The sequence below is a fragment of the Oxyura jamaicensis genome, chromosome 2, assembly GCF_011077185.1.
Source record: "Oxyura jamaicensis isolate SHBP4307 breed ruddy duck chromosome 2, BPBGC_Ojam_1.0, whole genome shotgun sequence".
Classification (NCBI taxonomy): Eukaryota; Metazoa; Chordata; class Aves; order Anseriformes; family Anatidae; genus Oxyura; species Oxyura jamaicensis.
Genome location: NC_048894.1, coordinates 31,545,186 through 31,689,364, shown reverse-complemented (window position 1 = coordinate 31,689,364; position 144,179 = coordinate 31,545,186). Strand labels below are relative to the sequence as shown.

The 144,179-nt window shown below is 37.8% G+C and overlaps 1 protein-coding gene and 1 long non-coding RNA gene across 5 annotated transcripts; both read left to right on the top strand.

The window, feature by feature from the left end:
- The first annotated feature begins 9,091 nt into the window (after positions 1–9,091).
- LOC118161306 lies at positions 9,092–11,261 on the top strand. Its single transcript, XR_004747934.1, has 3 exons — positions 9,092–9,140; positions 9,282–9,386; positions 10,775–11,261. It is a non-coding gene; the product is annotated as an uncharacterized LOC118161306 (long non-coding RNA).
- A 31,697-nt stretch (positions 11,262–42,958) lies between these two features.
- On the top strand, positions 42,959–108,132 carry SNX13 (sorting nexin 13). 4 transcript variants are annotated; one of them, XR_004748124.1, is made up of 26 exons: positions 42,959–42,979; positions 62,797–62,909; positions 67,744–67,846; positions 71,866–71,955; positions 72,352–72,473; positions 74,774–74,895; positions 75,038–75,139; positions 75,795–75,883; positions 76,249–76,332; positions 79,062–79,200; positions 80,028–80,116; positions 81,256–81,355; positions 82,226–82,419; positions 83,964–84,068; positions 84,903–85,035; positions 87,670–87,707; positions 91,251–91,320; positions 93,848–94,020; positions 95,795–95,902; positions 96,800–96,910; positions 97,615–97,776; positions 98,711–98,782; positions 100,945–101,090; positions 102,755–102,823; positions 103,930–104,059; positions 104,579–104,716. XR_004748124.1 is itself a non-coding variant. In XM_035317247.1 (26 exons), exons 1-26 carry the CDS (start codon positions 43,273–43,275, stop codon positions 104,824–104,826), a joined length of 2,907 nt encoding a protein of 968 aa, XP_035173138.1. In that variant the 5' UTR covers positions 43,078–43,272; the 3' UTR covers positions 104,827–108,132. The 4 variants fall into 4 exon arrangements, 3 of the variants coding, with proteins under 3 accessions (XP_035173140.1, XP_035173138.1, XP_035173139.1); XM_035317247.1 differs by lacking the exon at positions 42,959–42,979 and adding an exon at positions 43,078–43,284 and having other exon boundaries at positions 103,947–104,059; positions 104,579–108,132; XM_035317249.1 differs by lacking the exon at positions 97,615–97,776 and having other exon boundaries at positions 103,947–104,059; positions 104,579–108,132.
- The last annotated feature ends 36,047 nt before the right edge of the window (positions 108,133–144,179 follow it).

The window sequence follows — 144,179 nt, the reverse complement described above, 5'->3', positions numbered from 1 at the left end:
GTTAGAAGACAAAGAATGTTGTAAGTGAATATCTTTAGTTCCTAACTGAACTACTTTTTTAAAAAACAAGCTGCGTTTAATTTGAGAAGAGGAACTCTCTGAGGAACACATTAAAACTGACCTGACCATGCTGGTTGGGGTGGACAATTACGTCTGTTTTTGTCATGCACTTATTGCAATTAACTGCGTTAGCAGATATAATAGGTTGAAGGAATGAATGAGCCTGAGATTACACAGACCTTTCTTACAGTAATGATTCATCAGGTAGGATTTGTTTCAGCTTTCTGCTGTATCATTATTTTTTTATTATCCCACGCTCTATAGTGATGACAGCATTGTGATGGAGAATAGGTGGAAGTTACTACCAGGAGTCTGTGTCAACAAGCTTTGTGCATGATGGTGATTCACCGATGTTCAAGCACATCAAACAGCTGCACGTGAATATCTGAGCAAGTCTTCCACCATTCTGGGTGAGGGGAACACAATAATTCAGTGACATTATTACTTCTTGCTGTGGTTTCGTACCTCTTGTTCTGAAATGCCAATAATACCCAGTAGTTTTTTTCTTTCCTGAGATCCCTTAGCTCAGCCATGAGGCCTTAATGAACCAGGATGTCCATGGAATGAGAGCTTTTCCTGCACAGTTCTCAGCCATGAAGAAAGATTATCGTTGACATGGTCTTGGCTTTTCCAGCTGGGGTAGGTGAACTGTGCTGTAGATGTTTCTGTTGTCTTGGTTGACTTAAACATTGTTGTGACCACTCTGTAGGATTTAGCTCCATTGTTAAACAGTTCCTCATAGATAATTATACAAACATTGGATAGTTTTGCAATAACATTTGATATTAACATTAAAGTATGTGTTTCATATTATTGGTTGCCTTCCGTGGCTATGGAAGACTGTTAATGGAATAAAAATTGCCCTGTAACTCCTAGGCAGGTGGTGATGAAAGAGAGGGGCTTAGTTATCCGTTATGAACTTTTACAAATCCAGTATACGTTCCCCTCTCAGGTACTGCTGTCAGGCTGTGCAGCCCCCCTTTCAATTTAAGACAGGGATGCAGGCAGCCTGCTGCTATCAGTTTCTACCTGGTGATAACCTTGTCAGCTCCCTCTTGGTATTCACATATTATCAACGAAATAACACTGGTTTCTGAAAATGACCAGTTCCACTTACATTTCATGATGTGTTGAAAGGAAAAACGTTTGTGACTGAGTAAGAGAAGGAAGGAGCTGTCAACCCTGTTTTGTGATTACTGCCCACAAATGTTCTCACATTTTACTTCAAAAAAGTGTTCTGACAAAAATATTAGCACTAATAGTACAGTATGCATATGCTCTCAGCGTATAAATAGTGCAGCTTCATCTGATGAGATAGCTGAGGGCTCTATCCAATGACTTTAATGAGATGTGAGGTTGCTCAGCGCTGCACGGCAGGCACTCGGCACGCGTGAGGAAGGCAACACGCTACACTTGCAATCACATGAGGTACGGAGCACCATCAGTTCTTGTCAAAACCAACCAGTCACAGAGCCTCAGCGCCTGCAGCACCGAGTCTTTCCTTCTCCAACGGACGTCAAGACATGTTTCTTTATCACACTGTCTCAGCATCCTCCAACAGACACATCCTACAAACAGCAATCTGGATCAGCATCTTGCTTTCACACAAGAACTGGAACTCGTTTGCCCTCACTTAGATGACTGCATTACCCAAGGCTCCCTGTTCAGGCAGCAGAGAGAGATACCTCAGCAGAGCAACTCTTCATTCAGTTGTAGGTGCCCAAAATGAGGTGAGGTGGATCCCACCTGAGGCGTCTGCTGCTTTTTATTCATTCCTTACAAGATTTGGTTTTACTACATGAAGGCTTACAGGGGGATTTTTATCAGCCAGGTTGACAGGAAATAGCCCTTTTCATTCATAGGCTGTCAAGGAAAGACATCACTACTCCGATTCTGGATTTCTAAAGTTAATATCCAATTAAAAATGCATATGCCATCAAGACAATGCATTGTGTTCAAGACTATCAAATGGATATTCTTTCTATAATTGCAGCATTTTGCAATTTTAACACTACAATATGGAAGCTGACAATACTAATGCATTTGATTTTCTAACATTGACAGTCTCCTGATGAATCTAAATGGCCTAAGTTATTTTAGTGAAAAGACAAGGTGTGTCTTTTACATGCAAAACAACTCCCATTAGCGATTTTAAATATCCCAGTCTATTTTTTGTGCGTGTGTTCACTATTGTGAATTGTTCTTTTATTTCTGGTTGTTTGCCACAATTACTATTTCTCAGCTAAAGAAATCCAAGAAGTGGTGCTGACGAGAGACCCACATTTAACTTTTATCAGCCTACCATTTCTTTCGCACATAGCCAAATAACTTTGTAGAGGTCACACGTACTGGCTGTACTGCATGAATGCCCAGTTTCTGAAAGATTTCACACAATGTACTGTACCCTGAAGAGAAAAATGTACTTGCTCCCTGAATACTACCTATTCTGTAGAGGTAAAACATTCAGGGGCTTGGAGATTTAGTTACTCCTTTGTGGTAACGATTATTAAAGAGAATATTTATGGATTGGGCTGTGTAGCATCTTACAAGATTTATGTCACATATATACACAGATATATATCATATCCATATGATCTGCATCATAGAGGTGTATTGTGTATATGTTTGTATGTATCGTATTTATACATAAGTATATGCACATAAGTATATGCACATACATAAGTACATGCACATACATATTCCAGGTTACAGCTGAGAGCTGGAGTGCGTGAATGTCTCTGTACGAAATGAGAAATTTTATCTCAACCTACTGTGGCCTTTTTCCTGGAAAAAGGAATTTAGAAGTAAAATAAAACTCACATGTACATAACCTCTGTAACTCCTCCTATTCCATTGAGGTGCAGTACTAGAATTAGAAAAGCAGAAATAAAATAGAGAAAGCCTGTTCTTTCTCTATTTGTCTTTTGTATGTAAGGCAGAGGAACTGTGATCTCTGCACTAAACCTTTTCTGCATGCAGTGTAGCTACTAGAGAATATTCAGGTCTGTTTGGAAATAAGGCCAATAAAATAGCAATAGCATTATTTGTTACAGAACTCATTTTACACATACATCTATTTGCGTAAGCTTGTTCAAATGTAAGAAATGTTGTGTTTTGTTTGTGAGGAATACAGCTGTGCCATTTAAGTAGTCACTCCAACTAAAACTCCAGAAAATCTTAAGCTCACCTGTAAAGTTTCATATTAAGCAGTGATTTCTTGACTGGAAAGTTTCTATTCATTAGTGTTATTTGTAAACATAAATAAATAAAATTATTTGTCTATGTGAAAAAGAGAATGTGATCAGTAATAGTCCCTGTAAAAATATGCCGAATATGGCGGGTCTGCTTGTGACTCCTCAGACACTGAAAATAACAGGGATCACTTTGACAATCATGAGGTCCAACTAGTTTGTGGGATTTTGGTGTTGACTTTTTTCCCCTTCTGTTCTGTATAAAACCAAACTTCACAAATACATTTTTTCTGCATTTTCTCCATTGCACTGAGATCACCAAGCATCTGGATAAATTTAAGATGTCATCCTGTCCCAGCAAACTGCAAAGGTAAGCAATAGCTGTTATATTTTCATCCAGAGCCTGCAGACTAACACACAACTCTTCAGGATTTAATTGCATACCGGGCATGAATATCCTCCAACCATGCTGCGCATTTTGGGGCCCATGCTGTGGGTAGCAGTGCAGAGGAGGACTGTATTTACGAGCAATTGCAGGTAGTTTTCAATGGTAGGGTGAGAATCTGAAATACAAAGCAACCTTCAAATCCAGCTGTGGGCAGCTGGAAGGTGAAGAGTTTCACAGTCATTTCTTCAACATGGAGTGCTGCTTTTGTGGTTTACACCAAATCCTTTCAAATACAGGTACACAGAATTAAGTATCCAAGTTTACAGTAATGTGTTTTTCTTCTCGATCTCAGTGAAATACAGCAAGTTTAGATCAGATGTTTTTTTGCTCTTGGTTTTACAATGCAAACCATGTAGGTCTTCACGAGGAACAGATGCAAATGCTCATGCTGCTGATTCTGTTCAGATTCCTTCACCTAATAATGGATGGCAAAATCCAACCGAGAGGGCTGGAATGGGGTCCTGGGCAGGGTGGGGGAACCAGGGGAGGGAGGCAGGGGCAACAGAGACTGGTAGTGCCCCCAGGGTCATGACAATGCAAAAGGGCTTCCAGACATCTGTGCCTTCACCTGCTTTAGCACTGACATCAAGGAACAAACTAGAGGGGTTAAATTTCTCCTTCTCATTGAATGCCTTTTTCACCCAGGTGGCCTCTGTCACCACCCTGGCACTAGGAGCAGAAATAGTGACGGAATGGCATTGTAGCCTTTCCTTTCCCCAGCATCAAAGGCAGTGCCATCAGCTAGGACTTGTGAGTCTTTTTAATATGAGAATTTCGCAGTCAAGATTTTGAACAGGTTGGCTATAGAAATACTTATATCCCTGGGCCTCAAAAAGATCCATCTGCCCTGAAGGACAGACATTTATTGAAAGAAGGCTTAAAGTGCATCCATCTAAAGATGAATGTTTTGCTATTGCATTTTAGTTTTTGTCAAGTTCAGTTAATGGATCCATTACAAATATTATCCAAGAATGCGTTGCTTATCTTTATGAAGGATATCTTTCTTCTTTATTTTTTTCTGTAATTAGAAATGCATGAATACAAATAGCAGAACAAGTCTAACAAAGCCTCGAACAATTATAATCCTAAAAATTAGTTTCCTGACACTAAAAGGGGCTGAAATTGCTGGTATTTCTAATTTTCTGAGAGGCGCTATCACAGTCAGGATTATTGCATAAAACTGTAAAATTAGATGGTGTGGAACCAATTACTTAAAGATTACCTTTTGAAGTAACAAACTCTTTTTTATTCTGAATGCATACATGCAAATATGACATTTCCTTGAAGTTAAAAATACTCCAAAATACTTCTCAAATAGGCAAACTTTTTGTGCTATTATCAAAAAGGTTTCAACGGTCAAGTGAGTGAGGAGAGAGACTGTCAGGTAGAATTTATTCACACACAGTAACTTAACCTCTGAAATCAAGAGGAGACCTAAGAAGTCATCTCAGTTGGGAATTGAACAAATCAAAAAAAGCTGTGACCACCTTACATTTTAGCAGATTGTGGATAAACTAATCATGTATACCTGAGGCATCCCATAATCTTTTGCCCCTTTGTATTTTTTTGTCAAGTGAACAGAAGGGAGGATGCCTGGGAGCGTATGGCCCTATTCATGAAGAGCTCTGAGATGCAAGACACAGGTCCCTGTCTCAAAACAGTTTTCGTGTAGAGTATAAATGAGCCAAATAAGTCTGTTGATTTCACAAATGAGGCAATAAATGCTGATGTCTTGAAGCATAGAAACAGTACATTTGTTTTCACATTTGTGCAATAGCAAGCTTTTATTTGGATGCATGTCATTAGGGCTAAGTGAATGGTCTGTAACCGGAAAGAAGCAGGAGAGCTACCCATTCTGAATTCAAGGGCTTAAGCTGTGTTACTCTAGGCAGACTTTCACAAATATTTCTGAGTATTTTATGATCTTTCGGAATGAGCACAAGTTCATCTATCTCTTAGTTACATAACACTGCCAATCTTATGAAAATAGAAAGTAGAAAAACTTCAGTTCTGCAAAAGGTATAGCTGCCCACAGTGTTCCAGTTTATGGGCTCAGTCCTCCAACGCAACAAGCACTTTGGTCCCAGTCCAGCAATCTCAAGTAGCTGCCTTGCAGTATGCACGTGAATAATTCTGCTATGCTGCACTGCTATAGCTAAATGGAAGAGTTACAAGGTCCTGACTCCGTAGATGACATCTCTTCTTTACTATCTCTCAGAAATGTTAGAATCACACTTACCGAATGCACTGGGATTTTGTACGCCATCATTCATAAAAATTAGTCTACAGCCTGCCATATTCAAGTGTGGGAGGACTACAAAATGGGCAAACAGATTTTTTCCTCTTACCAGTTTCTTGCAGGAGGAGATGCTGCCAGAAGCTTCAAAGGATTATTAGAATTTGGAGTGGGGGCTAACGGAGGTATGGTTCTTCTCTCTACAAGCTACACATAGCGTAGCATACGCCGTACGTCACCTAGCTGGGAAATGCTGCCTAGCCCTTTCCCACCTCTTTATTGAGCTTTATAGAAAGGGTGAATGCAAAGCTTGTCAATGTCAGTGCTGGTTAGCAGAGGGAGGCTGGTGCCATCAAAAAGGCTTATGCTGCACTTGGAAAATGTGACATTTAGGCTGCTCCAGCATGCTCTCCCTTGGAGCTTCTGAAAAAGTTCTCTCTGACCCTTCTAGGACTCTCCCATGGCTGTGGGATTTCTCTTCTCTTTCTTCTCCCCATGCCATTGGAGCTGTTAACATCAGAAACACTTCAAAATCCATCTCAGGCTTGGCTTTAATGACACCCGTGTAGTCTATCATCATATGAATTGTGCTTTGTGATGCACATTATTATTACTAATACTTCATCAACATTTTATGCATCTCACGATGAATGTGGGCTTCTGCGTTATCCCATTTTCTGCGTGCATCACGAAGCGGCTCCCTTCAATCAGTATTGTTACCGTCTATGTTATTTGCTTTCTTACTATCTATCCATCCATGTATAATATGACACATTTCCAATCGTAATCTCAGTATGAAAACACCGAGAGCTTTAAAAATTTCATACATCTCCAGAGCACTGAAGGTTACATTTTACCTAAAACAATGTTCAGATGGCTGTCAAAAAGGAAAGTTAAAGTGAAATGTCAAAAGCTGTAAGGATGAAAAGCTGCACATGGTAGATACAAGATTCAGTGCACGGTAACTCCCTCTTAATAAACAAGCAAAGATCTATTGGAAGGAAAATTTCCTTGCATTTGAAATTTAACTGCCAACCATCCACATCCTACACATAACTGTCATAAAGGATGTCTAAATCTGTCCTCATTTATAACATGTGTTGTGACAAGATTTGACAGTCTCTGAAAGAGCTATAATTGCCACCTAAACATCCAGCATTTTGTCAACTGCGATCGTGTTTAGGGAAAGCATTTATTTCACTTAAAAAAAAAAAAAAAAAAAAAAAAAAACTAGCATTTTTTCTTTCTGAATGAGATGACAGATTTTTTTTTTTCTCTTTTCTCATTAGGGGTTGCAAGTCAGATTTAAGGATTTTTGTTGTTGTTGTTCCTTTTTTCTTTTCAGTATTTTTCCAGTGACAGAAGTTGGAACTTTTCACACTGAAAGAATGATGATTAGCTTGAGGAAAGCAACAGCAATTGAACAGAAATATTGTAAGCACATCTACAAAGATACTGACACCATTGAAAATATCAGAACGTCAAGCTGATGTTGATAGGCACTCGGCTGAATATCACAGCAGGAACCAAGGTGAAAAAGAGGAAAGAGGATCCAAAAGGATCCCAGTATTTGCCATTTTGTTACCCAGAAGAAATGCTATGTAATTTTTGTCCACTGCATATAGACTTTGTGAGGCACACACAAACATCACTGCAGGATGGAGACAAGAGCTGTTGCTCTAAGAGCAGAAAGCAAGCTTTGGATGAGGGAAAAGTGATGCTTTTGGGGCATTAACAGCCTGTACAGGAGGGGCTGCAGCTAAAGCTCAACCTAAACTCTTACCAGGCCAGAGTTTGTGTCTTAATTGCTTTCCTGAAGTACTGAGCACTCAAAGTCACCACGACCACAGCAAACACTCCCCAGCAGTGTTGTTTCTCTGGCAGCATTCATGGTTCTCTTGTGTTTATTTTCCTAAAACAATCCAGAAATCCATTTTGATTCACAGGAACACTCACAAAAAGTAAACTGCGAGCTGTGCTTTTGTGAGCACTGGTACCAGAACTGGTAGTTTTTCGTATGTGATTGATGTTGTGGTGACACAGAAGCAGGACTGCATGCAAAGAGGTGTCCCCAAACCCTCCACCTAGCCTTGCTTGCCTGGCCTGCCCTTGCCAAGTGCACTGGCACTGAGAAATGTGTGCTATGTGGCCTGTTCGTACCGTGCTGCGATGGGGTTTTGAGGACGTGCAGGGCAAGCTCTTCCTCTGCTGGCTGCAGGGGTCAACAAATGTACTAAATCTTTCCTCCTGACCGGAGTTTGACTTAGAAATGCACTGGGAAGCCAAAAGAAAAAGACGTGCTGTTTTGCTGTTGGCTTTGCATCTGTCTCAGATTATATACACTGTATCTATGAAGAACTTTCCAATGTTCTTGTTTCATTGGTGTTCTGCGCTTAGCACAGCCCATCTCTTCCCTATGTGCTATTGCTCCTCTGTTGTAGATAACGCAGTGGAACTTTTGACTTCTGTCCTTAAGTTGCTACTGGGCTCAGTGGAAACTAGAAGAGAAAACATTAGCAATATAGGACAGAAGCAGGTGCTGACACTGTGGTCAGATATCCAGCAGCTTCGGGTGTCTGTAACTGAAGATAGACGAATGCCTCAGTTATTTGCCAATTAGTAACACCTTCTAGAGAAACAAGGGTTTCATCTGGCTATTGATTTGCACTACACAGTTTTTAAGCATTAGCATCCCCAGTGACCTGGAGCCACATTACTGGTAGAGGGAATATGGAAAAGAGAAACAGTAGTGCAAGAGGAGGGACTGGAAGGACTTTCTGGGGGAGCGAGGATAAGGAAGAAAAACCCAGAACACATGGAAGAACTGTGTCGGGGGAAAAAAAAAAAAAAAAAAAAAAAAAAAGGATATTGGACTGGGATTGTGGGAAAAAGGGTGGGGAGTTATTGACAGGGCAGTGGACAGAAGGGAGCAGAAGATTTCAGGAGACCTTTAAAATGGATGGGAACAAAAAAATGGCATGCAAGGATACGAGGAGTCTCTGATAAATGCTCAGCACCTACCGCAACTGGAAAGTGAATGACAGAACCCTTTTGATCTTAGAATTCAACCATTCAGATTTTATCATTATACTTATTGCCAACAAGTACCCATAAGGAGAACTGATTAAAAAATTGAAAGATATTTTATGTATTCTAAACAGGTTGCCTTTCTCTGGAAGAGAAATAATATTTCTGCCCTTTACTGGTAAACAACAAGCAATTTTAAAATATTATTTGAGTTTACATTTTTAAACAAGTGTAACAGCTGTGCAGTTATTAAACAAAGCGTTGTTTCTTTCTCCGTCTCTTTGTTTTTATGATTCCTTGCATTATCTATTTTTTTCAGGTAGAATCTCACCCTGCAACGGGAACAAATCCAGGAGGTAACAGCCAGCAGAAGGAATTTTTGTGAGGTGTCTTCTGAGAGCATTTCCCACATGACTCTGACAAGGTATGCAATTAATATAACACCATAGGTCATATTTCCAGCCTTTCCAGATAATCTGGCGTTCTCCCTGGGGTACGTGTGTCTGGTTAGCTGAGTAGGGAGGAAGCAAAGTCTTTGATGTGCGAACCTGAGCAGCCAGGTCAAGGAACACAGTTAAAAGAAATCCTGCTTGTCCTAAAACAATATCCTAATGACAGCTAAATAAAGGCTTTTGAACTTGTAATGGGAGCTTCCATTAAAAGAAAAGTTAAAAAAAAAATAGATGGAAAATTCCATTCCCTACTCCGGTTGAGTTTTAATGGCTGAAGCCTTCACAGTGACAGAGGGTAAACTGTGTTCCAGTGCTAATGTTTGTGTGCTTATTATTCCACTGTAAGAGACTGGTAATCACTATTTGCATTTAGCTTTCTGGATCGGAAGCATATTATGCCATTTCATCTGAGTGCACCTTTTTCCTAATACTGAACAGCAAGCATTTGGTTGTAAGAATAAGACTAAAATAGCTGTTTTGATGCTTAAATGGATGAAGTTGTGCAGCTCTGAATGCTAATCAGCTGCAGGTAAAAAATGTTTCCTCTTGTGAGAGTTTGCTAAATGTGCTAGCTTGAGCTAAAAATAACCAGCTGACCTGCCTTCATCACAATAACCTTGCAGAACTTGTTTCTCCTTGCATGACTGAAGAGCAGGTGATATAGTCATATATTTTAAGGCAGAAGGAGGTTGTTTTGCTCATCTAGAAATGGGATTAATACTAGAATACGTTTCTGTACCTGACGTGGAAAACATGCTTTGTGAAGCAGCATTTGCACATAAAAATCATTCAAATGCACAAGTCGATTGAGGAATTCTCCGATTGTTCTTTGTAACAAACCACCACTGTATTATTATACATGCTTAGCATTCTCGTATGTTGCTATGATACAGAGACGCTAACTTGAGGCAAAATGGTGCCAGCAGGCTACTGACCATCCGAGCAGCCGAGGGCCTGACATTCACTATCTGCTAGGAAGCGATGGAAATGAGGTTTGGTTCTTGTCGGAGGCATCAGCTAAGTGTCCCTGCAACAAGGCTTCTCCATGCGAGATAAAAGCTGGTCTTGATGGAAATGGAAAGAGAGAGGCTTGCTTTCTGATCCCCACGAAGGTGCTGCAGAAAAGGAATTGGGAAATACATAAAATACAATCAGTAAGCCTGTCAGATTCAGACATATACACACTAGAATTGGCCAAAAATGGATTAACAAAGAAGAAATTGCATTTAAACTAGAAAAAGGTTATCTGTAATCCCTCTCTTTCTCAAGTACATTTGCTCCCCTTTCATTCCCTCATTACAGGATGACTTAGCTGCTATTTGAAAAAAGTTTCACCCTCTGTTGGCCCATTCTATTGCAGGGAAGGCAGCTGCAGTTGTTTATTGCTCTTAAATACAGTGGAGATGGTACTTTGTGACTAGAAAGATGACTACACAGGAACACTGGCAACAGATTTGTTTTGAATCTTGCTCTGCAAATGATCTCTGCAGGGTGAAATTGCATTTCATTGAAAAATAGTGTCATGGATACAGGAGTACAGTTTGTCTTTATCATGTTCTTTTTTATGTGAAACTTGATAAACTTGGAAGTGAATATTTTCATACACATGTCAACAATATTAAGTGGAATGCAATTTCTTTTTAGTAAAATGCTGTGGGTGCTGGATTTTAGGAAGTAAAAGATATGATCACAAAAACAGGCCTTCAAGAACCCGTAGATGTTATCTAGCCCATGCTCCTATGTTAGATCTGCTGTGCCTTAGCATTGTTGAGAGAGGGTTTGCCTTGCTTTGCTCTCAGAAATATCTAATCACGATGGTTACACAACCTCTTATGACATGTGTTTGATTACTTAACAATCCCTACACCTAGAGTGGACTGGTCTAATTGAAGCTTTCCTCTGATGCCTTGCAGAAAGGCCTATGCAGTTAGGAGACGTGTTGCAGCCTACAAGACAGACACTGCCCTACACCAAGCAGAAATATGAAAGGCTGAAAATGAAAAAAAAAAAAAAAAGTTTGCATGTAAAATAAACAAAAAAATAGAGCCGACCATAAACTTAAGATGAAATACTCTTCTATAGCTGTCTATTTGATTTCTGCATATTTCTCTGCATCACCTACAATCCTAACAGAATATTCTTTTGGAAAGCTGTACGTATGTATTTCTTTGCTTTCCTCAAGAAACTTCTTTATTCTCTAGATTCTTTCTCTCTGCTCCACATGCTGACATACAGAATGGAGACTCCCAATTCCCACTTTTCATAATGTTTTGGATTCAGTCAAGCTCTCAGATCAAATCTTTCATGTACTTAATATTCCACATATTAAATACTATAGGAAATATTAATTACAGATACATCTAATTAAGGCTGTCATCTCCAGTGTATTCTTAGCTAGAGAACAAACAGGTCTTGTTTGGCTCATCTGTGATGAAGGGTATCAGAAAAAAAGAGATAGGCTTTATCCAGGCATAATTGCGAAGAGATGCTCCTCTTCCCCCTGTCTTTCAGGTACATACATGTTCATGAGAGGTCCCTCTCCTACATTTTAAGTCCCAAACTTCTTGTCCAATCACCAGTGCATGTGGAGAATAATGCATTCTTTCCTCTTCGTGAGTCTTCTACATCTTTGCAGAGTTAAGTGTCAGTGTATGAGCTTGTGGAGCAAGATATCTGAACTCTTCTGACTTCTTTGCAGGTTTTAATAATTCTTAGACATTTTTCCCCATAAGAGACTCTGAACCTGTTAAAGATCACATTCCCTAAAATCGAGTGTCTTGAAGAGAGCAGCTGTTGAGTCTCTAAATACAAATCCCATGTAGATATAAACCTTCCTTCATATTTTCTAGAATTTTACCTGCTTCATAGAAAACTGCAAATTACATGTTAAAAATTACATGTTTTCTTAAGTTTGAAATTTCTGTTTTTCCAAGAGTGTTTCTGTACTCTTTTGAAGTTTGGGATTAAAGTTATTGGCATTTTCATTTTAAAAATTATAAAGGCTAATGACAGTCCTGACCTCTCAGTGGACATGACCTGTACTCCTTGATCCCTTCAGACTCAATAGTGATTGTCTGCTGCCAAAGTTATTTGAGATTTCTTAGAATAAATCTGGTACATAGCTTTGTTCAAGTGTGAACCTTCCGAGGAAAAAAAAGTCATAGACTCAAACAGAAGCTTTCTGCAAACATGGCAACTGTTAGAGAGATTGAATGGAAGAAAATAAAGGGCTGAAGATTTTGCAGTTCAAATTATAACTTCTTGAAAGAGAAGGGCACCTGGCCTTGGAAGTTCCTTAGTCAGACACGATGGTGGTTCACATACATCATGGGGCCTAACACGCTTTGATTTATTTCTGTGAAGAGAAACATTTTTTAAAAGCTGTAAACAAGTAACATGATAGACTAATTAGTCATGCAATACAGCACTGCTGATCCGTAGTTTATTTTCAACAGTAATGTTAATCACTACAGAGCAGATGTATTAAAGGTGACCTGAGGTTAAAACAGAGAATACAAAATAATGAAGTAGAGCAGTAGCTGATAACCTGGAGAACTTCGTGATTTATAATTCTGAGAGAGGTTGTTGTGGGTTTCTGCATCAACTTCACGCAAGTCTATTTCCCCTTTCATCAGACGCTCTTTGATCATGGTGATGTTTACTTTGCATTAATTTTATCTGCCTTTGGAGGTAAGGTAACTCTGATAAGAGCCAATTAGTTTTGCACCATCAAGAAGAACAATGAATTGTGACTTGGCAAAACAAAGATAAAATTAACCATTTGCCTAAATGGTGCTTTCTCATTGTTGTTTTCTCATAAGGCTTGTTCTGTAACGTTCAGCTCCATGAACAAAATAGCTCAGGATATGCAAGTTTACCTAGAGTAAAACATGTTCTGAAAGGAACACTACACTAATGTAGCACTACTGCCCAGTAATTCAATGCTAATTTTCCACAAGCCATTAGATCTGTCTACAGATTGTGTTTCACGCACATGAATAAGTGATGCAGTGAGAAATAAGCTAGCATTTCATTTCTTGTGGCTAAAGCTTTTTAACTAAGTAAAATGAGTTTGCTGGGAGATGCTTTTTCCACACAAATGTAACAATACTATCTTTTACAAAAATATTATTGCAAGTCTTTTGCAGAGGAGTAAGTCAACTTGCATGCTGGAGTGAAGCAAACTCAAAACAACAGACAGAAAACTTTGCAAATATTTTTGCAAAAAGAACATTTATGGAGGAATCCAATATGCAACTAGCTTCTCAGAATTACAACCACCGCTGTAACACAGGTAAGCTGTTATTCATATTTACAAGAACTATGAAAAGAACTATGCATTTTGGATGTTAGTTTAGGGTAGCGTCATATTTATAAATGGTACTGGGGGAGGCATACAGTAAAACACAGATTTCCTAGCAAGTTATTGGAATGTGTGTCAAGCTTTTTTTTTTTTTTTTTTTTTTTTTTAATACAGAAAATGGAGAAGACAGGTAAAGGGAGATTCTCCCAAATTCCCTCTAATGTAATTAGGAGCAGTAAAGGGTAACTAGTAAGAATAGCAAGGCTTCTGTCCTTGTCAAGTTGGATGAAAAAGGTGAAACTGAAGAGTTCACTATCTTTAGAAAGTGAAGATGGAATTTAACAACAGGTACACTTCAGTAGACACAGAGATTTGGTTGATACAGTCATAGTGACATAAGGAAATCTAAGAAAAAGAGATCAACCTAAGGAATAAACAGATAAATAATATAAAAAACCCTGGAGAAAAAAAAAAAAAAAAAAGGAAAAAAAAAAAATGTAAGCAGAAGACTTATTTCCTCAGATAAATGATGTTAAACAAAAATATAAGCACACGTATACATTACCCCAAAGTAGAGGAAATATAGTAAAGGTAGAAAGAAACATACCAGCCTAAATCATGAATTCCTCAATAAACTCAAAAATGTGAAGGAAACATATGATGAAAGAAAGGGAAGAAAATGGAAACTGAGTTAACCTTTAATTATCAGAATAAAAGAACACAGATATGCAAGGCAAAAAACAGGAACACAAAATAAATTTAAATAAAAAAGAGAAACCAAAGGTAACAAGAAACAATTTCACAAGCAATAATAAGGTGATGAGAAAGCAAAATATTGGTTTGTTACTGAACAAGGAAGGTCAACAGGCTTTAAGTCTTCTTTAATTAAATGTCTTTACTAAGACAACCAACTGATAGCAAAGGCCTAGAAAATTAATACCAGGAACAGCAGAGTAAGTTTTCAATTTTAGATGAACTTTATCATCTTATACATAAAGACCTGAACAACACAGCTGCAAAACTTATCAAGTATATTTAGAAATTTACAAAAGACAGAGTATTTTCTAGGAGACTGGAAAACAAAAAGTATACATAATGCCTATGTTCAAAAATAATAATGAAAGAGGGCTGATAAACTCTAGAACTGTTATTAATTTCACTGTTCAGAATAATTATGATATAAAGCAAAGGAACCATCTTTAGGATACAGAACTGTATTTCTAAAAACAAATAAGCAAAAACAAGCTGCAGACAACTGAAGTTTTTACAAAGAACTTAGTGTCAAATGAATTTATTTTCCTTTATAAAAGGCCTTGCTCTTACAGGAAAATAAACTTTTTTTTCCTAAACTTGGTGCAATGAAGAAATCCCACTGACCAGCATTATTTTACATGGAAACAGGGCAAATATGGCCCAGGTGAAACTGCCATAAACGTGTGCAAACTGTTATATAATATAGCTTAAAAAAATGTATTTTTCACTGGCAAAATAAAGGGATATAACAAATGTAAAGGTGGCCTGTCTCACATTCTAGTCAATGCTTTGTGCAGCCTGGATGGTTGAATAGAGAGTTATACAGAGAATTACTGTACCTGAGGAAAAGATGGTCCTAGAAGGAACTGTCTGGAGCACAAGATCAGAAGTCAAAAGGTGTTGACAAATTATCAGGAAAACCTGAAAAAAAGGTGAAATACAGCAGTGAAAGTGAAAACATCACGCTTGGGCAAAAAGAGTGCAAAAATACGCGATGTTTAGGTAATGTTACTTCGAAGCAAGATCTTAGAGATATATGCTATTAAAAGGCGAGCATGAGCTAGTAGCAATATCATGCTGCTATGAAAAGGCCAAACATCACATTGAAATCAATTAACAGCAATGGCCTGCAGACCTGGCACAACATTCCTACTCTGCTCTGATGGATCGATTAACCTACCTCCCAAGGTTGCATCTACTCCTATCTATAACAGTGTACTACCAAGTACTCTGTTATAATATGTGATTTACTTCATCAGAACAACAATCCCTGTGAATCCGTGTGGTGTTGATTTAAGGCCAAAATTCTGAGAAAGGCCTAAATTATCCAACTACTGCAGAATTCAAACAGGTTTGGGTGCTGATGGTTTCAGAGTTCCTGGAATGCTTCTGCTTTGTATATCAAGAACCCAGTGGAACCATAACTCAACAACAACAACAAAGTCACTTTTGAAAGTATCAAAATATTTTAGTAATTAATACTTGGATTAGAACAGATATTTTTTGCTTAATTACTTCTGTTTGTGATATATTCCTATAGCACAATTCACAGTCCAGATTTTATTCATTTGGGAATCTCCTTTTGTGTAACTATTACTACATTTTGGTCTCGTTTTTCTTTCAATAAAGCCTGCATTTCTCTGATAAATGCCACTGCTTCAATGAGACATTTCCTTCCCTTTATCTTCTGTATTTGTAAGGAGAGTTTGGAAATGGCCAAGTCCATCATTATCAGAAGAGCCATTGTCTCTCATTTTTAGTGTGTTATTTTTCAAAAAATATATATTGGAATTAAACTAATTTTTCACAGCTTCTTTGAATTTTTACGTATTATAAACTTTCATATCTTCAAAAAAGTCCTGAGACCAGTAATAGCTTAAACTAGTAAAGAAAAGTTACATTGCATAGCAATTATTGAATACAACTAATTAATTCACTTTAGAAATGGTAGCTAAAAAAATGCAAAATTCACCCACAAAACTATGACAGGCTTTATTTTGACATTCAATATTTCCATTTAATAGGAAGATTAGGTCTCTTACAGTTCCTTATTTCCGTAATAGAGAACACAGGATTACACGGAATGGATAGCCTAAGCTAAGAGCAGTGATCTGGGCAGAAGATAACAGTTTCATAGCAGTCTTTCCATAGTGAAGTTTCAACATGAGAAAAAAAAAAAAAAAAGCTGTTCTTCTAGAACACAGACTAATTTATTTATTTTATTTTATTTTATTTTATTTTTCCTAAATTTCAATCAGAGCCATGGAAAATGAGTCTCCTGAGAGAATGAGGCTTTTTATTAGCACATCTGGAAATCTATTTGAAGATGTGTGCCTCTGGAGGAAATCTGCAGTACGGGAAAAGGTAAGTACACAGGGAGAAAAAGGGAAACCCATTTTGTTGATCTGAGCTGAATTTACCTTCTTGTCGATTTCTGAGTATCAATGACAAGTTCCTAACGCTTCCTAGAATCATTCTAGTGTGAAGTCAGAGAGTTTGCATGTTAACAGAATGACATTTAGGGGAAAAAGCAAGACAGAGGAAAAAACAGTAGTATTTAAAGTAACTTAGTAGTTATTTTTAAACTACCTGTTTAAAGCTGTTCTATGGGTATTTGTGCCTTCTCTAGCTAACCAGTTAAAAAACAAAACAAAACAAAACAAAACCACTCTGTTCTTCATGTAGTAGAGAATATGCTGCTACTTCAACTGTGTAACCAATAGAATGTCGTGTTGTTCTGAGGAGTCATATTAGTGACAGAGCAAAAAGAGTTGTTATTAATATTAATGCTTAAAATAGTTACGACCTGTAACTGGAGTGCTTTATAATGAGAGTGCTTTAAACTACAGAGTCACCGTCCCTGGGGGTGTTGAAGGAAAGGTTGGACATGGTGCTTAGGGACATAGTTTAGTGGGTGACATTGGTGCTAGGGGGTTGGTTGGACCAGATGATCTTGGAGGTCTTTTCCAACCTTAATGATTCTATGAGAGGGCATGCATTCATGTAAGGGAATAACTAACTTTCTGAATCAGGAAAAGAGATGTTAGAAATGCTGGTAATGAAGCCCTTTTGAGCCAGAAGGCTGTGAGTCCAGGATTTTGAAATTTTTGTGGCAAAAACAAACAAACAGACAAACAAACAGGAGCAGTGAATGGACTCAGGGGTGTGCTATTCTATATGGAAAATCTTTAAAATGCATTGGAATCAAACTTGTTAACCTCAAGATTCCTCATGTTTTATAATAGCACTGCAAAAGCCTGCAGCACTGAGAATGCAGTATGATTGAGGACAGCCTCCACAATTACTCTTGTCCTCAAAGTCTAATAGCTTAGTTGGTTGTAATGAAAACAGAATTTTGAAGAGAAAGATATTTCATGGTTGCACATAAGGAGTTAAGGACAAAAGCAGATTGTATAGCCTGACTTGACTTCAGTTGTCTTAAGTGAGGAAAAAGGTAGGAAAGCAGAGCTTGTCTTAGGCCAAGTTTGTGGAATACCCTCACCTCTTAGAGGAGATGTCTTTTCCCTTAACAGTCTTGTTTGAGACACAGTACATTTACATGTATTCTTAAGAACTGTGATGTGCTTATAATGAGTAAAGAAAGACCATTTTTAAGCATTCACAGTTTAAGAATAAGGAGAATAGAATATATTTTACAGGCCTGTCAGAATTTAGGCATCAATCCCCCACTGACCAGACTTTGGTAATGGAATACATCTAGCTAAAATTTACAGAAACACCAAAAACTACGTAAGATTTTAGGTACCTAATGTGTCAGTTTGGTGCTCATGTTCCACTAGTCCAGGTAGATTGTGTACAGTCTGCTAGGCCTTTTTCAAAAGGAGTAATAATTAAAGTTAAAGCACACATTACTGTATTAACTTAGATAGAAAATGTCCTTACTTTATTTAAAACATTTATTTTCTGCGCCTGAGTAGTGAGGATTTCAGTGGTCACCCACAGAGAATTTCTAACTCAAAATGGAAAAAAAAATCATGTAAATGGCTTGGGCTACTTGTATTCTCCTGGTCCTTGCATCAATCTGCAATAGTCCTTAGAGTTATCATGAATCTCAATTAGACAAAGGTTTTGAGTTGGGTACACAGCACTGTATTTTGAAATGACAGATATAGCTTCCTCAAAAGTAGTCTCATGAAGATTACATAAATGAAAAAAAAAAAAAAAGGAAAGAAAATCAGAGATTGTCAGTATTATCAGCAAAAAAAAAATATTGTAAAAGGATTGGATGCGATTGCAATGGACACAGTGACACAGTTTCTTAGACTCTCAGCTAATTCCTAAACACTTACTCCCTTCTGAAAGCCATATTAAGCTTTCAAATATTTAGCTGTTTTTAGCAATACTGAACATTATTCAGAGTATATTAAGTCTGAATTACTGTCCCAAAAGGAGTCTATGAGATGTGGCAAGTATCTCTCAAGTATCAGGCAAGTATCTCTCAAGCTTTTGGTGGCGCTATATCGTCAAATAGATCTTCATCTCTATAAACACAGAATACAGGAGTTCTTTCAGACTTTGTGACTGTCATGTATACTGATGTTTAGCTTTTATGTTTGCATAAAAATGTTGACATTGACCTTTGTCTGCAAATACTTTTCTTCTTTAGATATTGTCATGTTAAAAACAAACAAGCAAACAAACAAACAAAAACACTTTTGTTAGGCTGCCTCCAAGTAAAACAGTGCTCACGTTTTATTACTTACTAACCAGCGCTCTGCCTTATCTTCGGTAGAATAGGCTGAGTGCTTTGATGTAACCAAAAGTAATTTCACAGTAATCCAATATCCAAAGTTATCCCTGCTGTCATCTGGGCTCACAGAGGAACTCTCAGTTGAGATCTTTAGCTTCAACAGTAAAAACGCACCAGCAGGTGGAAACCACTGCACAAGAAGAATGGTAAGCATGAAAATGACGTTTAAGACTAAGCTGGGGACTTTTTCCAATCAACTCTATACTAAACAGCTAGCATATGGTACACCCTGCATATGGATTAAACAGAGTGTACAGACATCTGTTCCCACCTCACTTACAGGTGCTGGAGTTAGTGAGCCTGATCTGGACACAGCTGAAGTCACTCAATGCGTTTTCACAGCCATTGATTACAGCAGGATGGGATTGTTTGCTATTGAATCAATTAAAAGCAACATTAAAAAGTTTACAGTTTCCTTCTTTTTAATTCCTTCTCTAGTCTCTGCTTTCAAAGTATAGTAAGTTAATACTCCTCAACCTAACTTTGAACATTTTCTTTTAGTTCTGCTTCTTGCCTTTCTATTCACTTGTATTTCTAAGCTACCTGCTTTGCATTTCTTATTTTTGCTCAGGTATCATCAACTATAGATTATTTCATAGTGTCACAGAGTAACAGAATGGTTTGGGTTGGAAGGGACATTAAAGATCATCCAGTTCTAAACCCCTGCCATGGGCAGGGACACCTCCCACCAGACCAGGTTGCCCAAAGCCCCATCCAGCCTGGCCTTGAACACCTCCAGGGATCCACAGCTTCTCCTGGCATCCTGTTCCAGTGCTTCCTCTGAGTAAAGAATTTCTTCCTAATATCTAATCTAAACCTACCCTCTTTTAGTTTAAAGCCATTACTCCTTGCCCTATCCCTACACCCCCTGACAAAGAGTCCCTCTCCAGCTTTCCTGTAGGCCCCCTTTAGGTACTGGAAGGCTGCTGTGAGGTCTCCCCAGAGCCTTCCCCTCTCCAGGCTGAACAACCCCAGTTCCCTCAGCCTGTCCTTACAGGATGGGAGCTGCAGCCCTCTGATCATCTTTGCACCCCTCCTCTGGACTTGTTCTAATAGGTCTTCATCCTTCTTGTGCTGGGGGCCCCAGACCTGAATGCAGTGCTTCAGGTGGCGTCTCCAGATTAAACTCCAGAGCTCCAGAATAAACTGGAGTAGAGCTTTCAACCAACATGTTAGAGTAGTAGTACTGCTTATCTAATAATAGCATCCTATACCTGGTTGTATATAGGCTCCAAGGACTCTGCTAAATGACAGCTGGTCACCACTGCCCTGCAAAATCAAGAGACAAAGGGCAAAACTGAAAGATCCAAAATTGTGCTGAAAACCCATTAGCTTTTGTAATTCTAGTGTTAGATAATAACTTTTCAAAAGTTTTGTACATTGGATCAGTCCTAGCTGCTCCAAAAGGTTATCTACTTTTTCACATAATATGAACATCAAACTTCAATCAAACAGATTTGATCAGAGTCCCTGGAGAACTGCATTGGCTTATCTGTATCTGGGACCAACGCAGCGTTACTACACCATCGCTTACCCCTTATTAATTGTTTATTATTCCTCTGTATTGTGTCTGATTTATTTTTAAAGACTATGGGGATGTCATATCCTTAAAAAGGAAGCAGTTTTACAAAGAGTTCAGCAAGTGCAAACAGACAAGTCCGTTTGCTGTGTACACACCATGTTGGTGCAATTGGCTTGCAGAAAGCCAGAAGAAAAGGTTGCATCGGAACAGCAAATATCCTGGCAAGGGGCTGCAAAAACAGCTGCAGGCTGCTCAGGAGCAGCAACCAACATCAAGTACTTGAAGGAGCAGCAGCAAGAATATTAGAGAAGTTTTCAGTAGCCACCAAATGGTTTGAGCCCATATACATTCATATATATATGAAGTGGCAGAGGGTTTTTAGAATCATGATCAGGCCATTCCCAGTCATCTCAGATTTATAAGAAAATCTTCAGAAAACAAAATTTGCAAGTCATACCCTCTAAAACCCATTACTCAGTGACCTGATTCTGGGAAAGAATATTTAAAAATCAGGAGAGCTGTTATGACTCTTTGACTTGCTTTTTCTTTCGTGTTTATAGTATTGCATTTATGCAAGCTTGCTAATCAATATGCTGTCACTAAGCCTACATTTAAAAAATGGTGGAATAAACTGCCACCTAGAGTTACAGCCTTGATATTAATGCTGGTTATATTTATATTAAAGACAGAAAGCTTTAGTATTTCAATATTCAGGACCTATGTACAAGTCAACATAGTCTTTGAACACTGCCAAAATGGGTACAGATTTGTCACAGATTACAAACGGAATGGGATGATGTGCATGATTTCTTGACAGATAACAATCTATTTAAAAATCACTAAGGAACTACAGATCATTATTAGCATGTTATTCTCACCCTATTTGACAGGAATATTCTAAATAATAATGGAGATCAATAGAATGAACAAGTATTACTGAACATAAGGTGCTATTTTTTTTTATTTTTGACAGACTTTCAGTCTGTTGGGACTACATATTCACATATCATTAAGTTTCTATAATTTCATCAGCTGGTTCATCAATCAAGACATTTTAAAGCCAAGAAATATCTACTGCTGTTTCTATTTTGAGTTGCATTTTGACATTTATAAACTAAACTACTAAATAAGTAACTTACATGCTGAAAAATTGCATTAACCTGTATAAAAGTAATCTCTACATGAGAACAGTTGTGACAGCCGAGGAAAGCAGGTAATCTTTCTAGTTGTCCATACAATGCAGAATCCTGAGTGAATAAGTTATCTCCCTGTTGGAGATGCAGTAAGTACATCAGAGAGGCATACAAGCCCGTGGCAGAAATCAAAATGGAACTTGGATCGCTTTGATACCTTCCCTTACACTAACACTTGTCTCCTTTCATTTAAGAGGCTTATTACATACCCTTTCTAGACTAGTATTCTGATGCAGTAAGGTTGACCAAGTCATGCTGCATGCCCACAAGTCTGGAAGCCTGTCCCTCAGAAAGACCGGAACCCATTGGCCTCCACAAACTAAACTGGGAAGAAGATAGTTCAATGTTTGCAAGCTCTGTAGAAATCTATGATTGAGTTGAGGGGAGAAACCTAAGTTAATAGCCGCTTCTATAGGAAAAACCAACAAAATTTAGCTATTTTAGTTTGTTTGTTTGTTCCTTTGTTTTTCCTCCTCTTTCACACCCAAATGATCAGCTTTTGCATAACTCCAAATAAGAGCTAATATGCGATGCTTAACTCTAATCTGATTTGCTGTATGGACAGTGAGTTTCGAAAGAATGCAAGAGAACCAGGGCTATTGCAGCAGAGGGAGGCATTAGGGATAAAACAAAAATCCATAATAAACTAGAAAGCATTCTTTCTGCCCCTAACAGGAATTTGTTTGCTAGTTAATTCTTAATCCTTACCTTCTTTTTAGTTAAGAGAGTGTGACCACTCAAATGGCCTATTAAAATGAAATCCCATCAGGAAAATAGTTGTAAGTTATTAGAAAGTATGTGCAATTTGAAAAAATGTGTGCACAATATTTTTCTAAATGAATAAACATCCAATAGTTATCTATAAATAGCTCACTTCAGCAGAAAAAATCCAGAAATATTGCACCAAAAATTAATGTTTCAACTAAAGGTCTGAAGTGCTTTTGGCAACAAACATGTAATCAAAGGCTGAAAAAACAGCTAAGATTGTTTTGACATTCTAGAGATAGCCTCTAATTCCTCCTAATTCCTAGCAAAGACAGGTTGGTATGTACCAACCTGTACAGCAGAACTGCAGTTATTGATGCGTGGGTCATCAACTGGTTGTGCAGCTACTGCTCATGACAGGGATTTGGTGTTTATGATGAGAGCCTTGCCTGCAGTGACTATGACATTAAAAATAAAGAAAGCAAGCCAAAGCCCATCTGGAGTTGAATCTTGCAAGTCACATGCAGCATATAGAGGGCAACAAGGTCTTCTACAGAGATATGAGCCACAAAAGAAAGATTTGGGGAAATGTGGGCCTCCTGCTGGATGGAGCAGGGGCCTGATGACAAAGTAAAAGGCCAAGGTACTCAAAGCCTTTTTCACAACTATCTTTACTGCTAAGATTTGTCCACAGGAATCCCAAGACCAGTGGGAAAGTCTAGAGCAATGATGGCTGGCCATCTGTACAGGAGGAGTAGATGAGGATCAGTTTAGGGAACATTTCTGCAAACTGGACATTCACAAGTCCACAGAACCTGAAGAGACGAACTCAGGAGTGCTGAGGCAGCTGGACAAATGTTGAGGGAGGTGGTCTTTCCCCTCTGCTTTGCACTGGTGAGACATGTCTGCCTCCGGTCCTGGGGACAGATCTCCCAGTACATCTCATGTGAGAGGCTGAGACAGCTGGGACTGTTCAGCTCAGAGAAGAGAAAGGTCAGGAGAATCCCATTGGCATGTACTCTTGCTTAATGGACTAATGGGAGTTAAACTCATTTGTTTCTTGATAATAGTGGAAGTCTAAGCTCTTAACATGCATTTAAATAAGCAGCAATGTACAGAGGCAGAGCTGTAGAGAAGTGTAGTAAAGAAGCTTTAACTTTGTTGGCCTGTTCTATCTTACTGGTGAAGACAGCCTACTACATTATTACTAACTATCCCATTAATAAGCCTATTACACTTCCCATAATCAGATAGAGGGTGCAAAACAATTACGTCACTTCTTCTAATTAGCAAGTTTTACTTTTTTGAATCTTTTCCATGTTTGTCTTTGGGTCTCAAAAAAAAATAATCAAGTACTCTTGTGCAAGTCTGCTGCCATGCAGTTTTACCATATCTGACTGGAACACAAGTTTTCAAGGTTTTATTAGTTTTGGTAAGAATACTTAAGATTTTTCAGATCTGATCTCTTTGGAATTAATTTTATATTCAAACTTACTGAATTTGGCCTTTAGTCCACCATCCAAATCGAAATACAAGCAGCATTTATGTAGTTGAAAACACTTTTTCCTCATATAAAAGTCTGTCAGTCTAATGTATTGCTGCTATATGAGACATTGATTTTTTTTTTTAAAAAAGGAAAAAATAAAAAACATTCATTTAGAAGCTTTCATGTTCATATTGCAGAAGCATCTAACAGCCTTCCTCTAAATTGTCACTAGGTATAAGCTACACAGACAAAATAATATGATCCCTTTCTCAAATACATCTTTTTTTTTTCCCCCCCCCTTTTTTTTTTTTTCTTTTTTCCCTCCAGCTTCCTCTGAAGTCTGCTAAGCTCTGTCTGTCTGTACCACTCTCCTTAGCACCTATCATCCTGACCAGCATTATACATTCCCCCTTTCAACAGTGGGAGTTAAACCACAGGGCGTTTGTTTCTATGGTTGGATAGCGATAGCTATTAACTACTTTAAAGTAAGTTAATTTGTGCATATCCAGTGTATGGTCACTGGATGCTGGAAGCACAACATCTCTCCTCTGTAACGGCTTACAGTGAACCTCAAAGCCACTTGTTAACTATTTCACACAGTAGCTGGCTTGTTATAACTCTGTTAGTTCCTGTTAGAAAGCAGCTGTGTAGCATTATGCCTGTCATCATCATGTCAGAATCACTTGCATAAGACATGCTGTCACTGCTGCTGTATCACTGTGGACTCGTCATGTAATCAATATTAAAGCAGTAAAAAAATGCACAAAGTTCTCTACAAGCCCTTAGACGTTCAACAAGTTGCATCTACTTTCACAGGTAAAGGATTGAGCTCCAACAGCACAGGAAAACTGTACTGTTTGACCTCTGTCACCTAATCACAGTTTATCAAGCTGTAGGTACACAGTAATACCGGATGGCTTCTCTACTTTAACTCCTCTCTGCTTTTAAGCTTTTCCTGCCTCCCTCATACCTTTCCTTTCAGTCCTCTTAATTTTATATTAATCTGGTAACATTGAATAGACTTAAGACACATGCTAGCAGGTAGTCTTTTTCACACATTCGGAAATGTTTGCTGGGTTTCGTTGCACTAGTATTGATTTATTTTGTACATAGAGACACAAGATTAGCTCGGGTAAAGTCTCTGCTTATGGGTTCTTCTATCTGTCTTCACAAGCCCAGCTCCGCTTCTCCAGACACCAGTCAACAAGGTGTGCTCGACTTCAGCTCTACCACCCGATAAAGCTGACCCCGTGCTGGGGGAGCAGAGGGCCCCAGTGCCGAGGCCTCGGAGCCCGGCTGCCAAGGCCAGGCCGGAGGCAGGGCCTCCAAAAGCCTGAGGCCGGGCCCCCGCGGTCCCGCCGCGCCTCGGCGCTAGGTGGTGCTAGCGGAGGCCGCAGGCCTGGCTCGGCTGACAGCCGGGAGCCCGGCTTTTAAGGCGGGTGCTCAGCAGTGATTAAGATGGATCTCTCCGGAACGGAGCAGTCATGTCTCCTGGCCCTCGCCTGGCGTTTCATGGGCTCAGAATCGCTCCACAAAGCAAACAAGTAAAACACTGTGATCCGGACTTGCACGCTTCAGTGGAGATCAGATGTGTAAAACGCCTTGTAGCTTACACTTCTTGGACATGCAGCTGCATTTCTCAGTAATTCCTTCCACATTTCCCGGGTCTTTTAACCTTTAAGTTTCAGGCTGGAGTGACCCTTCTTTGATAGGAATTAGTTTTGCTAACCCAAAATATCCTTGGCACCTACGAGGCCCTTGCGCAGGAAGCAGCGCTCCACTCTCGGACAATTAGGTTGAGCCATTTCACTTGCTTTACTGAAACGGAAAATTCCTCGTGTGTTCTAGCATATTCCACAACAAAACAGTGCACCGTGCTTTCCAGCACTTCGTGCTGAATTCCACACGGTAAACAAATCAGCAGCACAATTCACAGCCACAATATAAAGCCAACGTCATTTGTCAATGAGTGACAAAACACCCAAGACCTTTTAAAACACAAAGAAGTATCCAGTCCCTTCAATTCTCCTAGCAAGGCAAGCTCTTGCTTATTTTACTCACACTGCTCCCTCCCCCCCAGCCTTCTTGCATGCTACTGTGGAAATTTAGATCAGGCAAAAAATTAGTCGCAGACTTCTGGGTAGGGAATTTGTTTTATTAGCTCTGTTCCGAGGTGTCAAGCAAGAAGGCTTCAGGAGAAATGGTTTGGTAGCATGCAGGGAGAACTGATGTTTTTGGCATAACTCTGCATCCATTACAGTCAATGGCACAGAACTTAATTTTCAAATAAGAGACAAGACGAAGTTATGCCGAGTTTTTCCTTTAGTGTTATACACTTAATAAAATCAGTAGGCCAAAATGAACATTTGTTGTTTCTGGCATACAGAAGTTGTACATTATGTAATCCCTCCACTGCCAAATACTTTCCAGTTTGTTCAATATAATAGGCTTGAAAAAAAAGCAACTCTCAGTAATATTAAGCTGATTCTTAAATAAAAAGATGACTAATTGTTACTAAGTCAGGAAAGAAAAGTAATTGGCTAAGTCTACTAAGACTTCTGTATATATCAGAAACTTCTCAGATAAGCAGAAAACTCCCAATACTCTTCCAGAATTAGAAGCATGCCCCTCTTCTTATTTTTAAGTGGTATGATGAAACCGAAAAGGAGGACTTACTACCTTCTCCTTTTATAGGTGGACTTTGTATTCTAATAAAGAATAAAATCCAAGCCAGGAAGTTATGGTAGTCAGCAGACCGAGCTGTAAGCTGTCAAAGAGCAGCAATAGCAGGGCTGCCCCAGGAGCAAGGGGAGCTGGGGATGAGTACAGCACAGGCAGGGCTTCACCCACAGGGCTCGTTGCCACCACACCACAGCAAGGCAAGCAGAGCAGGAGAAAGAAGCAACCACCACCTCAACAAACATGGCTGAAAACAAGTATACCAAGTATACTTACAGTATAACTCAGGCAGAGAAATCTATAGCATAGGCCAGAGCTGAAATGGAGGTCTGGGCCAGGGGCAGTGGCCATGTGGGTGAAGGTCCCAGGTGAGGCCTCTTGTGGCCATTGCACCTCTTAGGGCCCAGGCATGGAGCTTCTGCCCGTATTCACCAGGAAAACCAATCTTGTTGCTGAATTGCAGTTATCTTGCTGAAAAAAAAAAAAAAAAAAAAAAAAGTAACTAAAAATATTCCCTTGAAATGCTTAACTGATATAATTAAAGAACCAGAGAGCCTGTGACATCCTTTCAGGAAGAGAATTATCCTAAAAAGATAATTGAACATAGGTATATTTGTAAACATTAGCAAGACCAGCTGGGACAAAGACTGTTGAGAAAATATCACTTCTTTCCTGTTAGTTATTATCTGCCTTGCAGCAGAGAATGCAATTTTCAGGCTTTACGAGAGTTCTTACCAAGCAATTCTAGAAACGAATAAAAGATATCAATCTTGAAAACCATTTGTCACAAAATTTATAATAATTGTGTTATTTTGTCATTGTTATCTGTTTAACAGCAACTCTACTAGGTATGCTTTCTGACTTTTAAATAATTTTGTGAATTTATACACCTATTAGAAGCTTCCACATTTGATTGCACAGGTTTTTATTTTTAATTTTTAGTCAGTTCCTAAGCTAAGCATAAAGGTAGCACTGTGGAAGATAAAATGTATTAAATTAGGTCTCCTGGGGGTTGTATGGGAAAGAGAAAGAAGATAATGTGATTAAGAAAGGACATTCAGATGGATTGTTATGAACTTGGCAAAATAAAGAATCTCAAGGTATTTCTGCACTAATGTTAGAAGATTCGGAGAGCTGCAGAAAACACTACAGATTTTCATGAATAAACATAATTATAATTGGATGCCAGAGACAATGTAGAATGAACCTCACAAGTGAAATGTTCCTCACTGACACCCTGTACTCTAAATCCAGGGCCTGCATTACTGTGGAAAAGGCATGTCTATTGTATTACATCCTTGGAGCCATACATTAACGGGTCATCCCAGAATACATATCCAGGGAATATGATCTGATTTCACATTAGAAATATTGATTCAGAGGCTTATTCTTCTTCAGCCTTTGTTGCTCTTCCAATTTTGTACTAATTTAGAATCATAAAAGTAACCCAGTAGCACTTTGGGAACCAACACATTATGCTCAAATGAATGAGCTTTAAATAAAATATGCTCAGAATTACATGGATATAATTGTTCTTGTTTTCTATATAAAACAGTATGAGAAAATGCTGAAGAGAGTCAAAAGGTAAACTGACTTTTTTAAACTTGATTTTGGCTCTTTTTTCTGTGCTTTCCTCAGAAAAGGAGGGTTATGAAATTGTCCTGCTTCTGTAAGCTCCCCTTCTGGTAATTTGCATCTAGCAGCAGCAACTACAGCAAAAGCACTGAGGTTTCACAGTTGGTATATGTACTCAAGTTTAGTGGAAAAACAAACAAACAAAAAAAGAGATGCCTAGAGAGAGAAGACAGATGCTGGTAATGATTCCTTAAAGAGAAAATAATAATAAGAAGAAGATGTGAAGAATGCAGACATTTTTCCTATGTAACAGAAGCTGCTTGGCTGATCTCTGTACACTGGCCTTCCAGTCAGGACGTGCAACTGCACAAGTCATACCAGGTGCTTCATCTCATACAGTACATAAATGCTAGTCTGCACAGCCAGCAGGTAAAATAAGAGAATTTTAGGATATGCTGGGTGTTTGGGTTTGCAAATGATGGTGGACTTTGTGTGATATTGCTACAGAGGAGGTTAGCAAAGGTCTTGGAGAAGACCAGAGCTCTGCAGTGGGTGTGCTACCCAGGAACCCAGGGCAACATGAGATTACTGGGAGAATATAATATGCAGGACTAGATCATAAATCCAGAAGAAACCAAGCTTTTTAATTTTCACTTCTTTTAAGGTAGATTATTTTGCTCCTTATCATATATAACTATGGTTTGAAAGGTGTTTTTTTTTTTTTTTTTTCTTTTTCTTTTTAATCGTAAAATTATCAAGAATATTAAGTTTTGTGATTCAAAGTTTTACGGAAAGACAAGATAACTTTATCTTGAAACTCATACATTAAGTGAATTTGCAACTAGCTATATCTTCAGTAGGATAACTTTTCTCCATTGTGAATTTTAGCCTTTGGATTTAAGTAGATACATACTTAGTTATAATAAAGCATGACCATAACTATGTTTTTATGATTGCACTATGAAATACACTCAAGAATCCTTGAAGTTTAGATTTGAACTCTGATTAAGTATCATTGGTCATCTTCCATATGTATTTCTACAGTAAATTACTTCATAAATGCCAGCATCCCCCAATAACTCCATAGAAGTTTTTAAATTCTTATATAGGTACATGACTATAGGCACAAAAGTGACCTAATCCACTTATTTTTGACTGCAGTTTACCTTTAAAGTGACATTTTGGCACTGCAATAATGATTATTTCCCAAAATGTCCTCCATAATAAATGTAAAAGAGGTAAATAGTTGGTCCTATCTTTTCTTAGTCCTTTAGAACCTGGAGAATCTATTGCCAAATTAAACTCTTGTCAATTAAAATAATATCAATAAGCCAACTTCTTCTCCCAGTTCCTACGCTAAATAGTTTCACAGTGAAGAAAATGTTATTTCTTCATCACACATTCTTAATATATTTGTATACAGAATAACTAGAAAAGACCACATTACAACTTAAAACATATTTTTATTGTACAGTTATTACAGGAATATGCTAATATACACCTTTCATAGGCTAAAGGAAACAAAAATATCTAAAAGTAGCATATAATGGTATTACTGCCATTCCTGTGGGTGTTCTGCATGCCTCTTTTGACTTCTTTGTCCAGTTATGATACTGGACAATATTAATATGCAAGGACAATAACAGGACATTCAAAATCGTGACTCAAAATCATAAGACTGGTCAACAATCTGAGATTTTTCATATGCTTTCCTTTTTTTTATTTCCTTTGATTTATTTCTTGGTCATTGTATCCCATTTTCAAAGTTTTGTCTTCAAGCACAAAATTAAGATGCTTATGTCTTGTCTTTTTTTTTTTAATCACTTTTTTTTTTTTTTTGATCACATAAGAATAAGTAAATTTAAGAACTTTGACAGAAGTTCCTGAGACTTGTGAGACTCATGAGACAGAATAAACTTGTATACTGCCATATAATAGTTTGCTTGGAAGTGTCAGACAAATAAAAAATAATAATAATAAATAAATTTTAAAAAGTTGTAAAATATCAGGTGGAGCACATCCTGTAGAGCTTGATGCATTTTCAGTTCCTGCAAGCTATGTGCTCTGGTGCATTTGAGACTTTTGAAGGCAGCACTAGGTCTCTGCTAGTCCATGTAGATTGGCCTGTGACTTCACAGTTGAAAGTGGGGTGAGAAGCAAATCTTTCTGGTGACAAAGAGTTACATGGGCTGGATGCAAGCACCAGGTATCCTTTAAAACTCTTCAGCAAGTAGTTTTGTGAATTTGAGTATTCCGGGGACTTAGGTCTTTAGCATAAAATGCTGGATCTGAATGGAGGACTCAGAAATACTCCTAGGGTTGGTAAAGAAAGAAGACATAAAACCAGACAGCTATGAACATTGAATGTATCACAACATGCACCCGACACTTCAGACACAGACCAAGAAAGTGCCTTTTTTCCAACATTTGAGACATTTATACAGGTTGTCCTCTGGGAAGATTCTCTACCATTGAATAATGTACGCGCTTACACTACAACCTTTCCTTTAATCAGGACACTGATGAGATTTTCTTCTTTACTTGGCCATTTTCCAAGCCTTGTAGAAACATATTTATTTATAGAACTCTAGTCCTAAGTTAATTTGGTTGGAATTAGCCAAAGGGCTCAAAGGTGTTAATGAAAAACAGAGAGAGAAACATGCATGTGTGCATGCATCCATACTCATATACATGCATCCATACACACACCTTTGGTATCATATAAAATCAATCTAAAAATACAATTTAAAACAAACCCTTCACCAATAATCTGCATGCTATACGTCAGCAGGAACATAAAGAACAGCTTACTATTTGGTTTGGGAAAATTCCCTGCAGCTTATGAGAAACAAAATTGAAATATAGCATTAAGCTTTTATAAGAAAAAAAAAAAAAAAAAAAAAAATAAAAAGATTATTTTACAGTCCTAGTAAGATGGTTTGATTATGTGCAAGTCCTCGCATAATAAAAGAATCCTTGTTTGCCAGGTAACATCATGGTGGGCTGTAATAAACACTAACATGATACAGCATGTCAGGGATCAAAGCCTCATGGAATAACTCATGGAAGCATAACTACTGTTTTGATTTAATCCAAAAAGTTAATCTAAAGCATTTTTAAAGACATTCAAGCATTTCAAAGTAAATATTTTCTGAAAGCAAAACAGGAAGTCATCTGGTTCCTTGTCCTTCGTCCTTTACTTTGTGGCACACCTATTTTTGATACTGGATAAGAAGCACGTACACAACATACCATTCCCCACATCACAGTTTACCTTCAGTACTATCAGCTGTATCATATTTAAGCAGAAATAAATTTATTTTCCATCAGCATCCTGTTTTGTCCTTAGTATCTTGTACATGATTTTAGTTACAACATGTTTAAAATGTGCAGGCTTTTAAAATGCCAGAGTTGAACTGACAGTTTTGCAGAATGAGGACATGATTATGCCATCAGTTTAACATGATGAAATGCAGGCTGCTGTCAAAAGGGTGGCCTGCGCTCTCAAACTTGCCTGACTGCACCCTGTTAAAAGCCTCAGTGGTTGCACCAGCACAAAGAAGACGATGAAAGTGAGCAATTGGGTGCACAGGAAGACAGCGTCAGGTTAATGTGAGCGTGCAGCCATCTCTGCAGGCCTCTTATTTGCAAGGTGTTAGCAAGAGGGGTGTAGTTTCACTTGTTTCTGTGAAATATTTCATATAGTCGGGGTACGTTTAAAAGTTGTATTTTCCTTGTGACCGTTTTCTTTTTATTTACTAAACAACTTACAGGTATTTATCATGAGGAAAGTACATTGTATTAGTCTGACTGGTGAATTTTAATGAGAAAACTGTCAAATAAGTGCTGATGCCTACACACCTTGATACTGACCTGCAGACAATTTATGATCTGCATAACAATCTGTGTTTCCCCTCCTTCTTCAAGGAAAAGACTTATCCCAAATATCTGTGAAGTCAGTGAAGAGCTAAAACCTACAGCATCCTGTACATATATAAAAACTGTACCATGAATGATTATGGGGTTGTGTCACTCACAAGGGTAAGTATTGTCTTACACATTAAAACTGGGAGCAGTTAGCCTACTCTGTGCCTAAACTCCTGAAAATTATAGTTGGCAATCACAGGAGTAGGCATACGCAGCTGAGCCAACAAAATGTTATCTTAAAAACAGTTCAACTCTGAAAATTAAATGTCATTCCTAATTGGAAAACAAATCACAAAGTGCCACTCAAACTATTTCATTCTGTATGTTTAAAAAGATTTTTTCCACGTCCCTTTTGCAATCTTTTAATCAGCACCTGTGTACTTTACATACATGATGAGAATAGTAAGTACAAAGGAAAAAAAAAAAAAAAGAAAATGTTGTGTGAACAGATATAATTCTGCTCTCTCTAGCTAGTGTGCAGCAATCCAATTCATTTCAGACTCATTCCAATTCATTGTAATTCATTCCACAATTGAACTTTTTCTCTACCTAATACAAAGATTTAAAAAGGGGGAAAAGGAGGTTACAAAAACACAACAGCTTCTGTATAACTATCCCAGTATCAGCTATGTGCATCCCTATGGATTAATGCAACTCTATTCACAACTCTTACCTGAGGTAAGAGAAGTCAGGTATCTTTCTTTATTATCTCAGAAATAAATGTCTTGTGGGAACACAGCTCTCCGTGTCTGTAGTTGGTTTGGGGTACAGAATGCTGAAGTAATAAAGAAGACTTCCGAGTTCTGGAAGTCTCCAGATTTCTCACAAGAATACTGATGGCTTGTCCTTTCAAATACCAATGTAGTTCTGGAGCACTGTTGGGAATAGGGTGATCCAATCCCAATCAATAGGAAGAATAGGAAGAATGACTAGTTTTTTGTCACAATCCTACAGACACTTAAGCACATTTCCTTCATATCACATTTCTGCACGGAAAACAATTGCAGAAGTTATTCCAGTATAAATTTAACAGACACAAAGGTTTTGAAAACTCAAAGCTGTAGGAGTAGCAAAGAGATTTTTGTTTAAAGATTTTGAACCAAGGGGTTTCTGTATCACAAAACAGAGATGTATCTTCTGACCTTCCCTGGTTTCCTATGGCTTTAGGATTCACATGCGTAAGCAATTCTGTGTCAAGAGGAAGGAAGAAAACTTGCTTGCCTAAAGCAGAATCTTTTGTCATTGCACAGCTTAGACACATGACTCCACAGACGGTGGCTTTAGGTACAAAAAGAAAACCAACAACAGGACCTGCTGTAGTGATGAAGTGTGTCATATATTTGGCATGTCTAATTAAAGGTACTTCATATTATGAAAAATCTATACAGGTTGAAGATACAGCGATTGCATTTACTGACCCCATTAGCAAGAATGACTGACATACTAGATCCAGCAGTGCTTTGGGTAGCTAGCATCAGCCTTATCCCAGAGCGCCTCTCCTCAAAGATAGAAGCCCTTTGGCTTGAAGGAGAGCCAGAAGATGGACGAGGCCTGGCAGCTTGCTCTCTCCCCTGGGGCGGATCCCTCCCCAGGAGCCAAGCAGGAGTCATGAGCCTGGATTCATGCTCAGTGGTGGGAACAAGAGGTATTTCTGGAAGGAATACGGAGACATAGCTGCACTGGAGGAGACATAGGAAGGAAGCATATTACCAGTATGAAATAGAAGTAAAGAGAGCTTAAGTCTAGGTAAGGGTGAAGAACTCATCACAGGGTGAAGATCAAAAAAATGACCGTGGGTGAGCAGAGAGCATATGGATGATTGCAGGTGAATACCAGGAGACTTCGGAGGACAGATGTTTATTTTCCACAGCTGGATGTAGATGGACTGTGTTAAAAAATATATATTTTTAAATTGTGTTATATTATTCTAACTTGATTTTGTTTCTTTCTCCTGAGATATTTTTCTAAATGTGTTTGTAGGGCTGCTTCTGAAAAGTGAAAAAAAAAAAAAAATCTCATGCAGTTGATTTATGTTTTGTAACTGGAAATTCTCTTTTCCAACCTTGCTCTTTGTCATTTTTGTCAGATACTCTGGAGCTTTAATTAGAGAACTAGCTGCTCTTTGGGTTTTAAATCTGGAAACACTTACAGATATTAAGTAAGGTCTTAACTGCCTCTTGTATTGAGGAAAAACTTCATGTAACTAATATTTTCCTGAACTGACAATTTTTTAGTTGAATAGATGAAAAAATTCAAAATAATAGCGTTAAGACATCAGTCACATAGAGTAGGACAGAACACATTTTTTTAAATTAATTAAAAAAAAATTTTCTTCTGAGCTTTTCTCTCTTTCTTTCCTTATTCTTCTGAGTTTGGAGTAAAATCATCTTTTTCTTCTGGCAGCTATTCCATCTCTCAGAAGTGAAATTGTGATCCTTGCAAGGATCTAGCAAAAACAGGTTTGTAGAAAGCTGTTACCAATTGGTATCACTCCAACATCTCTTATCAGTATGATGACTAAGCAGATCTGAATTTCAACGCAACGCTGCATTGCAGACTCCTGAGCATAGCTGCTTAAATGAATTTAGCTTAGTCTGTAACATTGCAATCTCAACTTTGGCCCCAGAGTAGTCTGGGTCAAGTTATGTTTATATTCAGTGTTTCCAAATAAAATCTATGTGATCATATGGTAAGTTTAACACAACACTATACTCTGACTGCAGCATCTGTACTGTTTGTAATATGAGGCATAAATAAGCCTGAAGAACTGTGTGCTTGGCCTGAAAAAAAATGAGATAGCCTTTGTTAAACTAACTGACGTCACAGAGGAAAGGAAAGAGGAAACATATTTTAGGCTTACAAATCCTTTTTCAAGTTGGCATTTCAAGAGGATCTATTTTAAGAGAGAATGGAAATTATCAGGAAATTTTGGGATTTAATATGGAGAATTTTACTATTCTACTTCAGGATATGCCTTTGCTGCAAGGATTAACACTTGAACCATTGTAAAAGCTTAGATTATGTTCTTAACTTCTTGACCTTAGGTGTACTGCTGAAGTCATAGCAGCAGCAGTGGAATCATTTGTTCCAGTTCTTTCACAATAGACAGTAGGTAAACCTGTCTCTGTTTCTGGGAACTGGATGTAAATTATGAGAATGGAGAAGTGGCAATTAGCCTTCATGGTAAAGTGAAGGAGAAACCCACACAGAAGAGAAGGCTCCACATCACACCTCCCTGAGGTGGCTCAGGTTGATACATGAGACACCCTTAACTGTTAAAGGAAAAGGAAACAATGGCAACATTTGAGTAAGCGTTGAAGATAACAACTCTTTGACTCTTATTTAGTCCTAAGTAGCTTGCAGTGGCCTTGCAGAATGTCTACTAACTTGTAAAGGGAGTGTTACAATCAAAAGTAATGGTAAAATAAATAAAATAAATAAACATCTTGTGAAAATCTCAAGGAGAAAAACATGATCTCAATGATAAACCAAACAAACCATAGCACTAGTGAGAGGTATGAGATCTTTAGTCAAGGGCACATTTTGTATATAAAATGCAGCCAGTGGAAGATCCTTCATAATGGCCTCTCTGACTATGCATGTAACTATGAGGAAGAGGAGTGCCCAAGGAACAGGTTTTTCTGGTGAAGGAGGGACCTGGTAGTCTTGGTACCACATGAAAAACCATTTGGAGTTGATGTAGGATCAGTTTTCAACCCTCCTTCAGGGGAGCAACTTGTGATGTGAATTACATAGGAGAAAATATTCTGGGTCTGACTTTAACAAAACTGAGGGAAATGCTGTCATTCGAATAAGTAATGACAGTACTCCTTGGTATTGTCCTCTTGCTAATGTATTACCAGCAGCATTTCAATTTCGGGAATTTGGATTTCCTGAGGCTCTTTCTGATGATTAAATTAAATCTCTACATTTTGTGGTATTTTTTGCATCAGTCTTTGTTATGAAGAAACTGCCATAAGTGTGCAGCAAAACAAACGACTAGAAGAATGAAGCCAATCTGCAAAGCGACCTCAAGGGTCCGAGCACTGAGAGCTTCAGCTGTGAGAGCATACACAACACTAATAAACTCCTTCACCCGGAGAGAAGACACAAATAGCAGTGACGCACAATGGAAAGAAAGTCTGATAAGCCCTCGAGTATCCTCACGGTATTTGCCAAGTCCTACAAATTTATCAAAACTTAAAATATTTAGCTTCTTTCTTTGAGTTTGTGGAGCTATGTTATTAAATGCAAGTAGAAATAACCTTTAAAAGAATTTGTAGCCTTTATGATTGCAAAGCAAAGTCTGAAAATATGACTTGACTGCTTCTTAAAAGTTCAGGAAACAGGGAAAATATAAACAACTTTCATTTCCATTGTCATGATTCTTCAAGCCTGGCTAATGTCTCTGAACACCTAGGGTTATGAGGCAACAGTCAGAAAACACCTTAAAGTAAAAAAGAAAAAAGTTTTAAGGACAGTTCTAAACCCCTTCATCCTCCCCAGAGATAATGCTTATTTATCTTCCACTCAGTTTTTAGTTTTTAAATATATTTTCTAACTAAAGAACCCCTCATGCCATGTGTTAACTGCTATATAGTTGGGCAGATTTCTCAGACTTCTCAGGTTGATAGCTTCGTCTGGTTTTATGTAAAGTGGGCAGTTTCCACCTAAATGTCTTAGGTATAACACATTTTGTGTTATGGTTTGTATTCTCCATGCTATCAGGTATCTTCATTTTGATCTTGAGTCACTGGCAAAGTTCAGTATCACTGGAACACTATCACTGTATCAGTTTCACTTTAATCACAATTAAAGCAGTACATAACCTGAAAATTCAGGCCCAAATTCTATCTGATTGTGATAAATGCCTGAATGCCTGGAAAGATAAGCATGATATAATGACAGAAATGAATTCATCTTACCAGAAAAGTAAACTGAGTCTCCAGCACTGAAAACAAAACAAGACAAAACAAAAACCTCACGTACACAAATTCTGTTTGCAATGTGTTTCAAAACTGGCCATATGCATGTTCGAGAAGATACCGTGAGAAGAAGGGAAGTGATTGTCCCCCTGTACTCAGCTCTGGTGAGGCCGCACCTCGAGTACTGCGTTCAGTTTTGGGCCTCTCGCTACAAGAAGGACATGGAGCTGCTTGAGCGAGTCCAGAGAAGGGCAACGAAGCTGGTGAAGGGTCTGGAGAACAAGTCTTCTGAGGAGCGGCTGAGGGAGCTGGGACTGTTTAGCCTGGAGAAGAGGAGGCTCAGGGGCGACCTTATTGCACTCTACGGGTACCTGAAAGGAGGCTGTAGCGAGGTGGGGGTTCGTCTATTCTCCCACGTGCCTGGTGACAGGACGAGGGGGAATGGGCTAAAGTTGTGCCAGGGGAGGTTTAGATTGGCTATTAGGAAGAAATTCTTTACTGAACGGGTTGTTAGTCACTGGAATAGGCTGCCCAGGGAAGTGGTTGAGTCACCATCCCTGGAGGTCTTTAAAAGACGTTTGGATGTAGAGCTTAGGGATATGGTTTAGTGGAAGATTTGTTAGCGTTAGGTAGGAGGTTGGACTCGGTGATCTTGGAGGTCTCTTCCAACCTAGACTATTCTGTGATTCTGTGAAGATACTTTTCAGACCTGTGGGGCCTTTATCTAGACCAATCTACCTGCCAGACATGTTCAGGAGTTCAAATATCAGAAGAGAAACCATCTAAATACTTTTGCCACAGGTAGTTGTTGTCATCAGGCCAGGTGAGGTAGTAGCATATACTTAGAAGAGCAACAGAAGTATCTTCAAACCACAGAGATATGTTTTCGTGACTCCTGACCCACTTGAAAGGTGGGAATATGCTCATTTAGGATATTGCAGAATAAGCATTCAATTTAAGTTTTAAGTTTTATATTTAATTTTGTCACTCAAAGAATTGTATTGGTTGCTTCTAAAGGAATTTTATGAACTAAGGTGAATTTTCTAAAGATTTTTGTTTCTTGCTTCCCTCTGTAGCAGCAGTGTGCAGTTAGCATCGGAATCCTTCTGTTTGCATGCACTGTCTTCACAGAACATCAATGGCCAGAAGCTAAGCAGCTGATGACTAAGTTCTATATTAAATTCTGAGATGATTCTAGACATGTCATTATAGACTTCTGAAAGAGACACCAGTATAATTTTGAGACTGTTTCCTTTGTATTAAGAAATATTATTTATCTTTATGCTAACAATTGCTTAGACAATTAGGATTAAGCTGCTAAGGCAAACACTGTCTGATTTAGTTGGAGACAACTGTTGGAACAGCAGAAAGTTCACTACAGTGAAGGAATGTAGGCTAGCAAAAGCTTTAAAAAAAAATCAGACCCCAATAAACAATTCTGAGAACCTGAACAATGCGTAGATATTGCAAAAGAAGAAGCAGGAATTACACATGATGCTTCTTCAGTAATTATTTATTTACTTCCCAATATTCACTTACTATTGTTTAGATTGGCCCTTTTGCACACGCCCTTTCGTTTTCTGTCTGTGCTGCACCTAGGCAAATGCTGATAAATCAGAAAGTGAATAAGATCTTTAACTGGAGGTTGTAGAGCTGTGAGCCGGATCAGAAGCAAAATTTCTGGCAGCTCACACCAAAAAACTTAGAATAGGCAACATCCTGCAATAACAGAATATTCAAATCTCACGCATCAAAGACGCTCTGAGTTCCCCTTTCAATCATGTTGCTGCGTAGTCATTTGATTTTATAGGATTCAACCATAAAGATACAGCACTGCTTTTAAACAGTGAGACTGAATACTTAAAATGTTTAATGACAATAAAACACTCCTCAGACCTCCTCTGTCCTACCTTCTCTCCCCTCAAAAACCAATCACAAATCAAAAAACCTTAAGCAAATGCCAACCATGCTGCCAGGCTAAGCTACGCAAAGCCAAAATTTGGTTTACATTAGTTGATTGTCGACAATGAAAGCTAATTTATAGTATATGGAAATGATGCTGTGAAAGATCTATTGTAGACTTTAACAAAAGATATAAAACTTTAGGCTTGCTGATGAACATAGAGCAGTCTTGTAACCACTTTAATGAAGCTGCTTAGTAAAGCAAAATTGGTCTGTTCATGCAGTCTGTCCCTCCCGCAATGCTGGCTATTGTTTCCCCTTTCCTTGGTCTTCATTTGTCTTCTAGTATAAGACAAGAGGACATATCCTTTTTGCCCTCCAAATGCAGGTTACTGCTGTTTCAGTGGGTATCTTAATGGCAATTAGGTCATTGATTTCATTTTTCATTAGCTGGCGAGCTAACAGTTATTTAGGTTGTGGGACTGCCCTCCTTTTAGTACTGGAAAATAATTTGTGTTCTTTTGTGCTTCTCTGCAAGTCAGCAGAGTTGCTCTTTTATTTCTAAATCTTGCCTGTGCCCCTTCTATGTATGTTAAATCCGCCCCCTCACAATTATATTTTTGTCTCCAAGCTTGCCTTTCAACTTAGTGAACTCACTATGTTACACTTTACAAAAATCTTTATAAACTTCTAGCTGGAGAGCCTGTCAGTAGTATCCCTATCTCCTTCTGTTCTATTTCTGATTTTAATTCTGTATTCACACATAGTTTTGGTAGATACACAATTTCCAGTGTCTGCAGTGGGATTTCAAAATATGGATCCAGAACATCACAACAACTAACTGGGTTTATAGTCACTGAAAACTGTAATCAATGCAAATAACACCAAGAAGTCTGGCAACAGGTAGGAGCTGTTTTATAAATATGAAGCCCTTTATAGTCATTACCCTTAAGGTACAACTGTCTCTGACTCCTGTGAATTAAGCATTTACAGTCCTATGAGGAAGAAAATTCTCTGAATACTTTAAGGAGTGACTGGGAGTACAGTCTTCCTGCCAGGTTTGTATTTGATTAGAGATATATATATACTTGCCATAACACACTTCTTTGCAGAGTGCTTGCAGGTTTGTGGAAGTGACAATGAAAATAACGAGCATACTGCTCTGCCTGGATGAGCACAGTACTCATGTGGCTACAAGCCTTCCGGTAAGTATGCAAGGTCATTGCAATGCTGATCCCATGGTATATCTGTAAAGAATGCACAAGGATAAAACGTGAGGAATATGGCTCTTATGGATAACTCATCAAATTTAATAGCAGTATTGTCACTTGAAGATAGTCTCAGGAAAACAAATAAGTGGTCAAGTGTTCCTGGCCCACCAAGTCTGACTGATAATCCTTTAGAAGCCTTTTTTCGAGACCTTCTCATAATAATTTAAAAACACTCTCCTCCCCAGAAGAAAATAATTCATACCTAAGGGTGCTGCTGAAGGGAAAGGATGGGATGTGACCCAGGCTTGAAACCGATGCTGAAGGGGTGCTGATGCCTCTATGAGGAAAGGAAATGTGTTAAAGGACCTCACAGAAATTGTGAATGACTTTATACCAGAACTTAACAGCACGGTAAGGCTGAGATAGGTCTCTTCCCATAAACTGATAGGCCTTTTCAAAAGTATGTTTATAAGGGAATAGAAAGATCTTTGGGATATAAGGATTTTCTTAGTCCCTTCCCCCAAACTGTTTGAAATAACAGCATCAGAATTTTACAGATTAACAAACTACACCATACCTGCAAACAATATCACTCCTATTATTTGTTCTCAGCTTGTAACCTTTAGAAGAACAAACAGTAACATTTTTGCGAGGTTTGCATAAGATTGTCCTCTTCTAGAACAGCACACTTAGGATGTATACAGTTTTGCAGTAAGTTGCAAAAGGGGGTTAAGTTCCTTCTGAATAACTCACCTTGTGTGCTTAAACATACAAGGTAACTTCCTTTTGCTAGACCATCATCTTGGTTCAACTACAGAAAAGCTATCATTTATTTATATTCATGTAAGTCATGAGTCTTTCACATCCTGTTTACCCCTTACATTTTATAAGCTAGGTAATTTATCTTATCACTGTTCCTTGCACAGAGAATGCATTTATGACTAAGTGACATGGCAAACAGTAAATGTTTTAAGTATTTTAATTCTATTTTTACCTAAATGTGTTTTTGCATAATTACACAGCTGATGATTACTGAGCACTCTGCTATATTATGAGTCCCTTCGGGGTTTCCTCTACCACAGACTGGAGCACAGGGCGTTATTTGGCTGAACTGAAGTGTGATGAAAGCTGTGAATAGAGAACCATAGTTATGTGTCTTCCAAATAAGCACCTACAGCATGCTTTATTTCTGGATGTAAATAAATGTTAGGTGTCCAATGCAATAAAGTAGGTATTTCACAACTCTCATTGCTCAAGAGATTTGAACAATTTTTAATTTATCAAGGTGGTGAAATACCATTGCAAGGCCATTGCATGGTTCCGTTATTGTTAAACATATTCTTGAAAAGAGATTTCTGTGTGCTGTGAGATTTGAATTTTCTCTAAGGAATACACTTGAAGAAGAGTAATGCTAATACCAAACATTCAAACATGCAGAAGAATTTCAGAAATACATAGCTACAAAATACTTTAAAATGTTAATATTTTGGATTATTTAGAAAAGGCAAATGAACCACAATGAATATCAGGAGATGTGTTTTTTTGAAAGTTCAATTCACATGACTAACAGCTGGGTCTTTTCAGGGGAAAAACACTTGTATGAGTAAAACTGAAACTTGGTAATACGAATAAAAGCAAGAAGTGGGCAAACCTGAGCTGCTAAGTATTTAAAAGTCCCTGTGAAAATTTTACAAAGCCCAGCAGCCATAAGAGCACCCCATCCCCCTTTCCACCTCTGCAATAAACAACACAGGGCCTTTGCTTCTACTTGGCGAGAAAAGCAACTGTAACTGAAGGTTTTTGTTGATTTTTTTTTTTTTTTTTTTTTTTCACCACATTATAGTAGTATTGCAGCTTTTCTTTCATGTTTTCTGGTAATCATTACTAATTCTTTTGTATGCATTTGCTCTTACTGGCAATACAGAAAAAAACAAACGCGTATCTCATTTCTATTCCTATTAAGCTAGCACACCTGAGGTTAACTTAGCAACTCTGAAACCTAGCTAAACAAAACCAAAAAGACCATCAGAACAGCGTTTAATGGAAAAGCTAGAGATTTCACACAGGAACCTTCACAGGTATTTGAATACAGAGCTGCTGGAGCGTGCTCTCACAGGAGCAGAAGGAACTAGGCTGACGGTATATGAGGTGCAGGTTCTGATGTGTTTCAGTTCCACAATTCATGCAGCTACTTAACAATAGTATCCGTAGCAAACATATAGAGGTTTCTTTGTAACATCTAGAGCAGGAAAAAGACGTGCAATGCTGCATGCTCTACTGGAGTAGAAGTCGCGCTGTTTGGTCAGAAATGTGAAAAAGCGTTTAAATTAGCGACTGCTGCTTGGCACCGAAATGCTCAGAGGAAAAGTAGAACCCCACCTCGGCGGGGACGGGGCACAAAAACTGCAAAGTGCTTTTGAAAACAACGCCTCAAGTGCTGCTGCCCTCAACTTCTCCATTGGGCTGCCGACTATTTGAGGCCGGAGCAGTCGAGGCCGGGCTCCCGCCGCCGCAGAGGCGCTGACCGACCTGCGCCCTCCCCAGCCCCGCATTCACCGGCCTGCCCCGGGCCCCGGCGGGGGAGCCGGGCTGCCCATGGCCCCCCCGGCCCAGGTAGGGACGGTGGCGGGCCGGGGAAAGAGAGAAGGAGGGAAGGGAGGAGGGATCGGGCCCGGCCGGGGGCGGCCCCCATGGGCGGGCGGCGGCGGCGCACGGAGCCCTCGCAAGATGGCGGCCGCTCGGGGCCGAGCTACCGGGGCGGCTGCGGGGCTGGGGGCGGCGGGCGGCCGCTGAGGGAGGCGGCCGGGGGCTCGCCTGGCCGCAGGGTAGGGGGAGCTTTCCGCGCGGCCGCCGGCCTTCACCATGCTGCGGGGCTAGAGCCGCGGAGACGCCGCAGCGGGGTAATAATGTTAGCAGAGGTAAGAGCCCTGCCCCGGCCCGCCGGGGTGCGGGGGGGACGGGAGGACAGGGAGCGGCTCTCCGCGCGGCCGGGCGGGCAGCCCCGCGCCACGGTCCCCGGGGGACGAGGGGCTGCTGTCGGCCGGGGCCTCGGCTACTCGCACCGGGCAGCGCCGGGCCCCTCTTAGCGCCCTGCCTCCGCCCCAGCCCGGTGCCTCTCCTCCGCCAGGAGCCGGCCGGGCCCTCCCGGCCCCTTTACCTTGCCCGGCGAGAGGCCGCGGGGCGGCGGCTCGGAGGGGAGGTGGGGAGAGCCGCACCTGGCCGGGAGGCCTGCCTAGGCCGCGCCGGGGGGATGCGCCGCCCGGCCCCCGCCGAAGCCCCTCCGACCCGCCCCGCTGCGGTGGCTTTGCTTAGTCAAGGCTCCGCGTTTTCTTTCCCCTTCCGAAGGCTTAAGCCGAGCAGTTCTGCCCTGGCTGGAGTTTCTGGCTGCAGGCAGTTGGTAGAAGTGAGCTGCCTCTCCCTGCTCGGGGGTCTCAGCCCCAAATCAGACAGATGTGAGACAAGGCTCTGTCTGAGGGTCTGCGTGGGCCCCCCGTGCCAAGAGCTGCTGCCCAAGGGGGAGGCTCGCGTTTCATGTCAGTCTCGTTAAGTGAGACTTTCCTCTGTGCTTGGTTTTCTCTCCAAAGACAGATTGATTTTCTATTTTTAATCAGTCAACAAGGTGTCTGGCATACAGACGCTTCCCAAACGTGATGACGATGTTATGTGTATTATGTGTTTTGTAATTTATCGCTTGATCCTGCGGTGAAGGTTATTTGTGCAAAAATAAATTGTCTTAAAACTTAAGCATCTTACAGGATGAAGACTTGCCTTCTGACACCTGGAAAATTTAGCTTTGCTTTCCTCAGCGATAGCTAAGGAAGTACACTGAAGCTTTGAATGTGCATCAGAGTTTCAGGGCATTAAAAATGTGGCTCTGTGGAGGGATGAGCTTTCAATCTCCCCAGGAGGGTAACATCTGCCAAGTGACTTAAACATGTAAAAATACATGACCTATTTTTGCACGCGGGGTATGTGGTGCGTAGTCAGGGTTAATGGTCTGCATGAAATAGCCCTGATAGGGATGATGTGTACAAGCATTAATACTTGTAATTTAGATTATTTTAAGGGTGTCACAGAATGTTCTGGGTTGGTGCCTCACACCTGACTTTTTGTTCCGTTTGGTGATGGCTGTGTGTGCCTATTTCAGGACACTTTATTGTCTTGGAATTGAAAATTCTTGTCTTGTATCACCCATGCTGCTATACCAGTGCCACTTATTCCATTGGCTTTTGGAGGTAAAACCTGAAGCTTGTGTTTGTTCTGACCGGTTAGGATACTTAGCCTTGGTATCTGGAGGACTGTGTTCTGACGTGCTCTACTTCTTGTTCTCATTAAAGTCTTTGTAGACAAGATGCTTTGAAGCATTGCAGGGTTGGTGTCTTCCAAGAAAACAAATTTTTAAAATTTTGGGGATGTTTAGCAAAGTTATAGGCAGGCTTTGATGGCTTGCCCGAACAGCAGTCATGGGGAGGAGTTCTTTAAACAACCAGACAGCTCTGGAATGGCAACAGCAGTGTTTGCAATTTAGAAGCAAACAAGAAAACTCTTCTGACATACAAACTGGAAGGAGTCCTTCTCAATGTGCTTTTTTTGGCTGCTCTGATGGTGACTTGAGTGACTTGGTAACTAAATCACCTTGTGAAAACTGCGTGCACGCCTGTGAGCTGTTTCACGCTTGGCAGGACGATGCAGATTGCCTCAATCCTACTGATGCATATACAGTATTCTATAAACACTTAAATCTCATTTTAAAAACAAACAAAAACACTTTATTAGTGAAAAGTTAATTGGAATGTATGGTAGACTGGCATTAGAGTAGGACAGTAGGGAGAACTGCATGCATCTTTAGGCTGCCTAAATTTATCTTTATATCTGGATGCGATATTTCCTAAAATATGAAGGCTGTACTAACTATAGGGAGGGTTAATGCCAGACAGCCAGTAGGTCTTTTTTCTGTCACAGACTGACTTTATTTTAAAGCATACAGTGAAGCGAGATTAGAAAAGAATAAAAACCCTAATTTGGTGGATTTTTGTGGACGTGGGTAGTTTGCTAATGCCTAAAACGGCCAAGATCGCCGTCAACTTTTGGGTCATTAAAAACTTGGAAAAAAGTCCTGCTATAACTGCCAGTTTTATGAATTCAATATAATTAAGCAAAATATTTGCAAAAAGTTTGCATTTTTAAGTGTGAAGAAGAGGCAGGATCTGGTTCTGCATGTGCTGTTATCATACGGTTAAAATGTAACTTAGTTTCTCAGAATCAGCTTCCTGCATCCTTTGACTGTATCCATATATGCAGACCGCAGCAGATTCAGGCCAGTTCTGATGCGGTTAGAATTAGGGCCTTGTAATCAGTAATTTCAGGGGAAGATCGCACTTCCTGTCAGGAAAAAATGCTGGGCAGTTGGTTGGATTTTTTTTTTTTTTCCCTTACTGCAGGTCTTATTTTAGTTGCATCACAAATCACATTGTTGGATGCCAGACACATATTTACCTACCTAGCAAAGGCTGTTCTCCAACTTTTTATCGTCTTTTTGGCCATTGGAACTCACTTTTGTGGTCGTGTCGATGCATTCTGTCTGTAGGTGTTGAGAGCGCTGCTGCAACAGCTGTTTCTTTGGTTGACCTTTCTGTGTCTTTTCACTTGTTCCCTTTTTCTTGCTTATCAGATGTCTCCTTTGCCGTTCCAGACTCAGTATGGCCTCTTCCCACGCGACTTTCTGCTTCAGCACTCAGCACTGGTTTTCTCCTCTGATGAAGCTGTGATGGACATGAGTTGCCCTTGTCCATCTTGTGTGTTTTCAGGTGGCTGCCTTCACCGTTCTTGACTTCTGTGCACTGGCAACTGTACTGCCCTTGGCACAGCAAGGCAGCCGGTGTTTAACAACTGTGGCTTATGCTGCTTAATTTTATCCTAAATTCAGATGGGGGCAAACTAGGATTTCAGTGAGACTTAGTTTACAAGAAGTTTTAGAGCTTATTTAAAATTGACAACCTGCAATTGAGTCAGTATTGCCTCTCTGGAAGCATAAGTATGCTCCTCAGTTTTTCTACAGCTTCTTCTCCAATGTTTTTCTTATTAAACTGGTTTGAGATTCTTAGTGATGGCATGCTTCTGAATTTATCAGCAGCTAAATTTTCAACAGTTCAATTCTCGTTTTAGCAGAGAGACGTTCAGTCACTAGTAAGTGACAGTTGAGAATCTTTTTGAAATTTGCCGAAGTAGGAAAACTTACTTGTTCTTGTCTGCAACTGAAAATAAGTAATGTAAAATGTGCTCTGATTTGTTGATATTTATTGTAACCAGTCAAGGTAATTCACCAACTACAAGTAAACTACCTTTCAGTTACATCTTTTATAAATAAAAAGTAGTGTATAGCAAACTTTTATTCTTGTTTAACTTTGATGGCTGAGACCACAGAGATCTGTTTTGGGGGAAAACCAAGGAAATTAGCCTGACTTTAAGAATAAAGATTGACTTAGCAGCTTGTTTTAACTTGCTTTAGAATAATAATGAATTAGCCTTACTGAAACAGTAGTACATTGTAATGTAATGGTCCTCCAACCCTGAAAGATGCAGGACACAGTTAACATCTAAACCCTCTGGAGTGTAGGGATAGGACAAGGAGTAATGACTTTAAACTAAAAGAGGGTAGCTTTAGTTTAGATGTTAGGGAGAAATTCTTCACTCAGAGCGTGGTGAGGCACTGGCATGGGCTGCCCAGAGAAGCTGTGGATGCCCATCCCTGGAGGTGCTCAAGGCCAGGCTGGATGGGGCTTTGGGCAACCTGGTCTGGTGGGAGGTGTCCCTGCCCATGGCAGGGGGTTGGGATTAGATGGTCTTTAAGGCCCCTTACAACCCAATCCATCTGTGATTCTATGGCTATTCTTACATAGGTGTTCATAAAGTGATTAGGTCTAATGGAGTTTTGCGTCAGTTGTAAAATGTCAGTCTGTGCAGTTTCCCAAAACAGTGTGGAAGAGGAAAAGTGTGAAGCTCCTTAATTCAGTAAAAATTGTAATAGCTTGCCTGGTTAGATAGTTTAAGGAGCTTAAATGTTGATTTCCTCTGTTTGGTAGTGCTCTAGGGAATTATCTCTGGTTTAAATATGTTTGTCCCTTTATCCCCACCCTTACGGAGATGACAAAGCAGGTTTTCATCTGAACTAACATGAGGAGCATTGCTATTATTAGAAATGAGAAACCATTGGAGTTGTACGCAGGCTATTGGCAACACTTTCAAGAACTAATATTTTCAAGTCCCATTAACACCTTTCACTGTCACTTGGCTGAAAGCACTAACGCTGGAATAATAGAAAAATCAATTGTAATTGGCACTTTCAGTTACATGAGGGAGAAACTTCAAGAAGCTCAAGACATCATGATCTTGGGCTTAATTGCTTGTTCTCTTTTTTTAATTATTATTCCATAAGTAATCAGTAATCTTTCATTTCTGAACTGAAAAAATGAGGCGATACTTCATGATGTAACCATATTGGAATATTTTGATAAGATCACTAACCTTGTTTACATGATTTCTATTGTATTACACTTTAGTTGTGTAATTGTGATTATGGGTATGAGATGAAATAGACATTGGCTTATAATTTGAGTAAGCGTGGATGGTGGGTATGGTCAGCTAGGTCACTTCTTTTATAACTGTCATTTATTTTGGAAATAAGTCAAGAGTTCAGGAGTATCTGTCAAGCATTTTGTTCTTGCTCAGAAGCAGAAATAGCTCTGAAATCCTTAGTGAAGTAGATTTCTGAAAGACTTAGTGTTGCTTGGTGTTTTATATATTGCAGGGGATGTGATCTCAGTGAAAGCTCTCTAAGACAACTTCACTTGTGAATTTAATCAATTGGCATTTTAAAAGCCCCACAAATTTTCAGCTGGTTTTGTTCAAGGAGGATTTTCTATAAGTGCTTCATAAAACAGAATATGAGTTTGACCGCAGCGGTTACTTCAGTAGTATTTTAGTTTGAGGACATTTCATCAGTGGCCCTGAAACTTCTAGAGTCCTGCAGGTTTGCATAGTTTCTCAGCCAGTGAGCATGAGATTTAAGGCCTGTTTGAACCTCACTAGGAGTCAGTCTGCCAGGTGCCAGCAGAAGAAGAGAAACCCATCTCTGCTTGTTCACTTTCCATTGAAGTCCCTTCTTACATGGTAAACATGATGCACACACTGCAGCTTGGCTTGGTTAGAAGAACTCTTGGTATTTAGAACTGTTATCTATCAAGAACTGATCTTTGTTTTATGGTGGGAGTAGTGCTATGATTTTTTTATTTTTTTCAAGAGAGGGGTGGTATGGCCTAGCTAAAGGTTCACAGATACCTGTTGATGAGATTGATGTCTAGAGCGTTCAGTTAAGTATTGCAGTCTGAGTTCTGGGTCAGAAGATGGGCTACACACGTTTTCTTTCCAAGAATATTAATGAATTAGGGATCTGGCTTACTTTGTACAGAATTAGTTGCTTTTATTACTATGTGAATCAAATTTATCGCATCTCTTCCTCTGCCTTTCTTGCCTCATTTTCTGTGTTTCTGGGAGGAACAGTGTGGTCTGAGTTCCATTTTATCCAAGTCTGTCAGTGTCAAAATGTTATTAGTTCATAAATATTGCTATTTTAAGATCATATATTTCTGTTCTTCCATATATGTTTGCAACCCTGCTCTGCGCTTCTGCTGGTGCCATATAAGGCACTCTAGGTTAGTCTCGAGCAGGAAGTTTGCGTTGCTACACATCCTGTGGGATGCTCCGCACTTCCACTCTTCCTGCTGATGCTGTCAGATGAGGGCCAAGCAGAAGATACTCTCGAAGTTCACTGTGAAATTCTTGTTACAGCTGACCAACTGGTTATGAAACAGTGCCTCAGACTTGGCACTGTCATAGCTCTTAATCAGCACTGAAAGCATGGGAGGAACATACCTGATGTTCCCGGTCATCCTATGGTCAGAATCTGGCATTCCAGACCATGGGGATGAGCTCAAAATCTGCTGCTTGAGGAAAGAAGTATCCAGCCGGTGTAACTGTGGAAAGAATGTTTGTTTTAAAGTATTGCTGATTATAAAAATGATCTTGGAACTGTTTGACTTAAGGGCACGATGAAACCTTGCTCATTGCTGTTCTAAGAACAGCTGCTGCAGGCTGACCTGAGATGTCTGAGTCGTCTTGGATCCTTTCTTCTTTGTGAGGCTGACACCTCTTCGCTTACACCTCTGTATGCCATTATAACAACTCCAGACTTTATTTTCAGAGTTTCCCTGAGTGTTGTGTTATGGCATCATATAGCATCTTGGTGAAGCATATCTAATGACTTTTGTGATGTCTTGAAAATAATATTATTGGTAATACTGCTAGTTCTTTTGGTAGATAAGGTAAACTTATGTGCTTGAAATTGCACCTGTATTTTTGTGTGCGATTTTTTCCTCAAATGCTATGCTGAGCATTTTTTCCAGCATATGTTGGCATATTTGTTAATAGTTTTTACTTTAATTTTAATATTGCTACCTATTGTTTGAGGTAGCTAGCTTCTTTTAACATAATTTGAAGAAATACACTTATTATAATACTTTGTATATTCAAACAAGCATTTCTGATCACAGTGCTAACAAATAGGAATTTTATTCATTTCTGTAAAGAAAAATCTTTTAATATGATGATCTTAAAGCCTGGGATTTAACATCTCGTTTACAGATTTAATCTTAGGGTACGTTGCAAAACAACAAAAAGGGGGCTTATCTTTTATGGTTCATCTATTGCTTACATATAATTTTAAGATTATTGGGGGCAGATTGTTTTGTGTGAATGTAACTGTCATTGTTTTGATACAAAGCTGTATCTTTATAATGCTAGGCTGCTGGGAGAGTAAGTCTTTATTTTAAATTTTCATTTCTTTTTTTTCTAAATTGAGTACTCAGTAGTTGTGCTAAACATAATTCACTTGCACTGTTTGTGTACAAGCACTGAGTGCTTGTATAACTAGTGCCTTGCTTTATGGCATGACATTATCTCTTTTCTGCTTCAGATTGCGTTGACTTTCTTGTGTTAATGACGAAATAAGTTTTATGTATTTACGCTATCTGGACTTTGGATAGTACTGGTCTTGTCTTTTAGTTGGCAATTGCCCTACTACAGCTTTTAAAAGAATTCTTGAGAAGAAGATGAGTTAGAAATAGAGACCAAAGGCAAACTTTGTTTATATAAATGCTTCAAAGCTCTTTGTACTTTATTTGAGAATACAGTAAAGGAAAATGCCCAGTTAATGATGGTCTGCTCTTGCCTATCACTCTTTCCTTTTTTTTTGGTTTAGTTTACTGATGCCTTCTTTTCTCTTGTTTTCTATTTGAAACTGTTTTGCTGTAATAATCTCAATATGTTAATATTTTGCTTGTGTTTTTCTTATTTTTTCTCTTGATTTCTAGAGATTCAGCCTTAACCATGTTTGTTCTTGTTCTCCGTGGTTTTTTTTTTTTTTTGATGCATTATGCAAGGTATTTCTCTGATTTCTGAGGATCAAAGTAACCATGCTGCTGTCTGTGAATGCTGCCACTTTGCTATCTGTGTGGCTCTTCATTTATTTATTACTTGTCACTCTCATGTGTTTCCTTCGTCTTTATTTTTCTTCCTTAAATGTTTATCTGTGTTTTCCTGCTGATGTCACGGGGTAGGGCATACATTTTTCTCTTGATGTATGGCACGCATAAAGGAATATAAGATACTGAGTGCCGTTTCACATTAGAATTGAGTGGATCTAGCCTGGGCTGTTGCTAAAGGGTTTTTTCCCAGTCCTGCCTGGTCCAGCTGGTGTGATGCTGCTTCTTGTGTCAGGTCTAGCAGCTATGCAGGAACCATGTGAGGAATTTTTCGGCAGTTGCATGAGGAGTCAGTGGGAACACAGAATTTCCCCAGTCAATGGCTACGTGATCCAGTGTGAGCGAAGTGCACAGTGCCTTCCTGCATTTACTTCTATTTAGTTCTAACATAGAACTAATACCAAAATAATTCCTATCTTTTTAAAAATGGCGATCATTCTTGTTCCTTCTGTGACTTCTGAAAGCGTCTGTGCCTCTAAAATAGTTATGAGTAAGGTGAGCTACATCCACTTTGGCAAGGTTTTTATTTTTTTAGTGTTCTTGATGTTGATAATGGGTGAGGTTTTTAGATCTATTCTGTAAACTTGCACCAAGAGCTGGATACTCAAATTACTCGGTTTCATCTGTTGGAAATATTCCATACTCAGATGCTGGAAATGCTTGTTTGAGAATGAAGTGTTCCAGGGAGTTCATAAAACTGTCCATCTGTAAATTTTATTTGCAGATATTCATGCTTGCTGTCCCATTCAGTGCCACGGTGGGCAGTGTGTGCACCATGGTGCCATCCAGGGTTTAGCTGGCACAGTAACTCTGGGCCCAGATTGTGCCTGAGAAAGGAGGAGTAGCTGCTGAGGCTGAAATACTCATCAGGATACTCAACAGCCTCTGTGCGTACATAGGGGCCAAGTGGACAGGGGTTATGGGGCAGAGACTTGGAAGAAATTATAGGAGGTTCCTCTCTACTTACACGTACCTTGGTTTCTGAGCTACACACTGCAGCCCACCAGCAATGTTACATAGCAAATCACTCAGATAAACCCTGTGAAGCTTCAGCACTTCAGATGCAGTGGGCAAAATGGGTTTGTTGATAACAGGCGGTGTTCAGGAAAAAGAGCACAAAAGACCAGGAAAGATGCTCAGAGTAACTGTGTTTCACCAAAAGGAATGGTGAATCAAATGGGATTTGGAAGTAAGTGGTAAAGCAGGCAAGCCATAAGGACTGAAGGAAAGGTTAGGAAAGGGGATTTTAAACACAGGAGGGGGAAAGATTGGGAATATTTGTAATTGAGATTCCTCTTACGTTTATCCTGAAAAAGGCTATAGTATTCAAAAATTCTCTTTCCCTTGTTAAATCGCGAGACTTTTTTTTTTTTTGGGGGGGGGGGGTCAGGCACTGTCCATTCTGTAAAGAATTAGCCATCAGTTGCTGCTTAATGAATGGCAGCCTCACAACCCTTTCAGTGAAAAAAAATTGCAATTATTCAACCTAAACCTTCCCTGGTGCAACTTGAGGCCTCTTGTCCTATCACTTGAGAACTCCTTGTTCTATCACTTCCTGCCTGGGAGAAGAGACTGACCCCCATCCTCGCTATAAACCTCCTTTGTGGTAGTTGTAGGGAGCAATAAGGTCTCCCCTGAGTGTCCTTTTCTCCAGGCTAAACAACCCCAGTTCACTCAGCTGCTCCTCATAGACCTTCTTGGCCTTCCTCGACCGGAGCACAATTCTGGCTTATATTCAGCTGGCTATCTGTGAACACTCTCAGGTCCCTTTGTGCCAGGCAGCTTTCCAGCCACTCTTCCCCCAGCCTGTAGCATTACATGGGGTGGTTGTGCCCCAGGTGCAGGACCCAGCACTCAGCCTTGTTGAACCTCATACAATTGGCCTCAGCCCATCGGTCCAGCCTATCCAGATCCCTCTGCAGAGCCCTCCTACACTCGAGCAGGTCAGCACTCACGCCCAACTTGTTGTCTGCAAACTTACTGAGGGTGCACTTGATCCCCTCATCCAGATCACTGATAACGATACTGAAGAGAACTGGCCCCAGTACTGAGCCCTGGGGGACACCACTACTGACCAGCCTCCAGCTGGGTTTAACTCCATTCACCAAGACTCTTTGGGCCCAGCCACCGAGATAGTTTTTAACCCAGTGAAGCATACGCTCATCCAGGCCTTGAGCAGCCAGCTTCTTCAGGAGAATGCTGTGGGAAGCCTTACTGGGTCAAAAGCCTTACTGAAGTCTAGGGAAACCACATCCACAGCCCTTCTCTCGTCCACTGAGTGCATCACCTTGTCGTAGAAGGAGATCAGGTTCATCAAGCAGGACCTGCCATTGATAAACCCATACTGACTGGGCCTGATCACCACTCAAATGTTGGGGGACTGTTAGTGATTTTTTGGGAACAGCAATTAGACATAGTGAAAGGGAGATCATTGCAAGCAGAAGTCCAAACTGACACTAGATTCATGGTGCTGGCACTGGCTGAGATTTTGGAGTCAAACAAAAGACTCCCCCTTCCCCCCCAACTCACATTACTGTCCACAGGGACCCCTGGATCCCTTTATGTAGAGCTCCTTCTCAGAGAGTTGGCCTCCAGCCTTTATTATGGCATGGGGTTATTTCATCCCAGCAAGCCTACAGTTTTTTTTGTTGAATGTCATGGGGCTTTGTCAAGCCTTTTCTCCAGCCTGTCAACGTCCCTCTGAATGGCAGCTGTGGCCTCATCTAGTGTCGTATGCAGACTTACTGAGGGTGTACCCTGTCCCATCACCCAGGTAGTTAATGAAGATATTAAACAGTGGTGGTTCCCGTATGGATCCCTGAAGGTCCCCGCCTAGTTACTGGCTGCCCACTGAACTTTGTACCACTGATGAAGTTTTTGCATCCCATCATCCAGTCATTTTTTTTTTTCTTGCTTATCACCCACTTATCAACCCATAGCTCACCAGTTAGGTGATAAGGAGAATGAGGTATTGTGCCTTGCTAAAGGGAAGATATGCAACATTTGAGGCCCTTTCCTTGTTCCCTGCATCATTCACCTTATCGTAGAAAGGAATGGGGTTATCAGGCATGATCTGCCTTTGCTAAATCCATGTTGGTTGCTTGCAGCCTTCCCAGGGACTGCAGTGAGGCTGATGGGCCTGTATCTTCCCTTTTGGCCTGGACCGACCTTCTTGAAGATGCCCTTTTGCTGCCAATATAATTTGAGAAAGTGTCTGTGTTAGCCTTCAGCTGAGCTTTGACTTTCCTGAGCCAGTGCTGCCTGTAGTTAAAGTGCAATTTGACATCACAGCTCAGAAACTCAAAGGTTTCCTTTCTGAGCCCTACATTATTGCTTATAGTTTTCCTCCTTTTTAATAAAGGAAAGATGACTTTTTTTTTTTTTTTTGAAAGGTGGTAGAGCATCTTTTAACAACAAAATAATTCCACAAAGATGTGACATGAATGGCAGTAGTTAGAGATAACATACTTGACCACTAGGGACAATGTGGAAATTAGTATTTGGTCTCATTGAGGTCTATTTGGTCTATTTCTAGAAGAACCCTTCTGGCAATTATGGTAGCTAATGTGAATTACCTTTTTTTTGCTTATATTCCTTCACGTCTGTAGTCTGACCTAATAAGGCAATTAGAATATCTCATTATATTTAGCCCAGTCTCAGGTAAAATACTGTAAGTTTACATTGCTAATTTAATATTTCAAAGTAACTTTTTTCTAGATAAGGAGTGTTGATTATTCATGAACCATTAGAATGTGTTATGTAATTTTAAAGTTACGAAAAACCACAACTGGACAGTGAAATACTACAGCGTGCCCAGAGCAGCTTCATCTTACAGTAAGAGTTGTAAACGAGTGTAGTTCAGGGGACTCCGACAATTGTGCTGCAAGTATCAAATAGTACATAAAAAATACTACCAGTAGGTTTAAAAACAAAACAAACAAACAGGAAACTTGGGTGACTAATTTTATGGTACTAATGACTAAACCATTCTGGATTGTGTGTGTGTTTACATATATACAAATTCTCAGAATCATACATATCTACAGATAGGTCATTAAAACATGGTTTATTAGTGTTCTACTTGTTGTATGGAGTTTGCTTGAGAATAATTACATTGCTTAAAGACGCTTCTATAAAATTGAAGGTATTGTCCATGCTGTGTTTCACACTTGATGTTTCTAGGCCGTTTTTTAGGAGTTATTTAGGAAGGAGCAAAACAGAGAAAGCACAGTTGGTGCCGCGGTGTATAGTTCCAAAATGTTCGTCATCTTATGGAATTGAGCTTATTTTATCCTTCTGTGTTGTTGACAAATTCTGCATTTGTGGGGAGAAAAAAAAACACTTTCACTTTGTTTCACTTCTTCTTTCTATGGGCTATTGTTTAAGGTTTTTGAGGTTTCCTGAAGTATCAATTGCATATAAACTTTTTGAAGCCAATTTTGTCTAAGATTATGCAAAATATTTTCATGTAGGCACTGTTGTGAAACTGTGTGATAATTCCAGGGAAGAAATATTGTATTTATTTTAAGGAAAATAATTGGTGTTCATTTGATCTCTTATAACCCGTTTATTTCCAATTTCTTCTCCATTTCTAAAGATCGCAGACAAGAATGGCCTTTGAACAGAAAGCCACATCCTGTGTCATTTTTGTATTAAAAAAATATTAAATGTTACTTGATAAGAGATTCTGATTGTCCCTCTTTTCCTTCTACAGAGTTTTGCACTAGCAAGACTTGAAATAGATGTAATCTGTTTATCCAGAGGCTGAACGTAGAAGAGTCTAGATTATCTCATTGGTTTGAATTCAAGTTTGAGTTAGAGGGATTACTTTGTTCTCATGTTGGATCACCTAAGGTGATCCTGTCAAGCAGTAAGCCTGGTCCTATTTGTCTGGTCCTGTTGGATCCTTCTTGTCAGTTTTCCTTCTGGCCAGACAAAGTTAGATACAAGTCAGTAAGGATCACTTTTTTGAAATTAAGCTAAAAATGACTTTACGTATGTCACTTCCTAGATTTAAGAAACTGGTGGGTTTGCATCTCCTATTTCTCATCATCATCCAAGATGGTGAATTGCTTCTTTTAAACCTGGCTGTGATTCCTTGTCTTTTGAATTAGATTATGGTTTAGAATTAGAGTTTTACTGCAAGTCTGTGATCAGAAAGTGTGTGTCTATGTCTGTGAAGGTGGCCTCTTGGTTTTCCTAGTTACATGATAAATATTTATTCTACTTTCAAAATTTGGTTATGTGAAACAAGTTCCTTTGTAGTTACTTCTGCTGTAGATAAAGTAGCTGTTAGCCCAGAGAATAAATGTTAGAAAAATGAAGGTTGGTTCAACAAAAATAAATAAATAAATCCACTTCCTAGTTTCATGTTGTCATCAGGAATGCTGGTAGAGCAGGTGTGAGAAAACAAACAAACAAAAAAGCCCCTTGACTCTTTAATCCAGGCCATTTCACTTTGCTTTTTCACTTGGAAAGAAAGTTTTGGGGTAAATATTTATTCTTTCTGGTAGAACCAGTGTTAATCAGAAGACTGGTCTTTTTCTTCATCATCTTACATGCACAAACAAATTTAGCAAAACTATGTTGTATATTTTGATTATTTTAACCAGTAATATTAGCAATAAGGCAGTTTTTATTTTAGTAATTTTTCTGATAAAAATGAATGGCAATAACATACACGACAGCTTTTCAACTTTTTATTACATACTGTATTTCTATTGTATTGTTGTGTACTTTAAGGTGATGTTAGCATATATTTTCATTTAAAGGTTTGCACTTTTAGAAATGAATGTCATAAATCACAGGAGTGAAGTGATTGTGGTTTTAGGATGTAGCAGAAGTTGTTACCTGTCCTGGAGCACTTTGCTAGGCCAACTTGTGTAGCTGGGGGGATAGGTAGGGGAACACGATCCCTGAACCTCTCCTGTCTCAGGCAGTGTGAGAAGCAGCAGGAAAATCTGAGCTAAACAGGCATGGCTGCTCTTGGATTAATCCAACTGTTAACCAATTAAACCATTTGACATACAAAGCATGCCGTAAGCAGAACAGGATGAGCTGAGGTGGAGCGGGGACAGATGGACTCTTGTTTAGTACAGAAGAGGGGAGTTTCCAGCCTGTGTAACCAGGAGGGATCAGCATTTAATCAGAAGAAACTTTACTGTCCTTTCTAAAACTTAACATTGTGTAATGTTCTTTATTTTAAAGATGATTTGTTTATATTTGCATCCTGTAATATTTTATGCTTACTTGGGGGAGGGAGGGCAAAAAAATAAGCCTAGAGCAATAAAAGGAGAACAGAGTATATGAAAATCCTTCTCTTTAAAATTTTCACAAGAGTTTTCTTGTGAGTACTGCAGCGGTAAATTGATGTATAGATTTCACTGCAATTAATTTTTATGTAGTCTGGGAGAACCTTTTGGGCTAAGGCAGGAAAGGGCAAAAGGATGAGACAGAAGAGAGTTAAAAGAAGAGATTTTTAGTGATGCTATGGAATAGGGATATGCAGACCTCTTCAAAACCCCACTTTGATTGCTGTAGATTTGGCATGTAGTTGGAATGTAACTACAAAGATATTAATGGTTTATTTTGCACTTGTTAAATGTTTCTCCTGGTAGTGTAACATAACAATTTCACTGCAGATGAAATTGGTACTCACTCCAGTTGATACTGCTTTCCAATTCTACTTGTCATGCTAGTGAAGAAACAGTAATTTGAATCCTAAAATAATGTTTTTAATCACTTGACAAAAATGACACTTGCCTTAATTATAGAAAGGTTTATACATGAACACATTCCATTTACACTTAAAATGGAAGTTCAGTGAAAACGCAGATGTGGGGAATTAACAGAAAATTAAACTTGACATCTACTGTATATGCAGTCTTTGACAATTTTTTAATGTGAGCCCACAGGTGGTGTTGAATACATTTGGCAAATCATCATACTCAAAAAAAGTACTAAAATAGCAAAGACTAGTTTGCTTATCTAGCTAGGTACGTGTCACCTACTGCCATTTAAAAAACACTAATCAGATATACACAGATATAATCAGATATACACTGTAAAAGAATTGCAAGGAAGTGTTTTGGTTTTTAAATGACCCTGTTCTTTCAGAGTTCAGACTATTCTGTTGCAAGTCTTCAATTTGAAAGCGCTCAGAAGGGCAATCAGCAGCAGCAGTACAGGCCTTTTGGATGCTACAGCTGTGCGATATGAGTAGTCTTCTGCTGAAGCTGTAGATGGACAAGTAGGTGGTTCCCGAGCCCAGCCTTTCCAGCCATTTGGTCTGTTCTGCAAGACACAAAAGTGGCTGCTGCTTGGTGGCAAAGGGGAAGGCAAGAAGAAAAGGAGCATCTGTCGGCTGGACATCTGGAGCTGTTTTTGCATGAAAGGAGAAGCACTTAGGTATCCATCAGTTGCCATTGCAAATGAAAATTGACCGCACCAGTTTAATGCAAACTGAGCACAGCTGTACTTTCCTCAGCAAATATCCAGTGAAAGCTATACTGGGGCTGAGGGTTTTGCTTAAAGATGAGTTAGAAGCAAAGCTCTGAAAGCTTGTCCAGTGGACTAAATGAACAAGAAACCCACTGAAGCTACTTCAAAGTATAGTTCAAAAAAAAAAAAAAGCATAGTTATGTATGCTGTTGTAGTAACTCATTGCTGCTGTGGTTGGTACATTAAAACCTTACCAAGCACCTGCTGACTCGCCTGCAAAATAATCTAGCTAATTCGTAAATAGTGAACCATCATATGCATAACTACTTGCATACTAAATTACAGTGGGATATTTCTTATCTTAAACGTTTTTTTAAGACTATAAAGTCTGTCTAGACTATAAAGTCTGTCTAGTATATAAACTGTACGTAGTTTCTAGGTGGTGAATCTTATGGATATACACAAAATCCTGCATGGATGGTGACATAGTCAGTCTAAGCTCAGCTGTATCAGCTGTAGGTGTGCAACAGGAGCCATCAAAATGCTGCATTAATTGGAAAGCAGAAGCCAAACAAAGGAAAAGCAGAGTTATATAATAAAGCAGGTTTATGTACTTCTTTTAGTAGGTGTCTATTTTTTTTTTTTTGTGGGGAAGGGGACATTGAGTGGGAAAAATGAACAAAGCCCAGTCCAAAACAACAAAAAAAGTCAGGTGTCATTGATAGTGTTGTTATATGCAGTGGCTGAATCAAGTTTGTGAATATTCACCTGTCTTGTAACTAATGAGGCTTTCTAGTGTGCAGTTTTGACTTGCAGGCAGCCCTTTACTGCATTTCATGTTTATTTTGCTGAAGCAATTCCAGTCCATGGAAGAGACGACTGTGTCTTCTGTGGTGCTGCATTAGCCCCTCATGGGTATGACCTAACAAATACGCTGCAGAAGTCTTTCTTTGTAAGAGTTAAAACATGAAAGAGAGGGAGCGGTGATGGTGGAGGGAACATACGACATCTGTAGGGATGGTAAGCCCATGCGGGTCCACCTGATGAGGTGGAAGCATTGTTCATCTGGAACAAAGAGACTTTGTCTGCGTGTGCCTGTGCGCGCATGCGGTATGCACATGTACGTGCATCCCACAGGATTAGGGCCGGTATTATCTCTTCAGCCCTGGGCAGTTGACCAGAGTTGCTTGAAATTCAGAAGCTGCAACTTTGAGAGTTCGGTTTGGAAGGGTGTGCTCCTGGCAGGGGTCATTTCAGCTTCTTTTAAGGGGTTTTGGGGAGCTGCTATTTAAATGCCATTGTTAAAGCATCTCTTCAGGAGACTGGCTTGTTCTTAATGTTAAGAGTGACAAATACTCCCCCTACGACCAGCTTCAGTAAGACTAGACAAAGTTTCATTAAATTTGTTATTCTTTTTTTTTTTTTTTTTGAATTGACATTATAAATACAGCTTATTTGTAAAGAAGTTCTATGTAGGGGGGTATGACTTTTTATTTTTTTGAATAGTCCAGCTAGTTTCACCTTACTTTCTACTAAGGTAGTACCAGCTGCATAGTCATATTTGAGTAATATTAGGACTTTCTTTGCTTTTCATAGTTGCTTTCGATGTGGTAAAGGAAACTTAGATTTCAGTTTTGTTTGGGGATCATGCTGCTAATGGCCCTTTAAGAATTGCGAGGTTACAGGAACCTTTATTTGCAGCCAGCCTGAATGGAACCTTTCTCATCGCTGCATCCTTTTGAATGTCTCTCTCAGAAATCCACAAGACTATACACCACGTGTCTAAAGTATATAAGAATTGGGCCAGTATCTGTTGTACTTACTGCAGTGTACCGAGTTGTACGAGTTTTAAGAAATCCTATTAAAATACCAAATGAGATTTGAATCTCTGTAGCCATATGCTAAATTGCAAAGCTAGGGTGTAGGACAAAAGGTCACTGTTCTATCTATTAGAGTTAGAGAACTTTCTTTGTTAATTATGCATTCATCCAGTCCTGAATATGCACCCTGCTATCTAGTTTAATTAAGTTTTGTTAAGTCATTTAGAGTGCTTATCCCATATTTGGTACTTCAACTTTTTTGAATAATGCCATTAAGCATACTGATATTTTGATGTAAAAGATCATGATTAAACGTTATCTTCTGTGTGCGTATCTTCCTGTTGTGAGTAGTGCTCTGCAGAAGTTTTAGGATGTACGTATTTCTGAGGGCATCAATTGGAGGAATCATCTTCGTGTATTAGAATGTAGATGCATAATAAGAATGTATGATGAGAGCTCATGGCACTTTTATTGTTTGCCTTTTTTTTTTTATTGGTGTCCCTTTTGTTTTTATCTTCTCAAAATGTTGCTGTATTTACGTCTTAAAAATTGAAAGAATCTTCTACTCAGCTGTGGCTGAGATTTTTTTTTAAGTTTATTTTAACACTGTTCACTGTTCTTCAGTGTTTTAGCTGTTTGAGTTGCATGGTTGATATCATCTCATAAAGTCAAAGCACTTTTTCCAGCTGAAAGAGAATTGAATTGCTTTCAATTCAGTTTTTGAGCTGCAACACTTTAAATCAAACAAATTAGTAAGTAGATGAGTTTAATTTTTCCAGTCACAAATTCCAAACAAAAAGCTAGTATAGCTTCTCCATCTCTTGCTAAAAACTTTAACTAGGAAGAAAACAGAATCCAATCTCAACTTTCTATTAAACTCGTAATAAAATAGGAAGAATTAAATTATTGTGGTGATTACCATGTATATCCATGAAACAATCTCTCTGTAGAGCTACGATTTTGCTTTTGGGCAGCCCGATGTCTTTCAGAAAAGAACTGAGGCTGCTTTATGCAGGAACCTTATTTTTTATTACGGTTCATTGTTTATAGGATTCAAAAACTTTTTTTTTGTGAGGAAGTTTTTTTTTTTTTTTTCTTTTTTTTTTCCTCTGAATTCTGTGCCTAAGAGGGAAAGGTGAAATCTAAATAGTCTTCGGAGAAATAAGAAATGTAGGCAAGCGTCCCCCATCCCTCCTATTAAAAGCTTTAAAAAAGGGCTCTCTGCAAATCTGGTGTTCAATTTCTGCTTGTTTTCTAAATGTCAAACTGCAAGACGAGTTTATTTAAGTGCTTTCTTAGTGTTACTTGTTGACATAGCAGTTGTCTGAGTTTCCATCAGGGTGTCATTTGATCGCTGGTAGGAAAGGCGTAAATTAGACACCAGCAAAAAAAGAAAAGTTGAGAACCATAGAGCTGGAACAGTTTTGGTGGCCTATAAATACTTGTCATCATCAGTTTCACACTTTTGAGACTTGGCTGAAACATGCTTTCCATACTGAACTGTAGACTAGGCTGAATTAAGTTTATACACTCTCGGCTGCATTGCAGCACCGTGAGGGTCCAAAGCCAGTGTAGCTCCGCGCTGCCAGGTTTTTACTACCTTGATTTTTGGACGTGTATACACACACATACATGTATATCTTTTCAGGTATACCTCTATACAGAGAGATATAGACTGTGTGAATATACTTATGTATGTGCATGTGCTTGCACAATGTGTAACAGCACAATGTCCCGTATCTCACTGCAGGCTGAGTTTTGTCAGCTAAGTTATGGCAGGCACCAGCCCTAAGAAACCACCAAATCCACAGCTGCTCTTGTGGTTGACTTCAGCTGCACTGGGTGCTTTCAAAACAGCTTTTGTATCCCCCTCCTGCTGCCGAAGAATCTGTCCTGCCATGGGATCTCTCTTCTTTTTTGTATTTAATTTCACTATTTTAAAATTCTTTTTAAATACTAGAGGATTGTTTTAATGCTCTTGATTTCTGTGCTAACAAAAATTGTCGGTGTAACGATCAGTTTCTTAAGTTTCCTTCTCTCTTTTCAAGAGAAGAGTAAAAGGAAATTTATGCCCAATATTTAATGTACTGGCTGACCAGTGCATCATCTGATGAAGATACAGCGTTGCTCAGCTGTGGAAAATTACACGTTTAGTCATGTAAATGTGATTGTATTGATATTTTCCTGTTCTGTTATGAAGTCTGTATTTTTCTTGGAAGTAGTGGAGAATTTCACATGAAGAAGGTATTTCAAGAAACAAGTGTGTACAAAAAAAATGTAGAGAAGGTTGACACTTTATGCGTAATAGTTTCATCTGAACTGAGAGATGCCCAATAGCAGCTAATGGAAAAATGCTCTAATGTTGGCTAAACCAGACTGCTGGCTCACAATATAGGTTGGTAGCAATATGCGGTTTGTACTTAGTGTTTTTATTTTATCAAGCAAAGTGTCTATTTCCTACACAGTTAAAATGTATCAAGTTTTTAATAAACTACAAATATTGCTCTGGAGACTTCAAAGTTGTAAAAAATATCATATTAATAATACCTTTTCTATGTGTTCTTGTTTACAGACCAGTCTTTCCATATGGGGATGGGGAAGTCTTGGTGTTGTGCTTTTTCTAATAACTTTTGGACCCTTTGCTATATTTTACTTTGCATTTTATATCCTCTGCTTCGTGGGTGGGTAAGTAGACTACTTACTGTTTTTTTTATAATTGAGGTTAAATTTTAATGCGTGTATTAGCAGTTTGCTCCGAAAATCTGTAGTGACTTCTGTGTAATTGCATCCTCATTTAAGCAGCTCTTTGTGACCTGAGTTTTTTTCTTGATCTTAAATTTTACTTTTGATATTTTTTTTCTGTTGAATATTGCTTATACTACGTCTGCCAAGGCAAAAAAAGATGACTGATTTAAAATAATAATAATAAAAGAAGCAAAAGAGCTATATATAAGAGATGTTAAGAGGACAAATTCATTTAACACCACTGTTATCTTCAGTTCATTACTTCCTATCTCTGTTCTTCTCCCAAGTAATTATGCCTCCTTTCCTTCTCACTACCCCTTTTTCCCATCATTCCTTCTTCATTCATGAGGGCAGTGAGCGGGTGTTTTTCTGGGTTTATTGATGTCTTGCAACACCTTCATCAAGTAAATCAGATTAGTAACTGTAGATAGTTTATTCTATGGACAGGAAGGGAGCAAACGTTTTATTGTCCTTAGCACTATTTTTGCATTGTATATGTCTGCTTTATAACTGTTATTTTTAATACCAGGTCTAAATGAGGGGTGAGATATTCCTCCCTCCTCTCGCTTATCTGTCTCTACTGCAGGACAGCAATATTTCTTGGTTTTCCATAACCTGCGTGACTTCTAATGAGAGTGTTTGGGCTATCTTTATTTTTTTTTTCTTCTCTTTGAAACACCCTTTTAGCTTTCTTATTGGATACAGTAAAGAATATTAGTACATTCCTCTACGTCATTCCAAAAAGTGCAGTAGCGTTTAGTGTCTAGAACTGGAGATGCTATGCTTGGGTTTTAAACTTGGGTTAAACTTGGTATTCCCTGTCTGAGAATGCAGAATAGTCAGTTTATGAGACTGGTGACTTAAACTAGTTTTTAAGCCTTTGTCTTGTTGAATCTTGATATGTGTATGACTGGCATATTTTGCTGGCTGTTTGTCCATTAATGCAACTTGATTCATTTTTGTAGCTAGTCATTGAACATTGATTTTTAAAACTAAAATCATCTTGTGGTACTGTTAAATTTTGTTAAAGCAGAATTTGTATCCATTTTCCTATTACATGTTTATGTACATAGACAGATAAGACGTCTTAGCCATTCCAGTAGAGTATTTAGCTTAAAACGCACATCATCTTGGCTAAGACTGTAGTCTGGTCCTTTTTTTACACCGCTAATCTTGTCAGACGTGTGACGCATCCTGTAACAGTCAGCATACAGAATCAGGAGTACCAACTAGGTCAAATAGGTTTGTTTTAAAGTTATTCTTGCCTGCTTTTCTTTATGAATTAATTCCCATGCAAAGTTATGCAAAACACTTGGTCCTGTTCCTCTTACCTTATAACATTACTATTTGTTTATAACTTTTTCACCTATGATTAGCAATGATACAACATCAGTTATGTAAATTAAGAAAATAAAAATTCAATTTTGGTTCATGTTTATCATGATCATTAAGGAAAACACTATACCCTTATGTGGAGCAAAATAACAATTTTGGATGTGGCTTTTCATGCTGTATCTTTATCTTAATACTTTGAATTGTTATCCAATTTGGCACACAGTTTTCTAGCTGTTCACACTTGTTCACAAATGGTGGCTTATATCAATGCTTTCAGACTTCCGCTAGCTGGGAGTCTGCTTTTGTCCCATTTTGCAGTTCAAAAAGAAAGCATTAAACTGTAGTTGGTTGCATCCTTAATACTGACCTTAATGTTTATGCTATGTGCCAGTGAGTTGTGAAGGAAAACGATGATGCCATAGCTGTATCAATGTTACCTATTTCTACTGTTTCACTTCTGTTGCATGCTATCTAGTTGGTTTTTTATATACTCCTGTGTATTTCCTCCTGCACAGTTAGCCTGCAGTAAGCATGCTACTGTGTTTGTATGCATAGAAGGACACTTGTGTGTCTGTTCAAAAGCTTTAAATCAAGTCTCCTTTTAATTTTGTTTTGTTTCAGGATTGATTTACAAAACAACAACAACAAAAAATGCTAAAATTTGGGGGTTGATAGCTCATCAATTGAGATCTTTCCACCCAAAACAGGAGGCAAAGAATAGATACTGTTTCTTTAACATGTATAGACAAGACTATTACAAAGTGTTAAGCTTCATAAAATATTTTTTGCCTCTACTTCAAATATTGATGCAAATCCATTATCCTGATACTGGGCCTGTCTTTTACACATCTTTTCTTTGTACCATGTGTGTTTTGTACCTTCCTCTCTCTACTTCCCTCTTTGCATCCTAAAGAAGTAGAATAGAAATTATGTGATCTGTGGCTCTGCCAGCAGTCTTAAGCTTCCGATACTGTCATAACTAACATTCCTCCTACCAGCAATCACTATGACGTTTAAAGGAATTTGCTCCATTGCGTTAAAAAAAAAAAAAAGTGTAATTATCAATGCTTAATAATATCCATGTATATGTGTCTGGCTGCCTACATTTATTATTCTAATTCCTACCAGATTGGTTCTGAAGCTAGCTGCTTATTGACTTCCACAAAGCCATTCAGCTGACGTTGTTACTTTTCAGACTTGATAGGAAAAAGATAAATCTGTAGTCCTTACTTTTCTGCCTTTCACCTTTGTTTTGTTGTTAATCCATCCCTGTGAAAAGCTGGTCTTCCAATTATCTTTGGAAAAAAAAATAACTGTTTAAATAAATTAGTCTCGTTCTTTTTCTGTTCTATTCAATTTTAGAAAAGACTACACTGATTTCTCATTTACTGGATTGAATATCCTCTTGATGAATTGGATAAGCATTTGCACTGGAAGCTTCTGATTAACTAACAGCTATACTGAATGGTCATAATCTATAGCTAGTTACTTGCAAGGCTTTGATTCTTTTGAATTAAAGGAAGTACCTCTCCCCTCCTTTCTCCTACGAGTTGCTACTATATGGTTGAAGTTAAAACCATTTTTGGGAAAAAAAAAAAGCATTTTGGGAGTAGTGTTTTCTTTAAAAGCAGACTGAGTTTTCTAATAGGAAAATGATAGATTATAAATAAAACAAACCCAAACATTTAAATTATTTAAAAAAACAACAACAACAAAAAACAAACAAACAAACAAAAAATTAGCATAGTGGAACTAATGTTGTGAAGTTTTAAAGCAAGTTTTTGTCCTTGAACTGAATTATGATGCTAAAAGAAACATTGGTGTTATGATTTCAAAGCAATCTGGAAGCATCTGGAGCAGAAAAGCAATTAGAGCTTTTAATTATTTTTTTTTATTAATTTGTTGTCCTTCATTCAAATGGAGGTGTAGAAAGCATTTGGGATTGGCAGATAAAGATGGTGCTGTAGGCTGTAAGGGAATCAGAATATCAAGTGAAATTTTCTTGTACATTATCAAATTACCCATAACCACCTCCCTACTTCAGAATTATCGAGCACTAGAGTACTTGAAAAGAATGGTTTCCAGTTTGGGGATTAAAACTTTCAAATGGAATATTTCTGCCTAATTCAGATGTGTTGGTTAGGAATTAGATTCTAATCATAACAGTGAGAATATAGTTAATCAGGAGCAATCTGTATTAAAAGAATGTATTACTTCAGCCTGTTTCTATCCTGGAACAGCCTTATGAGATCCTGTGGCTACAAGCATTGGTCAGTTGTTACTTAAGTTGAATACTTTGATATTTGATTAAAAAGCTGTGCATGTTTAGCCATCCCAAGACTAGTCTTGAGCAGCAGTAGCTTCTCATTGTTTTTCATGCTCAACTTTTCAAAGGCTCCCTACTCCAGTTATGCTATAATTGGCACAGCCTTTAGGTTTTCATGTATTTCTTACTAAAACTAGCTTTGTGTTCTTGTGCCCCATGTCATAAGTCATAAATTATTCCTGTTGCAGCAAAATTGAATTTCTAGTAGTGGTTATTTTCCATTGTGCTTTCATTATATTACAAAGAAAACAATAATAAAATTAGCTGCTGTCCTGATTAACTGCAAGTCATAACTTAAATGTTATTGAGGAATTGTGAGGGGGAAAAGGTAATGAATTTCTAATATATATATATATATATATTTTAAAAAAATAAATGTACCAGGAATGTTATTGTTTCTAGAATTTATATGCTGAATTAAACAAACAAACAAAAAAACCCAACACCTTGTGTTTAACTTACTTTTTCTTCTAGCAAAACTTTGCCTCTCTGTTCTTAGGTAGCTTGATAGGACTATGGATTTTTACTTTATTTTTCAGCTTAATATGAGTTCCAGGTTGAAAACTTTTTACTTCTCATTTAAATATATGTAATAATATATGTAGTCAGTAGTTACTTTCTACACTTACTGCATCAGTTTCTTTCTGGTGCTTTTGTGGCTATTACCACAATGTCATGGTCTAAATATCTCTGGAAAGAGGTTATTTCTGTATAGTGAAAGCATCTTCATCTATCATCTATCATGAAGTAAAAGCATCTTTGTATAAATGCAACCAGAGCAGCCTATACATGTACCCCTTTTTCACTCTTCTAATATTTGTGAGCATAGGCAGCATGCTCTTAAAGGTTCTTCTACATAGCAGGCTCTGTAGTATAGACTATAGATATTTGCTATGTAGTAACATTATATTAAGAATGAGAACAGAAGACTGGAAAACTTCATACTGTATTGTGTCAGTTAATTTGAGTAGCATATTACACTCAAAGAGCCCTGTCTTATGGTAGTCAATGGTGAGAGTCAAGTATTGGCATTTTGTAACTCGCTGTGCAATGTTTTCTAGAGGGTGGGGATTGGAAAGATCGTTCTAGTTTGTCTTTCTTTTTCAATTTTAGGGGTTTTGTGGTTACTCTTTTATTTGGAAAAAGCAACTCAGAAAAATACCTTGAGCAGTGTGAACATTCATTTCTTCCTTGTACATCAGTTGGGATCCCTAAGGTAAGAAGACTTTACTGACCTTAACTGGTAAATGAGGCTTTATAACTTTGAAACTTAGAATAACACTGCTAATCAGCTTGAATCTAAGAATTAGAAATGTACCCATTTCCCAAAATAAATGATCCTGCTTTTATGTTTTGACTCAGCTATTAAACTGTGTATGAAATTGCAATGCAATATTTTTCCTTTTTGAAATATAAGCTTTTTAAGCATTTATGGAAAGTTTGTTTCAATTATTGTTTCTGAGTTCATTATGCAAGAAGAGTAAGATGCAACTGTCTAATGCTATATGTTAGAAATTACTAAACTATTCTTTTTTAGACTTTTTTTTTTTTTTTTTTTTTTTTTTTGGAGGGGGGAGATGGGGAGGTGGTAGCTCCTCCTGGCTTTTTCTTGCAAGATTGTTGTGACTACTTATTATTCTTCCATCCTTGGGTCTGTAGTTTTGCCAGTTTTGATTCTTTGTGGTCAGGGAGTTCCTTGATAAAGTCTAGATTTAGAGTACCTAAGGGAGGTAGAAGCTCTTATCTTTGACCAAGATTTATGTAAGGCCAAGCAAAAATCATGGAAATGCATACACAAATGGAGGAGCAGTGTGATCCACTTTCCAACTTTGTCGTCATCTTTTCTGAAATGTTACCTGGTAGATAGACCTAAATTCAGGCATCCTAATTGGATGAATCTGCATCTCTGTAGTACAGAATAAGTTCTTAACAGACAATATGTGGAATTCGTAGCAATTCCTGGTTTATGAATCTATATGTCTTGGCAGTTGTATCTTGGCCTAATTGGTTTGAACTCAGTATAGAGAAAATGAACCTAAAAATTGCTAGTTACATTAAGATGTTTAATCTCACAAATGTTTTGTTGAAACATCTTTCAGCTGTCAAACAGTTGGTCACTACACTTCGTGTTGTCTGCGATGAGGAGGTTTCAACTTTCTTATCAGCAGCACATGTAAAGAAATGTGCTTTGTGATTCAGCAGTGTGTTTTCTAATCACAATTTGTGTGTGCGTGTAACTGAGATGTCTGGGACTTAAGTATGTTCTAAGCTGAGAGTAAATTCATTGGTCCAAATGAAAAACTTAAGGCTTTATTGCCGCTATTGAAAATGGAGTCACCAAACTAATGATTTGATTCCATTAATGAAACCTGATTTTAGTAGACTACAGCTCTTGGTCCTATATGGCTTACAATGCTTACAGTGACTGTGAAGTGTTGCTTATGTCTTACATTTTTTTTGAGAGCAGATTTACAAACACTTTTTTTTTTTTTCTGTCTTTTAAACTTACTTTGTGTCTGAACCTTTTTTACATTTGTTTTTAGTCCTTATATGTATGTATGCTCCAGTTGCTTTATGAAAGAATGAAATGTCTTTTTTTGTGCAATGGTTGCAAATTTAATACTTCTGGTTTTGAGTGTGGATTATTGGTGCACGTGTCACTTTTTCTTAATTTACCAATGTTGACCGATCTATGGATTTTTTTTTATAGTAAGTCAGCAAAAAAACCCACCAAACCTTCATAGTAAATGCTATTAGAAGTTGTCCTCCAGTTAATATTTCTTTGTTTTCTACAGTAGTGGTGTGCATGTCTTTTTTGTCACTCTGTTAATGCAGCATTAGCTAGCTTAGTTGAACTTTTCAGTTGGAAGAGTAATCTGAAGATGTGGAGTCTTTATAGGAAGTTCTTTTTCTCAAAGGCAGTCAGGAAGGCTTTCAGCACTGTCTCCCATAACATCCTCATAGACAAGCTCAGGAAGTGTGGGACAGATGAATGGACAGTGAGGAGGATTTAGAATTGGCTGGATGGCAGAGCTCAGAGGGTTGTGTTCAGCAGCACAGTCTAGTTGGAGGCCTGAAGCTAGCAGTGTCCCTTGGGAGTCAGTACTAGGTCCAGTCCTGTTCAATTTATTCATCACTGACCTGGACGATGGAACGCAGTGCACCCTCAGCGAGTTTGCTGGTGGCACAAAACTGGGAGGAATGGCTGATACCCCAGAGGGCTGTGCTGCCATGTAGAGGCACCTCAATAGGCTGGAGGGTTGGGCCAAGAGGAACCTCACGAAGTTCAGCAAGGGCAAGTGCAGGGTCTTGTACCTGGGGAGGAATAACCCCAAGCACCAGTACAGGCTGGGGGCTGACCTGCTGGAGAGCACCTCTGCAGAGAGGACCTGGGAGTGCTGGTAGACAGCAGGCTGACCATGAGTCAGCAATGTGCCTTGTGGCCAAGAAGGCCAACGGTATCCTGGGCTGCATTCGGAAGAGTGTTGCCAGCAGGTCAAGGTGATCTGCCCCTCTGCTCAGCCCTGGTGAGGTCACACCTGGAGTGCTGTGTCCAGTTCTGGGCTCCCAGGTACAAGAGGGACATGGAGCTACTGGAGTGGATCCAGAGGAGGGCTATGAAGATGATTAGAGGACTGGAACACCTGTCATATGAGGACAGGCTGAGAGAGCTGGGCCTATGTATCCTGGAAAAGAGAAGACGGAGGGGGTCTTAACAATATGTATAAATATCTGAGGGGAGGGTGTCAAGAGGATGGAGCCAGTTTCTTTTCAGTTGTGCCCAGGGACAGGACGAGAGGCAATGGGCACAAACTGAAGCACAGGATGTTCTGTCTGAATATGACCTTCAGAGGCCCCTTCCAGCCTCAACCATTCCGTCATTCTGTGATTCAGATTTTACCAACTATCTTTGCATATTCTGTTTCTCTCTCTCTTTTTTTCTCTTTCCTTCTGGCTGCTTTTTTTTTTTTCTTTAGTGTTTTCCAAATGTGGTTTTGTGCATGCAATCCTCAAATTTCAAACTTCACTTTTTAAACTATTTTGGCAACTTTAACTGTTCAGTAGCAATATATAATCATTCAGTTCTGTATTGTTTTGGCATTTTTGACACTGTCAAGACAAAAATGTTTTGCAAATTCATAAATATATAGCTGGAATATTGTTTGAATAGGAGTCAATTTTTTACATATTGAAGTAGTGTCAAACTGTTTCCTAGCCTTTAAAAGTGTATAGAACTTTGCAACAGCAAATACTTCCTTCTTAGATGAAAAGAGAAATGCTTTCTGGCGTTGTATTTCAGCACCATTCACTGAATGCGAACTTGTTTGAATGAGAGATACTTAGCGGGAATCATGTAGAATACATGATAGTAGAATAGAAACACTGGGCATATTGTTTATCATTTTTACGTTTGTTTATTTATTTATTTATTTGATAATTCTATGTCCCCAGTACAGCCATAACTCACTCTATTCTCTGGAGAAAAGGGGAAGAAAAAAACACTTGATTTTTTTTTTTTTTGAACAGTAATGTTGGTTGTTGTGTTGTTATTTCTCAGAAAATGAAGGGGCTAATTGCAGGTTTCACCAGAAGTTTTTAGAAGGACACTGTATTAGTCCACTTGAAACATTGTCAACAAGTATTTCTTTCAGTATGTTGCTTGCTGCCAGTTAGCTCTGATGAAGTAATACCTAGAGTTAACTGCTCTAAGTTGCAAGTCCTTCTGTAAAGCAATTTTTTACATCCTCATCAATTACTTTTCTAAGACTTGCCTGACCAGTCATGATGATACCAAAGAGTAGTTTTTCTACTGGCATTTTAATAACCTGAGATGCATAAAGAAACAACGGGATTGGGGGGACAACCTGTACAATTATGAGCCAGAGGTTACACAGGAAGTTCATTGGCAAGTATTAAGATGGAGTCTTACCATAAATTATCTTGTGCTGCTGTCCTTCCCTGCCCTTTTACTGCTATTTGAGTTTTATTTCCTTCTGATGTGTTATTTTAGCAAACTTGATTATGTACAGTAAGCAAGAAGTAGTGCAGGTCATTTTTTTTGCCATTATTTACCATATAAAGAAATGTGGATATTAGATCTTAAACACTACATAGATTATAATCATAAAGTTTTACAGAGTTGCTACTGGAAGTATACAAGTATCATGAGCAGCTCTACTTAGAATCCAGCTCTACTTAAACCTGCAAAGTTAAAATTTCCTAATCTTTTTCAAGTGCATAGAAGAAATGAAACGTGAAGCCAGACCTATTAAGATTGACAGAAGACTGACAGGTGCAAATATAATTGATGAGCCTTTGCAACAGGTAAGTTATAACCAGGACTATTTATTATTTTTATTTTTCCAAGGATTGGGTGTGTAATAGCTAAGTAGTTGTGAGACAAAAAGAAGTTGAGAAATTATAGTTGAGAGCGGTAAGTGAAAAATGTCCAGGATGGACTAGGATATTGGGCAATATTTGAGTCCGTTTTCTGTATCTTGCAGTTTCTCAGCATAGCAGTGATGAATTCACATGAATTAACATGAAAAAGATGTTTTAGCATGAGAGTTTTATTGTTTTACTCCAAATTTTGTAATGGTAGAGTTCACTATGTGAACCTTTTAAGAAGACTGCTGTTGCATTACCAGGTACAAGAAGCTGTTTTGTATTTTGTCCTGTTTTGTTCATTAGTTTGTCTTTCTTTTCCCTGTTCAATTTCAGGTAATTCAGTTTTCCCTGAGAGACTATGTGCAGTATTGGTATTACACACTAAGTGATGATGAATCGTTTCTTCTGGAAATCAGGCAGGCTCTTCAGTATGCACTTGTTCAGTTTTCTGCCAGGTAAGATTATTTGTATTTTTATCAATGCACTGACTAAACAAGTGGACAGTGACCTCTGTTGGTTGCATGGTAATAGTTAAACAATTTTTAATTTATATGTTGGCACAGTTCACTGTATTTTACAGAAAGAACATTAATGTACTTCAAGATTATAATCCAAGAGAGCTACAGTCTTGTTGATCCCTTAAGGAATAAAAGGAGGTGAAGTTTATCGTCAAGGCCTTTCAAAATAGGCTTTTCAAGATTTTGATTAATGCCTAAGATTAGCAAATAGTATTTTTCTGCAGTTTAGGCGCTGAGCTGCATGAGTCATCACCTTTTTCTGTTCAGGTCTGTTTCATATAAACAGCAGAGCAATTCCCAAGACAAAGCAATCTGAAAACCTTAATTCAAATATCTGTATCAACTCGGGTAACTTTTAAAAAATGGTGTTGCTCTTCAATATGTAAGAGCAATGAGTATTTTCAAAGGGGTAGTAATCTGGGGAATTAAATTATTGATTTCATGTAATTCTTCCTTAAAAAATGAGCTTACATGGTTCAGAACAAATGGATAGTTTGTTAATTGTCCAATATATTTCAGTTGTTGCTTAATCAAGTAGCAGAGAGTATGTCTAGGCAATTATTTATCTTTAGCATGGCTGATTTCTCAGCCTAGGAAGCCATGTGTGTTTATATCCATACACTTCTTTACTAAGTAATGATTTCAAGCGTTCATCCCACTGTAGTGATCATCTGTTTTCTCTTTAGAAGTGGTTGTGGCTAAACTAAGTAATAGTAATAAACTTCTTAGCAAGTTCTGAAGTGTTGTCATCCCCTTCTTCTGACCTTGAAAATGCAGATCAGTGTGCTTTCCTGTCAAGAAAGGTCAAAGATGTAGAGCTAGGTTTAATGCTAGGAGAAGTATGTGATAACAAAATCTTACTGACTGTTTCCTAGGTTTTCCATTATGTCATAAACTTGGAAATCATAAAAGATAGGCTTAATGAATAATAACACATGGGAAGCAAAACTGTGCTTACCTGAAATTGATTTGTCTTTCCAATCGCAATGTTTTTGTCTATTTCATGAAGTTAACTTTGTTGAGCATTATCATGCACTGGTTTTGTGTCAAAGCAGGTCAAGTTATAACTAATTTATTTATTTTTCCTTCAGTATTACAGCTTTTCAAAAATAGCCACCATTCCTGTGCAGTTGTTTTTTCTTCCTGTACAAATCATATCATTTTCATTGGCCTGCAGTAATTATTATTATTGAGAGAAAATGATATAGTGTATTTATAATGACTGCAATTGGATATAGCTGTAGCAGTCTTAAATTAGTGCCGTAATCTCTAGCTTCATCTAGCTTGTGAATTTCTATAGAGAATGAGTACAGTAGATTTTTCTTATTTTTTTTTCTTTTGGAGTTGCTCTTACAGAAGAATGCTGCAAGGCTGCCACCTAGTGTTTTTGTGACTTTGTTTGTTGTGCGGGTTGAAGACCTGGATTATCGATGATTATTAGTTAACTGCCTTTTGAGACAGCTCTGCTTCTGATTCTCACGTCTAGGTTTTGCATTAAGCTTCCCTCTCTTCCAGAGTTTCTTATTCCTTTTCCTGTTTTCGAGGAAGGAAAGAGCAAGTGAGGGAACAAACATAAAAGGTTGTAGAAGGATTCTGTATAGCAAAGTAGGTATGTGAGAAAATTCAGCAGAATACTTAGTGCAAAGTAAAAGTCTTTGCTAGCATCTCTTTAAGCCTATAATGCACTTTTCCTTTTGCTAGGAAGGCATGGACAACACCTCAGTATATCTGCATCTTTCTTAGACCGGTAATTAAATGGTTTTATGCAAATCTAACAGTGACTATTCTACAACACTTTATGCATTGTTGATTTAGAGATTCGTGCCAGCTACTTTTCATGTAAGCTATGGAATCAGTTGAAACTATGGAATCAACAGAAACTATGGGAGAAAAAGACCTGGGCAGTATTTATGTTGTAGATGCTTGTAGACAGTTTGTGTGAGGTTTTTTTTTTTTTTTTTTTTTAATTTTAAATTAACATGAATCAGAATACTATACTGGATATCAATGTTAACTTTAAAGTAACGCAAACATAAATAATAACATGAGATGTAAAATGGTATTTTAGAATATTTGATTTGTTTTCAGTGAATAAGAGATCAGGAGGCTTTTTTATTTCTTCGCTTCCCCATGTTTGCTATCACTCTGGCTCTTGGCAGGGAGGAATAAGTTTATAATTGCTTTTTGTATTCGGGATAGACTAATTAATTTGCATGGCTCCCCTTTTTTTCTGATAGGTCAAAGGAAACAGACTGGCAGCCTTACTTCACTACACGACTTGTTGATGACTTTGGCACTCATCTTCGAGTTTTCAGAAAAGCTCAGCAACGAATAGCAGAGAAAGGTGATCAGATGAAAGGTAACAATGATGGAAATATTTTTTTACTTTGAGTCATAAGTTGGCAAGTGTCTTACATGTGTGAAATATTTGGCTTTTTTATTAATCATTTACTCTCAAATTTCTGATCTTTACAGAAAAGTTTTTCTTTTCTTTTGTGTAGACCAAGCTGAGGAACTTGTAGATACATTCTTTGAGGTTGAAGTTGAAATGGAAAAAGAAGTCTGTCGTGACCTAGTCTGCACTTCTCCCAAAGATGAAGAAGGTCTCTCAATATTTTTTGAAGCTATTTTAGTATAGCAGACTGAATTAAAATGCTATTGAGTTACAAATATGAGTAAATACTGAAGCCTTAGCATGTGACTTTCAAAGCCTGATCATTTACAATATGTATATTTCTTCTGATTTGTGCATGTTGATATTTTAGGTGTGTATATATGGAGCTATCTATCTTTTCATTAGAAAAAAATATGTTCAGAATGTTTTCTGACAGGGAAGGGTGGCTTTGAAGATGTTTTTTTTGTTAGATCTCTCATCTGTTTTACCACTCCGTAATCTTCATTTCAGTGGAAATCAGTTTATTGGCAAAATATGCAGGATGGAAAAACAATCTATATATGTTAATGAAGGAAAATATATTGGAATTCCTTGTTTGGTTCTTGTAATTTGTCTCTTTTTTCATGGCTTTATGACTTGGTAGAGCTGCCTCCATTTGATTTTATGTCAATGCTGCGTATATTCAGTCTGAAAGGTGTTACTGTGATGCTTGGACTATAAGAACATATATAGCTGTATGTTTGACTTTTATTTTAAGGATTTATCAGTTGGTATTTATGTTATCAGGTAAGATGAAAAACAATATAATGCAAAATTGTGCTGAGAAGTTTGTGTTTGTTTTTTGTTTTGTTCTCCCTCCCTAGGATTCCTAAGGGATCTGTGTGAGGTTTTACTGTATATATTGCTACCTCCTGGAGACTTCCAGAACAAGATCATGCGATACTTTGTCAGGGTAAATACAGTCATCCTAATTCTTTGGTTTAATGCCATAAGAATTTCTAAAGCTGCTCATTTTTTACTTTATTTTTAATTGTTCTAACTTAACATTGGATTATTTTAAATGAACAGTTTTGAAAAGTATCTAATAGCAGGGAATGGTTTGTCTGAAATGTTTCCCAAGTTTTTCTTAGCTCTAGTAACACTAGAAAAGTATGTTAAAATGGATATTGTTTTTCTTGAGGTATTAATATCTTCCTATTAAAGGGTAATTGTTATTACATGCTTTTTCTTTAGCATTGATACAGTGATTTTTAGATTGTTGCACTTAGTAATTTTATGAATAAATACATTAAAGTGATTACTTATATTTTTTTTCAGGAAATCCTCTCCCGAGGGATTCTTCTTCCATTAATAAACCAGCTCAGTGATCCTGATTATATTAATCAGTATGTCATATGGATGGTAAGATTTATCATGACTTTGTATTTCCAGAATATTTTTATATAAGCCTTTACTTACGTTGTGATTGTGGCAGGTAGGTATGGAGTAGGAAAGTTAACTAAGATTGGCAGAAGTACTGAAATTATGGCTGGTGTCTGTGTGTGTTGGTGTGGTGCATGTGCATGGACTTCTGCTTTATCTGTATTAACTGTACTCTGTATTGTTCTTTGTCAAAATTGTCTGACTGTATTACTTAGCTATTCTGAAAGTATGATGGTAACCTTGAAATTTTTTTCTTCACTTTTTTTTTTTCTATGTGCATGTTTTTTGTTTAAAGCTGAAGAGAGACCTCTAGAATGACAAGTAGTAAGGTGGCTTTTTGTGCATGTGTGTTTTTGGCTTCTGCTAAGGAGTCTCAGGATATTTCCTAGAGATGTTTTATGATAATTCTTGATAATTTAACTGAATGGGAAGAAATAAAACCTTTACTTCTGACATCTCTCTACATATACCTGCGGAAAAAAACTCATATACTAAAATAATATAAATAGAACATTTACATTTTAATTAATGTTATTGTCTGATAATGCAAATTGAAACTTGTGCTTAAAGTTAATTCAGGTATACATATACAGTGTTTACTTCGGTCTGACCACCTTTGTTTTTTGTAAAAGTTTTCACATTTCTTCTACAGGAATGTGAAATGGAAAAATTACTGCTGCTCATGTGCACCAAGCATTTCAATTTTTGTTTCCCCTTTCCTCCTACACCTCTTCTTTTTTTGTAACTTGGCCTCTTTCTTTATTTACTGAGCACTGCCCCTGGCTGCATCCAAAGATAGAATTCTGAAGCTTTTATAAAGTTTTTCTGTTATGATGATGGCCCAAATATTACTTCTCATAATTTCTTTGAGATGGGGAAGTAAATATTCAGGGAATATAAGGAAGAATAAACACTTTCAAAAATTTAGTACAAGCCTTACAGAATGAAGATGATAGCAGAAAATTAAGGTCAGGAGTTGATATGACTAAAATTCTGATTCAGATGGGAACTTTTATGTAAAATCAGATTCAAACAAAAAAAATATTGAGAATGAGATTTATTTTTGCCATGATATTCATTTTAAAAAATGTTTAAAGTTCTAATACTTGTACTGTTACTTTAAAAAACATTTCTTAGAAGTTTTTCCGTTAGCTTTGACCAAAGATATCCACAGTACATTCTCTTTTCTCTATGCAGCTCATGTCAGTGCACTTTGGCAGTGCAGACCAGGTGCAGCATTTCCATACCAAAATGAGCATTTATGAAAGATGGGTAATGTGATTTCCCCTGTCCCCCTTTAGATTCTAAAGGCAGTGTTAGACCTCAGCCCTCTGCACCTGTGTGTGCATGCTGTAAAGCTGCTAGCCTTCCTGAGATCCCCACGCCGCATTCATAACACAGTTTGCAATGATGTGAGCAGCGCAGCAGGCTTCCTGCACTTGCACAAATTCCTGTGAGTCCCAGTAGCAGACTAGGTTCATCTTATGCCAATACTAGGACTGCAATCCTGGATATGATAGTATGCATTGAAATAGCTTAATAGTATTTACAAGGGTATCAGAATTAGGGTTTCTGAGGGGATATTAGTTCAGACATTTCCTAATTTTTATCCCACTAGGTTGTGGTTACATCGTAGAATGTTTTAATTGCTTTTGTAATTCTGTATCTGAAGAACCCTTACATGGTGGGACACATACAGTTGCTGGGGCCCTTGGAAAGGTTTAACTTTTCAGTGGTCTGGTCAATTTCTGCCTACTTTTTTTTTTTTTTTTATGGGAGATGGGAAATAGCAGAAGAAGTTGAATGGATTTGGGGCAGATCTTTAAGTACAATGACAATTTCCACGTGGCTTTGCTGTACTTCCTGAAAACAAGAGGAGCGAAACATTCTGACTGTATGCACGTTTCTTCTTCCTTGGTCCAGTCATTCTACCAAGCGTGATTCTTTTGCCCTGTTCCTTCTAATTTATCCCTACCTTACCAACATTTTTATTGTGTCTTTGACTACCTTTATTTCATTCATTTTTTTTTTTTTTTCAGTTCCTTTTTATATTCTTCCCTTGTCCATCAATTTTAAAAAGCAGTTTTCTTGTGAGTCATGGAAAAAAGTGAACCAGGTTACATTCAAGCTTTTATACTATTTAATGGGAAGGCTCTGAACTGAATCCTGCTTTGAGCAGGACTTAGATGTCTGCCAGAGATAACTTCAAACTTATTTTTTTTTTTAAATATTTTGATAACTTTGTTCTGTGTATTGGGAAAAAGCAGTCAGGTGCATAGGTGATTGTATCCTAAAACTGGTAACAGAAGAGCAGTGGAATGAAGGGCATGTGAGGTTTGGGATCGTATTATATAGTGCAGGAAGGGGTCATCTGGTGGTGCTGACTGTAGCTTAGAGACAGGTTGTGTTTGCAGGGCAGGATTGCTCTGTGAGACAGAATGATACCATGAATCCTCAGAAACAGAGGGTACAAATATGTAGATAGCTTACAGATGTCCAGTCTCATCATCTGAACTTCTTAAACAAATTATGCTTCTCTCAGAGTTTATCTAATTTTGAAATATATAAAATTTTAGCACCAAAGGAAGATTTAGAAGCATCAAAATGTCTTCAAAATTCCACTTTGCAGTGTTGCATTGAAATAATTTATAATGATAATGTTGTGCTTTTACCGGTTTTACATTATTCACACTGATTTTTTTTTTCAGATTCGTGATTCCAACTGTAACTATGAGGCCTTTATGAATATTATTAAATTAAGTGATAATATAGGAGAGTTGGAAGCAGTGAAAGATAAAGCAAGTGAAGAACTGCAATATCTTCGATCTCTAGATACAGCGGGAGATGGTTAGTACTGTACTATTTAACAAAATATTGAGTGCGTTTACCAGCGTGAACCCTGAATAATATTCCAAAATTCCAGGAAACGCAAACTGATAAAATATAGTATTAAATAAAATTTGTATTATTTTGTATAGTATTAAATAAAGTTTGTATAGTATTAAATAAAGTTTGTATTAGTTTGTATAGTATTAAATAAAGTTTGTTGTTAAATTGTTTTATATATATGCATATATATAAAAGTGGTAAACCTTGGATGCTGTGTGTTTAAAAACAGATCTCTTACCATCTGTATTTTATTTCTGTAGGACGTAGCTAGGACCTGTTCTTTTTTAAATTTGTTTTTGGTTTGTTTTCTTTTTTTTATTCTCTTTTTAATGTAGACTAATTAGTTATAAATGTATACTTCCGCTGAATTGAAACTTACCTGACAGATGGTTCTAAATTTCAGTAATACTTTGGTTATTAATGGGTAGTCACTTAACAGTTAATCTGGAAATGGAAAGAGAAGAATTGTTGTTCATTTCTATTGGTAAAATAGTTAAACTGAAAAACTTTCTCTGCAAAGCTGAAGTGTTTTGTATGAGGTGTCATTGCTCTGTATGATATTTTTTTAAAGTAGGATCATAGAATCACAGAATGGTTTGGGTTGGAAGCGACCCTTAAGTATCATCTAGTTCCAGCCCCTCTGCCATAGTCAGGGACAACTTCCACTAGACCAGGTTGCTCAAAGCCCCATCCAACCTGAATTTTAATTATTTTACTAAAGTATTTTAAGTATTTCAGGACAAGAGTTTGCATACTCATCTGCATTACTTTTTTTTTTCTTTCAGATATCAACACTATAAAAAATCAAATAAACAGTTTATTATATGTTATTAAAGTATGTGATTCAAGAATTCAGAGGTTGCAGTCAGGAAAAGTAAGTATTTTAGAATGATTTTTGGTCCTGGAAGAGTGACGTTGCAGATGAATTACCAGTTCAGTCTGGCTTTTTGCTTTTGGAATCCACGCATTTTGAAACACAGCTTGAAGCATGCAATTACAGGCATACATTGTAAAACTCACTTTTTTTTTTTTTTTTTTTTTTGTATTTTCAGTTTTCATATGGAGACATTTTCTAAAGGTTCACATGTTAAGGGAGCTTTAGATTCTGGCTTTAGTAGTTTAGATATGCCACTACATCTTAAACTATTCCCATACATTCAGTATAAGAGTTGAACTGAAATGGTGTATAGATGATAAATCTTTGTATTTCTACACCTATATTTAGTTCTTTTTTGCTGCTACAGTGCATACCTCTTGTGTCTCAAGTTTAGTCTTTGCCAAAGTTCTCTTAACTTGTTGATAGAAGTACCACTTTGTGATTATTTTGTTATGCCTTACAGAGTCTATGTATTGTATTTGGTCAGACTTCAGCTTACAAAAAGCCTAAGGCAGATTGGATGTTAAATTTGAGAACCTAATCTTGTTCTGCTTACTTGTTTGTTTTGTTTTGTATTTATTACAGAGTCAGTATTTTTGACTTTTCCTAGTTTCTTGACTCTCTTAATTGGACCTCAGTGTGGCTCTGTGATAATGTAATCTTGTGCTGTTAATGTAATCTTGACTGTTAAAATGTTTAAAATACTTTATGGCTGGACCCTGAAATGCAACTGTAATACCAAGAAATGTCAAATTAGCAGAAGAAAGTTGGACAGAGATGAGTTTAAGTTGTGGTGACCTGCACCCCGTCAAATTCTGATATTAATCTCAGTTCATTTTCATTCTACCATAACCAGTAGGGAGATATTTAGGGTTAATTTGACTTGTATAGCATCACATGAATGTTACATGAATGTGTTAAAAGCCAGCCCCTCATATAGCAGCAATCTTCCATGTTTCAGTTATGAGAAGTAAAATAGTTATGAGAAGTTGACCTTCTTATTAGTGACTGTAAAAAATAACTAAGCTTTGAGAGGCTGCTTTATTGTCTACAGCATAAATGAGTTTTTTATTATGTCTGATTTAGGGTAAGCTAATGTAAAGAAAAAAATGAACACCATGAACTGTGTCTTACAGGAAATAGATACTGTGAAACTGGCAGCAAACTTTGGAAAACTTTGCACAGTCCCTCTGGACCATATTCTGGTAGACAATGTTGCACTACAATTTTTTATGGGTAAGTGTTATTTTTTTTCTGATCTTTCGATTTAGACTATCCTAACTCACAGGTTTGTATACTTGTACTTAAATAATATCTACTGAAAGCTAAATATGTGTAAGCCAGAGGGAACACAAAACCATTTTTGCAAGTGATTCTGTAATTATCTGTTCAGAGCACCACAGTCAGTGCTTCTGATTACTTCCATTAAGCTTATTTCAATCCTGATCTCTCCTAAGATTGATCTTGCAATGATTCTGGGTCTGTTAGTGAATAAATTTCTTCTGTTTAGAGAAGAATCACTGCAAGAATTGCTCAGTTTCGTAATTGGAATGACTCTGAATCTTAATCGCTATTGTTTGCCTTTCACTGGCCTCAATGAAACTAATGGAACTAATGACAAGACTGAAGTTAGATTACTGCTGTATTTTAAGTTCTCAAAGAACCTTCAGTGGCCTTGTACTTTTTTTTAACTATATAAGAAAAGAAATTGATAGATGGCTTAAAGTTTTTTGTTGTTGTTGCTGCTGCTGATAGTCCTTTTAATGTAGATGTATGTGATTGATTAGAATTCCAGTTTGAATTTCCTCTCAACTCCTGTCATGCTGCACAAGCCTTTTTTATCCACACGATAATGATTGATTCAGTTTTTACGTGTGCGTTTTAAGATTAGTTGCCTTGTTCTAGATTTTGTTCCCATTTTTAAATATTATTATCACCAATATAATCTATATAGTACTTTGTTTTTTTCACTCCAGATGACAACTATTCTAGATGTATAACCAGATCCTGGAGTCCAGTATTTAGTTCACATCTTAGAGAATTCTTCCTTTAAGGTGTGAAATTATAACTATGCCTGTATGGTGCCTATTTTCTGTGTTTGTGTAGATTACATGCAGCAGACTGGTGGCCAAGCACATCTGTTTTTCTGGATGACAGTGGAAGGATACAGGGTTACGGCACAGCAACAGCTGGAGGTACTTCAAAGCCGGCAAAAAGATGGAAAGCATCAAACTAATCAAACCAAGGGTCTATTAAGAGCAGCTGCGGTTGGAGTTTATGAGCAATATTTATCAGAAAAGGTAAGAATAATGTATTTCTGAATTGTTTGAAATTTTTTGTACAAATAGTTGTCTGGCTACATTAATGGGAAACTAACTACATTAATATTAAACTACATTAATGTTAAACTAACACTTAAGGTATTACCTGCATATCTTCTCTTTTCTTATGCCAAGCAGTCAATGTCTTCCTTTTTTTTTTTTGATTATCTTATAGATGTATGGTGTTCTAGAAAGTATGCTTTTGAGGGACAATATAGAGGAAAATCTAAAGAAAATGTGAAGACAGAATAGAAGATAAATTCCCATAGAGTATGCTGCCCTTTCTCCCTTCCCTTCCTTTTACACTTCCCTTTCTCTCACCCTGCTGCCCTCATTCTCCCCAGATTAAGAGGAATTAAAAAATAGAAGAAAGAAAGAAAAAAAAAAAGCCATTTAGTATGTGTACGAACACAGATTCAGGCTGGCCTTTGAAACAAAGTAAATTCCTGTGCCTCTGCATATGTTGCACAAATATCACCCTGTTAAGTATCTTTTGATAGGCAAAGCTTTAATGTTCCCAATAGTATTGTAACAATGAAGTGTTCAGTAGAAGAAAACACTTGTCAACTTCTATGAACAAAGCATCTTTTTCTGAATTTGTGTATGCATAAAAATCACCGTTCAACTCATTTTAGAAGCTTCCCTCAGCAAATTATCCCTCAAATCTGTTGTAATGTTTCTCTTTCTGCATCATTTCTTTCACTTTGGTTTTTCACCTCAATAGAATATCAACAGCATCTTCTATGGACTATCCAGAGCTTGCTCTACTGTATTTGTGAGCTGACTGAACACACGCCAGTTCAAAGTCAGAAGCTGCCTAATCCCGGAGTTTATTCAAAAGCCAACCAACTTGGCCTCTCAGCTGGGCTAAATAGATCAGCTGAGCAGTTAGCTATGTTGGGTCTGTTGCAGAAAATGGGAAAGTATGGGACCTTGAACCTATCTAATAGAATGCTTACTGGGCACTAGTTTGAAATGTCATATCAACGGATGACTGAGAATTTGATGGATGCTAATATGTTGTCTCTTCTGGTAGTTGTACAGTCTGTATAAGAAGCTACTTTGATTTCAGCTTCTAGTAGTCTGCAGGAATTAATAGAACTGGCAAGCTGTTAGTATTTCCTTAGACACTTTAGAACTTCATTTTTTTTTTTTTTAATGTGATGTTCTTCATTTCTGAATCTGGATCTTTCTGTTCATGAATAAATAAAACTTGTGTTTAAGTCTGAGTAAATCTAGTTGGGTTATTGCTTTGAACAATTGGGACTCACAGTTGGGATGTGCATAAATTGTTTTTTGAAATGTTTGTAAGTATTCTGAAAGTTCTGAGTTTTAATACACAGTCCAAATTTAATCTTTTTCGTTTTCTGACTCCTGTTCTGTGTTCTAGACAGTTCATGACCTGGAAATACTCACCAAGCAGAAATGCATTTTGCTTAGAGAATTGCAGAATTGTGATTTTGTTTGTGCGGAAAAAAATGCTTATTTTTATTCTGTGAAAGTTGATTTAGATCTCTTGACAGGCATCTCCAAGAGTTAATATTGATGACAACTTAGTAGCAAAACTGGCAGAAACTCTGAACCATGAGGATCCAACACCTGAAATCTTTGATGACATTCAAAGAAAGGTATACTCTATTCATCCTGTATTTCATAGGAGTTGTTAAGGCTATAGTGCATTGAACTTCACTACAGCCATTCAAGAGGAGCAAGAAACTCAATGTCATCAGAAACCTAAAACCTGTTTTACCACTTCCATATTCTATAAAATCATATTTTAAATTGTCATCTTTTGCTTTGCCATATGTAGCCTGTGGTTTTCAAAGTAATGGGCAGGTTAAAAATGATGGAATTATTTGTGTTTATGCACCAATCTAAGAAAATGTGCCTATGCAGAATAACAGCTAAGTGGTACAATTTTGGTCTGCTTTGAAAAAGCTTTATTTTTCAAAGGAGGTATAAGCGTATTACTGTATTTGGCTTTATTTCTTTTAAGAAATTTGACTGCTCTGTTTCTGCCAGGCTACACAGTGTAGCACTCGGAAGCAGCAAGTATTGAAGATAAAATCTTATCAGTACCTTCATACACTGACTTTATCACTCAAGTCTTATATATATAGATATTAAAAAGTGAATGATTGATGTTCTTTCAGTAAATTACATATCCTGGGAGGTTTTTATGATTTTTAGGTCATTAACTTCATGTACTCATTTCTATTAAAAATTAATTATATGAGCTGTAGAACTTAGAACCACTTTGTTGTACTTCATTTAATAATAATGAAAACGTTGTAAAAACTACATTGCTCAAAGTAGATTATTATAAGGGCCTTGCATGTGATATCTGCTGAAGAGAACATAAAATTTTCATGTATTACAAAATTGACATCCTCAAACCTGCATGATTTTTTTTTTTCTTGCATTATATATATTTCTTATGTTGTTATTTTTATTTCAATAAGGTTTATGAATTGATGCTGCGAGATGAAAGATTCTACCCTTCATTCAAACAGAATGTATTGTATGTGCGCATGTTAGCTGAGCTGGATATGCTGAAGGATCCTAGTTTCAGAGGATCAGATGATGGTGAAGGAGGTGAGCTCTCTACCTGTAAGGGAGGTTTTCTGGGCATATTCTTTTTTCTCCTTTAAAATGAAATGAGGAACATTGTCCCCACTGTTTTTGATAAATCAATAGGTTTGTATAGGATTTTAAATTAGTGTTTTTTTTTGTTTGTGTTTTTATGTAAATTGTTCTGGGAGTTAAACAAGTTTTTCTGTAGTAACTTTATTAGCTTTGTGTCAATTTTTTTTCCAAGTCTTAGTCACAAGTGTGTCACTAAAATAAGTGTGACTCTTCTGTGTAACTCTTTCACTTGCATTTTTTTTTTCCAAAATATTGAGGTACTTCAACTTTTGCTGGGTTGTTTTAATACGTAACTATATTCCTCACCTGGAAATAGAAGTAAGAAGTACATAGGAGGTGTGAATTTTTAAAGCTTTCTGGAAAACTGAAAGTCTGTGAAGTCTTTTTGCTCTTGTTAAGAACTGAGCTTGAAACATCATGATGTGTGGTTGTGGTGTCTCTCCCCCCCCCCCCCCGCTGGGTCTTAGGGGGAACTAAGGGGTCTTCACTTTGGGAGTTTTATTTTTTAAATTTTTCTCCTTTTTTTTTTTTTTTTTTTTTTTTATCAACTCCTCTGAATTTTTTTATTATAAGAGCTTTCCTTCTTTTTTTTTTACTCATTTAAAGTAACATTGTGGTTCAAGAGTAATTTTAATGCAGAACACTTCATAAATACAATACTTTTTTCCTCTTTAAAGCAGGGTTTTATATGAACTTAGTTATTCTTAAGAACAATTTAGAAGATGGAAGGACGATTGTGTTCTTTACTACCCTCTAGCGATACATTTTGTTAACACCTGAAGAATCTAAATTAGAACTGTAAAGATCAGCTTTGTTCTTCTCACTTAGGTTACTTTCAATATAATGTGTATTTACTACACCGTATTCTTTAAGTTTTGAAACCATCCTGTTGATGGAACTGCCTCCAGTGTCTCTGCAAAACCTACATTAATATACAAAATATCTAATAACACTTCTACAGCCTGCTTTATTTGTTCCCAAGTTATTCTTATCTATTTATTCTTTTGCCTTTTTTTTTGTTTAGTGGTTTTATTTTGTGTAGTTATTTTAACCAACTTTTGTGAATATAACTATTAATTTTCATGTGTTAGTTTTGTTTCATTATGTTTAATTTCTTCCTGTAATGTTGGGATTTTTTTGGTCTTCTAAGTTCTTTAACAAATCCCAGAGAACTCTGACAAAATCTGTCTTGGACCAGATACAGATCAGGTTATTCACAAATTAATACCTTTGAATGTGTAATTTAATGAAGTAGTTAATATATTGGATGCAGTCCTGCCACTAGAAACAAGAAGCTGTGTAAATTGAATAATTGAATAAAAAACTAATTCACTCTTACAGTGAGTAGGGATGAAAGAATGAAAGCAGATTTTCACTGCATCTGTCCATCAGAGAGCATGGGCTTTTTTTTTTTTTTTTGAGTTTTTTTTTTTTTTTTTTTTGAGGTTAGGCAAACTGCATGATGAAAGGAATTAAAGAAACCATACAGGCTGCCTGGTGGTATTTTGGAATTTGCTGCTAGCATCATTTACCAGCATTTGGTTGCTTGCTTGTTAGTAATCTTAAGAGCACCACTGACAACAGAAACCACTATCTTTAGCTATTTTTTCTCCTGGTGGGGTGAGAATGATAGAAATACTAGCTTCATTTCACTTTGAGAATGTTAACATGGCTTGTCCTTTCTATCCATGTTATCCTGGAAGGGGAGGAGAAGAGTTTTTCTCTGTAATTTTGTTGTTAAGGTCAGGTATCCTCAGTCTACCACATTTTCTCAAAAGTTGCTGTGTCTTTTGAATTAGTATGCTCTCTGTTTTTGTTAGACATAGTGGACAAGACATAGAATGCATCCTTTTTGAGCAAATTATTTAGCAGTCTTATGTTAATTAAATTGGTTTTATTTAACTTGTTACTACAGTTAACTTAACTCTTGACCTTTTTTATTCTATTTCCTTGAGCACTCTCAAGTCTTAGTGATTTATCTTATGAACACTTTTGGATCAAAGAGCTAACAGGTTACAGTGCATATTGAATCGAACTACAGTATTTTTTTTTTCTATTTTATAAATCAGTTTAATAGAAGAACATTTTAATATCCAGCATGAATTATTACTATTTTTAAAATCTGATTTCAAACAAAGCTAGGAACCATTTTGTCACTCCAGACTTGTTTTTAGTGGAAGTGGAGGGTATTTGAGTGTAGTGTGGTCCCAAAGAAGTTAGCAACTAAAATAGTTCTTTTCATTAACTCAAACATCAGTCCGATGGAAAATGTTCAACTATTACACTGACTCCTTAGTGAAGCAATTTCATGTGGTAATGCAAGCTTAAAGTAAAAAAGAAATGTTCTCTAGAGTTTTTATTTTGTATCTGTAGTTGTATAAACTTCCATACATCTTCATTTAGATGTCATTTTGGAGAACTGAAAGTATTCATATGTCAGGTACAACTATTGTGCAATATCATTTGTCTAATTTTCTGTAAGGTTTTGGCTTCACATTTTTATTTCTTCTATACAGGTCATGTATTGGAGAAAATTTTTTAACTGTTTTTTCTTTTTTTTCTCCCCTTCCTCACTGTTCCTAGAATCTTTTAATGGGTCTCCTACTGGCAGCATAAATCTGGTATGTACTTTTTTTCCTCTTCACAACAGTAGAGAAAGTGTGATAAAATAGTTTAAATTATGTTACTGTTAGGGGGTTTACTTCGTTGCAATTTATTTTCTGAAAAAGTCTGCCTTGCTCTTGAATCAAATTGAAAGACACATAAGGGATCAATTAATCTATAAGATAAAACTGTCCTTTTGATACTTTTTCCCTGAATTTAATGAATTGTTTACATAGTTTCTCACAGAATGTGTTAGTAGACTATAGTAAACTTAAGCAAAACATACTTCCTTATACCTATTATTTTTTTAAATAGACGTAACCTTCAGAGTTGGGTAATACCAGGTGAAAACAAATCCTTTGATATTGAAATCTCAAAGGATTAAATTCCAATAGACTGTAAAACAAGGCATCTAATTGTGTGTGTTTTTTTTTGTTTGTTTGTTTGTTTTTTGAATTAGGACTTGATTTGTAAACATCCAAGTATCTGGATTTTATCTATTCAAAATACAAATCTTTGTTTCCTATTCTGACCATTTTCAAGTTCGCATTTTGGTATTAATTTTTAAATATTTATTAAATAGTTTTAGAAGGGCTTGTAATCTGCATGCAATTTCCTGGCTTATGTAATTCATTGGCCCTTCTAATTTGTTCTTAGAGGATTATGTAGCTCCTTAAGAGTTCCTCTGCATTAGCTAGATCATGCTTAGCATGCAGAGGAGTGTAATTAATTTTGTAATACAGTTTGAATACCTTTACTGTCAATCTAAACATGTTTCCATGTCGGGTTTTTTTTATTGTATATATATTTTTTTTTTAAGCTGGGATATTTTCTATTGTTTTTATCTTGTTTATGTCTTTGAAATATAAAGAGAAGATTCAGCAGCTGGAACTTGCACAAAATCCTGTTGATGCAGAAGTAAAACTTACCTTTTTTAAGTTTTTATAAATTTGCATACAATGATGATAACATTTCACAAGAGATTCTTTCAGTGGACTAATCTCTTAAAAAGATCTTTCAAACATCTCAAGTATTTTTTCTAAAACTAGCCTGACATACCAGAATGCTGTATTATGGGTAGGGATTTCTCTTTGTTATAGCTCATCTGGCAAGCGTTTATGTCCTGCTTAATTTTTTGTCTTTTCCAAACTAGACTAGTTTTAAAGTCTTTATCAAGTACTGTTGCAATAGGTATTTGCATACGATGCTTCCAAGTCTTGATTTTTGTTATTATTGTTCTGAAAAGTATAGTTGCTTAATACAACATTTATTATTTTTATAAAGAGAGAAAAACATTCTAGCAGAAATGCCTAACAAAGCTCTGTTTATGCAGAAGAACTTTTGCTTTCTGTAGTCCTTATTCTTCAGGGCTGTTTGGGGTTTTCAGTGCTTTTACAGGTGTTTGAATACTTGTACATTAGTTTTTCCTGGCTGAATTCCATATCAAAAGTAAATTTCTGTACAAATAGTATAGCTCCCTTGTGTTAGTTACATGAAGAAAAATAGACCTTGGAAAGGTTACTTCAACGGTCAGGGAATTTCTGTACTTTCACCTAATGACAATGCATTAGGAAAGATTAGGTTGTGGTATGATATTTTTGCATTTTAATTAACTTGTGTGCATTTAATACACGTGCATTTTAATTAAATTGTTCCTGCAAATGTACCTCATGTCAGAGATACTGGGGCGCACTAAATGCAAACCGTCTGTTGCTTTATCTCAAAGTCTCAACCATTCCATTTATTTGCATTAATTATTTCTGCATAATGTTTTGCCACAGATGTTGAGTGTTTGCTAAAGTTTCCATTTTAAAATTTATCTCCTGGACCTTCACTGTAAGAATGTGTTTGAAAGAGTCTGTTTTGAGAAAAAAAGTTATCTTAAAAAGTATCATCTTAATTTCTGCCTTTAATTTTACACGTTCATCTAGTAAACTAAACTAGTAGGGTACATTGAGGTATAAAGCAACTGTAGAATATTTACTTTTGCAGATTTCACCTAAATGCATCCATAACGTGAACTTTGTGTTGCTTTTGCATAGAACAAATAGAAGCAGTTATGTAGGTATTATACCCAAGACCTTGAATGGCAGCAGAAATGTCTGGGTTGAACTTCTGGATGTCATTAATATGCATTAGCTTGAACCCTATGCAGTTTTCAGGTTAAAAAAAAAAAAAGTCAGGTTGGTAATGTAGGGAGGCAGGAAAACAATAATCAATTATGCCTTACAAAAACAAACAAACATATATAACAATAGCTTAACATCAATATTTCATAGCAAGCAAAGTATTAGAGCAGCTGACTATTACTTACCTTCTGTAATAACTCCTCCATTTTATAGAATTGTAGAATTATCTAGTTTGGAAAAACCTTTGAGATCATCACGTCCAGCTGTCAAGCTGACCTGCCGAGTCCCATCATGTCCCTTACTGCCATGTACAACACGTCTCTTAAATACCTCAAGGGATGGGTACTCCACTGCTTCCCTGGGCAGTCCATTTCCAATACTTGGCCACCCTCTATGTGAAGAAATTCTTCCTAATACCCAATTGAAACCTCCTCTGGTGCAAGTTGAGACAGTTTCCTTGTGTCCTTTCATTTTTCATCTGAGAAGTCTGTCACAGTCCTCGTTGCAATCTCCTTTCAGGCAGTTGTAGAGAGTGATGAGGCCTCAGCTGCCTCTTCTCCAGACAAAACAACCCCAGTTCCCTCAGCTGCTCCTCATAAGTCTTGTTTTCTAGTCCCTTCACAAGGTTTGTTGCTCTTTTCTGCACACACTTGAGCAACTCAATATCCTTCTCATAGTAAAACTGAACACAATATTCAACGTGTAGTCTCACCAGTACTGAGTACAGAGGGAAAACATTCCCTAGTTCTTCTGGCCATACTATTTCTGATGCAGGCCAGGATGACATTGGCATTCTTGGCCATGTGGGCAGACAAATAATCCCAAATAATTGCGGAACAGGGAGACAGATGTTAAGCTAAGGGTGTGCCTGTTTATTTGTCACACGGGAAAATATTTCTGAGGAAAATTGGTTGCTGTTTTTTACGTAGAGTGAAGAAATTTTTGGACTTTTACTGCACTGTAGCTTTTGTGTAATTTGAAATCAGTTGAAAGAAACAGAAGAATATAAAGATACAACCAGAAGATCTGTTGTACCATATTTGTATCCCTGTAGCTGTTCTTTTTTGCCTTTTTTGTTGTTGTTGTTGTTAAATGTTCAATTAAAGACTGTTTGTGCCTGTACTTCTATTAAAACTGAGATATCAAATGAAAGTCGTAAATATATTAGAGTGGTCCCCAAACCATGTGAAACTGAGTAGGGAGGGAAATGAAGGGCCCTAGTGGATGTGGGAAAAAAAAAAGGCTTTGTTAACCAGGTAATTAAAAACTTAGTTTTATTGTTACAGTGCATTAAGCTATTAGTGTATGCTGAACTGAAAGTTTGAAAATTAATTAAAGTAACCAAAAAACATCTCTCAAATGAGATGTGTCCATGATCTTATTCTCTCTTGCCCATTTCTTCCTTCTTCCCTCTCTTCCCCCACCATGCAGTCCTTAGATGACCTTTCAAATGTCCCTTCTGATGAGACAGTTCAACTCCATGCATACATCTCAGACACTGGTAAGTTAATCTGTTTCAATGGCAGATTTTTTGCCAACATTTATTTTGAGGTTTTTACTATTACAGGCCTTTGAAGTCTGAAACCTTTCATCTTTTTAGCATCATAAACCATTTGAATTCATATTTCCCATTAAGTCCTTGTAATGGAACTCCATACGGAATTAATGCTGTAGCTCGTACATGGTATATCCATTCTTAAAATGTGATTTAATTCTTACTGTTTGTAGCATTATTATTTTTCCAATTTGTGAATAATTGTTCTTTAAATTTAATACTGAGTAGTATTTATTTTGACAGTAATTTAAAGAACGAATTCTGAAAGCCAACTCTTTTTCTAGTCACGTGATTTGAATTGTTGACTGTTTACTTCTCTTGCTATGTCACCCCATAATTCTCTATGATTCGTGAGTGACTTAGCTTAATTTAAGGTAGTGACTTCAGTTTTTACAGTGGTGGCACTTTTGGTTGTTTTTAGCAAACTTTTGTTTAGAATTAAGTTTAAAAACCTATTACATGAGAGCAAATAATAAACGTCAGGTATTATTTACAACTATTCTAGTTTGTCAAGATTCCACTAGGAAATTAATTTGTCAGTGGGTCTTCAGATAATTGTTTTGTGGAGCTTATTATGCAATAGACTTTTAAAATGCTGCATTTTTATAGTAGACATAAGCTGTGAATTCAACTTGTTGATATTTTAATTAAACTCTATTACTCAAACCCAGTGTGAGAACATGGTGCAATCCACATAGTATAGTCAGCCCTCAGAGAAGGGAAAAATAAATTTAAAAGTGAAGAGTCACAATTTTGCTTTTTTATTTAAAATTGCAAGCATTACTTTTTTTTTTTTTTTTTTTTTTTCTGAATTAAACTTAGAAGTTCCGTTGTTTTGATCTCTTTAAGGGGAAAAAAAAAAAAAGAGAAGTGAACCAAAACCCACAGAAATTGTTTTAAATTTATTATCTGCTAGCAGCACATACTGATAACTATCAGCCTGACTGTCAATCCATAATACTCCAGTTGAACTGAGGGATTTGTACAGTTTCATACTGTAAGATAGGATTAAAGTGGATGTCTCCTTTCTCTTCACCTTGTATTTGAGCAAGAAATACAAGTCCTTGCCTTCTGGGTGTTACAGGCAGCATTCATATGCTGTTCATTAGCTTTCATTGTGCTTGTTGATAGTACATGAGATCTCCTTGACTTTTGAGGAACTGATTTGCTTTGTGTTGTAAAATATGTGCTGGTTTAGAAGAAACAGTGTAAGGGGCAATCAGAGCTTCTTCTTTCTTTTTCTACCACTCCTGGCCTTGCAGCATCCTGGTGTAGTGTCTGCATGGCAGTGTAAGTTTAGAGGATAAGGTTTGCTCAGTGCTTGTGGGGCCGTGCCTTCTTGTCTCTTTTCTCTTGGGTTTCAGCACTCATCATTGTTCTAGAGGGTAGATCCTAAAGAAAAGGCTGATGCTGCATTCCGGGTGTTAATGTGTATTAACATGTAATTCTTGCATTGTCAGCAGCTGCCCCTTCCGTAGGGGTACGCACTGTCTGCTTAGGCATCAGCCTTGCTCTTCAGAGATGTCAAGAGATTAGAGTTGATGATTTGGCAGAAAAATGTATTTTATGGAGCATAAGTGCATTAAGAAATTCACAGAACTTAATCAAGAAGTATTTTCAACGAGCTGCTGGCCGTTGGCTCAATAATTAGAGTTACAGCACGTAATTTAATTGTGTGCAGCGTATGCAGTGTTGGTTTTAGGTTAGTCTGTAGTTCAAATTGAAGTTTTTGAAACATTCTGTATGGGGATAGGAGGAATGTGGGAGAGCATTTAAATACTCATTGAGGGGAAAAAAAAATGTTTGTTTCCATTTCAGATAAGTGTCTCTTCTTTATTTTATGGAGTAATTAAATTGAGTGTGCTTGTGTACACATACAGAGTACATATATGTACACACACATGCAGAAGGCATGCACTTGTGTATGTTTGTGTGTATATAGTTCCTGTTGACTGAGAAATAGTGCGGGGAGGTTATTTTCTATCTTGTAGCCAATAACTGCTGATGTGAATAAAAGAACTGAATGCTTACAGTATTAGTACTTTCTTTTTGTATTTGCAGACTTTTAAAAAGAGAGAGTGCTTTGCAGACTGGAATTTCTTTTGGTTTCATGGTTGTCTTTCACCTGTATCTGGAATTCTTTAGACTAAAATTATTTTTAAAGGATTTATTCTGTTCTTTAATGTTGAAACCTTTCCTGTTCTTTTTTTTTTTTTTTTTCCTTCATGTTTTGCATGTGATAGACAAGTTTCAATCTTAAAGGCTGCTTAATATCTCTAAATTAAACTTAAGTTTCTGGAGGGTATCACTTATGCAGTGTTTTGAATAAAGGGATGGCTTACTCTTCTGCTTGCATGTCCATTTTAGTCTCTCAAGTCTGTCATTTCAGACATTTCTTTACTTCACGTTTGTGTCCTCTCGTCTTCCTTCTTTCTGTTTGTTCCTTTTTTTGTTTTTGTTTTTAAACTACTAGTCTATGCTGACTATGACCCATATGCTGTGGCAGGCGTGTGTAATGACCATGGCAAGACATATGCACTGTATGCTATCACAGTCCATCGGCGAAATCAAAACAGTGAAGAGACATGGAAGACGTATCGGCGTTACAGTGACTTCCATGACTTTCACATGAGGATCACTGAGCAGGTAATTTGTCTCACAGAAATTCTTCAAGGTTTCTTCGAAAGGTGTTTTTTCTGTGTGATGGTATGGCATAAGTATTGGCTTTCTCAAAGTGAGTTAAGATGCAGAGTTCCAGCACTATATTATTTTGCATTAAGGTATACTTTTAAATTGTTAATGTAATAAATTATTTGTACCAAGTAGTTTACAGGTGTACCCGTTTAGTTCCTGATGCTGAGGCATTAGATTGCTTTAATAAAAGGATACGGTACTAAATAAAGTTTTCTTTCTTCCCTTTGCTAAGTTTTACTGTGAAATGTTTGTATGGAAGTGCTATTGGTCTGGAACAGTGGCCTAGTTCATCTGTTATATTTGTCACAGAGGATAAAAACTCAGTTTGGAAAGTACATATTTAGGTTTTGAGCAAAATGTTAAGGATTGTTGGGTTTCAGAAGGGACAGATGTTGGCATTTCAGTGTACTGCTAGACATTCTTTTATTTGATATACTTGTACGTTCTTAACTTATCCTCAAATGAAAGAAAAAATGTTGAAGATGCTTGTAATTCACTGAAGTACAAAATAAAACCTAAGATTTTGTATTTCTCTTGTGTTTTTTTTTTTTTCAAAACTGAGTTAAAATTAATAATAATCCCTGGCCTGGTGAAACAGGTATGGGTTACCTGATCTTATTTTTGTGCTTCATTGTAGCATCTCCGAAACTCCCAACCAATATTGCTTTGTTTTGAAAGTAAAATTGAAATTCTTACTGAGTTTGCAGACAGCAGAATATCACTAGTATGGTGAACTTTCTTGTGTGCATGTCTGAGATACTTTTATTGACATCTTGTGGGTAAATGTTAGAATCTTTTCTATAAAATTAATAGAAAGGGCAGGGATTTATTTTTTTTTTTTTGGGGGGGGGGGGGAATAGGCACTCAATCCAAAATTAAATTGAAGTTGTCTTTGTTTATAGTATCTGTATGAGCTTTTTTTAAAAAAAATTTAAAGTACTGAATTCACAGAATCATAGAATGACTTGAGTTAGAAGGGACCTTAAAGTTCACCTAGTTCCAACCGCCCTGCCATGGGCAGGGCCACCACCCACTAGATCAGATTGCCCAGGTCCTTGTCCAACCTGGCCTTGAAAACCTCCAGGGGATGGGTCATCCGCAGTTTCTCTGGGCAACCTGTTCCAGTGCCTTACCACTCTCTAAGTGAAGAATTTCCTCCTAACATCGAATCTAAATCTCCCTTCTTTTAGTTTAAAACCATTCCCCCTTGTCCTATCGTTATCTGCCTGAGCAAAAAGTTGCTCTTCATCTTTTTTATAAGCCACCTTTAAATATCGAGGAGCTCCAATGAAGACTCAACAGAGATCTTTTAGGAAGATGTACAAGTTATCTTGATGTGTAGTCATAACCTTATCAACTTCAGCGCAAATAATGATGATAAATTTTGAATCCAATGTTTTTGAGAGGGTGTGATGACATATGAATAACTTGTAGACTATAGTAGCATATGTCTGTATTTCAAAACTCAATATTACTTGGTATGTTTGGAAATTAAATTTTGTCCTTGACTGTCTCAGGAGTTTGCATGTACTTGTTCTTGATATCCTACCTTCATTTTGGCATCTCCAGGGAGCCTGAGTTCTGGTCTTGATGCAGAAATTATTTGCCAGGTATTATATGGTTGATGAGAACAGGTGATATGAAATAATGACCCCTGTAATTTCTGAGGTTACATGGTGATTAGGACCTACTTTGAACACAAAACAATTTTTATTTTTTTTTCTAGTTTGAAAATCTGGCAAACATACTGAAACTTCCTGGCAAAAAGACATTTAACAATATGGACAGAGAATTCTTGGAAAAGAGGAAAAAAGATTTAAATGCATATTTGCAGGTAAGCTGTTAAGTCTTTTGGTCTGCGTTCTTTTTTTTTCCTAAGGTAGATAACTTGCTAGCATTTATTGTTAGTGCTGTTTTTCTTTTTTTTTTTTTTCTTTTTTAAAACATGAAACAAAATGCTGTTGTAAGTGTCCCAGCTGAAACTAAATGCCAAATTTAATTTTGAATAAACAGAAATTTCACAGAAACATCATCAGTACTTCCTGATCTTAGTACAGGAAGGTTCAGGAGTTTGGTTTTGAGATAAAGCTATCTAAAAATTCAGATAATTTTCTAACAGAATTCATCCAAATAAGTCATGGAGATAAATACTCAATAGTATACCATAAGAAGTTTAAACTTACTATTATCTAGTCAGTTGGCCATCTCTGTGCTCCTTTGGTTTATTCTCAGCTGTTTCTGCCCTCATTCCCCTTGAGCTGGTGAGGTTCCCATTGTGTTGTGTGTTTATTTATTTATTTATTTTGAGTACTACACCACGTAACTTTCTTTCATTACACTCATTTTTGTGGTTACTTTCTCTTGTGCCATTGCGTAAGGATTGGCACAACACCCACTCTCCTCTGTAGCAGAACCACACAACTTCTCCATTCAGATAAGACCTAGCTTTGACTTTACAGGGACTTCCCATTGACTGACTTGATGGACATGTTAATAAATAATGAAAGTGTATTTTTCTGTGAGATATAATAATTAACATATAAGTTAAAATTATAGAAATTACCAGACAGCAGATTGTTTCCACCTTTAGAGTAGTGTTGGAATAAAATCTAGAGAACGAATGAAAAAATACATTGCAAGATACGGTGTTTTTGGTCATAAACTTTTACTAAACTGCATGACCTTTTTCATAATTAATTAAAAAGTGCCCTTCAACAAATATTTTATTCAGCTCCTGTTAAATCCTGAAATGATGAAAGCTTCTCCAGCTCTAGCCCATTATGTGTATGACTTCCTGGAGAATAAAGCCTACAGCAAAGGGAAGGGAGATTTTGCACGGAAGGTAAGAATGTTTATCACTATTAGTAAAACTGTAGTAGAGCATTTATTAGTGTGATGCCTGCATTAAATGGAGATATTTAATCGATATTAAGCAGTTTTATAGCACTTTCAAAAAAGATTTCAAGTGAGTTGTTTTAATATTTGTGATTAACAAAGTATTTCAGGGTACACAGAACTGAAAATGTACCATTTCTATAGCAGGTACATTTATTTGTATGACAATAAAATCAAAATTTTGAATTGGGCACCACGTATTGCACTAACAGTTTATAGAACATGTTTTTGTTGCAAATTACTTTGTCAGTGACATCTGATTTTTTTTGTTAGTCTCATTTCTTCTAATATCCTTTTTCAAATCTTTGCTCTGTATTTGCTGTTGTTACCATGCTGTCCACTCTTCAGCTGAAAAGATGAAATGCATTTCCCTTCAGAAGCAGCTGCTGTGTGTTTAATTGTTGTAAACATTCAGAGCCATTGATCACATTCAGAGCTCTGAGCTGAGCAGATTTTTTGTTAAGCTACCAGAAATATTCAGAGTACAGTTGGCCAGTCTCTGCATTTTGCTGCATTTTGTAATGAACTTAAGCAATTTGAAGTGTTCCTTATATTATTGTTCTCTAGAACACTGTGATACATTTCATAGTGTATTAATTCACTAGTGTCCTCACAGATTATACAATTCTGGTTAAACATCTTCCCCTTCAGATGGACACATTTGTAAACCCACTGCGTAACTCTATGAGAAATGTATCAAATGCAGTCAAGTCTCTCCCTGACAGCCTGGCAGAGGGAATGACTAAAATGTCAGACAACATGGGTAAAATGTCAGAGAGATTGGGACAAGACATAAAGCAATCATTTTTCAAGGTAAGAAAATATTTGGTAGTTAATGTGTACCAGTGAATTAATAGGAGACTAGCTATCAAGTCACTTAAACTCATGTTGTGCGCTATAATGAAAAGTAACGTCATTAGACAGGAAAGCAATCTGTTTTATACCTGTGCACTTCAAATCTGGCAGTCATTATAACACAAACGTAGTTCTCTTTGGTATTATGTAATGTATTTGAAGATGGAATTTATGCAGGAACCCTTTAATTAAGGGCAGCCACTTGAAAAGAATATGGTCAGTAAAAATTCAATACTCCTCCATTCTCATAAAACTAGGTTGCAGCATTTGCCTCTTTCAATAGCAAAAGAACATATGTATTGAAACTTAAAATAAGGAGAGAGCTTCGTTTCTGCTTATTCCTTGCTGAATTCTGTTTTTAATCAAATTTTCTTTCTGCCTGTCCTCTCATCTACAGCTGTTATCTGTTGTATTCCTAAAATACAACACCTTAAAGGTGTGGAGTAGTAGCAAGTCATGCTATCCAGAAGTCCTATAAAGTAGTAATCTTACCCTCTTTTCCCTCACCCTTTTACTTGTCTTGCTGTAAGGTCCCGTGGTCAGGGATCATTCCATTTTATATTAACAAAACATTTATAGTAGATGTAGAACTGTAACCAAGATGAGTTAACCCTTAAACTATGAAAGGGAAGAACAAATCTGTGATGTATGGTTTTGTTGTTTGTGTTTGTTGTTGTTGTTGTTGTTGTTTTGTTTTGTTTTTAATGTTACTTGTGAGAGATTGACCGCGTCTGGACTTTCTCATTGCTGGTAGCTTCCCTGGTGTGTACATCTGCAGTTATACCCAATGGGAATTCTTGTGATAAAGAGGAATTATCTAAAGAAACATCAGTCTGATATGGATTTATAGATGTTTTTGCCTTCATAAACATTGTTTTTTATTTCATTGCAGGTGCCTCCTTTGATCCAAAAAACCTATTCAGATCCTGACCATTGCCGTGTTGCAGCACCAATTGATGACAATGTGAGTCTGACACTTATCCCTTCAAAGACGAATCTTCTAAAACCAAATTAAAGATTTAGTTACTTTGTTAAGCAATGTATTTATCTTCTGATAAATAAACCAGGCACTTACAAACTATTTGTTGTTTGTTTTTTTTTTAAAAAAAAAAGAAATTGATATGCTCCCTTTTAAAATTAACATTTTTTAGTACTAAAATAGCTTTTATGACAGTGCAGTAACTTGAAATTCACATGACACTGCTTTGGTGTGTTTTGTATTTTTTTAATATATATTTGCCTTTTTTTTTTTTTTTGCCTTCTTCCTATTTTTTTCTGTTCCATGGTAGTATGGTACCAGACTCTTATATTATATTACATTATTTCAGTTGTCTTTTTATAGAGCCTGGTTTCTGAGGTGACCTTTTAGGGAGCATTCATTTAATGGATCAGAAGTAGTGTTTGGTATGTTTTGAAGAGAGGGAGAAAAAAAACCAAATCCATATATTCCTGAATAATAAACTTTCAGCATGTGGATACATTGAATGTGTGAGGTAATAATGTTAGGAAACTTGATGGTGAAGTCTAAGCTCTTGATGTTATCATAACTATGGTATTTTGCTATTGTTTTGATTGAAACATTGATCGTATATGTGAAAACAATTGGAGAGGAAAAAAAAAAAGAAACCTTCATCTTTAAGTAGGACAGAAAGGCCATGAGATTACCAGTGATTATATGCAATTTGCTATGGTCATAAGCCTGCACCTGTTCTGCCTTTCACGTTTCATGTTTTTTAGTCACATCAAAGCATTCCAGTTTGTCTTCCTGTGCATAACTTCTATGATGGCTTGGTAGATGTATTTTTACTCAAATAACTTAGATTTGTTCTTCTGGATTTTCTTTTTACCTCACTGTTTGTCATTAAATCAGACTATTTATCTGCAAATTCATAATTACAAATGTGTATCTTCTACCGCTCCTGAAGCTACTATTTTTGCATGGGAAAAATTAAATATAAAAAATAATATAGTTCAAATATATGAGCAGCTTCTCCGCAAATATTTCATTGATCTTCTGTGAAGTGAATAGAAGCTTCAATTCTTGATAGCTTCTAATTTAACATACCATGTGTTTCTGAAAGGCAGATTTCTAATGTTTTAAAACCCTTCAGTTCTGGACTGCTATGAATTCTACACAGTCACTAAATCAGACAAAAAATATGTCAATTTAAATAGAATTTTACATTTCTTTTTTCTTAAAATAGGGGAAACAATACTTTAAATATGAGGCATGGATCCATGGCAACTCCAGTTGAATGATGAATCCGTTGTGTTCCATTTGTATATAAAAATGTTCTTGGTACTCTTAACCACAGTTTTAGCCTTAGAAACTCACTCTGAAGTGAGATGTACCTGTGTAGCCCACCAAGTAAAATAAAAATTCTCCAGTAGCAATGAGGTCTTCTGTGGTAGCATTAACAGTGTAGTGCAAACATGAGTAAAATGCAGGTGAAGTTGCACCGCTTGCTGAAACCAGTCTTCCAATTAGAGCATTTCAGATTTAAAATAGAACACCAAACCATGAAGGTTATATGTGGAATGTAAAAATCCTAATCCAAAACCACAGAAAAGGTATTGAGTCTTTATGTTTTTCTGGGGGTATAAGATAATTTTATTTTTTAATTTGCTATTCTATAAAGTTTTAATCATGAATATAAAGTTTAAGTAATGACTGAGTCAAAAAATCACATTCATTGTATTTGAAATAAACAACTTTGGTCTTTTGTGCAGCACTGTGCGATACAGTAACTCCAAATGCTATGTTTTTATGTAACAGTTTAAGATATGCTATTAACATAAAGTTTAGTTTGCTGCAGTTTGGCATATAAGCAGGCTTTGTTGTTAGCAACTACTGTAGGATAAAAAATAATAACAGAGGAAAAATTACTACTCTTACTAAAATTTAGTAAACTTCCTCAAACTTTAATATTTTAAAAATAATGTAGATGTTGGCTGTCATTGCAAATGTACACTATCCACCTTTAAAAACAATTTCACTTAGTTACTGAATCCCCTATATTAGGATTTCATTAATTTTTTTGTCCTGTGAAGTAGCTACTAAAAACTGTACCTTTCTTGAGCTGAAATAAGTTTGCTGATTGATCCTATTTTTACTCACTTGGTCAGGTGGATGACAATATCCCGCTTAGAGTAATGCTTCTCCTGATGGATGAAGTCTTTGATTTAAAGGAAAGAAATCAGTGGTTAAGAAGAAATATAAAAAATCTGCTTCAACAGCTTATTAGAGCAACATATGGTGACACAATTAACAGGTACTGTTTTGCTTGTAGAGAGCTATTGTGTAAGTGAAGCTATGTAGAATGTGTCTAGAAATCCTTTTTGGTATTGCTCAGCTACTGTGTTTTATATCTTCTTGCCTTCCCCTTTAAAGAGGATTGTGAAAGAAAGTGCAAACGTGCTGTAAAAAGGTGATACACACAATGTTGCTGAAAGACCAATTCTGGTCACTCTTACATGCCAGAGAACTTCCACAAAAGTTTTCACATATCCACAGGAGTTCATGGCTTTTGTGAATGCACCTTAATTAAGTGATACACTAGCACTATCAAGTTGGGTGAACTGTACTTAGTTGGTATGTTACCTTTTTCCTCTAACTTTAAAAGATGGAGGAGAGAAGGATCCCACTACTATGGGATCCCACAATTACGTCTATGTAATTCAGACATACCCCTTTCATTTACGTGCAAAGCAAAGTAGTCATGCTAAATAATTAATGTTTGTTGTTAATCTACAAACTTAGATTTCTACTGCTTCCAAGTTTTCCTTTCTAATCACTTGTTTCTGAAAAATGAACAAAAATAAAGACCAAAGTTTTCTAGAAGCCATTTAATTAACATTAAATTGTCGATTTGATGTGGGGCCATGAATCAAAACTTGATTCCTGTCAGTGAGAAGTGCGCTTTCTATTACAATGAGGAAATTCCCAAAAAAGAGCTTTGTACCATTCATGAGTATATTTGTAGTGTTTTCATTATCACTATTTCAGAGAAATAGTATTCATGGTACCAGTAGTGGTGATGCCTTGTAATAATATAGCACTGGATTGCTTTCAAATACTTCCTAGTGGGAAGATGCTAATTATCTTGAGACCTGTTGAACAGCTCTGTGAACAATTTTTGCTGCTTTCAGATTGTGATATAACTAAACTAGATGAGTTTGTACACAGACAGCAGCTTTCTTAGTGCAGAGATGTGTGCAGAACTGTGTTTCTTCTGCATTTGGGACTATTCCAGATGCTTACAGCTTCTTCTGGTTCAGCAGTCAGGCCTGGTTTTAGTAGATCCTCAAAGTTTAATGGCATTCTGCAACAAAGTTCTGTTTTTATCTATTTTTTCTTTTTTAGAAATTTTTGTTTAGGAAATCAGTCATGGGATTTTAATGATGCACAGATATTCATAGTATTTCTGTAAACATACCAAATCTGAATATTGAGCTGTGTGTATATGTCGATGAAGGAAGGTCAAACTTTGTGATCAGTCAATTTATGTTCAAGATTACAAAGTAACTTCATACATAATTAGGATAATTTGAAATTTTAAGTAAGTTCTTTGCTTACAGAAACAGAATTTGAAGAACGCTCCATGATGAGGAGAACTCTGCAAGCAGAACATTTATATAACACTGAAGGGAGATGTAATGTCAGTTTTCCAACCTGCTTAGTCATCATGCATTTGCTCAAATGGAAAAAGGCTTTAATTTTAGCAGTGTTCAAAGAGTGATCAGTGAGTTTAGATTTTTATCTTGAGAATTGGCGTTTGCCTTCCTGATGTGCAGCCTTATAGAACCTACGTACAGAGTTGGAGAAAAGCTGAAGTTACGCTTTGTTTGCACCAGAATACTTTTCAAAATGCTATGCTTTTTTTTTTCTCTCTCTCTGTTGTAACAACAAAATGAGACTTTGTTCTTTTGATTTTAGGAAAATAGTTGATCATGTTGACTGGATGACATCTCCTGAACAAGTAGCAGATGCTGTAAAACGCTTCAGGTACATATTTTATGACACATGTTAAATATAAAGAGCTTTTCAATTGGTATCTAATATCTGTGTATCCCTTCCATTCGTTTTATGTGAAGAAATTATTACTGTACAGAAATGCAGTTTGAGTAAGTCCTGCTTCTTAATTGTTTTAAGTGAGTGAAAGTATTTGTCATGTGGAGAAAAATGTTTTACAGTTTTCTCCTTTTCCTTAAAGTTCTTTGTTAACTGGCCCTGAAGAGCTGTGGTATTGTTATATCTCTGAATTCAGGATGTGACTGGATGAAGTGTCTTGTTTACCTTGATGAAGGCATGTGCATGCCCAGTATTAAAAGGTTGTTACTACTGAAAACCCTAGCTCTGTGCTAATACATGTTCCATACAAGATGGAACAATTGAACTAAAGTCTGAATTTGAATTTGTCAGAGATCCTCATAGAAAAATCTGCATGTTACATATGTTCTTTCTAGAAGTCTTAATGGCTTCTGCAAAATTTGTTGAGCAATAGCACCCCTCCCCTTGCCTTTTTCTTGGGGTGCGGGGTGGGGTGAAAGATGTACAGTAGGATAACCTATTAGCCAAAGGGTCATACTTTGGAGATACTCTGTTATTCTTTAATAAAGTTGAGTAAAAACACGTGTGTCTTAGAAAAAGAATGCGTCATTCACTGAGGAAAAAATAGCTTTTCAGACAGAGGTATGTGTTTTGCATGGGGCATTATAGTATAATGAAATGACCTCATCTCAGATTTAGCGTGTTCATAGGTTAACTTCTGTTAGAGCTCTGTTGAAACAATTAATAGACCTAAGGCTACAGTCTGTCAGTGGCAATGGAGACTGATTGGTAAAAGCAAATTTTAGATATATTTTATGTAGCAAGTATGTGGTATTTGGATGTTCCTGTGCTAAAGCAGCATGAAGTTAACCACGAATAGATTGAGTGTATCATGCTTCCTGCTTTGGATTATTCCTTTTTCACCTTTCTTTTCCCTTCTCTGATATTTAAAGTGTGTTAGGTTCTGTATGAATTACTGTCTCGTATTTATTTTATGAGATAGCTTGGAAGGGATTAAAAAGAGCCTTTCACTTGATTAAAATGTTAATGTATTTTGACAGATTTGCTTTTGTTACAGAGATGCTTTTTGGCCCAATGGCATTTTAGCAGAGACTGTTCCGCGGAGAGACAAAGCTATTAGAATGAGAACAAGAGTAGCAGGGAAGACCAAATTACTGGAGGTAATGCCAGGTAGGTGGGTTTGTGTTTGAAGCTAAATAATCCTTACCATCTAGTGGTGCTGGAGTTAATGTTAGTGTTCTTGCTGATTTACTGAAATGTTGACTTATTAACTGTATCCAAATGAAAGCGGCTGTAATTATTAATGCACTGAAAATCTTCACGTGGTACCTTTGCAACTGTAGTCCTTAGAACCAACCCGGTACTTAGTTTCACTAGAAGATTTAAGCTTAATACATTAAAAATATGTATTCCAATGCAGCATGATTTCACCATAAAAAGCACACTTATTTTTTGTATATTTTCCACATATACAGTGTGAAAGAGAAGTAATTTTCAGAGATCCTTTCTGCTCTAAGAGAACTTATAGCTTAATCATGATATATATAAGAGAGGTACTGTTACTCCAAATTTCAAACAACATAATTTTTTAAAAATTCATACAAATTACTCAAAATATTTAATATTCAGTTTAAATTTGTTGTTAACAGGTAGAATTTAATTTAAAATGTGTAATTTTTATTTTTGTAGATGAACTGAAGCACATCATAGGCGCTGAGACTACTCGAAAAGGCATTCTTCGGGTCTTTGAAATGTTCCAGCACACTCAATTGAATAAGAGAATGGTGTATGTCTTTCTGGAAAGATTCCTAGAAACCTTATTTCCACAGAATAAGTTCCATGAGCTCTTCAACAAACTGCATTCACGGTCAAAGCAGATGCAGAGGTACAAACAGAGACTACACACTACTCAAGCGCCTTCCTTGCAGAAAAGGTGACACTTCAAACCTATTAAGCTGGTGTATGTTTGTCCAGGACTAATTACTTGGGCAGATTCTCTGGGGCTTCAAACTCACATGCTGTTACTTCTGCACCAGTCTTTTAGTGTCACATATTAGATTATTAATGCATCTGTAAGACCTGTGGATCTTCTCATCTTCACTTGTAATTCAACCACTACCAGAAGGGTTTGTGTGTCTTAAATGATTTGGTGCGTCTTCATGCAACATTGAGAAGAATACTGGCCCGTTGTATAAGAATGCTGATTCCTTCCGTTCCTGAGTTGATGTTTGCCAGCAATGAAAAGTGCCAGACTGTTTGAGTGAAGCACAACAGCTATGGCGATACAGTGGAGGAAAAGAATGTTTTGGCACTGGGAGATAGTGCAATGTGTGAGAATCAGGTGGAATTGTTCTACATTATGGCTGTTGAGACTCCGTAGGGCTTATTTAACATTCCTGTAAAGGCTGAGCTAACATGAAAAGCAGTCTCTGGAACAGCAGGTTCATAGGGGAGGGAAGATATAGTTACGCCCCCATCATAAAGCTATATTTATTAAAGAAAATTTGAGGTAATGTGGTTTTTTTGCCACATGAAGTTTACCTTTTATGTTTTGAAAAATAAACTAACATCTATCAGGGGGTTTAGTAAAGGCAGAGGTGCAGTAGAAATAAACCCTTTATTCTGATTATTCTGTAGCTCTAAGGGCCATACTCTGCTCTTACAGCACCTGGCATACATTATGCATGTAACTTCAGTGGAGAAGGGGCATCATATTTATGTTCAATTGGTGTATTTGAACATATGTCCAGTTGATAGTTGTAGAAGGAAGGGGGTACGTTTCAAAGAGGATAGACATCTCGTTAGAAGATGAGGAAACGGCACGAAGAAAGTTATCACACAACTCCCCTCGTAAAATCTGAAACACTTTGGGTGTAAAAGACTGTCCTACCCAGTTGAAGGATTCTTTACCTTTGGGTGTGCAAGCCTCATGGAAAAAAGTTAGAATTAGTTGGTTCCTTACAGATAAAAGATTTCATTAGTCATATGCAAACGTTTGGAAATTCCTGAATGCATCTCAGTGTATATATGAAAATAAAAAGGAGATAAAACTACAATATTTTTTTAAATATTTTTTTTATTTTTTTGCATAGTGTAAAATTTTAATAAAAATTTGTCATCAAGGCCCCACATCCATCTGTTTAGTTTCATCAAATAATTTATGTCCAATTAAGAATACAGTAACATGAGTAATCCTGTTTGGCCACAGCATATCTCAGTTTGTGTTTTCTCTTTCATTGTCCCCTGCTGTTTATGAGCACCACTATCCAGGTGAATAGAAAGTAATCCTGCAGAGTCCATATTTTTTCTGAACACTAAATACAGGGTAAGATACAGCTATTGATCAAGGATCCTTACAGCAATTTGTGTCGAAATGGGAACAAATGATCCTTTTATGCAAGGGGGGAACACAGACTTTTTACGAAAGTGTTCTAAGAGAAGATAGAAGGCTCTTAAAGGACCTAGTTAAATTGACTGAAGCCTCTATATAGATATTTTTTTCTTATGGACTCTATTCACACAATGTAGCCTTTTATCATACTACTTAATGATGATCATATTGTACTGTTAACATTCTCATACAGTATGCATGGGCTCAAGTGCACTTGTTTTTTTTCTTTATTGCAGAACTAAATACTGTAAATTAAATCCCTTTCTTTTATAATTTCTAGGAAGACAAGTTGGCAAATACGTATGAATCCTTCCCCCTTCCTCTCTGCAGGTTTTGTAGAAGCGTGATGATTAAGTGCTGTTGAATTTAACAAAATTCTTGAGTTCCTGTGTGAAGTAATCAACATAGCCAGCAACTATTGTTTACATGCCTGTATCTTCCTCTGATGTCAGGGTATGCTCTGTTATACCTGATATCTGACTGATAAAGGTCATTCAGCAATTGTTCTTGGTGATATAGCAAATATATCATTGATACTACCAAACCTAATTTATAGCTTTTAAATCACTGAATTAGTTATGCAGTATGAAAATGGGAAGTTTAAATACTGTTTTGTCAAATCTGTGGAGCCTCTTTTCTATCTGCAGGTACCATGAAAAAAATCAAGAGAATAGAGATCGTATGCAAATTTGGGGTTTTCTTAATTGTCTGGTACATTTCTGTACAAAAAAATATAAAATAATATCTCTAGGAATGTGAACTGAACATAATACAATGTGTTTGCTAGTCATTTTACTTAATGAATTTATTACATATATATACTTATACACACATTTATATACATGTGTGTGCATATGTATATATGTACTAAAGTTTTGTCTTCTGTATTTAATTACAGAACGTGGCTTCCTAATTCAGTGGTGCCTGTTAGCTGGCAAGAATGATCAGAAATTAATACTTTTTGTTTAAAAGTTCATATGTATCTTTATTTAAGTGGTTTTCCTGTTGACAATTTAAAATACCTACCCTGTCAACCCATGCAGCCTGTTATCCTATAAAGTCTCCAAAACTGAATGTTAATATACGGCACTTAAGTTTCTGGGTGTATCTTCTGGCCTTTGGGTGCTGTGACTGGCCGCTGAAAATTGTGCCATTGTCAACAAATGCACTTGTTTTAGCCTTAATTATTTTTAAGAGAAAATGAGCAATTCAATTTTTCATTTGGTTTATCCTCAAGCTTGTGCTGCTGGTGTTTGCTAGAACTAAACAGTAAATTTTAAGTGCTACCAGAATGTGTACCAAAATAAAAAATATATGAATTCCACAATCTAAATTTTAATTTTGTGCAATATTTTCATTAAATGCATGTGTATTTGAATAACTGTAAAATAAATGAATTTTTAATGTTTTGAAGTCTAGGTTAAAAACGTCTTCTCAGCTAAACAATTTTACATTCTGTTGTTGTGTTAGTTTATTTAAGGACTTGTTTTAAAAGTCTTATTTGTTACTCCTCTGTTAATTCCCTTGTTCTTAATGATCATTGCTCATGTGAGCATAGCTCATACATTACAAGGGAAAAATCTGAAGAGCACATCTCATGAATATAGCTGTTATAAATTACTTGTGCATATCATTGTACAGTAAGTGTCAGCTGTGTGCCTAATTGTTCTATTGATGCTTTTTCCCTCCCTTCCCCATCCTCTCGTTTCCGTAACAATGAATGAACATGAAACAGACTGCCAGGGTCACTTCTACTGGAAGGATGAGGACTCTGAAATTTATTTTTTTTTTTGGAGTTTGCATTTATGTTCTGTCCAAAGCTAAAAAATACACTAATAAAGTATTAACAGGATTATTATGAGTCTCACTGTTTATTTGAAAAATAACTTTCTCACTAGCAGGTATGAATGTTTCTCGGGTCTGGGAGAAAAAATCACTGAAGATAAATACTGCTCTTAAGTGCTGCTTAAAAACAAAAAAGGTAATTTATTGATTTTAAAATGCTTTGTAAATGAATTTTACTTTTAACAAGTGAATCAGTACATTCATTTATTCATTTTCAATCAGCGTTTTCAGTGTCCTGTATCCTAAAAGGATATATACAGAAACTGTGTAATTATATGGTGCATGCTTTTTTTTTTTTTTTTTTTTTTAACTATTTGGCTTTTTTTCCCCTGGGTTTATTTTTGCAGCAGCTGGATCTACCATGGGAGAGCACAATTGTTACCCTTGATATATTTATTCCAGCTGTTTCACATTCATCAGAAAGATGTCCTGAGCTACAGAGATGTTAGTTCTTTGACCTTAGGGTAAAGTGTTTACTGTTTTCACTAACTTGCACAACGTTGCTACAGGATATAGACACATGTCAAGAATTTCACTAACTGTTTGCAAATTCATATTTATTGAGGCTGTTATCCTAGGATAATTTCATGGCAGGAAATTATATATTTTTAAATGAATTCTTAAAAGTATCTGCCATTTATTAAATGAAGGTCATATGTGCCTGTGGCTTATTTGATTCTCCAGTCTCTCACATTATCTGGTTTGTATTGTTTGTGGTGTTTAGTGTATGTGTGATGATTGCTGAAGATTTTATAATGTTTGGTAATCAGCATCACTCTACGTTTGATTTATTTAACTACAATTTTCATGTTTTTTCTCTTTTTCTCTTGGAAGTAAGGAAATTATATAATGGAAACAACAAGTTTACTTCTGTTAAGGATTTAAAAAGAAAGTAAGCTTTCTTTTCATGAACACTGAAACATTTATGCCACTGCAGTTCCCCCACCACAAACACAGCAATATGCTTGAATATTTCTGTGTGTAAGTATCTCAAATAACTGTTTCCCATGCTGTGTCTCTTTAAATTACTCTGGCATGTTGGGGTTGGGATAGGGGAAATCTGCATGTTAAATTATTTGATATGTAGTTTGGAAAAGGCTAACTGGAATTCTTGTTTGACATTGTAGAACTGAGCTGGTACGTAAGTTAATTCTGAGTTTGGGTTTAACTACAGAACTGACTTTACTGGAAATCAAGAACTAATTATTGGGAGGAAGGAATATAGTTTTCAAAAATGTCCTTGGTCTGTCTTAGCATAGCACTTTTAAAAAGCAAATTCCAAGTAATTTGTCATTGTGTCCTGGATTTTCTCAGCTTGAGGTTGAGAAATGTGGTAATTCTGCATTGAATCAATAGACACAGAATTTTCAATTAGCACTGGAATCTTAGGAGCTTCTGAAAAACTTGTGGGAATTGGGAACATTTGTTCATTCAGAACATGTGGACGATTGTTGTGCAAGTGATCCAGTTATTCCATGCACAAAATAGCTAGGACTTGAAAAACTTGTTCTTTTTACCAGTACTAGGATAAATACAAAACTTCCTTTGCACAAGTCACCTCATGTTAGCAGGCCATAGATTTATTTTTCAGTTTGAAAGTGAAGTTAAGATGGATTATGAAAGAAAACATTTTCGTCTTTGTTTTCAAGGACTTCATACAAAACATTTCAAACAAACAAGGTATGCTTATACCTAATATAAAAACATTAAGAGGTATTTGGGGGAGAAAAGGATAGGAGGCTCATTCAGTGTTCTACAGTCTTGGGTAATCACGTCAACACAGTGTGAAACTTCAGTATCACTCAGTTTGGAATTCATAAATTTTGCTGACTTTCTGCAGTGCTGGGAAAGGAAACATGGGCCCAGATTCTCAAAAAAAAAAAAAAAAAAAAAAAAAAGTTATTTTTTATGTGTAGGTTCTAAGTGCTGCCGAGGCTTCCAGTTAACAGCTGTGTTAAATGTCTTTTAAATACATTCTTGCTTAGCAGAACAGGATATATATACAGCTTGCAGAACAGGATTTCATTGACAGGGATGCTTTAGGTCCAAGGTGCAGGCTTGTTCTTGTACTAGAAAAAAATCTTGCTGATGTACCCGAGCTATTAAAAGTGATTCCATGTATTAACATTAGTGCTAACTTCTTCACTTCCTACAGAATCCATGCTATTTTTTTTTCCCCTCTCAATAGTATTGAGACTACCAAGAATATAGTCTCTAAAGGATGTTGTCTTGAACCACAGCAAGCATACTAATATTCAGTAGATAATTGTTTGGACTCTTTCAGCTGCTGGTATTGGGGACAAGACTAAAATTCATGGGTGGTACCATGTAGGGTATTAAGTTGTAGTCTTTCCAACTAATCCAGTAATTTTTTAAACTAAGAATACTAAATAGAATGACTCAAGCAGTCATTTGGTGTCTCAAGTTTAATTTTTGATGTTATGGTACTTTATATAGCAAGACTTCTGTTGTGGCAAAGGCTTTACTGATTCAAAAAATCAGAATCGCATTGTAATCGTAGTGACTTGCTATAACAGATTATCACTAGGTTGTATGAATGGAAGTGTGGGTGAATACTGGAAAGCATTTTTTAAGTTTTGTGATTATTATAAAAGAGAATCTGCATCTTCATCCAACTCACCAAAACAAAGAACTACCACCAATGACAAAACTGATTAAGGGAGGTATATAAAGAGGTGCCACTGCCAACAATCTGAATCTTTCTATCAAAAAACTTTTTTCTGTGCTGTAGCTGCCAATATTGATTGAGCAGTGGTTAAAATGATTTGGTATTTACTAGCTAATTAGAAGAGTAAACAGAAAAAAAACTACTTAAATTAAGTCTAATTCACCACCACTTGTAGAATTTATATGTAAAACTGTTCTCAATAGTTTTCTTTATAACTGCGTTTCTTATAATCAAGGGAGGAAATTGAAGGAATTGGTATGGGCAGTTAGCAAAGTGAGATCCTCTGCACGTTTTTGATTGATGCTCTCTCTCACTGGGCTATTTGTAATCTGAAGTCTCTGGGATGTACCACATCCTTGTCTCCATTCCATCTAATGGAGGGCACTAGATAATAAAGAATGATGTAGTACAAACAGAACCTGATAAATTATAGTGTTTTGTTTTTTGTGTGTGTGTGTGTTTCTGTGTGTGTTTTTTAACTGCAGTTAGAGAGTATGGGGGAGAAAAGTGTTACTTCTTATTTATTTTTCCACCTTTTTTAGAGGATTTGAGTGCGCGACTTCAGAAGAGCTATGAGTACTATTCAACTGTTTTTCCAAAGTTAATATAGTATAGCAACTAAAATTATACCCAATATCTGAACGTAACATTATATAATATTGGTTTCATGATTGGATGTGCTTCTTTGCTTGCAGCCTACAGTACAAGAGAAATTATTTTTTTTACTCATCCATTGACCTTTACCACCAAAACTTAAAGTCCAATTTTCTTGCTGCAAAAAACAACATTAATGAGACTTTCTTGCCATCAAAGCTCAGAAGCTGTCCCAGGTGCTTCTCTCTTGAAATACTGCTAACTACAGGTCTTCATTGATTGATACATGCGCATGACCATTTGTAGCGGTTTGCTCTCTTGTTTGAAGAATCATGAAAGCAAAATACATAATGGCAACTTCTGGCAGATTCTGCTCGTTCATTTTTTTTTTTTTTTATAGTCATCAGAGAAGGCAGACAGCTGTATTTTGCACACACACAAATTAAATCATTAAGAAATCCACACATCTTTAAGTGCCATTTTGCACAGCAGTAGCAAACATCTAAGTAGGAAAAAAAAATATTGGCGTACATCCATGTGTCTTTCTCATTGACGCTGAGTGTATTCAGAGATTTGGGAAGTTTTCCTTGAAGTTGCCCTTGAAGTATGGACAATGTAAACACCTCTGTGGTTAAGTGGTGGCGTGGATTCTTCCCTTTCTCAAACAGCACTGCCCTGGCCTCAAGGCAGAGGGGTTGTGTCTATGGAGAAGGTGTGAGCAAGGAAGCCTGTGCTGTTGGAATTGCAGATGTTTAGAGCATGGAAATATCCAAGTTTTTTTTTTTTGTTTGTTTGTTTTTTTTTTAAAGAACAATAACAAATAAAGGCTTTTTATTTGTAAATAAAGGTAAGGACATGGTGGAGTGAAACCTTGGTTAACAGAAGTTGGAACAAAATGCCAATGCAAATGCTAAATGAGTGAGTTTGCTATCTTTGAAGCTGATTTGGCCATGTGTGCTTTTCCCTCCTGCATGGTAGCAGTCCCTCTGTAAGCTGAGGGAAAAAAACACATTTAGGATTCTTATTTCGGGGTCTGTGTTTTCTGGGCCTGGAATAATATAATTTAAAAGAAGATCCTCTTTGCTACCAACAGTTCCACATGCAAGATAAATTCCATTGCTTATTAGTAGTAGTCTGCTGCATATTTTGAGTCATTTTAATTCACAAGACCTAAGAAGAAAATCTTGCAAGGATAATTACGTGAGATATTTTCAACATTTGCTTAATGTATCATGTTTAAGGAAAAATGCTATCATTTCTCTTTTTATTTTTATTTTTTTTTTAAATAAAATATTTTTAAGTAGTGTTTGAAGTAGTCATAGTCTTGTTTGTGCATAGTAGATTTTTCTTCATCAGCTATTCTTTACTCAGTCTAGGAATATGCATTAGACTGTTTTTTGTTTAAACTTGCAATAAAAACGTTACCAATTCCAACAGTTCATTTAAATCAGATACAAATGTTATTTAGAATATGTTCTCTTTCAGTTATAAAGTCAATACTTAACCATTTCTTATTCCTTGGGTTGGTTTGTTACAAGAACAACAATGGTAGCATGCCAATTTATTTTGAAGGAGATTGTGTATTGTGGGCGTTAGGGGGTTGAATAACGTGGAATAAGGTACACAGGGACAGGCTGTGAAGGTACTGAGAGCAAAGGGGAAGAACTGGGACAGAGGAGCTGAATCTCCTAATGCACCTTCCCCCTCCTGCTGTTCTAATCATGCGGTTAAGAAAGAAGCCAGGCAGCAGATCTTGGATCTGCACCCTCCCATCCATCCTTCCTACTCCCTGCGGAGTGGTTTATGGTTTATGGCTTCAGAACTCAAGGAGCCCACCTACTGGCTTGGTTTGCTGCTGACATTTCACAGGAAGAGTTGGTCATACGAGATAAAAACAAATACCTCAGAAATATTTATGAATTTTGATCCAAAACTCAATGACAGAGTTCCACAACTCTGTTCTCATTTAATCTAATCCTGAACCACATCCATGGACTACATTCCTCTCATAAAAAACACAGCACATAAAATGCTTTGTGATGGCTGTGAGATGGGCCAGCACTCCCTGAGATCTATTTGGTACAAAGAAGGTGGTGGAGTATGTTGGTCTTGGCAGTGTCTTGTGGTGATATAGCTGCAATAACAGGGAACTGACACACAGCAGGTGTGCAAGGAGTAAGCAAAAAACATTTTATTATGCTAATGATCATGAAACTGAAGGCCAGAGAATGTGAACTATTTCTAAGGCCCCTGACACTTTCAAGTGGTCTTATGGTACGTGCTTGCCATCATGTGTTCAGCTGTGGGGAGTGTTGAGGAAAAGATGTTAATGAAATACTTCTGTAGTTAACAGAGGTCCAAAACTTCATGTTACTGTGTAAAAGTTACCTTAAAAAAAATTGAGTGGAAGGTGTAGCTTGAAGTATTTTCCACTGAAGCATTTAGGATCTGTGCATCAGAGCATACTTGGGGTTATGTGGGGGTGGTTTATGTTTTCTAGTTGGGTTTGGGGGTACAGGAGTGAGTGAGTGAGTGGGGGACCGAGCCCTGCAGGATGGGGCTGAACATGTTCTGCAAGCCAGTTCTTAGGTGGCGTATGCTTTCATGGGTGATGGAAAGCAACATCAAAATCATTTCTTCTGGTAATTCAGGTGGTTTTGGGAGAGGGAAGCATCTACTTTGAAAGTTGCTCTGTGACCACAGACGTACCTAACAGACATTTAGATCCCTTTGTTTCAACAGGATTTCTCTGACATTACTGGGGGTGGGAGCATGCAAGGAGATCACCCTAGCTTCAGCAGGTAGGCCCAGCTTACCTTTTACATCGTATCATCCCCCTAGAAGGGCTTGTTGTGCCAGGGACCTCCTTGCCATCTGAACCAGGTCAATAGAGAAGGGCATTTTGTTGGTGTGTCCATTTGCTGAGAGCAATCCCTTCATGCGCCCTCCCAGCTCAGGCCTCTCACTCATGGAGCCCTGCATGGAGCCGACAGGAGACAGCGGTGCTGCTCGCACATACACAGGGTCAGCATGGGGCTCTGTGGAGAATAGTGGGCCCATCGCCTCTCAGTGCTGTCCTCACGGGCTACATCAGGACTGCACCCACAGGTTTCAGCTTATTAACCAAGTGAGAGCTACTAAGCTGGGCTTGAACGATAACTAAATCCATCAGTATGCCAGTCTGGTGCAGCTTTTAAGTCCTGTGTTTACTGCTACTTATTGCTTGGACTAATTTAAAATATAATAATTCAAATTTAATCAGATTGTGGTCACCCAAATGCTTGGGCTGAACTGCATTACCCTGGGGCTATGGGAAGCACAGCAGCATTGTCAGAGGTTCCGTGGGAAGGTTATGCTGACAGCTTGTACCTCCATCGTATTTAGACTATTATACTGCATTTCTAAATATTTACCAGTCTACCACTATATCTAACATTTGTTATATTATTTATCCTTTTTATCTTGAACCTCTGCCTTTTTACATTATGCTGAGATTTAGTAATGACTCCTCAGAGAAAGATGACTGGCAGATTTTGCCATTAATGTGTCAGTCCTGCCAACCCAGCTCTGCAGTAGCTGGGCACTTTTACCCCTTAGCAAAAAAACCCTTCTAGCTACAGGTGTTTTTCTTTTTCTGTACAGGGGTTCTGGAAGGTCACAGAAGCATGAAATCTATCCTAATTCGGCTTAGCTGCTAATCACATATAGAGAAAGGAAAGTGTGACTGAGTATTGAGTAAATGTCAGTTGGCACCTGTTTTCACAATCTCAATTTGTTTTTCTTCTCACAGCATATTACACCTCCTAATTTAATTTGTGGCTGCCCTTTTCTCCTCCCAGCTGTCCAGGGCTGCAGCGCACACGTTCCAGCTGGTGTTATCGGGGCTTAGCTCGGCCTGAGGGCCGAGCCCAGCAAATCACTGGGTCCCGTGGACGTGCGGGGTCTCAGCACTCTCTTGCTGCCTTATCTCACTTACAAGCTGGTAATTTGATTCTTGGGACCTGAAATGGGGTATGCATATTTCAAATACCTTTAAAAAGTCTCCCATCCTAACTATGTTGTTTTGGGATTAGAACAGACTTTCAGTAACAGAGTGGCCCATTCAGCAGCTTTACAATAATTACAATGCTAATGTTGATTTAAGTTTGTTTTTTGAGCAAAGAAGTTCCTAATGGTATTTGCAGAAGGGCAGGCTGCCTGGCAATCATGCTGTGGATGCGTCACGTGTCGGGGTTGTGTTCTCCTTCCCTCCCATGTGCAGACACACAAAAACAGCAGGTCTGGAGAAATCCAACATCCCCACCCCCCATGCCCCAGAAAAGTTTAAGGCAGTCCCCAAGTGACGTTCAGTGAAGTAGCAAATTTAATTTCTTGGACCTCAGACTATGATAGCTTAATCCTTCCTCTCTTTAACAGCTATCTTCAAAAACAAGATGCATGGCTGTCTGGCGAAGTTAACAGACGGACTGGAAGATGATGAATTTGCAAGATACAGAAGCAAAGTGTTATCTCCAGAGCTTCCCTGGGAGAGGATCCGGGTGTTCCAGGTCAAGAAAGAAAATTGCCCAACCCTGTTCTCCCTGAGCAAATGTTTCATCTCTTCTGTCAGCTCTGTGAATTTCTAAAAATGACAGAATTTGTATGTGGTGGTGCATGTTATGAAATAGGCTGATCATTTGTTCTACAGAAGCTAATCTAAATTACCAGCTCTGACTACCATTGAGACCTGCAAACTCAGCATATTTCCATCCTGATAAGCTCACTGTTCAACATCACTTTTACTAGGTTGCTATTATTGTTGCAAAGGTATGACTTCTGTTACCAAATTTTGCAGTTTTAAATTGGGAAAGGCTCTGTATCATAGTGTATTTTGTATATTAAAATATAGTTTATTTTCCTTTCCATAAAGTGTTCCATGGAGTGAATGTTAGCAATTGTCTTGTTGCCTTTGAATAATAAATCAGATTAAATCAGATTGAAAACACATTTCTGAAAATGGATCCTACTAAACTGAGGAGTATTTTTAGTTGTTTTGTTGTCTTTTTTTTTTTTTTTAAAATTTATTATTTTTTGGTGTGTGTGCCTTCGTGGGAAAATATTTTGTTTGAAAACGTTTTGTTCAGAAGCAGTTCTGGTCAGTGTGCTCTGTGGTTGCAGATGGTGTTGGCAGAGCAGGCATCAGGCACAGAGTCTTGTAGCTGGGAGGGCAAAGTCCTGACTAGAAGCTGTGGCTGATCAGTCCTGCCGGGTCTTAGGGGCTATACAGATGCTTTGGAAACTTTTTCAGCCCCCAAAAAACTGTATGTTTTTCCTTCTTGCTCTTCTCTATAGATTTCTACATTTCTTTAAAAGCTTGTGGCGTGCTAGAGAGCTTATGTATTAAAATGTTACCCTTGCCCTGCATGTACTCCATGGCTGTGGCAAAGTTGTTTGGGAAGAAACAGCCCTGTAATCTTTAGGTCTTGGTTTGTAGGTAGTCTCTGCTTACACGTGATGATGAAAGAGGAATTTTTAGAAAAGTCAGTCTCATCACAGCCAGCTACTGCTCGAAGCTTGAACCTTACCTCATGTCAAGGCTATCACTGTATAGGTTACTGTAGCTTGTTTTTTCTCCAGGTCTTGATAAGTGCAATCTTATCTCTTCAGAGTGCTGTCACAAAGACCATATTTTTGTCTTAAGCTATTATCATTCTGCTTTCATACCATGGCTGCTTTCACAACATATGCTTTATAGTCCCCGGAACTTTTAGAAACAGTAATCCTAACAGGATAAATTAAGCTACAGAGAGATCCCTTAACAAAGTCCAAAAAGTCATCTTTGCCTGTTTTTGGCATATATTAGGAGAATCACTCATTTTGATTTGCAGGAGACTTCTTTCAAGGGTGTCTCCTTGAAAAGGTCTCTCCCAGCTGCACTTCTTTATAATCCTCTTAGATCTACTATCTATATACAGCAAATTCTCCTCTTGGCAAGCCCATTTGCTGCTGCTGGTGAGGGACCTAGTACTGCCTTCCTGGGCACCCTGGGGTGCTGTGACAGGTCCATCTGCCATGTGATAAAGGTTTGCTTTACTGACATCTGCTTTACATGTAGTCCCTGGTATTTGACAAAAATATTTGAAAAAGGAAGTTTCTGTGTTTTGAATCTCAGTCTTTTTCCTATCTCCTGCTCTTGCAGGTATGCCACAATAGAACTATTAGTTGACTTATTTTTTCTTGTATTTCCACATACTTTGTGCTGATTGCCACAATTCTGAGTCAAAAATGTGCTCATGATAGGGCTCTATCTTGAAAGATTTTCAGTTAACTCAGAAAGTGAAAGGTTTACATAAAAAGTTGGAGCAAGCACAGGAACTGCTGGCAGCCTTCCTTCTCCCTTGCGTTTCCTTTCCATGTTTCTTTCAACCCTCACGTTGAACCCTGTCCCTTCAGAAAGGTATCACAGGGCTGACATGGTAAATACTTTTTGTACTTGTTAGCCTATCAGTGATGACAGGAATGTCTGGTAGAACTCCAGTATGAGAGGATTCATCTGTGCAAGCAGCTGAATTTCTCTTCCATTTGATCTCATAGAGAATGGCGTGGCCTAAGATTGTCACACTGAGATACAAGAAATAAAAATGAAGCTTGGAAGGAAAATAAACACTGGGGAAATCAGCACTGGTGAGTGCCAGATGGATTGAATGTCCAAAGATCATTCTGTCTCCTGATGAAGTTTTGTTTTTCAAAGTGCAGAGAAATTCTGTAACAAAAATAAAAAAAAAAAAAAGGAAGAAAAAAAATAAGACATTTGGCTCAAAAGTAGGACCACTTGAAAATAAGTCTTCTCCCTTTCCTGCAGTAAAAGAGAAGTTGTTATCCTGAGTATTTCATCCCTAGCACATCTTGAAAATTCATGAGGGGTAACGTCCAAACAAAGTTTGTCATGAGAAGTGGTGCATCCTCTTCATGGCATCTTCTTCCTGCGCGGGAGGGGGAGGAAGAGAAATTTGGTGGAACATTCATCTTGACCAGAGCCAAACAGCTTCAGTCAAGAGAAGCAAGAAAGGTTCATATTTGACAATGCAGCAAGATTTTATACAGAAAAAAAAATAGACATTCTACCAACTAGGAATAATTTACCTGAATAAATCAATAAAATGAGGTTTGTAAAAGAACAGCTTCTCTGTTACAGAATATCCCTACTACAGAGGTACTGCAATGTCAATATATAAATATATATATGTGTATATATATATTTCTGCCTGAGGTGAACAACTCCTGCCCTGTGTTTTCTAAATTGCTCACACAGCTCCACTACCCATCCCAGCATAGTGGGAGAAATATTCAGTAGACCATTTCAGAGCTGCAAAATTATCTTAGGTCTCTGCTGCTGAGCAGTTAGCAGTTTGACAGTCAAGGCAAGGAGACAACACAGGCACCACGTGCCTGGGGCTCTATTCTGCCGGCAGGGCAAGAGCTCCCCATGGCTGCCCTTGTCTTGACTGTCAATGCCTGCTTGGACCTTTCTGCATGGCTGAGAAGTAAAATCAGTGTTAAAGGTGCTTCAATGGCTGCAACTGCCAATTGCTGTTTGTTCAAGCTGTCTTTGCTAAAGGTGCCTTGCAAAAGCCAGTTGAAGATGCTCAGCCTTCATGTTGACCGCCTTAACAAAGTGGGCTGGAGCACCAGCAGTGCCGTTTCTTCTCCCAGCTGATTGCTGCTTATGCTCAGGGCAAAATTAAACAGCTTAGATCAGATGTGCTTAATTACCTGATCTTCTACTTGTTAAAAGCAACTTTGTTGTCTCAATTGCTTATGGCTGCCCACCTTAATTTAAAGGCTTGTGCGTTTACCTGGAAGCACTTTTCCAGAGTGATCCTGTCTTTGTCCACCAGCTTTTATCCATCAGCTCCTGCTGCGCTGCCATGGAGTATAAAAAAGGCAGGAAATAGGTGGCTGTATTTGTTGCCTCTTGTACCTACCTGCCATTTTTACTGGTGAGCATTCAGACAAATGTAAAATTCAAATAATTGCATTTCTCCCAGTGTTCACTGCTAAATCAGGGTGCTCAAGTAACTGATAAAATTTGGGTGCCTTAAGACAGAAACCTGTTCTCTCTTTGTTCAGATAAAAGTGCTGTTAATAACCACAAGGGCACTTATTAATAAGTTAATATTTTATGTAAAGAATCTCTTAAATAAGTAATACTTAAACTAACGGATATCTAGCACTTACTGAAAAGAGATCTGAGACTTTCCAGGAACAACTTTGCCTAATCTAAAGCCATTGTAATATGATGCAGTAATACTATTTTTCATGTTACAAACACAGACACTATCAGCTTGTGAAATGCCTTGATGTATGATTGCCCTGCATATCTCATTTTAAAGATGAAATACTTTTTTTTTGCAAAGATTTGTGTGGCTGCTTATCATGGTTTATTCACTCTTTCATAACGCAACACCTTTGCTCTGGTACACCTCTATGCCCCAGGGTTAAGGGAATATCACCAAAAAGTGTTATCTTCACGAAACTTTGCAAGAAACATATGCTGCCACCATATATTCTAGGTCACGCTTTTACTCTTCCTTCTCACTGCTTTATCTAATGGCCACGTTGGGCTTGGGTCTGTGGCTGGCAATGGTCTGTGCTTTGCCCACACAGCAGCAGGTCTCTGCTTCAGATTTGTGCTGTAATCCTACAGTGAGAAGTACAGAAGGGAGATGTCATTCTCAAGTTTAGAAATGTCTCTGTAGTTTGCTTTACTCCTCTCTAATGTCAGTCAGGCTGCACTCACTTCTGGGAATAGACAGAAAGCTGGAAGAAAGTTTTCTCCAACCCCTCCTCGCTGCCCACGATGTGCTGCTTGTCCCGTAGCAGCAGCACAGCTTCTGCCCCAGGCTGATGTGCTGCACTCCTCAGTGATGTTCTCCCCTCCACAGCTCATCAGGTACCTTGTTAGTCAAATGCTTTTAAACAAAACATTATTTTATTTGTTTTAATTTTCTAAGTGATGTAATGTAAATTCAAAGGAAGAATTTTTGTTTGCTTTTTTTTTAAAAAGCTGGCATGGTGGTGGTGTCCCTACACACTTCTCTGTGAAGAGGCAGAGCTTTCTGGCTATGCAGGAAGCAGTATGATTTTTTTTTTATTATTATTATTTTTTATTTTTTGGTATTTACTGGGAGGGAGGAGTTCAAGCAGCAAGGGTAAAAAAACGTCAGTGGAGGGTATTTCCCAATGAGCTGATGACTGACTGGTTTAAATGACCCTCAGCTTTCCTCTGGGTCATTAACTCTCCTAGGTAGTTATTAATCCTCAGGAAATGTCCTGGGTCTCAGTGTTCAGTGCTTACAGACAAGACAGTCTCTTGCAGATATTTTTCCTACAAAGCATCCAAAACACACATTCAACTATTTTTTATTTTTTATTTTTTTTTTCCTGTCCAGATGTTTCCATATTTTTCAGTCTCCTGTAGAAGTCTTATCTTAGTGATTTATTTTGGCCCTGTATTGAGATGGGTGGTTGCTGCTGTTACATGTCTGCAGGAGATTGAATGTTTCCACACCCTTTGGTCTGGGGGCCTTCACTCTCGCTTCATTAAGCTGACTGTAAATGTCTGTGTGCAACATAATGATTGTTGTGCTTTGGCACACAGGATTTTTGGCCTTATACTTGCTTTCAATCCTTTACAGTTATCGTGCTGCCTGCAGCCACTCACAGACAGTGGAGAACTTGATACTCTAATAGACACCAGCATAAACACATCCTCTGCATGTCAACAATGAATCCAGTATTGTCAGAGCCAGGGGATGAAGGCTTCTCCGACTGAAGAGCCACAGCATGGCTTGAATGGGCGATGCCTTAAAGAACCATAAATATTTTAATTTTACTTTTGTATGCTCTTATTTCCTTTAGGATACCATTTCTTAAAGTATCAGAAGGAAGGGGAGGGCACTGAAAAATATTATGTGTTGGTGAAAAAGCTTCTACCACAAGGCAGTGCTGGGTCTTGGAGAAAACAGCCTGCCACACCCCTGGGGGACAGAAGTGCACCAACACACTGAAGCCTGGCTTGAGCTGGGTCTGCAGTGCAGCGATGGGAAGTCTGATGGGGGCATGTTGTTGGATGCTCTTGAGGAAACCCCCACTTCTGGTGTTTGTGGACAAGCTCTTTATGTAATGTTAAAAGTTTTGAAATTTCTAAAATGTTAAATACTTGATTACTTCCTGATCAGATATTTGTAGAGAATGATCTGTGCTTTATATGCAACTTGCAAAAGAGAGTTCTTTTTTTCAAGAGGTCCTCAGTTTGGAGAACATTTCTGTGGTGCAAAATACCAAATTAAGTATTAAATGCATAGTCCCTTCAGGGAGCATTCAGATCGGTGTAAGTTACTGCCAGGTGTGCAACTGTGGCTCCTGTAAAAGTTTCCCCTTCAACTCTTTTTTTCGCTCACTTCTGTACTTCAGTGCTCAGTGTGCCTCTGCCTGTATCTAGGACTGTGGAAGGACAGAATGGCCAAACTGTCTTGAGACACAAGGGAAAGGCCTGATAAATGAAATATAATCATGGACTTCTGTTACCTCCTGTTCAAAAGAGATCACAGACTTTGCTATGGTAAATCTCCCACTTACGTCACTGAGGTTTTTCCTCAGAGCAATGTATTGCAGGTGGGATTAGGCCCTGCACAAGAAATAGCTCCTTCTCCTCAGTCATGGGAAATATATACATAATTATACACACACACACACACACACACACACACACACACATATATATATATATTCTCTGAAACCAGGGTCACGTTGTTTTGTAGTGTGCTCATTTTTCAAATACCTATCCAAACAACTTTTTGTGTGCTCAGACACCTATTACTCTTGTGTTACTCTAGGCTCTTCCAGGAAGTGAAACTTATGGAGTCATTCCCATACAAAGCTCCTTTGCACTAGTTTTTTTGAGGTAGTCAAATCACACCTTTGGTAAAGAAATAAAAACTTCTCATTACACATGCTTAAAATGCTACGCCTATAAAAATAGGGCTATGATCAGTTTTTCAGTCCTGAAAAGTAACTATAAATAAAAGCTATGTTGCAAAACACTTCTACCGACCAAGAACAATTTTTAAAGATGCGGTTTTCAGTCAGGAAACCTTTGTAATATTTTTGTCATTAGAGATCAGGATTTTTTATTTATTATTTTGATTTTGTGTCTATAATAAGCCTGTAGCCTCCAGTTTTAAATCTGCTGGTTTTTCATTCTTTGCACAGGCCACATGCCTGCATCAGGAGTCAGGGTGGAAATGGCACAAACGTGAAACAAGATTGCCACCATCTGGGAAGGCCTTGGAAAAGCAGCCGAGATGAGCGAGTTGCATTACAGTTGTGATTTTTTTCGCAGACTTAAGTGTTTGGCAAACAGTACTAATGTCTGCTTTTCCAGCAAAGTGCGGTCGGCTCTAACATTCAGGTCCGGAATGGGGTGCCCGCGCTGCCACCAGTCCCTGGTACCCCAGGAGAGATGCGTGGGGGGGCTGCCGTGACCGTGATGTGGATGGATGTTCGCTGTGGCCAGTTCTGCGTCCCCCTGAAAGCTCTTGAATACCAGGGGCATATAAAATAAATAAAAGCTTATTACTTGTTTTCTACAGCTTGAATGCCACCTGAAATGGCAATTTTGCTATACCATCATAATGCAAAATTATTCAGAGTGAATAACTTTCACCCTTTTCTTCAAGTGTAAGGGAAGAGCAGGCTGTGTGGAAGCTGTATAATCATCCAACCAAACTAAGGACATCGCTTACCCTATTTAGCCATATCTCATACACTTAGGGTATCATTCAAACAAAACCATGTAAACTTCATTTACCTTAACTGACCTTTGAATATGTTAGTGTTGTTGTATTTTATTTTTACTTCATGCATTTATTTGGCATCAGTTCAAATAATTATATATGATTGTAAGTTACAATACTTCAGGTCAAGCCAACTGAACTCAAATTTTGGTGAAAGAGAAAATGAAAATTCCCAGTTTTTTTGGAAACTGGACCCCTCCTGTGCTCACAGGTGACTTTTTTTTTTTTTTTCTATTTTTTTTTTCTTTTTTGTCAAATGTTGTTTTTGAAAATGGGTAACCTCCTGTGGTGCACTAAACTTGGAAGGTTCTGGCTAATGTGCTCAATGAAGATGTCATTAGTGTTGAGGAGATCAAGCATGATAATCTAAAATGTGTTTAACTTGGTAAAGACATAACTAAACAGTTTAAAAATCTTACTTTGAAAGAGACTGTGGTTAGAACCATTTGAGCTAGTTGTTCATAGTAGATACTACTTATATTAAAGGAAAAGTCTCCATCTTACTGTTTTGGGTGATTATACATTTGGCTGAGGTGATGCAAGGAGCCCCTGACACAGCTAGAAGCATAACACAAGTTGCCCAGGCTCTGTGTTTGATGAGCCGAGTGCCGTGTCAGGCTGTCGGTGCTCTCCAGTGGCTGGTCTGCTGGTGGCACCCAGGTGCTCAGTGCCCTCAAGGTCACAGTTATGGGGTTAATCTCAACTTTGCTCACTTCAGCACAGCTGGTCATGTCCAACCACACCAGGATGAGGCTCATATACAGCATTTCCTTCCCAAATTCTGGGTCAAATAGTTGAAGGGTAGATATATCTGCCGTTATTTACCTACTGAGAGCTGGACTGAACTGACCGACTCATTTAGCCGAGGTCATTACTGGCTTTTTGCAGCTGTCTCAATTACATCACCGAAGGGAAGACTTTAGACTCTCAGCCATGAAGAACTTGTAAAGTAATGCATTAACTCCTATTAAACCCAATGTTTGTTCTCCTTTTTACAGGATTTGCTTGGTGAAACAGCAAAATGAAAGTGTTCGCCTGGAGACAGACCCATAACACCAAGCGTTACTGCTGAAAATTTGCAGAGAGCTGCCAACTAATTAACACATTCGAGCAGCTCAGCTCTCCTGCTGAGTTACAGCTGCAGAGGGACTATTCAGAGAGTTGGTTGCGAGTACTGTGGTGCTCTGTCTTTTTCTAAACTTCTAATATGTGCGCAAGTGACAAAAATGGAAGAGGGAAAACATTCAAATAAATACTTTTAAAGGACCTCGGAAATTACTTAAAAGCAACTGTTCCTCTGAACCTTAATATCTGACTCAATAAAAATGACTCCACATGAAACCACTGGGAAGACTGAAGAGATGATTCAGCAGGGATTTTTGTCTCTAATATGTATGGCTCTGACACCTTCGTATAGTCAGATTTATCATATCTCCTGTTTCATCACTTGTGGGCCAGATTTTCAGAAGTAACTGGTAAGTGCCTTCAAAAACATGATCCTAAAGACTTCTTGGCCATTCAGAAACCTGGTACACAATCTGCTCTCTGAGCAAGGGTGGAGTTTGTCCTCTGGGAAGTCTGGGACACGTCTGAATGGACTTTTATGTGGCACAACAATTAGACGTGAATCGTGGCCTTCACAAGCACTTGCAAATGCTTGTGCACCTCTTCCCTAGGTGCTGGACACTTGCCAGATTTGCCCTGCCAGTCTGGCCTCTCCTCATCGGGTCTCATACAGCAGCCCTGGTTGTGAACCATCTTTGTGCTAAGACCACAGAGCAACTCTTAAAAACTGTTCTTTGTGCATACAGCCCCCTGTAAGCAAGAGTTCTGACATCTGGCCACCAGCTACCCCTCCTCAAGCCCCTTTTTTTCTGCTACCTCCCTGAAGGATAGGTGCCAGAGGAGCTGCATCCAACTGGACACCAACAGACTTGCCCCATTCAATGATCCTCTTAGATGGGTACTTTAGAGCGCCCAGCTATTTTCTCCACCTTTGCTAATGGCTCTGGCTAAATATGGCTTGAAACTCAGCTGCATGATAATGTTGGGCATTGGAGGAGATGTTTGTTTGCTTGGAGATGGGTGTGTGTTGGCTGAGTAGGAAGGCTGGGGAAAGCTGCCCAGTTAGGGTCTGCACAAGATTTTGCATCTGGGTTGCTATGAGGTCTATGCTGACCCTGTTGTTCTGGCACCTCATGGCTTTCTCCAGTAGAAATGGAAAAAAATATCAGAACCTGCCTGTGACCTTTGCATCGAGAAGACTCCCATGGGGAATGGGTTCTGGTCTTCCAGGGGCAACCACTGGCCTTTGGAATTAGCAGCACCACAGCTATTTCTTATTTTAGCTTTTATTTGGCTTTTCCTACACCATGGATTGGTGCTGAGAAAAGACCATGACATCTCCTGGCTGCTCCCACCATGCCTTTGGCCCAGGGACAAGCTGTGGGGGTCTCCAGGAAAGTAATCCACCAAGCACATTCAAGAAATAGCACAGGCATGCAGTACATTTTTTTTTTTTTTTTTTTTTTTTTTTTTTTTTAGCCTTCGAAGCAAACCCAGCTTTTTCTTTCTTTTTCAAATCAGCATTGTGAATCGTTGACTTACTGACCCAACCAATGCTGGAGTTCATAGCTGGGTTTCAGAACATTTTGCTGCATGTTCAGTCTCACTGCACTCCTTGATGGGAAGTGCTTTGGCTGACACAGCTGCCCTACACGCTAGTTTACTGTGCTCACTGGAAAGTGCAGGGAGTTGCAGTCCTGCACTATTAAGTCCTGCAGATTAAGAATAGGCAGGCTCTAAATTTCATGTCCCTTGATTTTCACAGAGTTTTCTCAGTGAAGATCAGGAAACCTCTGTTATATGATCTGTTATGGTATATTGATATAAGCTTTAGTAACCAGTAACGAAATGACTACAAATAAAGTATGCATCATGTATCATTATTACAGCTCAGGATTCATAAATGAACATTTAGAAGGGCTAGAACTTTCTGGTGGCTCAGAATTTCAGATTTCTGTTTTGTTTTTTTTTCTTTTTCCTCCCTTTTTCCCCCCCCCCCCCCCTTTTATTTTTCTGGTCTTTATTCTTTCTCAGTATTTTCTTCACGGAAAACTTAAGTATAAGTCACTAAAGTCAAACTTCAGACATACATTAGTTGTTTCTCCCCCCCACCATGCTAGATCTTTTATGTGGTTACATCACCAGTCAAGTCATCATAAATATAATATATGATGAGTATTGTGGTTTTAATTCATAGCCTTTTGAAAAACTGTTCTCCTGCTGAAGATGACAAAACACGCTATTAAAACCCAGAATAACTCTTAAAGAAGGCTTAAAAACATAACGTGGTTTTTCAGACAGACACCTGCACCACGTACAGGAGTAAATGCCGATGGGCTTTAATTTCATTAGCAAATGAAGGGCGGGCTAATAGTGCCACCTAGTGCATGAGGCTGAATGCTCTCTGTGTGTACAGGGCAGCACATGCATTTCATGCTGGTCCTGAGTGTTATTTTCACTGCCAGCATTTAAGGCTACAACAACAAGAAATCAAGTACAGCTGGACTTTTTTTATTTGTTTGCTTACTTTTACTGAGGAAAAGGAACTTTAAATTTTCAAATTTTGATTTGAAATATGAATCTATACGCTTTAGCTATCATCTCTGAGGCGATCTGAGGGGCTGCTTTCTGTTTCTAGAGGAACTGCTTTTCAACTCAGTGGCTTTTAACAAGTCCTAATGGCTTCATGCACTGTCTTGACTACTAACTACATGCTCAGCTGGTAGGTTACACAGAAACTGAGTTTCCCTGTCACAGCCTGATATTACTTTGCACAGAGATGTGGCCTGTGTCCACTGCAAAACATTAGGTCTTACACACAGGCAGAAGGTATATATAGAATATTCAGTGTTTTGCCTTGCACATCACAACTGGCGTGAATGCAAATGATCTTTGAAGGTGTTTGTTATAAAATACACACTCACACAAAGGATGACTCAAGTAACATGAAAGAAAAAGCAAGGAAAAATGACTGCTTGTCTGCATTTGGCAGGAGTTTTTTAGCTTCTTTTAAAGCTTATTTATTTATTTATATGCTATTTAAGCCATCTGAAGAGCATATTTGAGATGAAAATAGTTACTGGAAAATAGAACAGTTGCCATCAATAACCCTGATGCGTCACACTGCTTGCTTCCTGTTCTTATGTATTTGTCTTTAGTGAGAAGAGATTATTATTTTTTTTCTTTGTAGTTTTACTGTTTGCCAAATTATTTAGGAAATATTTTTTTTTTTCTTCTCTTTCTTGCAGTTTTTGTTGATTTAGGTAGGAATTTTTGTCTTTCCTTTTGTACACTCTTGTTCATAAGTTAAGAGCTTGTTATCTGTAGTCAAGAGTAAATAAGGAGCAAAGGGCTGGGCTTGTCGCCCAGCACATGCTGACTAGACCCTGAGATGGCTCTGATTTTGTTGTATTTTATTATTGTTCCTCCCCTCCACCCCACTCTGAATGGATCCCTTTGGTTAATTTCACTGGGATGTGAAGATCTGTGATTGCTCTGCTTGGCAGGTCTCTGCCAGCCAGAAATAACGGAGCAGGCTCTGTCCCTGAGTGCCTCAGAAAGCACTTCTAGACTGGGCGAGCCCTTTCTTGACTGGGACCATGGCGGCTTGTTCTGAAAAGGAAATGCAATTAGGGAAACATCAGCCCGAGCGTTTAGATGTGAGTCCTCAGGAAGACCAACCGACAACAGATGCACAGTCTATTGCTGACCTCTGAGGTCAAAAACTTGCACAATTTAAGAGAAAAAAGCTTTGGTGACTAATGGAGCCCTTTAAGTGACATCCTTTCCCAGCCCAGGAGAGCGGCCATTTCAGCTTCATCAGAAAACTGGCTCTGAATGGTTTTGTAGCCGTGTTAACTAACCCGCTCAGAGTACAAACAAATTCCAAAGTCTTCAAAAGGGTCTCTGATGTTCTGTCATTATTCTTACTGTGCTGTGGGTGAGACAGCATGTGCACTCTGGACATGGTAGGAGCAGGGAGAGAGATCTCGTGTTGGTGCAGCAATAAGGGTGCTGGCAGGTATCTCTTGCAAGTTTGTTCTGTTTAATGCACTAAATCATACTCCTACCAGGCTAAATCTCAGATACAAAGTCCCAAAGTGGGAATGTAGAGTTCAGGTACCTTGTAGTTACCTTAATTATACTCCCTTGTCAATACTCTGCATTTGGTTCAGCAGTAGGATCTTTCATGGCACAACAATGTAATGCCTGCTAGTCTGACATATAAATATGTTTTATGGATTGTCTCCTCATATAACTTTTCCCAATGTGCTTAGGGTGATATGGGAAGACAGTGGGCTAGAAAATTTAAGATTTATTCAGAGTTTCAAAATTAATGTAGCATTTTTCTTTAACATTTTAACAACTCCTTTCTAAAATCTCAGGTTCTTGTCCCCAGAAATCTTCTGGAAGATAAGCAATTTAGAAAATGGTGAGGATCCCAGGTTGGGGTAAGATTTGGGCACCCACCACTTACAGACACAGCACAGAACAGGCAGCTCCGAAAGGACAAAGAGAATTGACTTTCTTTCTTTCGGGAGAGTCCATTCTGAAGGAGCAAGTTCCCCGGGACTTCTTGCAGATTGCCTTTTTAAGCTGGGTCTGCAAAAAAATCTCTTCATACAAAAAGGAACATCACACAGGAACCCTGTAAAGTTAAGTGAGAGCTAACTGTTAACGTGTTATAATGCTCTAGTGTGTTTTGCTAGCTCTGATATTTTTGGTGTTACCAGTAACGTAAGAGGCACATTTGTTTTCAGTGCTCTCTGTCTTTCAGTTTCTGTTTGATTGGCCATGGATAGGCTGTTTTTTTTTGGAACACAAAGGAGAAAGACTCTCAATATACTTTCTCCAGGCTGTCTAATTTTGTCCTTTCTAATTGAGATAGCTTCCTTTGATCTTAAATGACTGAAGTCAGGGCTACTTGTGACTGCAGCCATTCTTTGCTATGAAAAACATACTTAGGCTGATGTATGTGCATCCAGGCTACTCTAGTCATCCTGCTTCAGTACAGTTTACAGGGCCAAAATCAGAAGCCTAAATTTTCAAATGGTATGTAGATTGATATAGATATTGACAATGTATAGCCACAAACAGTCACTTATGCTAATGCAATTGCAAGGAAAATCCATCTTGCTTCCTTAACTTTGAATTTTTGCTAGCTAAGGTTGAGGTTTTTGTGTGCCTTTCTTGTCTGTATGCAGTCTGTGATTCTTTTCTGAGTGAATGAACATGACTATGTTTTTATAGTATTGCATTTACCTGTTTGTTTTATTGAAGATGTTGTTAACGGTGGAAACACCTGTAGTTTAGACTGATTTTCCTAAGCAGATCTTATCAATCTGTGCTTATGCTTTGGTCTCCATTAAGTCCCTTCATGCATGACATCTGTAATTATTACATCTGTAATAATTCTCAGCAACTCCTGAGTATTATAATTCCCAAGAGTTATTCCCACCCTACCAGGATCTGCAGCCAGAAACACTGACTGCCTGATACCGTGGCTGTGATGATGCCATGGCTGCACATGCCTACACCATCTGATGGCTGAAAAATTATTCTTTTTGCACTGCTAGATGGCATTGTGTCTTAAGGAAGAAAATGCTATCTGATTGTGCTCAGTTGTTCTACAAATATATATATATATATTTTTCCTTTCCTGAGTGGAACCTGTATTGTTTGTATTTTGACACAAAATTCCTATTCAGTGTTATTACTGTACCTCACAATGTGGAGGAAACCATATCTCAGATGCTTTATTTATAACCACTGCTTTGCAAAGATAACTTGCCGCCTAATGTTTGAAACTTGGCTATCTAATGACGTGCTAATGGATGGAGCTGTACTTTTGAAAAAAATCTCATTCTGTTACAGAACAGTTCAAAAAAGATGCCTTACTGAGATTTTTTTAGGTGGAAAAGATGGTTTTGATACTAGAACATGTACATTCAAAGTGAAGCCACCCATTCATACATCTTAGTAAGCTCTTACAGGCTAATATAGAGCATCTAGTTCCAGTCTAACCTTACTTCATTTGGGAGTGTGTGGGGAAGAAAGAAGAAGTTACGCTAGGAGCAAAGAAGAAAATTTATGCCTTCAGCTGACAGAGGCTTGGCACAGTAGGCTAACTTCAAAGTGTGCTAATACTCTCCAGAGATCAGTAAACATGATTAATATATAGTCTGTGGGATTTTTTTTTCTTTTTTTGTGTGTGTGTGTGTGAAGTTACATAGACTTCTAAAAGCAAAAACAATTTTTGTATTTAATGTCTAATGCATTCCATCTGGTGGAGTGTGTATCAATATGTTCCTATTAAGGGCCAGATTAGGGACATAATGCACATGCTGAATAGTAATTCAGTCTGCAAATAGTGCAATAGTGCTATTCTAATGAGAAAATCATCAGCATATGATTTTCAATCTCCGATATCAGTATGTATAGAAAAGCAGCACCATGCTGCTCGGGGTTTTCTTTCCTGCACCATACCTACTGGGCTCCTTTAGGAGGCAGCCTGGGGAACAGGAAGCTCTGATACTGATTTTTATTCTGTGGTAGGTCTGCTCTGTGTCAGACTACGTGATCTGTGCTGTTCATGCTAGTGTGGCTTTACTGGAAATTCCTTCCCAGAAGCCATCCCTCCTGCGTGCATCTTAATTTAGCTTAATGGGTGATACATCTCCTCAGCAGATGCTATGGGCATAGAGCACTACTGATGGGTCTTGCTCAGCTTCATAACTGTGCCCTGAGTCAGGTGTCCTGAATCATCTGTTTGTATGTCTTTGCTTTCTTTAAATACCAGAGTTTCTGTGTTTTGTTTATTTGTATTTTGTAGACTTCAAAGAGACTCCTCTGGATATTTGTAGGACAGTTAAACTGCAGTTCCTGCCCCAGCTAGCGAATGGCTTGATCTGTGCTATTCTGTTGTCTTTCAGCTGGTGTAGGAACCTCATGTTTGTAAGTGACCATGTCATTTTCCTGCAGTTCTTTTATTTCCTTATAAAACAGGGAGGAGGGCAATGTGGTTAATGTATTTTCTTCCTCTCTGCATTTCTTTCTGAACTTATTTGTACAAAGATATACGCTGTTCAATTGTAAAGTTTCCCTGTTCCTCCTCCTCCTCCCCACAGCCGCTGAACAGTTGGCAGCCAGCTGAAGCGTCAAAGGAGAGCTTTGAAGGGGTGGGGACTGCTCTGCTGGCATCGCTGCCAGCTCTCCTGCAGCCCCGCTCGGGATTGCTGGGCTTTGCGCAGCACATGTGTGCTGCCTCTGCCCTCCCTGCTGTGAGCCTGGAGATCTCAGCCTTCTCCTCTGTGCTATCAGCTACCTTGGCCAGCCTGTGTCTGCTGTCCTTTCATCCACCAGCATTGCTTGGCATGGCCTGTGAGTGATTGCAGTGAAGGGTGCCTTAGTTTTCTTTGTTCAACTTGCTTACTTGTTCAGAAAGTGTACAGCATAAGCTGGAAAGACTCACCTGGGGAGGGTGTTTTTACCATGGCTATTCACAAATACAGGTATTTGGAAGTATGAGTGTACAGTTTGGAAGTATGGAAGTACAGTTGTAGCATTAATGCTCTGCTATCATATCCTGTCATCACAAAAGAGATATGGGAAGGCATCCAGGGCTGAATTTCTGGAGGCAGACCCCTGTTCATCAGGATGAAGTGTAGGATTTCTGTGGAGCACGGCTTTCTTGGAAGATGGAGAGAAATGACTTTGGGTGATTCCAACACTGTAGAGTTACCTGTATTCTTCTTGAGGATTTAACCAATGTTAGTATTGTATTATATTGGGATTTTTTCTTCTGATGCATGGCATGCAGTCAGAATAACAGAAGTGCTAAGCACTTGCAAGGATTTCATTTTGCTACAGTTGATTTCATTTTTAGCCAAGGTGTGAAATTTGCAATTATATTTTTAAAATGTGATTTTATTGTCATGTAATTTCACAGAATATCATCGTAATTAAACCCTGTTAGGCAAGCGTGTTTGGCAGCAAGTTTGCATTGGTAATCTGTCTGAGCTCCATTCAGTATGCTGAAGTCTAATGAAAGTTAAGTGCTTTCCTCAATAACAACTGACAATTAATTCAGAAACATATATGCAACCTTTTCAAACCAGTTGCCTTGTTTTGGATTGCACAAGCAATGGAATGTATCGAGATTTGGCTTAATATGCTGTGTGACCAAGGTGTGTAGAATGCAAATATTTAAGGTTTCCACTGGGGACACTGAGCTCTAACAAGGAAATGTTAAACCTTTCTGAAGGCTAATGCAATTCATATTCTGTCAAAAGCAAAGGGATTAGGCATACTATATTTTTACAATCAATAGCTTATTGTTTGATGGAATTCTTCTCTTGAGGCTTAAATTAAAAACCTCTAGACTAATAAATGGGGAGAGAATGTAGTGAAGTTCGCTACAGCTGTCAGGAATCTGTTAGATCAAAATCCACTCACCTTTGCTGTTGGCTATAATAATACTGATTTGAAATGCCTTGTATTGTTACAGGTTGCAAAGAGTTAAGTATTAGGACATTCTCATTAAGTATTTCCCCCTTTTGGATTTCACAGTGCTCTATCAAAGAGAAATACTACAATGGACTAAATATTTTGGAAGATATTTCTCCTCTGGGAGAGAGACATTTAAAGAAATTCCGGACATGAAAATGTCAAATGTTACTCATCCCCTCTGTGGCTTTTTATTCCTTTTTGAAGTATGTTCGCTTCCACTTGGTAGCTGAGGGTGTCACTGCTTGTTATTTGATATGTGGAACTGGGGCACACAAAAGGATGACTAATCCCATTTACTGGAATTTTATAGTTTTCATCAAGGCCACAGTTTCCATTTCAAGCTTTACAGTAAAAACAAAACACCGACTGGCAAACTGACTTCTGTTATTGTTATTGTAAATTAATATGGATTGCTATTACAGTAAAAGAGTCCTTCCTGAAGATTACTACTTGAATGGGAAAGAAACTTGCATCTAAATATTTTATGAGGGGCAGTATATAGTAACTATATATACAGCACAGAAAGCTTACTGTCCTTTTCTGAGCGATACCAACCAGCATATTGTGCACTTTTGCAAATACACATGCTATCTATTACTCTCCATGGTTCTGCCTTCCTCTCTCTTTAATTTTGTGGTTTCAAGACCAGTAGATCAGATCTCAGTCAAAATAATTTCTTGCTATAAGCATGTGACTCAGAGTTATCGGTGAAAACTGCATGCATCCCTTGCATCTTGAATATTTTTTGTTTAATTTTCAGCTGATCTCAAGGAAAAAACACTCATATTCACTGTCTTAAGCTGTTCTTTACAAGGGCCTTTTCTTACAGTTTCTCCAGCATTTCTAGTGAGGTGGTATTTCTAGAGTCTCAGTGAGGGCAGCTATAGGAAGTCCTCAAAAAATGGTTTGAGCTTATTGTGACAAATCTGATTATCAATTATTGTATTTTATTTTATTTTTATTTTTTATTTTATTTTATTTTATTTTTTTAAAGAAAATCTAATTCTAAGGTGCCAACTGTTTGCATTCCAGCCCTAAGCCCCTTTTACTTAAATCATTGTGCTAGCCTCTTCCCTGGTCTCAGAACATTCCTGCTACTTTTCCCTCTTTCCCTTTTTTGCTCCAGCGAGTTACAGTGAGTAACTGTCAGATTACATTTGTATAGATATAAAACCAAGGTTGCAAACTCTTCATTTTATTTCAAATCCTATAATATCTGGTATTTTGGACTCCCCAGTTTCTGGTCTGTCACCAGAGTACCTCACCTTCTGGGCAAGGCTGGAAGACCTAGCTAAATGAGTTCTGACAGTTGGAAATAAGAAGTCTGGAATTTTCAGGATTTTTAGACTCTGTGATCAGCCCTGGTTATATGGGACCTTTTTTATTGCTTTACAGATTTTCACCTTCTTATCTTCTGGGATGTGTGTCTGCATAGCAGTTTCCCCTACTCCTTTTTGTAAGGTAAGTGGAATAAGTAGAATTTATTTTAGGCACCCAAAGTCCTCTCTCAGATGGAATCAGAAACACAAACTACCAAAACACAGAGGATAATGGCAACTTTTGGAAATAAATGAGTAATTGGGGTAAGCAGCCCAACTGGGAAGATCTCTGTTGTGAAATTATCAGCCTCCTGGGGATGGAAGTCCAATGTTGCTGGTAGCACTGGGGTGATTTTCAGTTTCTTGAGACTGAATGCAGGTTTTAGCCATGTGCTGGCTCCACATTGGGTAAGACCAGATGGGCCAACTGTGCAGCCTGAATGGCTCTGGAGACAGAAGTCTGGGATGTCTTTGTGGCGTACATCTGGGCACAGACTATTTGCCTAGGTGATGGAGCAAGTCAGGGTGTATCACACCGTACTGCCAGCCTGCCCCATCTCTCAGGGGCAGAACACTTGATGTGCTGTGTTCTGGGCTGAGTGAGCTTGGTGGGTTTGGGCATAGGGTTCAGATGCTACAAATTTAGCTGAAGTCACCTGACGAAGGTTTTGTTTTGATGGTTGTAATGGCTCTTTTCCATATGATACAATTTCCTCTCCCACATGATTCTGTGTCCAAACTAAAGGTCAGCCTCTCATCTGGTTTCAATCAGTATGGCTGTGCTGATTTCATGCTTACGTATACTAACTAATAAGCAGGAAATTTACAGCCAGCACTGTTATACAAATGCACGTAGACTCATGGCACTGGGGTCACCAGTGACAGCATGGTTATGAATGCTGAGACATTTTGGAGTGAACATTTGTGATGTTCACATTTGAGAATGTGGAAAATCATGGTGCTGTACTCTTTGGGGGGCCCAGTACTCTGCTTTCAGTTAGATTTCAGCTTCTTATATTGCACCACCTTTGCCCCTATGCCATTCTGACAGAAGCTATTCTTTAGAGTATCACTGCTAACAAAAAGGATGCCACTATCCCAGGATCCCAGAGCTTACTTGTACAACTTTTATTTTCTTCAATAGCAACCAATCTCAAAGTCGTCTTGTTTGTGAATCTAGCCAGACACAACAGAGACACTCTTGCAACACTGTATTGCAAGTGGCCTAAGAAACTACCATTGCTGCTGGCATAACTTCTTTCTGAGCTAACACTGAGGGAGCATCATATGAAACTGGGAGCTGTGCCATGACAGTGGATTGTCAGCAGCTGAAGTGCAGTCCAGAAATGGAAAATGTATTTTTATATCTTCTACTATACTGTTCTAAGGAACTTTGATTTTTTTTTCCTGTTTTGCTTGCCAAACCTAGCTAGAAGTGTACATATTCTTAAATTATTATTATATGTTAAATAATTTTAGTATTAATACATGCCCTTTTCAAAATAGAGCAATATTCTGAGTAAGGATTTGAAAGGGAAGAATCCATTAAAGATGTATATTTTTATCCAATTTGTTTGCTTACTTTTACTTCTGTGAGACTCTAAGCAACATGTGATACTAGTGCCACCCTATATTTGAGTATTCTTTTATGGAGAACATGAATATAGACAGGATAATTGTTTTGTGGTAGATTATTTTTCTTAAAGAGTGCTGAAGCCATAAGCCACAAAGCCATGTGCCATAAAAAGAGCTGAAACCATAGGGTGGATCTAACACTGCTCTGTACAGGTGTTTAAACATCAAAAGGCCTTCCAGGAATTAGGACTCCAAAGCTGTCTCAATGCCCGGTCTCCTCCACTCTGTTCCTCTACTGAGCAGCTCTTCTCTCTCCTCTTTTCCAGCAGGTGTCACTGTAAGGCAGTGGTGGTCAAAAATCCTGTAGGTTTCAAAATAAATGTGAAAAGGACTTCATGGCTCTTTTTTCTCTTGCAGTGATTATTTAACTCCTAATAAATCAATATCAACAGTGTAAAACATTAGAATGGGAACAAGAAATGGGAGCATCAAAGTTTCTCCATAATTTGAATTTACAGCCTGTCTGAAAACATTTCATCCCAAAGAAAATTCAGCTTCTCAGACCACTAGCTTAATAGTTGTGAGTGTGAAATCATCAAAATGACCAAGCAGTTTTAAAGCCCACATTTTTAATGCTAATATTCTGTTCACGCAGGCACACATCTGAGAAGCACGTGCACACCACTGGATGCAACTTCATAAAGAAAAGCTGCAAAGAAAAACATTTATTTTTTCAGGTATTCAGTGAGTTTTGTTTGTTTGCAGACTTCAGCTTCCATTGGGCTGTGGGTCTCAACACAATACATTAGCTATTATGAAATGAATGGGTTTCAGATTTGGAAAATATTGCTTATATGGGTAAAGATTGGAATGCAGTACCACAAAGGTGGATGAGTGTGAGGCCTTGAGCTCTCTGAAGGGGATATACATACTAAAATGAAATGCTGAGGCTTGGATATAGGAACAATAAGCCATAAGTGCATTAGTAGGTAACAAGTGAATGGAAGGAAGCTCAAGATATGAAAGTAGACTAATGGGCTGCAGCTATGCTGTCATTGTAAAATGTAAGTATGGCCTAGAATAAAACAGGAGAGGTATTTCTTGTGATGTCAGAAGAGCTTTAGCACTTCTGACCTGAGGCTGTCTGAGCACTCACCTGGAAGGCTGCACCCAGCTCTGGTTGTTCACCTTCAGAGGTGGTGAGCGTAGGCTGGCAGTGGAAAAGCACTGGCATGCTTGGGGAAGCCAACTGCAGCATAGGAGAAACATTACTGAAGATGCAGGTAAGTGGCAGCACAGAACCAGTAAGGGGGAAGAGGTCATTGAGATGGAAACTAGAGAGATGGAGTTTGGGGTCAGAACCCCTTCTTTGTAGCATAACTACAGACTATAATGTTAGTTAAGGGTTAATGCCTTTAATTATAACACAAGACTAAACAGTTCAGGAGGGCCTATGTCCTACCTGTGTTTCTGTGCAATGAGATAATCATATGCAAGTGCTGGATGATTAATTTTTTTCTCATCTGCACTCTGCATGGGGTGGGTGCAGTCCCCGAAGTGATGCGACATGACATATACTCTGTCTCATGACACCAGGAGGATAAACCACCACACTATGTTCTGGGGGAACAGGGAGAGGAGAGCAGCCTTACCACTGAGAGCACTACACTGGTGCAGCACTGGTTTCCCAGTGAGGAGAACCCCCCCCCCCCCCCAGGCCTCAGGACTCCTTCAGCTGGTGATGCCCAAGGAAGCTGTGGTTGCCTCCTCCCTGGTAGTGTTCAAGGGCAGACTAGATGGGACTTTGGGCAACCAGATCCGGTGGAAAGGTGTCCCTGCCCATGGCAGGGGGGTTGGAACCAGGCAGTTCCAACTTTATGGTTCCTTCCAACCCAAACCATTTATTTTTTATTTTTTATTTTTTGAAATGGAATCTATAATATAGGATAGCTTCTTTGATCTGCTTGTGGTAGCCTTCACAGAAGAGCTCTGTCGTGTGAGAAACCACTCTGGCAGGAGCAGTTCTGGAGCCTCGGGGGCTCCTGTAGTCCAGTGGAGAGTGGGATCCCTGTGAGAAGCACGGTGCCCACAGCAGTCCTGTTTTCACTTTGGGCAGACCTGGTTTGTGGGCAATTGGAGTGAAGGGATGACCCAAAAGAAGGGGCAAAAACACATAATTCTCCTGTGATTTTTGCTTCTCTGGGACAGCCAGCAGAGAGGAGAGAGGAAGGGCGAGCAGGAGGAAGCAGTGTGGGAGGCAAGACAAACATCTGAGGTATGTCCCTGAAGGACCCCACCATGGCAGAGTTTCAAGCAGTCATTTTTCCAGTGCATTCTTTGCAACAAATTTTCTATTTAGCCAACGTGTTGACAAATCAATCCTAATCTGAATTTGTATGTTACTTTGTGTTGACAAATCAATCCTAATCTGAATTTGTATGTTACTTTGATTCTTCAGGCAAATATTGAATATGTAGCTGAATCCTTAATATAGAAGCAAATGGAAGTAGGTCACTTCTGCCCTTCAAATACCATTAAAAATCTCCACTATGGGGGAAAAGGAAAATTTTTCCCTTTCTTTTCATCTTCCTAGGTTTCTGTGGCACAAAGTGTTCTATGAAAATAAATTGACATCAAATAAAAATCATTACTTCCTTTTTCTTTTGATTTGACTCTTTATCAGGACAATTTTAATGAAATCTATCAATTTACTTTGTGGGATTCTAGTAACATACCTTCTTATTATTCTGTAAATAATGGCAAAGTAAAAATCTTATGACTATTACTTTTAAATCAGAATTATGGGTTTTATAATGGATTCCATAATACAGATTTCAAAGTTTACAGTAGTTTAACCATAGACAAACATTGTGTCCTTCCCTTCTTTGTAATTCAGCTGCTCTTTATTTTCTTTTTCAGCTTTATATGGTTTAAACATCTGGGCCTTCTGAGTCGTTCCATGCCTGCTCGCCTTATTAGAGGGTTTGGTGCTGGAGTTCTCCGACTGAACGCCAGAGTCCTTCCCTTTGTTTTTCTCAGTGACGTACACAAGAACTTTGAGGTGGTGTAAGAACAGAGGGATTTGTGGCTAATAAATACTTCATCTAAATGGGTGAGTGTTTGAGCTGGGCTGTTAGCTTAATTCTAACCATAAGGAGCAATAACCGCGGCATACTTTGGGTGGGAGAAGACATCAATCACTGTCACTTTTCAGCAGAGGAAAACGAGCAGCAATGGGAGAAGCTGGGATGGAATTTAGCTTTTGGAAACTAGGATGTAAGCTTTTCATCTAAGCTTATCCTTTTCTGGGTTGCCGGTGTTCCTAAACATAGTCTCACAAGTTTTATTTCAATGATAAAGTTACTCCAGTTACGCAATAAAACTGGATGATTAATATGTGCATTCTGACAAAGGCTGGCTACAGATATGTTATGTAATTGCACTAGGTCATAGGCAGACCCTCACCCATACTGGCCCCTGCGTGTGTAGGGAGGTTTTCCACAGTAACTTCCTTGATATACCACGACTGACATACTGGTGCTGTGCTCTGAAATTTGTTTTAAATCTCTCAGCTTAGGGACAAGTAACTTCTGTCACAAGTTAACATACTGTCATTATCAATCTCCCTATAATTTAAGACACTTCTTTTTCATGGTTCTTTAAGTTTCATTTACATCGTTATTAGCAAGCAATAAGAAGATTTGCTTTTAAACCATCACATAAGGTTTATTGAGGATAGTGATTTCTTGATGAAATTCTTTCTGATGTGGAAATGATTTGTTTCCTGTAGTAAGTTGAATTTGCTGTTTTTTAAGAAATAGAACTGGGGCAAACGTGCTATGCCTCTCAGAAATGAAAATATCTTAGGAGAGCAATTTTTGTTATGAGCAGCCATTATGAGCAGCCTGGCCGGGCTCTGCAGTCAGCACAATGTGAGCTCACTCCCTTTTGTTTTGCATATTGAGGGTAAGATCCTGCCCCAAAGATGCCAGGGGAAGTTTTGTCCCTGACTGCAGGATTTCAATAAATCAACTTTATTCTTCAGTGCAGCCCAGCCTTCCCCCCCTCCCCCCCCCCCCCCCCCCACCTTTCTATCTTCCCTGACAGCCTCTTCAGTGTTTCCATGTTCTTAAAAGAACTCATTGATGCTGTCCCTTCCTATTTGCTTTTTGGATACTGGGTACATCCAAAGAAATCTCATCTTCAGCAGCAGCATCACTGCTGTCACTAGCATGAGGACGGGGCAACTCTGCTCTGCAGTGCTGTCCATGCCCATTACCAGCAGAGGAAAGAGATCTCCTGTATGTCTTATCCATTTAGAGGGGAGGCTTTTTCAGTTGCAGAGCTTCTGTCTCCTGACTGTATTCACCATAGGTGCTTCTTCTTGCAGATACATTCTGCCACTTTGAAACAGTTGAGCTTTTGTAAACAAAATGGATTTTCCTCTTTAATGTGGGAAACTGCTGTCATTCAGATAACTTCTCTTAAATCTCTCCCACTGCCTAATTTATTTGAGAGCCAGCTGACTCATAACAATACAAAATGAGAATCGAATTAAAAAGGCATTTGATCTCTATTTTCTCCTAATCATTATTACTCCATACATGTCAGCTTCAAATTTACACTAGAGACAATTTTGAATTAGAAACAAAACTGGCACAGTCTATCAGGATCTCCTCATTATTATTATTTTTTTAATCTCTTTTTTTTTTTAGTCTGTATTATTTTTTCCTCTTTTGCTATAACTTCTTATAGTGTTTAGTGGCCTGATCAGGGTGGAAATGTTCCTTCTGAAAAGTATGGACGACATTCCTATATTACAATGGTTATAAACAGTTCTGCCATTCACTTCAGTGGAGTTAAGAATTCTCTTTTTATCAATCTATCAATCTATCTATCTATCTATCTATCTATTTATTTATTTATTTCCTGCATGAACAGGAAAACTTTAATACCTTAATATTTTTATTTACAAAAAAAAAAGAAAAAAAGAAAAAAACACCTGTGTCTTCTAAAGGAAATAAAAAGCAAAAGTAAACAGTTTTGTATTTTTTTCCCAATAAAAACATTTTCTAAGTAGAACTTTTTAAATTAAAAAGGGGTTTTTACTTCTGATTTTAGTCTGACTGTTTAAAGTGTCATTGATCAAATGGTTTCAAACATCTTATTGTATTTTTTCCCCACTTATATTTCTTCAAATCTTTCTTCTATTTTCAGTTCGGTTGAGGTTCATTTTGTTTTCTTACTGAGTTTAAGCAGTCTTTTGAATAATAGCCAAAAGTCAGAGAACAGAAAATGGGTAATTTAGATCCTAAATAGTTTTCAACTCAAAAATATTTTAACATTGTACATGCAAAATGGACAATCTGCACTCAGAAGAATGTTCTAGTGATCTTCTCTAAAAGTATCCTGATACAGGGTGTGCTCTTCTACAGGAGTTGTTTTGTTTTGTGCAAGTTATCTAAATATTTATTGAATCACAGAAAAATGACTTATCAGCATACTAATTAAGTTCATCACCTTGGGAAATGGGAAAACATATTTCCAATCTGTGATTATTTCCAATTATTACTTCAAGCTTTAATATGAAGTGAAGAAAAGTGATGAGAGATTGAGCGAATACCAGTTTAATACCAGTCTACAGCTTGGTTATTCAGACATTTATTAAGGGACTAGCAGATGTAGATTTAAAACTCTTTAATAAATGGGACCAAATTCCTTATAGGTATAGGGATAATTTTACTTGTTAAGCTATTAGAGGAAATTTTAATTCTCCTTAAATCTAGATTTTCTTTCTTCGGCTCTTACTACAAATACTTCTTACTACAAATACTTGGAAGGAAATTCTCTCTCTAAACAAAACATAACTTTCAGTCTGTGATGCCCTCTTTGTAAAACTGATTTTTTTTTCTCCTATCAGCAAGAAGAACATTTTTATTTCTGACCATTCTACGCTGTTTTGTTCTCCTTGTCAGACACCAAACTGAGTAAAAAAATATATTTTAACATTTCTGCTTACCTACTAAAATCATTCACCTCTTATTATGGCAAGTAAACTGAGGACTAATTATTTTGAAAAATTTTATGCCTTTCTTCTGGTACACAAAATGGAAGTGACTTACCAGAATGTCTGCTCTAGCTGTTGAAATAGCCCTGGACTAGGAACATTCAGCAAAGAGATGTTGCTGTGTCAAAGTGTTTGCCACTGAAGAATAAATATCTTTGTGCCTACACTTCAAACAGATGCTCTCCCTCCCCCAGCTACTCAGGTCCCCTAATGAATGTCATTGTTGAACAGGTATTGACAAAACGCATCAGTGTTGAGACAAGTCATTGATTATGCCAAAGGAGAAATCCATACCACACACCTAAAAGTTGTCTGCAACCATTCTTTGATATGTCAGTAAACTTGAAGTTTACTTGCTTTGGGATGTTTCCCATAAGTGAACATCCTTCACCCTTTCAAACTAATTTAATAACTGTTTGGCAGGATAATCTTGATTGTATTTCAATTCAGTGTCATTAGTTTCAGAAGCACCTCCTCCCTTATAATAATGAGGAAATCGATCCTGGGACCCAAATTACTTATGCCTATTCCATGCTGGATCTCTTCAAGTGATTACTTCAACTAATTCTCTTGTAATTCATATGAGTTACTGCATGTCTTTTAATCCTGTTAAGATGAGAATAGTGATTATTTAGCAAAGGAGCTCATTATCCTCCTTAGAAAAATGATCTAAAAGTGTGCTCTGAATCATTAAACAAAGCCCATAATTGAATTATGTAACACTTGGGAGAATTTTATGTGCTTGCTCCAGAGGGTCAGCAATGGATATCAGTTTCTAATGTATTTAACTCTGACCATGAACACAAAGAAGAATGTTTTTCTCTGTCTATGTTCTATATTTTTCACCATGTTACCAATGAATTGATTTAGAAATTTGGGACTGGATGGTTTCTAAAATAAACAATGTTTTTGCCCAGTTGTAATTCTTTTGAACAAAGTGAAACATCAGACAACTCATCCTGATGACACAGCCTGATTGTTGAGCTGCTGATCAGATGTAGTCCAGTACGTAGTGTATATGAAAATCAATTTTTAATTGTGTTTTGCTTTTCAATATATACACTTTATTGGTTTTGGATACATAAAATTATTTACTGCTGCTCTCCCAAGCCCCATTCTCCCCAGCTCTCAAAAGAGATTGGTTGTTCTGTTATAAAGCCTGTCTGACTTTTCACCAAGCATTCAGTAAAAGTCAAGATACCTCAGGAACATTTCAGAGAAAAAGGATATCTGAAGTGCACTGGTGAGCGTGTCTCTTGAAAACATCTGTCCAGTCTTGCAGTAAGAAGATCTATTTATCTGGTAACAAGTTACAAATCAAACCCTGCTTTTAATTTTGGTCTTATGGTAAGAATATTGCACCACAAAGTCATAGGACTGAACATGATGACTGGCTGTTTAAATGACTTAAATGGCTATTTTCAATATTGTGAAGGTAGTAGGCTTTTTTTTGTTGTTGTTGTTAATTATGAAAATTTCATTTCCATAATATTGAGCCCTCTACTGCACTTTACCTTGATAGGCAAAAGGGAAACTGAAACCTACTGTTACTATCATAGCTGATGTTTAGCTATACATCTTCAGCGATATTACATTAGGTATATGAAAGCCAGTGTTCAAACTAGCAAAAACTGCAAAATACATATATATATATTCACCACCTCCTCCCCCCTCCTTTGTGCTTTGAAAGAGCAAATTCATAAAGCTGAAAACAATTAAGAGCTAAATCTTTTGGGAGAAAACTTTTGAACAGAAATATGTGAACGGTAATTGGGAGCTGCTTAGGAATATTTTACCAAATGCCCCAAAAGCCACAATTGAGAGCCAAGGCCACATTGGTTTAAAAACAAAAACAAAAATACCCAAACAAACAAAATAAAACCCTGACTCAAAGGAAAAATGGAAACAGAATAAAAAAAAATGTGAATTTATATAAGAATGGAAGAAAGGGAAATTTGATAGTAGTACAAGTTAGAAGGCAGAACTTGTTCAGCACTTGTTAAGAAAGAGAAAAAAAAAAAAACACAGAAAACTCTGGGTAACTTCTAGAGTGTCAGAAGGAAGTTTTGAAATATATTGAGAAAATATCTAAGGATTGTATTGGCCTATTGCTAAAAGAAACTGGTAGAATTGTTTATAATGATACAAAGGGGTAGTACTACTTAGTAAATAGTCATGTCCTGAGTACAGAGAGAGAGCCAGGAAATATAGTTACACCAGTCGTACAATATTTAAGGACATTTAGCACCTGTTATTCAAACTACTTAATTTTAAATTGGCTAGCTTGATAAACCTCAATCTAAGTATTTGTTGTCATCTAGAGCTGGGAATAAATTAATCCAGCACCAATATTTTAAAAGAGTAAGAAGGTGATCCCAATGGCTGGAGGAATTGTGGTAG

What these genes read in the sequence shown, in the direction of transcription:
- SNX13 (XM_035317247.1), top strand. An exon ending in ATCCTCTGCTTCGTGGGTGG is followed by an intron (nt 62,910 to 67,743) that starts GTAAGTAGACTA and finishes TTTCAATTTTAG; the next exon opens with GGGTTTTGTGGTTACTCTTT. An exon ending in AGGGAGATTTTGCACGGAAG is followed by an intron (nt 96,911 to 97,614) that starts GTAAGAATGTTT and finishes CTTCCCCTTCAG; the next exon opens with ATGGACACATTTGTAAACCC.